This window comes from Miscanthus floridulus, chromosome 17 (genome assembly GCF_019320115.1).
Source record: "Miscanthus floridulus cultivar M001 chromosome 17, ASM1932011v1, whole genome shotgun sequence".
NCBI classification, from domain to species: Eukaryota; Viridiplantae; Streptophyta; class Magnoliopsida; order Poales; family Poaceae; genus Miscanthus; species Miscanthus floridulus.
In genome coordinates this window covers 63,600,509-63,743,471 of record NC_089596.1, presented here as the reverse complement: position 1 = coordinate 63,743,471, position 142,963 = coordinate 63,600,509, and the positions used below count along the sequence as shown (strand labels likewise).

Genomic DNA, 142,963 nt, shown 5'->3' with positions numbered 1-142,963 from the left:
GGGTCGGAATCTTGCGAACAAATTTTAACGCATAAAGTGAGAAAGCTGAGAGGCTTATCTTTCTTTGGTCGTTCGTTCGTCGTGTCTTCTGGGCCGAATGGCCGACCCAGGAGATCTGAAAGGTCCCGTCGCCGGGTCAGTCCGTGGTCCTGCATGGGGAGGCGAAAAAGTTGTCTGCCTATGTGGGTGCCTTAATCGCCGCGTCCGGAGCGGGTCAGTGGCGGGCCATACCCAGGTAGTGTTCAGTTTGACCAAAGAGGGACACCTCGTAGACCGGGGTTCGTCCCGTCACCTCTGGCGCGTCCCCTCAGATATCAATCAGCATTGATTGCGTATTAAAAAAAGGGGAAGGGAGAGGGTTTTTCGTCCGACCTTTCGCCTTTCCTTAGTTACAGCGCTTCCTCTTTAAATAGGGAGGGGGAGAGGAGTTCTCATCCCACCTCCCCTCTCTGCCTCCGAGCCGCTATCTCTCCTTCTTCTTCCTTTCCGCCAAACGCGTCCGTGCGTCGCTGGTGGTTCCTAGTGAGGAAGAGTTATGCCAGAGAGAGATAGAGAACTTACAAACTTGCTCGTGAGTCTGGTGCGTGATGTCGAGCCGGAGGTTATCCAACGTAGATGAGATGGTGCTGCGCGGCCCTTGCTGAGGAGTCGCTGCTGCTGAACGGAAAAAAGGCGTCGGTGGGCGTCGTACGTCAGTTGACTGCGCCGTCGTTCGCCGTGCTCCTCCCTTGGCGGGAGGCGTTTCCTGCCCATACGCCGTTGTCAGGGTTATGGCTAGGGATGATGGCGTAGTCCCCAGACGCCATGGTGGGGCGTTGCTGCCGGGGTTGCGGCTGACGATGATGGCGTAATCCCCGGACGCTCCGGCGGAGGCTGTCGCAGATGGTGGCGCCTTCGAGGATCCAGCGAAGATGTCGCCGATGGAGAGCGTGGTACGGCGACCGCAGTAGACGAGCCGGCCCATGTACACGCCCCGGACGTCACCGATGGAGAGCGTGGCGCGGCGACCGCAAGTAGTACTTGTGGTAGAGCTGAACCGAGACTATAATGAAATAACGTTGTGGGGAAGCCCCCGAGTAAACAGTCCTCAGAGTATATTGTTCCTTTTTTGTGATGACATCGCTTTGTAAGTGGTGAATTTGTGCAAAAAATGAACAAAATACATCCTTTGCTTATGGCAAGTCATTTTAACGCTTTCCAACTCTTCTCATGGTCTGAGTCATAGGAAGCTAGGAACATCCTGGGAACTAATTCTGACTGAACTGGTGAGCAAAGAGGTTGCAGCCGCTGGGGCGTGGGTGTCTTGCAGTCCTACCAGTTGTATTCAGAATTGGTTCCCAGGATCTCAGCCCTCGAGACTCGTTTACGAGGCGAATGGAAAACTTAGAGAATGTTTGTAAGTATAACAGAGGGATTTTTTACAAACGTAATACTTGTATTACACATGACATATGTTACGATCACACGCCAGCCCCCGAGTAAGGTCTGCCCCCTTGCGATTTGCAGGGGTCGGAAGTCACTAAGGATCGGGGTTCTGTTAAGACAAAAACTGATAAGGAAAAGTGTAAGCTTATTTTAAGGATAGAAACGACGTAGCTGCTCAATGTTCCAGGCGTTGGTGAAGACCTCGCCTTTGATGGTTTTCAACCGGTAGGCGCCTGGGCGAAGTATTTCCTGCGACGATGTAGGGCCCTTCCCAGGGCGGGGAGAGTTTGTGGCGATCCTTGTTGCTCTACACAAGACGGAGGACGAGGTCTCCGACGTTGAAGGCTCGACCCCACACCCGTCGGCTGTGGTACCGCCGTAACGCTTGTTGGTACTTAGCTGAACGGAGGAGGGCGATGTCGCGGGCCTCATCCAGTTGGTCCATGGCGTCTTGGTGAGATGCCTCGGCTCCCTGTTCGTCATATGCTCTGATTCTTGGTGCTCCATAGTCGAGGTCCGTCGGGAGAACGGCCTCGGAACCGTAGATCATGAAGAAGGGTGTGTAGCCAGTGGCCCGGCTAGGAGTCGTCCTTAGGCTCCAGAGCACAGCTGGGAGCTCAGCGAGCCAACGCGCGCCGAACTTGTTCAATCGGTTGAAAATTCTGGGTTTGAGGCCTTGAAGAAGCATTGCCGTTTGCGCTGCTCGACCTGTCCGTTCGTCCGGGGGTGCGCGACGGCTGCCCAATCGATTCGGATATGTTGTTCATCACAGAAACGAACGAATTTCCTACCGGTGAATTACAGTGCCGTTGTCTGTGATGATGGAGTTCGGTACTCCAAAGCGATGGATGATGTCGAGAAAGAACAGCACAGCTTGCTCGGATTTGATTGTGGATATTGGCCGAGCTTCAATCCATTTTGTGAACTTGTCTATGGTGACAAGCAGGTGGGTAAAGCCCCCGGGCGCCTTTTTAAGTGGCCCAACCAGGTCAAGCCCCCAGACCGTGAAGGGCCACGTGACGGGGATCATCTGGAGAGCCTGGGCCGGGAGGTGTGTTTGCCGAGCAGTAGTATTGGCACCCTTCGCAGGTGCAGTACAATTTGCTCGGCAGTCGGCTACTGCAGTGGGCCAATAGAAACCCTGTCGGAATGCCTTCCCAACCAAGGTTCTTGGTGCGGCATGGTGACCGCATGCTCCACCAGTGGATGTCGCTCAGTAGGAGTTTTCCCTGTTCGCTAGGGATACAAAGTTGCAGAATTCCGATGTGACTTCGTTTGTAGAGTTCGCCCTCTACAAGAACGAAGGATTTGGCGCGTCGCGCGAGCCGTCGGGCTTCTGTCTTGTCGGTTGGTAGTACTGTCGTGGAGGAGATAGTCGAGGTAAAGCGTTCTCCAAGTCATCGGGAAGACCGGACTCCATTGCTGGGTCTTCTTCAAGCTCCATGACCTCGGGGTCGGGAGGAGCAGTTGACGGATCGGCCTTGGGGGTCGGACTTGAAGGGCCATCGTCGGCTTGTTCCTGACCCCGCATAGCGTACCGAGGGTTTGTGTTGATCACCTGGCAAAGACGCCTGTTGGAACTGGCTCTCGGTTGGATGCTGCTTTTGCTGAGTGTGTCGGCCGCTTCGTTGAGGCGTCTAGGGATATGATTGAGTTCGAGGCCGTCGAATTTGTCCTCCAGACGTCGGACCTCTTGACAGTATGCCTCCATCTTGGCATCATGGCAGCCGGACTCTTTCATGACCTGGTTGACGACCAGCTGAGAGTCGCCCCTGACGTCGAGGCGTCGGATGCCTAGTTCGATGGCGATTCGTAGGCCGTTGATGAGCGCTTCGTATTCTGCAGTATTGTTTGATGAGGGAAAATGAAGTCGAACCATGTACCTCATGTGCACCCCGAGGGGGGATACAAAGACTAGTCCTGCTCCGGCGCCCTTCTTCATCAGCGATCCGTCAAAGTACATTATCCAGTACTCTTGGTCGACGGCTGCTGGTGGCATCTGGACCTCGGTCCACTCCGCGATGAAGTCAGCCAGTGCCTGAGATTTGATCGCCGTTCGGGAGGCATAAGAAATGCCCTGATCCATCAGCTCGAGTGCCCACTTTGCGGTTCTTCCCGTAGCGTCATGGCTACGAACGACCTCGCCGAGGGGGAACGACGTCACTACCGTTACGGGGTGTGACTCGAAGTAGTGGCGTAGCTTCCTTTTGGTGATGAGGACGGTGTAGAGGAGTTTCTGGATCTGGGAGTAGCGGGTTTTGGAGTCGGATAACACCTCGCTGATGAAATATACAGGGCGCTGCACCTTGAAGGCGTGCCCCTCTTCCTCCCGCTCTACTATTAAGGCGGAGCTAACCACTTGGGTGGTGGCCGATATATATAGTAGGAGAGATTCTCCATCGCATGGAGGAACTAGGACCGGTGGCTTAGTTAAAAATCGTTTAACCATGTCAAGTGCCTCCTGAGCCTCGGCCGTCCACTCGAAGCGGTCAGTTTTCTTCAGGAGTCGATAAAGGGGGAGTCCTCGTTCGCCGAGGCGTGAAATGAATCGGACTGAGGGCGGCAAGGCACCCGGTGATCCGCTGAACCCCCTTTATGTTTTGGATCAGGCCAATCCTCATGATTGCTGATATCTTCTCTGGGTTGGCTTCGATGCCACGCTCGGAGACGATGAAGCCGAGCAGCATACCCCTCGGGACCCCGAAAACACATTTTTCGGGATTGAGCTTGATGCCGTTCGCCTGGAGTTTCGCAAAGGTGCGTTCAAGGTCGGCGACAAGGTGGTCAGCCCGCTTGGATTTGACTACGATGTCGTCGACATAGGCCTCAACTGGTTCACCCGATGAGGTCTCCGAAGCAACTAAGCATACATCGCTGGTACGTTGCCCCAGCGTTCTTCAGACCAAACGGCATTGAAACGTAGCAAAATGATCCGAAGGGCGTGATAAAAGAGCTCGCGAGCTGGTCGGACTCTTTCATCGCGATTTGATGGTAGCCTGAGTATGCATCAAGGAAACAGAGGGTTTCGCACCCCGAGGTGGAATCGACTATTTGGTCTATTCGTGGCAAAGGAAATGGATCCTTTGGACACGCTTTGTTGAGGCCAGTATAATCAACACACATCCTCCATTTCCCGCTCTTTTTCCGGACAAGAACAGGATTTGCTAACCACTCTGGGTGGTACACTTCCTTAATGAATCCTGCGGCCAGTAGTTTGGCTATCTCCTCGCCGATGGCCCTGCGTTTCTCCTCGTCGAAGCGGCGCAGGCGTTGTTTCACCGGCTTGGAGCCCGGGAGGATTTGGAGAGTATGCTCGGCGACCTCCCTCGGGATGCCTGGCATATCCGAGGGTTTCCACGCAAAGATGTCCCTGTTGGTGCGGAGGAAGTCGACGAGCGCGCTTTCCTATGCGGAGGAGAGCGCGGTCCCGATTCGGACTTTTTTGCCCTCGGAGCTACTGGGATCCAAGAGGACGTCCCTAGAGCCCTCTGCCGATTCGAACGATCCAGACGACTTCTTTGCGTCGGGTGTCCCTTCAATGACCTCCTCCCTAAGGGTGGCGAGCTCTTCGGATGCGATGACCGCGGATGCGTGTCCGCAGCATTCGACCTCGCACTCGTAAGCGCGCTGGAAGGAGGTGCCGATGGTGATGACCCCACGGGGGCCCGGCATCTTTAGTTTCAGGTACGTGTAATTGGGTACGGCCATGAACTTCGCGTAACATGGTCACCCTAGAATGGCTGTGGAAGGTCCCCGGGAACCCTACTACATCGAAGGTGAGGGTCTCAGTCCGGTAATTGGATTGATCCCCAAAAGTGACGGGCAGGTCAATCTGCCCTAGTGGCACGGCTTGCCTTCCTGGCACGACGCCATGGAAGGGTGCTCGGACGGGGCGGAGGCGTGTTCGGTCGACGCTCCATCTCGTCGAGCGTCTTGGCATACATGATGTTGAGGCCGCTGCCCCCATCCATTAGTACCTTGGTGAGCCGCTTTGGACCGACGATCGGGTCGACGACGAGTGGATACCTTCCCGGGTGTGGGATGGCATCCGGATGGTCAGGTCCGGTCGAAGGTTATGGCGGATTCCTGACCACCGGAGATATGCTTGGCATAGCCGGTCCAGCGGTATAGACCTCTCGACGTGCGACCTTCTAGCGGCGCCTGGAGTCGTAGGCCATTGATCCTCCGAAGATCATGAGGGCACCAGGTCGGTGTTGGGAAGGTGTCGTCCTTCTCCTCCGTGTCGTTAGTGGTGGGAACTAGGCTCCTTCCCCTGCTCCTCCTGTTCAGACCCTCGGCCAAGTATTTGCGCATAAGGCCACATTCCTTGTATAGGTGCTTGGCCGGGAAGGCGTGGTTTGGGCATGGCCCCTCGAGCATTTTCTCAAAGTGGTTCAGAGTGCCCTCCGCGGGCTTCCGGCCACCTTTACGGTCGGCAGCGGCCGCGAGTGAGTTGTCGCGCCGCTGCTTCTTATTTTTCCCTTTGGCGGGACGGTTGGAGGCGCCTTCGCTGGCGTCCTCGTCCCGCCTTGTCTTTCCGTCGGAGCGATCAAAGATGGCTCCGACCGCCTCTTCTCCAGAGGCGTGACTGGTGGCGATGTCCAGGAGTTCCTTGGTAGTTCGTGGGCCCCTGCGTCCCAGCTTGTGGACCAAGGGATTCGCAGGTCGTCCCGGACAGAAAGGCTCCTATCACGTCGGCGTCGGCGACGTTTGGGAGCTCATTGCACTGTCGGGAAAAGCGCCGGATGTACCCGCGGAGGGTTTCATCGGCCTTCTGACGGCAGTTCTTGAGGTCCCATGGGTTTCTAGGGCGTTTGTACATGCCCTAGAAATTACCCATGAAGATCTCAGTCAGATCCGCCCAGCTCTAAATAGCATTGGACGGTAGGTGCTCTAGCCATGCTCGTGCCGAGTCGGCCAAGAACAGCGGGAGATTGCGAATAATGAAGTTATCATCACTCGCACCACCGGCCTGACATGCAAGCCAATAGTCTTCGAGCCAAAGCCCGAGATTTGTTTCGCCGGAATATTTAGGAATGTTCGTAGGTGGTCGATACCTTAGAGGGAACGCAGCGTTGAGGATGTGCTGGCCAAAGGCCTGAGGGCCCAGGCAGGACGAGGCTTGGGCTTCGGTCCTCGTTGCTGTCGTAACGCCCGCCACGTCGGGGATGATAGCCGCGGCGTGCTGCTTCTCCCTCGTCGCCGTGGGCACGCCTCCGGGCGTCGATGATGTTGCGTACGTCGCGGCCATGGCCGAGGCGTTGATGTACAGGGACGACGGAGGGCTGCCCGCCGGCTAGCAGTGTTTGGTGTACGGATACGTCCTTGGTGGGACGCACTGAGGGTGCGCGCTGGCTGGTGTCGGGTTCGCGTCGTCGAGATAACGAACTTTCCGCCTGCTGCGCGGCTGCACGCTCGAGCAACATGCGAATCTCCCGATAAGCGCGTCGATCCTCAGACGTCGCCGCCTCTGGGAGGCCATGCAGCAAGGCAGTTGCTGCGGCGATGTTCTGGCTAGCTCGAGCAAAGTGAGGAAAGGCCCCATCATCGGTGAGGATCCTTTTATGTACGGTGCGGGTTGTGGCGCGCGCGCGCCCCCCGTCTTTGCGGCGTTCAATCTCGCGATTGATGTCCGCGTATTCCCGTGCTGAGCCCTTGCCCGGCCTCATCGATCTCTTGCTGACGAGCCCTTAGCTGCTCCATCCTCAGGTGAGATGGGGCTGTCCCCTCCTCCCCGGATCTGCCGTCAGGATTGTTTGTAGGGGTGGCCTCTTCCCTGGAGGCGCTTTCGACGTGACCCTCGGGGGTCTGCGTCATGTAGCATTCCCGGGAAGGGTGGTGGCTCCCCCTACTGGAATCTGAGCTGGAGAGCGATACAGGCTCCTCGTTGAGGAGCTCGTAGAGGGTCTCCGTATCCCGCTCAATCGCCCCCACGAACTCGATGTCCGTGGGTGGTTGAACCACACGTAGCGCCAGAAGGCGGCCAGCGGTTGCCGCAACGTTGCGGAGACCGAACGGAAACGCTGTCGGGGTGCTCCATACAGGACCCTTCCGGACACATGGTGGTGTTGTGAGAGGTCTCCTTGGGTGACGGCACTCCCCGGGAGCTGCCCGGTGGGCCCTTAAGCCTGAGACGGCTGAAGTTGATCGAAGGGGGAGATGGGGCGGCTGAGTGAGTCAGCGCCAGCTCTCCTCCTAGTGTGATGATGAAATCTAGGTCACCGAAACGCACGTGTGCGCCCAGGGCCCAGGTGATTGCGTGGGTGGCCATCCGAGACCTGATTTGGAACGCGCAAAGCCCCTACCTGGCGCGCCAACTATCGGTGTTTCGTACAAGCACCGGCAAGTAAATTTATAGTAACGCGCGTTAGGCTCGGATGGTGCGCTAAAGGACACAGGATTTATACTGGTTCGGGCGGAACGTCCCTACGTCCAGTTTGTTGCTGCTTGTGTTATTAGCACCATAAACGATCTGTAGTAAGGGATACAAACTGCCGATAGAAGGACTGGTCCCAAGTCTCTAATCGAAGGATTGAAAGGTGGTCAAGAGCTTCGGAGCTGCTTGAATGTGTGTGAGTGCGTTCTATTGTTCGGTCCTATTTTTTCCGTCTTTGATGGAGTAAGCCCATCCCCTTTTATAGATGAAGGGGCTGGCTTTACAAGGGTGAAGGCTCCAGGATGCGTACTCTACTTAGTCTTGTGGCTCATGTCTACCTGGTCCGGTCCCCCATCCTGATGAGTGCGCAGGAAGATAAGTGCTTACGATGTTGTCGATATCTCTGTAGGATGTCAGATTAGTCACAGCATGCTGCCCCCAGGGTATGGGCTGTAGTACAGTGGTTTTGACTTAGGAGCCTCCCCCCAGCCTTGCTCCATACGCCTTTTGGTTCCCATGATTCTTGTTGGGAGAATTCGGGGTCGGGGTCCGATGTTGCGCCGTGGCCAAGGCCCTCTGACTAGGAGGACCTGAGGGGTCTGGAAGAGGGCCCCGCTCCCTCGGGTTCACAGCGCGGTGACGGAGTATCCGTCGTTCGTGGAGATAGCAAATCCGTTCCTGGAGCGTAGCGGTTGTCGTGTATCTTCGTTGGGTTCCGTGTCCCAGAGCTGAAGGTGGCGCCTACAACTCTACAGAGTGAGATGCACGCACCTGTAAAACCTTTTGGGCTCAGCGGTCGCCCGGAAGGGTCTAAAGCATCAGTCCTGTTGTTCCCTAGCAGTCCTTTTCCTGCCAGGGCGCAGGGTATGGTCGTTGGAGCCATGGTTGACCCAAACGTCTTGTCTCGTCCTGTACCCATCATTACGTGGGATAGATATCGATCAGGGCGAGGCTCGTTCTGGGCCGTCGAGTGAGGCGGAGATCAATCCCTATCTCTTGGGCGAGACTAACCCTATCCCTCTGGGATCGGGCGAGGCGGAATCCATCCCTTTGCCTTCGGGCGAGACCGAGTCCGCCCTATAGGTGTCGGGCGAGGCGGAGATTAGCCTTGAGCTTTTGGGGTGAGGCAGGGTTATCCCACTAAAGGCGTTGGGTGAGGCTGACCCTGCCCCTCCGGGGTCGGGCGAGACGGAATTCATCCCTCAGCCCTCGGGCGAGACCGAGCCTGCCCTCAAGGCGTCGGGCGAGACGGAGTTTATCCCTCGGCCCTCGGGCGAGACCGAGCCCGTCCGAAAGGTGTCGGGCGAGGCGGAACCGAACTCCTGTCACTCGTACAAGGATGACATGGAGCCCTTATGCGTCCAAAAGTTTTTCGCGTTCGGTGGTTATCGGTTCCACCTTCTGGGGTACCCTGGTATTAGGTCCCCGACATTAAGCCTTCAATCAAACGGTGACCATGGCTCCAATACCACTTGAAAGGTCCTAATATGGCTAGAGGGGGGGTGAATAGCCTATTTAAAAATCTACAAATCAACTAGAGCAATTTAATTAGTATGACAAATAGCGTAATGCAAACTTGCTCTAGCTTTATAAGGGTTGTAAGCCATCTATCCAACAATTCTAGTTGCAATGATTACTTAGGCACACAAACTTGCTATGTAATTACTCACTAAGAGCTCTCAACCTTGCTACTCTAAAGAGCTCAACTAGATGAATGTAAATAATAAGGCAAGCTCTCAATTCTAATTACACTAAAGAGCTTGTGTCAACTAGTTTGCTAGAATGTAAATAAGTGAGTAGGGTGATTATACCGACGTGTAGGGGATGAACCAATCACAAGATGAATATATAGTCAATCACTGGGAGAATGCCAAAGACAAGAGACAATCGATTTTCTCCCGAGGTTCACGTGCTTGCCAACATGCTACGTCCCCGTTGTGTCGACCAACACTTGGTGGTTCGGTGGCTACGAGGTGTTTTACAAACCTCATCCACATGATAGGACACCGCAAGAACCGACCCACAAGTGAGGTAACTCAATGACACGAGCAATTTACTAGAGTTACCTTTCGGCGCTCCGTTGGGGAAGGTACAACTCCCCTCACAATCACCGGAGACAGCCACGAACAATCACCAACTCGTGCCGATCCTCCACCGCTACACCGAGCCGTCTAGGTGGTGGCAACCACCAAGAGTAACAAGTGAAATCCGTAGCGCAACACGAATACCAAGTGCCTCTAGATGCAATCACTCAAGCAATGCACTTGAATTCTCTCCCAATCTCACAAAGATGATGAATCAATGATGGAGATGAGTGGGAGGACTTTGGCTAAGCTCACAAGGTTGCTATGTCAATGAAAATATGCAACAGAGTGAGCTTGAGCCGACCAAGGGGCTTAAATAGAAGCCCCCATGAAATAGAGCCATTGTACCCCTTCACTGGGCATACTGCGGGCTAACCGGATGCTCCGGTCAGACTGACTGGACTCTAGACCCAGCGTCCGGTCAATCGATGTAAGCCACGTGTCATCCTGCGTTCAACAGGTGTCATCTGATCTCAACAGTCATGACATGACTAGACGCGTCAGTTACAAAGTGACCGGACGCTGGATCTCAGCGTCCGGTCGTTTCCAGTAAGGTTCCAAACGTGAGATTTCATGACCGGACGCGTCCGATCATGCTCGACCGGACTCACCCAGCATCCGGTCACTCAACTTCTCTTCTGTATGCCCTACATCAGCGTACGTCAACACTGACCGGATGCACCCTGCCAGCGTCCAGTCGCTTTTAGCACCAGCGTCCGGTCGAAGACCAAAACATGCACCCTCTGCTGCCACTGACCGGACGCTCTGGTCCAACCAAGGCCAGTGTCCGGTCACTTACAGTGACCTCCAATTTTTCTATCTAGGGTGCCGGTGGCACCGTCGGACTGTCCGTACTCTACGGGCGGACACTCCACCGGTGGAGTTCCTTACTCTTGCTCCCAAACTTCACCACCCTTGATCAAATGTGCCAACCACCAAGTGTATCACCTTATGCACATGTGTTAGCATATTTTCACAAACATTTTCAAGGATGTTAGCACTCCACTAGATCCTAAATGCATATGCAATGAATTAGAGCATCTAGTGGCACTTTGATAACCGCATTTCGATACGAGTTTCACTCCTCTTAATAGTATGGCTATCTATCCTAAATATGATCACACTCACTAAGTGTCTTGATCACTAAAACAAAATGGCTCCTACATTTTATACCTTTGCCTTGAGCCTTTTGTTTTTCTCTTTCTTCTTTTCCAAGTTTAAGCATTTGACCATAACCTTGCCATCACCATTGTCATGATCTTCGCCATTGCTTCATCACTTGGAGTAGTGCTACCTATCTCATAATCATCTTGATAAACTAGGTTAGCACTTAGGGTTTCATCAATTAACCAAAACCAAACTAGAGCTTTCAACTACACACATGATAAGCTTGAAAAGGTGTTAGTCTCAAGGCATCCAACTTGTAGAGTAACCTCCCCCTAAATTTGTGCACATAGGTATGGAATACTTGTAGGAAATATGCACATTGATTTTAGAATAAAAATACCACTTGAGAGATGACATCACATGAATGTGAGAGTCATTTTCGAAGGCGATATTCAGGAGAGATTATCTACAATTTGGACTTTGGCACATATTAGATGAACAATCAAAAGACAAGCTATGTGACGTGCTCCTAAGCAATTTTAAACCATGTAGGATTGCTCCAAGCAATAAGAATAAAACTGAGCAATCCTACCATAAGATATACCTAGTGTATGCATGACAAAAAATATATATAAGCATACAAATACAAACCTAGGCATGACGAGTAACTAGATGCTTAAAGATACCAATTTATAAGAAATACCACTTGTAGGAAATGCAAATTGATACTACTTGAAGAAAATTGAATCTAGTTACCTAATATGGGGAGGGGAATTTGGGTCCATAGTATTCACTAACCCACTTGGCAATGATTTTATCCATCATGATGCACCCCATGAAATGCATCCATACTTTGCCAAGTCTCCAAATTCCCCGAAGTCTATCGGACTTCTCACTTCCCTTTTGGGATCCAAACATTCTTGGTGCTCTTCATGTTAGAAATGATTTCCTTTAGCACCCAAAAGTGTTTGACCCCATCATTGGCTTGCTTGTTCACCTTGATGGCCACCACCTTGTCATTTTTCTTCTTCTTTAACAAGTATGGTGTGGAGGCCTTCTTGTCCACCTTGTTGGTGTAGGTGTTGGAGAGCTTGCTTATTTGCTTCTTCTCTTTCTTCTTTGCTCCTCCCCCATTCTTCACCTTGCACTCATAGGACTTGTGACCTTCCTTGTGGCACACGTAGCAAACCATGGTTTGTCCTTCATCAAGCTTCTTCACACCCTTGACGGTGTTATCTTGATGAAGTTAGGCTTGCTTTGCCTTGACTTTCACTTGAGTCAAGTCTTTAGTGAGGCAAGCCACTTCTTGCTTGAGTTGCTCATTCTCCTTTGTAACCTCTTGTGTGCATGTATCCACAACAACTTTCTCAACACAAACTTAGTTACACAAAGATGAGTCTAAATATAAATCGTTACAAGAAGTAGAGGCATCCTTTTTAGACATGTTAAAGATAGAACTTTTCCTTTTAGATGCCTTGGTGGGGGCTATACTAACAGCTTCAAGATTAGCAACTTTATTAGTTAGCTCATCACAATGTTTGCACATGGTTTCCATTTTCGCAAGCAAACTTTTATAAGCATCTTGTGAGCTAGCTAACTTTTCTTTTAATTTTTCATTTTTCTTTACAAGTTGCTCATCATTGATTGTGCATGCAGTTGTTGTTGCACTAGCCTCAAATTGCTCAATTTTAGTAGATAGTTCAACATTGAGATTAGCAAAGTTCTCATATTATTCAAGCAAAGTTCTATATGCTTCTTGTGAACTATCTAGCTTTGCTTTTAATTTTTCGAGCTTCTTTTGTTGACTAGTGTAAACTTTAGCATAATTAAGATTTTATTGTACAATTTCATCATAAGAAGGCATTTCATCATCACTATCACTCTCACTAGAGGATGAGCTTTCATTACCTCGTGTCATAAGGCACACATGAGAAGAGCTTGATGATGAGTGCTTGCGCCCTCGCCTCTTCTGATGGTCTTCTTCTTCACTTGAAGAATCATCCCATTTCCTTATTGATGTGAGGGCTTGGTTCTTGCATGCCTTCTTCTTTGTCTTGGGTGTCGGCTTGTTTGGACAAACTTCTACAAAGTGCCCCAACTCATCACATCCATAGTATCCTCTCTTTCTTTGCTCATTTCTTTGATTGGTAAAAATGAGATCTTGAATTTGGATGGGCACACCCTTGACATTGAGCCTTTGGATCATCTTTTCCACCTTGTTGATTAGTTTGATTGATTCTTCATTAAGATCAGAGGTGGAGGAGGAAGATTGATCATCATCACTTGAATCTTCATCATCATCATCATCGTCCTCATCTTCTTCTTCATCTTCACTTGAGGAGCTTGAGCTTGAGCTTCTCTCAACTTGCTTGCCCTTCATCTTCTTTTTTTCGCTATATGCGAGAGCTTTGCCTTTGCATGATGAAGAGACTTCTTCTTGACCCATCTTTCATGACATTTCAAATGTCACTATCTTACCAATGACTATGGGTGAGGTCATGGTGCTTAAGTCCTCCATGTTGTGAAGGATGGTGATGATGCTTGCATATTTCTTTTGTGGTAGCATGGAGATGATCTTCCTCACGATGTCTGCATCGTCTAGCTTTGTTAATCCTATTGAATGGAGCTCATTGATAATTAGATTCAAACGAGAATACATATCACGAATAAACTCATCATCATTCATTGTAAATGAATCATAATTGTGTTTAGCTAGACAATGTTTTTGCTCACGGACATTAGATGTGCCGTCATGGAGCTCTTGAAGTTTTAACCAAATTTCATGTGCCATATTTAAAATGAACACTTGGTTAAACACATCCATACTAAATGATTCAAACAAGCAATTTTTAGCTCTAGCATTGAAATGCATTTCTTTTTCTTCACTTTTTATGGGTTTATCGGGATTCTTAATATGTTTCATCCCATCACGAGTGACTCTCCAAACGCCTAAATCAACTGCCTCAAGGTAGCAAGTTATTCTAGCTTTATAGTAGGGGAAGTTAGTGCCATCAAAGTACGGAGGCCTAGATGTATCCATTCCAACCACTCTAAATAGCGTTGGCTCAACGGTGGTTAAGCCAAAGATCCAAATTGAGCCAATCGGCTCTAATACCAATTGAAGAGGACTATGATATCTAAGAGGGGGGTGAATTAGGCAACTTAAAATTCTAAATCTAAACTATGCCCCCTTTTTCTAACCCTAGCAAAACCTATGCAATAGATAAACTATCTAAATGTGCAACTACGGTTTTACTAGTGTGTTGCTATCTCTATCGCAAAAGGAGTAATACAATCAATGTAAATGCGGAAGCTAAAGAGCAAGATAGAGATATGCAAACTCCCATCGACGACTCTAGTATTTTTATCAAGCTATCGAGAAGTGCGCAAACTTCCCCCTAGTCCTTGTTGGAGACCCTCGCAAGGAATCCCTCGCAAGAGCCAAGCTCTCGGTTGGGTAACTTCGTGGATAGCCTCGGACCTTCCCCACGCGCAAGTGGGTCTTTGACATGCCTTCTGGCAAGCCTCTCTCGAATGCTCTCCATCGTCTTCACTATCAAGCTTCCGGCCGAAACACCGCGAGCCTTGTTCCCTTCGGTACACGGTGGCGGCCACACCACAAATGTGGTTGGTGTGATCTCGCAAGACTATAAGCCCCTCCGATGTACAACAATGGTGCACGCAAGCACCGAGTAGTAAGAGGTATGTAAACCTCACTAAACACTAGGCCTAAACCTATAGCAAGCGCATAAGTTGTGGTCTAATCAACCTAAGCACTTCGCAAAGCATCTACGCTAATCACCTAATAAAACACTAAGCACTATGCAAGTGAAAATCACTAAAATGGTGTATCAACACCCTTGATATGTTTCCTCAGCTCCACCCTGCTCATTTGGTCGGTTTGGGGTTGTATTTATAAGCCCCACTGAGAAAGTAGCCATTGGGGATGAACTTCCGCTTTTCTGCTACTGACCGGACGTTGATCACGTCCTGACCGGACGCGTCCGGTCGTCCCGACCATTAGAGCCACGATCAACTGATCGGACGCTGCCAGTGTCCGGTCATATGTCACCGAACGTGTCCAGTCACAATTTCACCGCTCTGGAACCTTTCTGTACTCGATCGGACGCTGCAGTCCTATGTTCGGTCGATTTACCGCCAGCGTCCGGTCAATACTGAAAATGTTGCCGGTGAAGATGAACTGTACCATCGGTGCGTCCGGTCGATTTCAGTACTTAGTGTCCGGTCGCTGCTGCTGACGCCTGCTGTTGCTGAGCCTCTTGATCGGATCATCCGGTCAATTTCATCCAGCGTCCGGTCATCTCTGTGAGCTCGTTTCTTCGTGATCTTGCATACGGCTTGGTTCGTATCTTCGTGCTTGGACTTTGCTTGATATCTTGGGTCTTCTCTTATGCTCCTAAGGTCTTGCTTATGGTGTTGATCATCGGATCACCACGTCGTCTTCGTCCAAGTCACGTCTTGCACCCTATTGAACTACAAAACAATCACTTGCAAATTCATTAGTCCAACTTGGTTGTGTTGGTCATCAAACACCAAAATCCAAAGTAAATGGGACTAGGGTCCATTTTCCTTACACTCTCTACGGAACTCTAAAACATCAAATAATGTAAACCGACGTCTACTTTAGTGACCTTATTATTAGAGTAACTCGAAGAGATTCTATATCCTTCGAAATATGGAGAAATAGAGATTTTGTTAAAAAAAATACCCTCTAATAACTTTTAAATTGGATATATCCAAACATAGTCTTCCTCTATTATGTATTTCTAACTAACCAAAGATGGAGAGTTAGGTTAACTCTCTATGTTGCGATGTTTATTCAAATAATTCCAAATAATAATTTAGAGTAGAAATACTCTTGAAGATGCTCTTATTGAACAGCAGACCAAATGTTGCATTAGCTGGTATACCGTATTGGATCATGTTGCACAAGTCGATGTGCAGACAAAAATAAAATATTCTCATTTCCCATACCTCTACTAGGAAAGTAGGAACATGAACCTAAACTAGAATATGTTGGTGACTAAATGCAACAAAACATTAACAAGTAAACACAATTTTATCAAATATGGTTCGCCTGTGCAGAACAACCAAACTCTAGGTCATTGCATAAGTTTATCGGAAATGTTGTGGTGTGTGCGTCCGATCATCTAGACGCCGCGCTTCTCGGGCATGCGTGCTACCAACACAACAGTCCTGCTCCCCTCTACCTTCCTTCACGGCTTCTCTAAAAAAAGACAACGATATTTTCCAACTCGCACAGCCATCGCGGCGTTCCCCACCGCTCGCTCGCTGCTCGCCTTCTCTAGCGTGATTGCTGCTCGCCGCGGCCTTCTCTAGTGCGGGGCGCCTCGCCTTGGGCACGACACCCGCCCGTCGCGACCTTCTTCACCACGGGGGTGCCTCGCCATATGAGGCCACACCTGCCCGACTGCCATTGCCGCCTTCACTACAAGTGTCGCTCGCTAGGGGTGCCGCCGCTCACTGGGGGCCGCGCAGCCGCCTGCCTACTGCCATCCTCCTTCTCCACCGTGACCTAGCATCAGATCTCGTTGTGAAGTGCTCCGCCCGCCCGCTTGCTAAGTTTTGCTGAAAGCGCATGTTGTAAGAGTTGTTTCAGATGTTTCAGAGGTATGTTTGCAAGTGTTGTATATCGATGTTGCAAAAGTAAATCGGGATGCTGCACTGTTGCAATGGATATACACATATATTTCAAGTATATGTTCTAAATGTTTCATCTGTTCTAGACATGTGTTGCAAGTGTTTTATCTAAATGTTGTAAAAGTAGATCTAGATGTTTCATATACATGCATGTTGTAAGCATATGTTTTAGGTGTTTCATACGTATCTTGTAAGTATTTCATCTGGATGTTGCATATGTTTGCAATGATTTTTAAGTGTTTTTAGACGTTTTTGCAAGTGTTTCAAACGCTTGTTTCAAGTATTTCATCTGTCTTCTTTTGTATGTTGCAACTATTGTATCTGCATGTTTTAAAAGTAGATCGGGTTGCACATGGGATGCGCGTGGGAAGCGGCTGGCGGTGCAAGCGACGTTCGAGGCGGCGCGGGCCTGCTGCTTGCTCGCAAGCCCGATGCGCTATGGCGCTCGTTCGCTCGTTGTGCGGGCACCGTCTAGATGCTAGCGCCCCGGATTGGACGTCTCGACGCTAACAAGTCCGTACAGTCCGTACATTTATTCTAGCTTGATTATTCTCAAGTTTTCTTAAATTTAAATAAAAAATACTAACGTTTATGATACCAAATAAACATTATTAGACGAAGTATAAAATATACATTAATATTAAATCTATTTAAAGATATATATATGTTATACTTTTTATAGATTCAGTTAAATTTTAAAATGTTTGACTTAAGCCGTCTAAATCTAAAATCGTGCTCTTTTTAAGCGGTGGAAGTACATTCTTTTATGCGACCCTTCCTGCAGCCAAGGCCTATCATATCATTGGAAAACTGATTTAGAAAAAAGTTCCGAAGTTTCGAATTTTTTTTAGCAACTAGAAAAAAGTTTCGTTGAATGTGTGCTCGCTCGGCCCATAGAATGCTCTTGGGAGATACAAAATCCGGATAGGCCGTTTGCATGCAGCTATATTACAACCTGGGCTGGGCTAGAATTGAGACCCCGTAGGTATAGTGTTCCAATCTAAAAGTTACTCCTCGTTTTGAATTTTTCTATAGAAAAAAGTCCACGTTATCTTTCTCAACTTTTACGAAAGTCTACTTTTCCTCCTGAACTCTGAAACCGGATAAATCACTTCCTTGAACTTTTAAAACCGTTCGTTTTACCTCCCTGACAGGCTATAAGCGGTTTTCAAATACAGTTTTGTCTTATTCTTTTTTATTTATTTTGGCTGAATCTTTGAAAAATCATAGTAAATCACAGAAAAATCATATAATAGAAAATTCAATTTTGTTGGACTCCACATGAGTAGATTTACACAGTGAATATATAAAATGGTGTGCTTTAGTACAAATTTTTTGTTGTAGCTTTTGTCTATGCTTTTTATGATCCAATCAGTATGAAATTTTTACTATAGTTCAAGCATATAATAATTAGCCCACCATAAAAATGTCACCACAATTGGACCATAGAAACTGCAGCTATGAATTAATTATAGAAAAGCATAGATCGAAAGCTACAACAAAAAAATAATACTAAAGCATATCATATTATATGTTCACTATGTAGATCTACTCGTGTGGAGTCCAAAAAAAATTGGATTTTTCATTTTATGATTTTTTCTGTGATTTATTATAATTTTTCAAAGATTCAACCGAAATAAATAAAAAAGAAAATGATAAAAACCATCTTTGAAAACCGCTTATAACCAGTCAGGGAGGTAAAACGAACGGTTTTAAAAGTTCAAGGAGGTGGTTTATCCGGTTTTAGAATTCAGGGAGGAAAAGCAGACTTTCGTAAAAGTTGAGAAAGGTAATGTGAACTTTTTCCTTTTCTATATATATAATTCTTACTACGATGTGTATGTAGGTGTATAATAACAAATTGTGCGGTTCGAAAAGGTAAAATGAGGGAGTACGACTACCGTATTCCACTCGGTTATTCGAAGAAAATCCATTGAGCCAAGTGCGGCGGTGCATTCCTCTTGAAGCTTGACACAGGCGGCCGTGTCGTTGAAATTTGGCTGCTGCTGCTGAATTGTTATGAGAGAAAAATACTGTTCGTTCGCTAAAAAGTACTGCTGAAGTAGTACTGCATAACAGGGTGAGTTGCCGCCTTCTTCTCTCCGATCTCAAACCATGGCGAATTTTTTTCTTCCTCAAGCACCTCGGACGCCGTAGCGAATTTCAGCGGCCAGTCAAAATTCAACCTGTGAATTACAACGCCCAGATTTAACCGTGCAAAGAGACAAAACTAAACTACAATTTTTTTTCAAACCGAGGATTTCTCCATTTGCATTATTGAATAACGGAAATACATCAAGAGTTTAAGACGTTTGGATCCGGGTACTAAAAATTATTCCCTAGAACCAAATGTGCCAGCGAACTAAACTACAATTTAACCACGTTGGGTGGGGAAAACCAAACTATAGGGTCACTTCTAATCTCCCACCCTCGCTAGAGGCTAGGCGGGGGAGGCTGAGGGTTTCCCACAGGAGAAAGGGCGAATGCAAACGAACGTAGGAGAGGGTATCCCGTAGGGAGAGCAAGAAATAAATGTGGATTAATTACCCATTAAATTACCCAAACGGCCTTGTTTGAACATAAGTGTCCCCAGGTATTTATTGTCCATACCCGGAGCCCTGGTGAAATTACAAAAGGGTTGGCAAATGGTTGACGGCGCCAATACAACGACTGAGGGCATTGGGGTCCTCCGCACGCCTGTCCAACCACTCCTAACCCAAACGGGGGCCGCCGCCAGTTTCTTGTGCGGCTGCGCTTGCCACCTTCGGCGAACCCTTGTCACGTTCGTCAAAGGTTCTCCCATCCTTTCGCCGATCATGTGCCTTCCTCGCTATTTGTAACCTTCGGGCCAAATCCTGATGCAGGTACCTAAATGGAGGGAGTGAGAAGAAAACCCCTGCCGCGAGGGTGACGGCCCGCAGTCAAGGCATCTATGAAGGGCGGAGTGAGGCTAAGTGCCAGGTGGGGGTCCTGCCAGGGGCGCCTTCCCCCCAACACAAACCAAACCAAACGTACTAGCCTGTCAATGGCCAATTTTTGGATTGGCTTCTACTACCTCCATTCTAAATTATAAGTCATTCTAAGAATTTTGGAGAGTCAAAACATCTCAAGTTTGACCAAAGTTATAGAGAGAATTACAAATATTTATGACATTAAATAGGTATACTATAAAAATATAATTAATAAAGAGTCTAATGATATTTAGTTGGCATCATAAATGTTATTATCTTATATTATATAAATTTAGTTAAATTTGAGATGTTTTTACTCTCCAAGATTCTTGGAATAACTTATAATTTGGGATGGAGGCGGTAAGAACTAAACATCTCCCTCGTTCCCACCTGAAAACAGCTGCGGGAAGCGCAACAGGCACATTGCCAAGGATGCCAGGCGTTGGCTCTGGCAAATGGCACACGGGCAAGCACCAGCACAAAAAACAGACATTTGAACATATGGGTGCGTTCGCTGCAAATTTTTTTTTTTTGGGGCAGCTGCGGTGGCAGTTACTGTAGCTGTAAACAGCAAACATATTTTATAGCAGTTTCTATAACAGCATGCAGCAGTAGACGCAGCCCAAAAATCACAAACGACCAAGCTGGCAGTAGATGTACCAACAGAGTACCACACGGCTCAACATCGACGTCCTCAGCTCACAGAAGAAGCTTGATGTGTACATGGAATTATGGATCGTAGCGTCTGAACACAACATATTGTTCATCTTTTAATTTTAAACATTTATGTAAGATTTTAGAAAAGTTACTTGAACCAATCTACGACATATGAGCGCTTTGAGTTCCCTCTTAAAATGTCCTTCTATACTTGGCACTGGTACAAAAAAGATTTTTAGGGACGTCTTCTTTTTCTATTAGAGGCGGTTAAACTAGCACGCCGCCTCTAACGTCGTCTGGGAACACTGTAGCTCCATGACCATCACTGAAGATTTATTTTTAGGGATGGTTCCATTAAAAAATCTGCTTCTAAAAATGTATCCATTTTTAGAGGCGGTTCCATTAAGAGAACCGCCTCTGAATGAAAATGTTATTTTTAAGGATGGTTGCTAATGTCAACCGTCTCTGAAAATGAGTGATTTTAGAGGCGGTTCTCTTAGGACAACCGCAACTAAAAATCGATTTTCAGAGGCGGATGACTAAGTCAAGCGTCCTTAAAAATAGCTGCAGCATAAATAAATTCATATCTTTTTTAAATGAAGTTGGATCAAGATAAAATTTATATCAAAATTGTAGATCTCGACGAGATCTAAAACTTTATAGTTGATAAATTTTTTGTTTAAGATCATTTAGGGTTCCAAAAATATAAATTAAGTCTCAGATTTTGAATTCTAAAGTTTTGAATTTTTCAAATTACCTTGGATGGAGAAATATCCTATATGAAAGTTGTAGTGCTCGACGAGATCTAAAACTTTGTAGTTGAAAGTTTTCTCATTTAAGATTGTTTATGAGATAAAATATTGATTACAAGATTCATACATATTAGTACAAATAGACAACATCTTGAACTAGTCAAAGTGATTGTGTGGTGCGGTGGTAGAGGATGAAACGCGTGAGGAAGAGGTTGTGAGTTTGAATCCCAGTGTCTGCACTTATTTAAAACGAGTGAAAAATACATCTAAAATCTTGTGAGCTGTGGCCAGTCCTCAGCCCTTCGAGCTATATTAAAAATATTTTTTCTATTTTTATTAGACTCTAAATGATTTTTAAAAAAATCAGAAAATTATTTTTAGGGACCGTCTCTGAAAATCAATTTTTAGTTGTGGTTGTCTTAAGAGAACCGTCTTTGAAAATCGATTTTTAGTAAAACCGTCTCTGAAAATCACTTATTTTTACAATCGGTGGCATTATAGCGGTTTTTTTCAAACTGCCTCTGAAAATCGATTTTAACCGTCTCTAAAAATCTTTTATGTAGTAGTGCGGTTTCATCTTGAAAAAAATAACCAATTGCGCATACACACTTGCAATTCGTACTATTGATATGGGCATCGCAGGCACTGTGGACCTATTTGAATTGGACCCTGAGAAAGCCCCTTCTGGACGGGGTAGCAATGTCCATTTTTGATGGCCTAGGGTTGGACGGGGTTGTCTAGCCTAGGTAAGTTGGCCAGACCACCAACCAAATAGGCCCTCTTTATCGTCCCCTGTCAGATTAACACATGAATTTCCCTATTGATGATGTGATATCTCATCTCCGTAAATCAGTGCTAAGGAAATTTGGTTGTGTGTTGTTGTTCGTGCCACCCACTCTATGTTGCCTGTCTCCGCGTGACAAAATGGCTTAGTAAGGTAGGAAGAACGCTCTCTCACTTCCGATGAGTCAAACAATGTTTGGCCAAACCTATATAAAAATTTATGAATATTTATGATACCGAATAAATATTATTAGATTGATCATGGAATATGTTTTCATACTAAATCTAATTCGAGATATAAATATTGTTATTTTTTCTGAAAACTTGATCAAACTTAAAAATGTTTGATCTATCTAAAATCTAGAATTTTATATATTTTTGGATGGATGGAGTATGACGCAAGACGGTCGTCTCCTCCTGGTCCTGGCTCTCGACGTTAGTATATTTGATTAGATTGCTGGTGACACACAGCCATTAGTATACTTGATTAGATTGCTCGTTACAGGAGACGAGCAAGAGTTCACAGGAACAATGCCTGAGCTGTCTGCTGCTCATGTTCAGGGTGTCTACTCCAAGTAGGGGAGCAGCGCTGGTGCATGACAACTGCACACACACAAACAAAACAACAACACATGTTTATTCTAGTTTGAACACCCTCATTTCTTTTCGCCACTTCTGTGTTGTGAATTGGCTTCTAGTCCTCAGCTGCAAGGATGGGAAAGAAGAGAACGAAATAGGAGCCTTTGTGGGAACACCCGAAGGCACTCCACCGTGGCCGTGCATACTTGCCTTGTTTCAAACTTTCAAGTCACACCAGGAAAAGCGAAACAGGCTGTGTTACACTCCAGTTCCTTCTGTGTATGTTCATGTGCCAATTTGAGCCAACTGAATTTGGGTTTGCTGAATTTGGCCTTTGTTTGAGCAAAAAGAGAACCTGCCTTGCTGTATGTTTCACAGCCATCTGATGCAACTATGCTAGTCGCATGTTTGCCAAAGCTTTTCGACTGCGGATTCAGAAAAGGTTTGCTTAAGGTAGTCCTGTACTAGAAAACTGGGAAATACACAGGGTTCACAATCATGTTTCTGGTCACAAGTCATAGCACTGGAATAAGCTCTGCCCTTCTGAAATAGTAGTTTATGAGACTAGACTGCAAGTGGCACGCAGCAAGATTCGTGTTCAGGGGGGCGGGGGGCAACAAAGCATATCGATACCGCAGGCAATGCCTACCCGTGGGCTCAAATCATGCTCTTGAACGAAGCAAGACTGAAGTACTGAAGTGCACACAAAGCAAGACACCGGTTCATTTGACCATTCTCCACTCATCACTGTTGCTTAACTCGAAACACCAAATGGGGACATGTGTATAAACAACACCCGAAGATACGGCACCATGTGTGTTCGTTTTCTACTCTACTTGCTTGTTTGCATCTTAAGGTCCAGTTTAGTGGTCCAGAAAATTTTTCAAGATTCCCCATCACATCGGATTTTTGGACACATGCATAAAGCATTAAATATAGATAAAAAATAAAACTAATTACACAGTTTAGCCGTAATTCACGAGACGAATCTTTTAAGTCTAATTAGTCTACGATTGTACACTAATTGCCAAATAACAACGAAAAGTGCTACAATAGCATTTTGCAAAAAAATTCGCCATCTAAACACAGCCTAAGTCAAAACGACCAATATTGAAACAAACTGAACAATACATTTACTGACCATCGTTTCGCTAAAATTTGGCTAATAAGTCAGCTGATGCTTATTTGTTGTGAGAGCAAAACACTGTACCATGACTGATAAGCTGTGCTGATAAGTTCAAGCGAACAGGGATTGTTGGCAATAATATGATGTTTTTAGCATGTTGCTAAGAGTACCCAACTTTAGATCAGAAAAGGCCCCTTTCCAGATAGTAAGACTGCGACGGCATCACGCAATTTATAGTAGTAGTACTCTTTGCACATAAGCTTTACAATCACATTTCTGATCACTACTCTTTGCACTAAAAAAAGTAATTCCATTGTCTGTCTTTTCTGCATATCACATGCCTTGCTTTATTTACCTAAAACACATCAAACTGGAGCACACAAAGAAACATCAGCAAACCACTCCAGCAGTTAACATTTCTATATTTGCATACCTGATAGTTGCAAGACACAATCACAAAGAACAATGAACAGAACTGAACATTAATAAGGAAGCAAACTAGCACTGAACAATATAACTGGACCTACATAATTTTGTGCAGCACTAAATGTTCTCAAATAGTCATGCTATATATATTTACATGCGCCTGATTTTCACTCATCACTAGCTCTAACCGGACTCGATCTTCCTTGCTTGAGCAAGATCAGGCCAATACACTTAGCTGAGAGATCAAATGTTTTACCATACAAATTGCTCCAGCTAAACCACGCCCTCTGCCTCCATCAGATTTACACGCGTACTGCACTACCCAAGTGTCGATATCTCATCACCACAAATTGAGTCCCCTAACCATCCTATTTCAGTTTACACAATTGGAGCACCAGAAACTTACAGAACATGTAACCAGCAATTCTCATCCATTGCAGATGGCATTGAGGAGCACATGCCCCAGCATCAGGTCCACGAAGTACTGGTGCCCGATCTTGCCATCCCGCCACACTAGCCTCGCTGGTGCACGCCCGTAGTGCACACCGTCATTGCAACGGTTGTCGTAGTGCCATGGGAATGTCATGTCAAAATTGTCGATCACTCCACCAGTGAGCACCCCGTACTGCCTCATCTTCTCAACGAGCACACCATTGAACGCCTCCATCTTGTTTGGATTGAATGCCAGGTCCCTAGCATAGCCCCCAGTGGCAATCGTCGACCGGTAGAACACCCTAGGCACTGCATGCCCACGAGCCCGGACTTTGTCCATGACTCCGGACCAGAACTGTGCTGCAAAATCCGCACCCTGCGCGTAGGCGCGGACGCTCGTCCAGTAGCAGCCATCGTGCAGGCCAGAGTTCAGAACCACGACGTCTGGGACACGATCACCCGACATGAAGTAGGACCGGATGAGCTGCCGAAACCCTCTGTTCCGGAGGGAATGCAAGCCGAGATAGTTCATGCTCATGTTCCAGTGGCCGTTGAAGATGCTCGTGATCCTCACAGTCTCTGCCCCGCCACTGGGATTGGTGAACACTGCATCGAACCGGCGCGTCACGGCAGACGTATCCGTGATGCCGAGGACGAAGGTGAGGAGGTTCCGGATGGTGTCGACGTGGTTGGAGTCGCCCCAGAAGAAGACCCACTTGCCGTCAAGGCACCGCCACGCCACATCGGCCGCAAAGAGCTTGAAGGAGCAGTGCGCCGAGTACACCCAGCCGTTGCTCTCCAGCGCGCCGAGCGGCCCGTCGCACCACGGTGCCTCGCACGGGTGGTCCGGCTCCAGGCACCGGTACCGCCCCGCGGCGTCGACGTCCTCGCAGTTGTCGTTCTTGGCAAGCCGCGTCCACCGTCCCGACCAGACATCGCGAGAGAAGTCCGCGGCGCGGCACGTCTCCAGCGCCGGCAGGGACGCGTTCTTGTCCGGTCGGAACAGGAGGGGGATGCGGCGCAGCTCGGCGCGGTACTTGAACCTCGAGGAGGAGAACTTGAGCCCCTCGAAGCTGCGGAAGAGGAGGACGACGGTGAGGCGGAACTCCCCCACGGCGAAGCGCGGCGCGACCTGGAGGCGGAAGGAGTAGGAGCCGTCGCCGTGGTCCACGATGGGGGGCCGCGACTTCCAGGCGTCCCCGGAGAGGTCGACCTCAAAGTAGTCCCCGCCGAGGCAGCGGCGCTGCCCGGCCTCGTCCAGCGCCCAGAACGTGACCTCGTGGATCTGGCCCGCGCCGAGAGTGGTGGCCTCCCCCCTCGCCGCGGCGTCGTCGAGAACCCCGACGGAGATGTTCGCCGTGCGCGCGTCCCGGCACGGGGAGCCCCCGGGCGCGAGCCACCGCGCGAGTAGGTCGTCGGTGAAGTTGGGGCGGTCCGGCACGGAGAGCCACGAGAGCGAGTCGGTGCCGCCTCCGCCTCCGCCGCCAACGCCGACGCCGACGTAATGCAGGTACTGCTGCCGCAGGCGGGGGTGCGCGCCGGCGCCGGTAAGGGAGGCGTCGGCGGCGAGGAGGAGGATGACGGCGAGGAAGGACGCGAGCGCGAGCTTGGCTGCGGAGGGGCCGGGCTTCTTGGGGTGATGGTCGCCCCCGCCGCCGAAGCAGGAGGCCTTCTTGTTGGGGGTGGGGTTGGCCCCGAGGTGTGGCTGCTTCTTGGCGTCCCCGGCGGCGAGGGGTGGGTGGTGGGGCGCCGAGTGGGGCGGCGACATTGCCGGGCGGGGTTGCTACTTGGGGCTAGCTAGGCGCGGTGTGGCCTCGCATGCGTCCGCGTGTGCGAGGGCGCTGCTCGCGCGGGGCGGGGAGCAGGGGGGCGCTGGGTCGGATGGTGGCGAGGCGAACGCGAGCGGCCGAGGTTTTCGTTTGCCGCTTGGGGTTTTTTTGGGACTTGCTGGTCTGGACGACGCCGACGCAGGTCAGGTCAGACTGGGCGTGATGATAAAGGCACACCCGAAATGCAAGGAATGTGTTTTTTTTTTAGTCTCGAAGAAAATAGGAACGTGTTTTACAGCGTTCCGCTGGTACACACAACTGCTGTGTATCGACTGGTTCCGCGTAGCTTCAGCTGTTCAATAGTGTTCTGCGAGAAAAAATAAGCTAAAATAAACTGAAACAAGTGAAACAAGTAAGCCAAACGGGTGACGGGCTGAAGGCCAGGGAGCACGATAAACGGATTGGATTTGAACAGGTATATATAATCCCTCATTCACTAAATAAATATCATTTTCGCTTTCCGATAAACAACTTTAACTAAATATATATAAGAAAATATTAATGTAATATTTATAATACAAAATTAATATTATTAAATACATCGTTGAATTTATTTTCGTAATACATTGATATAGAGATACAAATGTTGCATGTATTTTCTACAAATTTACGACAGTTATTTAGGGTAAGGAATAAAGATAGTTATAATATTTCGTAGAATTAATTGAATTACAAATAATTTGGATAAAATATGAAAGGATGTTGATTATATATATATATATATATATATATATATATATATATATATATATATATATATATATATATATATATACACACACACACACACACACTAATTTGAGTATTGGGACATAAATAGGGATATTGAATTTTTGGATTTACAAATAGTATGTTTCATTATAGGGTACCGAAGCCCTTCTATTAGTTGGAAAAATATCTGTCGGGTTCATAAACTCGGGGTCCCTCGGGGACCGGTTTCTATGTCAAGGCTCGACCCAAGAGTCTAAAGCGACAGGCCGGAAGGGTGGTCCAGTCACCGACCGGAAGGTCTGGCCGAAGAGGAACAGCGCCCGCTCATCAGCAGCTTCGACCCACCTCTCCGACCGGAGCGTTCGCTTCGACTCCAGCCGCCTCCGGACGGCCTCTCCGATCGGAAGACTTGGCCCAAAACACTACTTTCGACTCCGACCCGGGTTCGCAGGAACCCTGCTCACCGCTCTTCTCCGACCAGCGCACTCAGAGTCGACTGGAGCCATCCGACCGGGGACGCCCGCTCAGTAGGAATCAGAAGACGTGCGGAGAAAAGCAAGGCAAGGCTCAAAAATTAAAACCACTGTACCAGGGACCATACCCTGTACGGAACAGTACTCTGCAGCCACCCTGACATAAATAGTATTATAGGCGCCGACATCTCCCTCTACAGTATTGTAGGGGCCGCTAAAACTCTCATACGGTAAGACCCCCCACGTACCTCTGGGCATCGATAGCGGTATGGGCGTCAGGATTTACCGTACCGGGTGAACATAGCGAGACTCCTCATATGCCTCTAGGCATCAAACAATATTTGCAGGTACCGACGTCCACCATCTCTGAAAAAGGCAGCACGACCTTCCGTATGCATCTCACATTCAACAGTGACATCAACAGTGTTGTAGGCACCTACTATTATCTTGTACCCACTGACGTGGGCAACAAGGCTCGATAGGTGTGGGCAACAAGGCTCGGTAGCATACGTACCCTCACTCTCTCACTTGTAAAGCCATCTCCTTTATCTATAAAAGGGGACGCGCCCCCTCCAACAGAGGAAGAGCCCTTCTTGAAGATAACAAGCACCGATCAAGTTCACTAGCTCACGACCACAGAACCACCAGGTTCGGACTCCAAGCACACGCTTGAACACTTAGCTCATAGCGTAGCTCCTATCGCTCTTGGCCCTTTCGACCGGACCTCCTGTACACCTCTTCTTTCTCCTCCTCGTTTGTAACGCCACTGCAAACTTCAAGCACCTGGGCTCATGAATAAAGTCACTAACCGACCCAAACTGGACGTAGGGCACGTTGCCTGAACCAGTATAAATCCTGTGTCATTGAGTGCTAGGCCACCTTCGATCACAACGTATGGCAAAACTACAAATATTCACTTGTTGGTCACTTTCTGTACCGACAATATCTAAACTATTTTCACCTCCTTAGTGAGACTGTAGTTATTCTCGCTAGCTCATTAGCTAGTCTAAGGTGGTAATTAAGAATAACTTAAACATGTTGTTTGTTTTTGCATTCAAACAGGCCTTTGAAAACGTCGCTCCGTTGTGATGCATTGCTGAATTGCGTTCAGATAAGAACATCTCCAACATTTTTCTAATACTTCTAACATTAAAAGCTAACATGTTTCTTTCTTAATCCAACAGACTCCAAATACCTCTTTTTTAGTGACCGCCAACATGTTTCTCATCTCCTCTTAAATAAAGGAGAGTTGTAACTCTCTAGTAGCATGAGGCTCATCCCAACCATCACTTTTTTAAAGTCATTTTTTCTACACATACGTGGGTTCACTTTAATATGAATATTGGAGAAGATATATCGGGTACAGCTATAGCAACTCTCCCAATATTTATAAAAATAATGTTAGATTAACTTAATATCTCTATTATTATTAGGGACTGTTTGCAACAAAGAAATACAAAGCAGAGCAATAGAAAAAACGCACAAATAAGATAGAGTTAATTTAATAGTGAAAACTATAAGATTTCAAAACACGGGACTCAATATTTTGAGCTGTTTGGAATATAGGGCCTGATCGGTTTGTGGCTAAAATTTGTCATGCTAAAGATTTGGCAAGCCAAAGTTAGATAAAAATTTTGTCATGAATTTGGCAAGCCAAATGTGAGAGGTTAGCAAGTTTTGCTAGCAAATCAAACAATAGCCAAAATCATGGCTCGACATATTTTGGAAGCCAACCAATCAGACCCATATAGAGAAAAAAAAATACAAAAACATGAGCAAGCATATAGAGAGAGGGAGCAAAGATTTTTTTTGAGTTACAGTGGATGTTTTATTTTCTATATGTTGTGCACTACTATTGTTTCTCAACTTTCCTTTATTGCAAACACTATAACGTGATTCCTTTCCTAAGAAATTTTATAGAAACCAATTTTATTTTTCGCAGAAAAAATCCAAATTCTTTGACCCACATAGGAGGACCTTGGTGGACATGCACGTGATCAAGTCCGGGCACCCCCCATTTCTCTCGTCCTCTTTCCCCGGCAATGATCCTGCGAAATCTTCTGCCGCCGGATACGGATTATGAGTACTGACGATGACGACGGAATGATGAGCCAGCCGGCTTCCGTTGCGGCATCTCTTCTGCTACAGTTCGACTAAATTCTGCGGCGGACGCAGAGGATCCTATGCGATTGCGATCACGTGGCGGGGTCCCAGCACGCGCCGCCTCCCTTTCAGCCTTTCGAGGCGGTGCTGGGCCCGCGCTGTCTGTCTGGCCTGCTTGCTCATGCTCTCTCCCCCGTCCAGGACCGCCGCGCCGACCGGGGAGGCGGGGACGGCCGAAGCCCGAAGCGGGCAAGCGGCCATCCATCTGTTTTGTTCGTCGAGGACTCGAGGGTAGGAGACGATGACCCACCTCCACCTGAGTGGCTGTCTCACTGTCTGGCTGACTCATCGCACAAACCCTTTTCCTTTCCTTGGGTGGTGTGCGGTGCGCCTCGCCTCCTGGCTCCTGCTGATCTGCCGGGGGCCTCACTCACGGTGCCACGGCGCATCAATGGAGATCGGTGCGCGGCAGGTGGCGCCGTGTCGTGCTGCTGCCCCAGCTGCTTGAGCTGCCACTGCGTTGTCCGTGTCGGGTGTTTTTGCTGGCCGCTGAGGGTCAGACATCGAAATTTCTCGCTGTGAAGTGGTTGTTCGTTTCTTAACGAGCTGTACCGATTGCTCTTTTTTCAGCTCCCAATGGTCGGTTCGAGCATTCATGTGGTAGGTCCGGGGTTGGTTGGCTAGGCCCGTGGCAGGTCGTACAGTGACAGATTGACCCGCAGGCAAGTGGTTCTTGCATTGCATGCAGACGGAATGGAATGGAAGGAAAGTTCGGCAGATCACGATGGCAGCACGGTTGGCAAACAAGCGGACTGTTTCGCCTCTTTCTTTTTATATACAACCGTCCGTACGCATGTAATTGCACGGGTAAACAGCTACTCCTAGCGAACACTTATTTGCAAGTGCAGCACACTTTGTGCCTCGATGCGTTAAATTCTCTATTTTTTCCGTGTTCTTCAAACGAGAAAAGGGCATCTCAGAAAAAGAAGGGCCACGCTCGTTGTCAACCGAGAGAGTGGCACCGGCTTTTGATGCCTAATTACGTGAGTGGAGGGAAAGGTGGTTTCACGAAAGAATCAATCAAAGAATGAGAAAGTGGGGTGCGCTGCGACGGACAGTTGAGAGAACCGGTACTGTTGCTCTTTAGGCATGATCCTTGGCTAAAGTTTAGCAAAGTGCCGGTCCTAGGATTTTGAGGGCCCTATGGCGAACTTGTCGCGACGGTCTCTCTCGACAAATGTTTCTTAGGTAACATTCTAAAATTCTAACACCTGACCTAAATTACAAGAAAAACATAACTATATGAGTATAAAGTACTAGACAAAAATTGAACAAAGAAAAAAAAACCTAGGGCCTAGACAATTTGGATATGAACTTATTCAGAACCAAGATTCACAAATCACAAAAAAGGGCAGAAGGCAATAACCAAGATCAGATGTTGTCGTCTTCGTCGAGCCCTGCTTCAGCTACCTGGTCGTCATCGTCGTCTGGAACGCCGTCGTCTGGCTTCTGGAAGACTGGAACTCGAGCATCGGTGTCTCGGTGATCTGCGCTGGTGATCGCGTGGTGAACTGTGATCAGCACTGCGTGTCTCGCAGTCTCCCGTCTCGCCAGAAGTCCGGAAGTCGCGACTCGCAATCGCTATGTGCACGTGTGCGGGTGTTGGCGGCTCGGCTCCTTGCCTCCCGGAAAGAAAGAGGCCGACGACTCCTTTTGCTGATGGGCCGCTGCATCTTCTCATTAATCTTAAATCCTAATGGACTATAGCTAAAGGGTATGGAGTATTATATACTTGGGCTTGGGCCCCCATCCCGCGAGGGCCCTCGACCGTCGCACCTCCTGCCCACCCCTTAGGGCCGGCACTGGTTTAGCCCACCTCTTTTTTTCATCTTTTAGGTCTCGTGATTCTAGACAGAAGGGCTAAAAGTGAGGGCTAGACTTTAGCTCAGCCTTTTTCCATTACCCCCTCCGACTAAAAAGGACTAAAAGTGATACTTTCTTATCAAAAGACACTCATTACCTCCACCTATCTTCTTTTAGTTATGTGCATAAATATTAATTAAGGATAAATAGACATGTTAGGGTACATGGCTAATCTTTAACTCCTGAATCAAACAGCCCCATGACTAAACTTTAGCCCACTCATGAATCAAACAGGGCCTTAATCTTAATGGAGCTTTTAGTTTTTGATTGCAACCTGATCGTTGTGGACCACGGTCCACAGCCTGTTTTTTACTTCATCCATACTTAAAAAAAAATGAAGTCGTTTTGGACAAGGTTTTGGTCATACATTAATAATATAAATCAAACAACCCTGCTTGGTTCGTGACCAAAATTTGTCATGTCAAAGTTGTTGAGTTTAAAAATGTAAAAACCATATGTATAGATTTGTCTTGAAAAATAATTTCACAAAAATTTACATATATCACTTTTTAATAAATATCTTTATAAAAGTAAGTAGTCAAAATTATGCTTTAAAGACCGTGCGCTGTCGAAAACGACTTTATTGTTTTTAGTAAGGAGTATGTACATTGGAGTAGTACTAGTATTAATACTGTGTTCCCTTCGCCTCCGTGGTACTAGTATGTACTAGTACTGGTACTAGCATATGATTCCTGTCATGGTTCAATGAATATATACGGTGCTGAGTGATTGATGGATCGTTACTAGATCTGCTGCGGGCAATAAAGAATGCAACCCAGTGAGATGGTTTCTTTGTCTCAACCAGTGGTGTGGAGTTTTACACACAACACAAGAACGTTCTCATACAGGTCATATGTGCTTGTCCACTTGTTTGTCTGATCTGAAATTAGAGTTCATCGTCTAAATTTTACCCCTTCTGATGAACCGTCAGTCAGTATAAATTTCTGACGAACCATCAGTCGGTATATCAAGTTGTACCCACTCCACATTGGTCGGTATATATATTTAGATTTATCAATGAAGCATCGATTCGTAAAAGTTAATAACTCAGTCGACTCATTAGTCGGTATAACCCTGTTTCCATTCAGGAGTAAGGATGATAATGGGACTGCTGGGTTCACTTCCAAAATTTACCAAACCAAAGATTTGGCAAGCCATGATTTTGGCTTGTATTTGGTTACCTACCAAAATTTGCCAACTTCTCATATTTGACTTGCCAAATCTTTGGTACCTTTTTTTTACCCAACATTTGGCTGCTAAAACTTTGACATGGCAAATTTTGGTCGCGAAGCCCGATATGTCGAGTTGAGTGCCTCACCTACAGGTGAAAAACTGTACACCCACACCTGCACTTATCAGGTGTAGCACCCACGGGTTGGACTGGATCATCATCCTAATAGAGCACCCACATGTGAAATTGCAAGCATGCACAGAGGGATGGAATTTGCACGTCCACCCGCACTCGTCAAATGTGGCATGTGCATGTTTCACATTCCTATTCGGGACCTTATAGCCGATAACTTGTGTAGCAACGTACCTTGACAAAGACAATGTCCTAGAGCTCCTATGAAACATGTTTACCAGTTTTACAGGTTTCATGAAGAACTGGAAGATTTTTTTTTTTGGTTGTGATTCCGAATCCTAGAAACGTTTGATAGGAATTTACCGCTTTACTTTTAGAAACATCTCTCGAAGAATCTCTTTCAAGCGCACCCTTAGCAAACAGGATCTATGTATGGGCATATGACCTGCCGGTAGGGATGAAAACGGATCGGATACGGACGGATATCACCGATATTATATTTGTTTTCATATTTCTGTCCGGATTTGGATTCGAATACGGATAGTGTCAACTATGTCGGATAGGATACGATTGGATATCGACATCATAAATATGCGATTTGAATATTCGGATACGGATACGGTATCGGATGTTGGATATCCGGACTCGGATACGGACAGATCTTAACCCCTCTAAACGGATTCGGTTTCGAATATGGTCTGAAAATATCCGTACCGTTTTCATGACTGCCTGATGGTTAACAAGTGGCTATTAATATCTGACAAGCTTCAACGCTGCCACTACCCCAACCCCAACGCTAACGTACTGGGGATGGACAACAACGCAATTCCGAGCCAAGCTTCACTGTACAATACAAGTTTCGTCCGGGGTCAACAATTGGCTCCAGATTGCTGTCAACAAAAAAAGAAAAAGGCTCCAGATTGTCGTCCCCAGCCAAACAAAAGATGGGCTGCCGAGCACTAAATGCCACTCTACCCCACATGGTCGATCCCAACCATACACAGGCTCTGAAACCGTGTCGAGTACGTGGCTGCTGGATCCATATACGAGGAGACAAAAGAACTGTAGTCTGTAGGTAGATCACCGACTGGCGACTGGCCGGCCGACGTCGTTTTCCCTGGGTTTTCTGGCAATTCCGCTCATTTTAGGCCCTGTTTGTTCCATAAGGCATGTTTGGTTCCGAATAAGTCACTTACTTATAAGTTAAAAAGTGAAAAAAGTGACTTATTTTGTCAAACACCATCAACTTATAAGTCACCCCTGCTTATAAGTTTTAAGTTGGTTAACCCCTGCTTAAAATTTATAAGTCACCCTTTTTCGTGTGGGGCCCACACCTTTAATAAGCTTATAAGTCATCTACAACCAAACAGACATGACTTATAAGTCATTGGTTTTAAATCACCTGACTTAATAAGTCATCTGACTTATGAAAACCAAACAAGATCTTATTTGGAACCAAACAGGGCCTTAGAACGCAGAATAAACGTCAGCTTCCTGTAAACGAGTCAGCTGGATGCAAATGCTCCGTGCCGCGTAAAGTAAACACACGTAGCGTTGTCGCACCGTTTCCTCGTATTCCCGAACGCGAAGCAGAGACGACGTGCTTCGGCAGCTCGAGCCATTTCGTAAGATCGGTGAATCGCCGATCATCTGGAGCTCAGACTTCATCAGAACAAAAGCGGTGACAGCAGAGGGAGAATTTGTCGCCCTCGCCCGCCTTGCCAACGAACAAGAACAATTGAGCGAGAGAAATGAAACAAAATGCTCTTAATCTTCAGCGGGAGAAAGCTCAATCGGCCCAGCACGTAGCCCGAGCAGACGAGCAGGCCTTACACCGGCCTAGACGGGTGAATTCTGTCTGGACGGCCTGGCCCAGAAGTTTACGGCCGACCAGACCAGTACGCTTGGCCCAGAAGTTTACGGCCGACCAGACCAGTACGCTCGGCCGGTCGGCATAATGAAGTTCTAAACCCTGCCGAAAAAAGCGGCGTTGCAAGAATCACATGCACCGATAGCTAGGCGGTGGATCTCGTTAGTTAACAAAGGTAGAGAAAGGCCACGTACTTCCCATGACAAAAGTGCACTTGCGTTCTGCTGCAAAAGTTGGCGCCGGCAAACGGACTATGGTGCTCCTAAATGATGGTTGCTTCTGCTACCAATCTCGCTCAGGGATTTTCTCTTTGTGCTACTCTTCCCTCACATCTTTCTTGTTACTCATATAGGCTCACCAGTAAAGTCTATGCGTAAAACAGGAGGGTGGGAGCCTCCTTTCTCATCAATGGTAATCGTGGCGACAATGACCTGACGGCAGCCACGGAGCCACGTTGATCCGATTGCTCACGAGTCATGACGACGTCCCCACTTTTGAAATGAAAACTCGATTTGGTCCCATGCAATGCAAGAGTTGCTGCCATTACAAGTAAAATGTTCCATAAAATTGCCGACCGTTGTCGGTGCTTACGTACTACTACGTGCAAAAAAAAAAAAAAAACTTTCGGCGAAGTGGCCACCTGCTGCGTCCGCGGCTTGTCCATAGTCCAGGCCCTCTCTGTGGCTTCACCAAGCACGGCCGTCGTGCCGTCCATCCATGGCAAAAATGTTCCGCACGTACGGAGTCCTCCAATCACGGCGCCCCGACACCTGTTGACCTCGCTCGAATCCCGAGCCCCGCCCGGGATCCACACCGCACCGGCACCGACGATGCTTTCCTTGCTACGCTATGATTCGTTGCACCCAACCAGTAGACCAGACACACTGTTTTGTACCGTGCCGTGTCCCCTGGCGCTGGCTGGACGTAGCACTAGCCTGGAACTTCGCAGCGTGACGAACGTCACCAACCAACCAACCAGCCGCCGCACAGCCTCCCATGTTGCAGGGGGCGGCGGCAGCGGCGGCGGCAGCGGCAGCATCTTCCATGCATTCCCAGATCTGGATTCGCACAGCGTCCTGTACTACTACTACATGTCCCAAGACACCATAGAATCCATGCACGCACGACCTCGACCTGGGCTGCGTGCGTGATTCCATTCCATCCACCATCATTGGCACATGGCGCGAGCGAAACCGCTAGAACGAAAGGGGATCAGCACGCAGCGCGAGGCATCAGTTACCAATCATTGCACAATTTGACATTTCCACTCTCTTTAGCACTGCACTAGTAGTAGTAGTACACCAATCGCATAATTCATTTCTTCATCTTACAAAAAAATGGGGGAAGAAAGAAAGGAAAATACAAAAAATAATTAATAAATTGACTCAGCCAAGAAGAAAACTGCGGCACCACCAACCACTAGCTTACTATACACACACAGATTATTCGTGTGGTGGTGCCTCAGCAGCCCACAGTCCTCCCCTGGGGCTCACATTATACATTTTTAACCCAGGGGAGTCGCAATGGTTTTATTATTTACCATATATAAGAATAACAGCAGTAATAATACTGAGAATTAATTAATTAATTAAACAGATTAAGCTAATCCAGCTGATTCCGGCGAGCACTTCGTTACGTTGTTGCACTGCATCTGGAGTTAGTAGTAGTGCTTTTTTTGCCCTCATTTTTCCCTTTTTTTTTTCTGGTTCATTCACGGTCGAGAAGTCGAAATCAGACGCGCTTCTTGACTGGCGGCCCGGCTGCCTGCGCCGCCCGCGCGGCGGGCGGCGGCCTTGGCGGCAGCGGCGGCGCCCCTGTTCTTGCCCTTCTTCTTGGGGTGCGCGGACCCGGGCGTGGACCGCGGGATGAACACGCCGGTGCCCTTGCTGCCGCACTGCTGCAGCTGCTGCCACGCCGCCGCCGCCCCGCCGTAGCTGGCGCCGTGGTGGTACAACGCGTAGGCCGGTGGCGCCAGCAACGACGACGCGCCCCAATCCTGCTGCTGCGACGGCACATGGGCGCCGCGCGATGATGCGAACCCCTGCATGCAGATTTTTTTTCTTTTTTTGGTTAGAGAAGAGCCAATCTAATTAGCTGGCGGTTCGTGTCGAGGCCTCGCACCGTCGCACATGATGTGATGCGATCATGGCAAAGTTTTATTTATAAAAATCTATGAAATGAAAAAACAATGGAAATCGATCGTGGCCGATAGCTGTATCAACTACTCGTAGATAGCATCAGTAGCCGGGCGGGAACATGACTGGTGACCACTTGCGTGCATGCAAAGATTTGGGCACCGGATCTTGTCACAGATCGATCGAGCTGCCCGGCCGGATCGGAGAGGATTAATTAAACAACAACACCGTTCGTTCATCATGATAGTACTGCTGCTAGCTAGCAACAGCGACGCCCGGCACGGGTCGCATGCATGATGCATGGCATGATGAGGTGTTGTGTGCAAGCAATGCTAATAAAGGTTGCCCCAAGCCTCGAAGCAACATCCATCGCCACTTGACTCGACGACGACGGATCCCATGTTGCCATGCCATGCAAATACGCTAATACGCGTGGATCAATTATCGTTGCATTGCAAGGGTATACTACTACTAATAAAAAGTTTTGGAGCCACGTCCGCAAGTGGTTGGTCTTGGCAATCATGTAGGTAGGGTAGTGATGACAACGATCGAGTGTAGTTAGTTAACTTGTTAGTCGAGTGCTTAGGAGCCACGCTAATTAATACTCCTAGTATAGTACTACAATTAATAGCCGTGTGCGTACGGGGACAGGGAGCATGCATATAATCAAGCAGGGTGCGCCGGCTGTGTTCGGCTGTTCGGCTGGTTCGGCTTATTTTTTTAGCCGGAAGCAGTGCTTTTCTCTCACAATATTTCAGCATGAACATTATTTTTCAACATGAACTGTCATCATGAACAGTAAATAATCCATACCAACCGGACACTCGCCTGTGCACGTCACGGGCCTGGGTGCTGAGGCCCGCCTGGTCGGGCTAGCTCACGCCTCGCACAAAATTAGCTGTTCCAATCCATCTACTGTACTGGTGTCATTGACTAAGTGTGATCAACTCATCGATCGGTAGGAGTATGTATTAGTAGTAGACAGCATGGTACTGCTACTGTACTCCACTGCCAGAACTATGTGCTACCCATGACTACATATAATACGGCCGACGCCGGAATTTCAGATGAACCGGAAGATTCTCTCCAGATTTAAGGCCTTGTTAGATCCTCTCCCTAAACAGGGGCGGATCCAACGATGGGGCGGGGGGCTCAAGCCCCCCTATCTATATCGGAACAGTGGAACCTTCTGTGGAGCTCCTATGAATTTTTAGACAAATTTCTATAGTGTAGGGGGACTGAGACTTAAGATCGAGCAGCAGTGTTGTTCAGCCCCCCTAAAATATTTTCTGGATCCGCCGCTGTCCCTAAAGTTTACTTCCTATCTGCCTCTTTATCATGTCAGATGTGTGACACATGCATAGAGTATTAAATATAGACTAAAAAAATAACTAATTGTACGGATTGTGATCAATTTACGAGACAAATTTTTAAGTCTAACTAGGTCATGATTTGACAATGTTGTGCTACAGTCAACATATGCTAATGATGGATTAATTAGACTTAATAAATTTGTCTCGTAGATTACCGGCAGATTATGTAATTTGTTTTTTTATTAATATCCGAACACCCTATACGACACCTTCATGTGACACCTGATATGATATCTCTATACTTTAGAGCCTGAATTTAAACACCACGTCAGTCCCTGGATTTTCTATACGATTTTTCAGCTGGGTCCTCTTCCAAATAGGTTTGCTGAGGCTGGTGGGCGGTGGCGGGCAGCAGAGTTTGGCGGCAGCATTTGTACTAGTACCTCCAAAATGGTCAATTTCCCACAAATAGGTGTTCAATACTATAATCTCTCGCTAATTCAAACGACCACTGCTTACTACCATTTACGAAAGATACAGCTGCACTTATTGGGAGTATCGGCGAGTAGCTCTAGTTCCGTACGCTGCCTGCCTTTAATGCTTATCCTCCTAAAATCCTGCGCGTATGCACATGCGCAAGTGTCCTGTAGATACTCGATACTCCAGGTACGCGTGGTGTTCGGATGCTACAGTACTAATTACTCCGAGGCCCCTACAACTAGTTGGACACTGCGCAACTAGACCAGCATGATCGAGACGCCCTCTTCTTCTACTTCTCCTTGATGGACTGAGTTGTTCTTGCTCCGCTTTGGATTGGGTGAGCGGAACGAACGGCCACGCCGTTTGGTGAGGTTGTGTGCAATTGCAGCCATGTGCTGGGGTTTGATTTCAGCTGGTTTTCAAGTTGCAACAGCCAACCACCTACCGAGATCGCAGGCAACAGAAAGCTATGGCTTCGCCTGGGCCTGACCCACCCACTCTGACGAGCACACGTGCATGCACATGCTTGATTGAAGGAGATGACGAGGAGGGGAGGGAACTGATCGAGGCTCACCGGGAGGGGCGCGGCGGCGGCGGAGGCGGGGATGAACTGCGCGGCGGCGGCCAAGTCCGCGCCGCCCTCGTCGTCGTCGGTGATGAGCAGCGATATCCGCTTGCTGAGCTCGGCGAAGAACACGTCGTCCTCCATCATCGTCTCCACCTCCATCTTGGTCTTCTTCTTCCTTCCTGACGCTAGCTGCTCAGGCCCCGAAGCTGTGCTGTGCTGCGCTGACTGCCGCGGCTGCGAGCGAGCTCGGAGAGCTGCGCGCGGCGGCAATGGAGGAGACGGGCAGAGAGGAGAGAGGGCTTTGCGTTATGTCGCGGCGGCTGGCCTCTGGCTGGCGCTGCGCTCGGACGAAGGGGCCGGCGCTTTAACAGCGAGGCCCGTGTCATCAGTTTGAGGGGGCTGGGGGTGGGGCCCGGCAGAGCAGCTGGCCCAATCCCTGCCCGGAAATGTCATGGGCCCCACGAATGTGGGGGGCGCGGCGCGGCGCGGTCCCTGCACATGTTCGCAATCCGCTCCGTTCTCGCCGCAGTCCAGTCCAGTCAGTGCGCGCCCTCATCCCCGCCACGGGACGAGGCCCCACATGTCAGATAATAGCTTTTTTGTTCCCTGTGTTCATGTGTTGTGAGAAGTGGAGTGAGAGTTGAGTTGTGCCCAGAGAGCTTCTCGCAGTTGCGGTTGCTAGTTGCTACGACTGAGCCCCTATATGCGGCCCGACATGGCTGATAGTAGGCCGGTTGCTCGGATCAGACGAGTGTGAACCGCAACCGCTCGTTGTCTGTCGTCTGATCTTTGGCCGCTGGAGGGGGCATTATGCTACGCATGAGCATCAGAGCATGACCGGAATGGGATCGCATGATGACCATTTCGATTAGTACTAGCAGCAACCTTCGCTGGGAAGCAAACCATATGCGCGCCGGCGCGTACACACTACACCGGCATGAGTGCATGGCATTAACGACTCGCCATGGATGTCCTCTCCAAGGGAGAGGGACGGGGTGGGTGGTCTGGCTGGGTCCGGCATTATCCCCTGCCGAGCTCGAGCAGATCAGGTGAAAAAAAAGCGGATGAGGCTGCTCCGGCGCGGAGTCGGCCACCGAAGCGAACCCCAGGCAGAGGCAGCCAGCCGTCGTGGAACCCGCGATCGGGGCCCGGGATCTCCGCTGCCCACATGGCCCGATGAGCGATGGGCGATGGCCGCTAGCGCCAGGGTGGCCTCACGGAGGTGTCCAGATCGGGCACCGCCTGCCGCTCGCGGTCCTTCCTCCTCCGCCTGGGAGGAATGGGACCCTTCGTTCTCTTGGTTAGCTTATAAACCGTACTTTTTTAAGTTAATAATAATATTTTTCTTTTCACAATAAATAAACTAACAGTTTCAGTGCACTTATCAGCGAGACGAACATATTCGTTGTTCTATTCCTCATCAGACATCAGCGGCATGTTCTCGTAGGCCAACCCGCGCACTGACACAATCAACTGTTGCGAAACAAAAAGGCGCCGTGTCACGTCCAGCAAGTACTGGTGGTACTGAGCGGGCTCGATCGATGCACTGGTTGGTAGCCGAGGTGGTGCTAATTATTGGTGCCTGTCCATCCTAAGGCCCCGTTTGGTTAGGCTCCGGCAGCTCCGGCTCCCACACTATTCATCTATCGATTTATAGGCGGTCGACAGAATGCTACACTGTTCACTGGAGCCGTTTTTCTCTCTTCTCCTTTTCTCTTTCACTGACACCACCGGAGCCGGAGAAACTCGTTTTTCTGGCTCCGGCTCCCGTTGGCACATATTAGCTCGTGAGCGGCCGACAGGACGCTACAGTGCAGGAGCCAGAGCCCGCGGGAGCCTAGCCAAACGGGCCCTAAATGGCTACTCCCTCGGTCCAGCTAAGAATACGAATACATGTGGCAGGGTAGCAAAAGTAGTTTACGTTTAATTAAATTTCTAGTAAATACTATTCACATTTATGGTTCTAAAATAATTTATTATAAAAATACATTTTATAGTTATTCTAATAATATTTATTTTATATCATAAGTATTAATAATTTTTTATCTATAATTAATCGAACTTAAATATAAAATTATGATACTGTGCTTTACTATACGGAGGGAGTACATGGAATGGAATCACCGCTAGGACCCGAGGCACACGACGAATCTTAGGCCAGAATCGCTGGAAATTCACCGGGCACCTGTCGTCCTCACGGGCTCCCGCCACAGTGGTTGCCATCACCGCGCTCGGATCGGTTGGCTTGGTTTGGTCGCTCCTATCCGTAACGGGATGGATTCCGATAGGCGGGTGAGTAAAAACTGGAGCGAGCCGGGGGCAGGCACAGGCAGAGGCGCCGCGCGCTCCACGTCGACCCGCTGGGGAGGTCAGCATCCGATGTGGAGCTGGGGGCGCATTCCCCGTAGCAGGCCACCACCCGCTTCACCAGCCAGCCAGGGACCACTTCGACCAGCGAGCGGGCGGTTGTGTGGCTGCGCGCGCGCTCGCTCGCTGGTTGGACAGCCAACGCGCGCCGGGGGCCGCTCGTTGTATACGGGCAGCCGCTGCGGCGGGCGGGTGCCGACGAGGTACAAGTAGCAGGAATGCAGGATGGCTGCGCGGCTAGCTACTTGACCGTGACCGGCGACGGCGACGGCGACGGGGAGCCAGCCGTCAGCACATCAGAGCGGTAACATGCGTTCCGCTCCGCGTACGGATCGCCGGTGTCGTCTACTAACAAGAAGAGCTGTCAGTGACGGGGTGACAGGTGCGTGCTGCCGAGTGACGAGCGCACGTCCGTGCTGCGCCCCATCCGCTGCTGGATGCTGCTCCAGCTATCCGGTGCGGTTCGTGGTGTTCCTCAGCGTTTCGTCGGGCGCCACATCGTCGGTCCGGTGGTCGGCAGCGCAGAATTTCATTTCAAAACGTTGCCTTGCCGAGGAATGTGCAATTTTTTGTGTGCCAACGGAGAGTTCAGAGTTTCCTGAAAATGACGTGCTTTTTTGTGCGCACTGCGGATGTCGTATTTCCCGTACCAAAGCTACGGATGCAGGATGCATGCTACACCGTCTGCAGATAATACCCTTTCTTAGGCCCTGTTTGCTTATCTAGAAAATGCTTCCCAGTTAAACTGCACAAATAAAGTAAAAACGCAATCAAAATGAACTAGTTTGATTCACTTTGTACTTTTTAGTATAAATAATAGTAGTAGGAATAAATGCGTCTGGAATAAGCTAAAAAACATGTCATTTAGTTGATGATTTCAGTTTATTTTGATCATAAACGGATTATAAACTATACCAAACAGAAGCACGAGAAGATGACTTTTCATTTTATACACTAATAGTCTGTGTCAACAATCTAAATACATTCCAAGTCGCTCTCTTAAAACCGATGTACGAGGAGATGTCTTTTCGTTTAGTACTTTCTAATAATAATACATGCCAACAGTCTAAATACTTATTCCAAGGTTGAATTATGCTTGGCCGTGTGTTACCGTGTCTTTTGAATCTGTGAAAAAAATTTAAACAAGTTCCTTTATACATGTTTCCCAAAGGGACACAAGTAGGGTTGGTACAAGCTGACCCACCATTGTAACCTTTTTTGGTTTTCGATACTTCCTCCATCCAAAAAAAATATATAATTATAAGATCATGTTAGTCAAATAAACTCAAATTTATAGTAAATAGTACTAAAATTTATGCTCTAAATAAGTTTATTATAAAAATATATTTCATAATTAATCTAAGGTACTTATTTTGTATTATAAAAGATTAGTATTTTTTGTATAGTTTTGGTCAAAGTTTAAATCATTTGATTTATAAAAAACGAGAATTGTATTTTTTTTCTTTGACGGAGAGATTACATTCAAACAATCTGCTTATCTCATAACACTGTACAAGCGGCTTATAAAGATGGACGGTGCTATTCAAATGGCACATACAGCGACGAAACTTATCAGCCGGCTTATCAGCTAGAATCTACAAGTATTTTTCTCTCACAACAAATCAGCTAGCTTTAATACCAGCCGAACAGGCCCAGTCGATACGGTAACACGTCAGCATGACGAAGCTGCCTCCCACGCACCATATCAGCTCACTATTCAAACTTCAATGTCCAGCAAATGGAAAAGCAGAGACAAACGAAGCTAGGAATAAAGATGTTGGGACGATTGAGTTATAATCATGCAATTTCGGTTTTCCACGTAGACACGGAAATATAATGAAAAAGAACATTAATTATGCCAAAACTTTGGTGGTACTGAACTAGTTATATGCTTACACCGAAACTTTGGTTTTGATTCACTGAATGATCCAAAAAAAAAAAATCAACATCCGTTGTAGTACCTCTGTCCCTAAAAGAATGCAACTATAGGGTTGCGGGCCTACTTCAAGTGCTTCATATTTGATCAAGTTTTTAGTAAATAATATTCACATTTATAACTCCAAATTAATTTATTATGAAAATACATTTCGTGATTAATCTAATGATATTTATTTTATCAACAACAACAACAACAACAACAACAACAAAGCCTTTAAGTTCCAAACAAGTTGGGATAGGCTAGAGTTGAAACCCAGTAGAAGCAATCAAAGTTCAGGCACGTGAATAGCTGTTTTCCAAGCACTCATATCTAAGGCTAAGTCTTTGGGTATATTCCTATTCTTTCAAATATTCTTTTATTGCCTCTACCCAAATCAACTTCGGTCTTCCTTCTACTTCTCTTCACGTTACCATCCTGGCTTAGGATTCCACTACGCTATCGGTGCCTCTGGAGGATCTCCGTTGGACATGTCTCAACCGGTGTTGGACAAGCTTTTCTTCAATTGGAGGTACCCCTGATCTATCACGTATATCATCGTTCTGAACTCGATCCCTTCTTGTATGACCGCAAATCCAACGCAACATACGTATTTCCGCAACACTTATCTGTTGAACATGTCGCCTTTTCATAGGCCAACATTCTGCACCATACAACATAGCAGGTCTAATCGCCGTTCTATAAAACTTGCCTTTTAACTTCTGTGGTACCCTTTTGTCACATAGGACACCAGATGCTTGGCGCTACTTCATCCACCCTGCTTTGATTCTATGGCTAACATCTTCATCAATATCCCCGTCTCTCTGTAGCATTGATCCTAAATATCAAAAGGTATCCTTCCTATGCACTACTTGACCTTCCTAAACTAATATCTTACTCCTCCCGAGTAGTAGTGCCCAAGTCACATCTCATATAGTCAGTTTTAGTATATTTATTTTATATTCAGCCTATTCGCTTGTTGATTTCAGCCAGGGCTTATCAGCCAGCTAACAGTGTTTTTCCTCTCACAACAAACCAGCACCAGCCGGGCTTATCAGCCCAGAAACCAACCAGCAAACGGGCCGATTATAAATATCTATACTTTTTTATCTATGGTCAAAGGTGATATACTAAAACATGATACTATTTCAGAATTGTATTTTTTTAAGGGACGGAGGGAGTACTTCACAAAGAGATAGGCAAAACTTTACGACAAAGTAATATGATCCAGGGTAAATATGTATGGCACATTAAATGATAACTCCAAGTGGATCTTGCATGTTCTTTATCTTCAAAAAGCTTATACCACAAGAATCTGCAGCCTGTTCGGTTGGCTATTTCGTATCGTTGCTGGTTCGTAAAGAAGTACTGCTGGCTGGTTTGTGTGAGAGAAAAATACTGTTCCAGGCTGTAAAATTTACGATCGTTTACGACAAGCCACAGCCAAACGAACAGACTGCTGGGCTATGGGAGCAGACCACCAGTTTCATTCATATTTTTTTAGTACGTATCAGGGGTGGGTGGGGCTACTTACTGCACACAAAACATCAACTACTGTAGTTGTCTAGATGGCACATAGCCTATCAACTATCAAGTTCATTACAAAAATTGTGTACAGATGCAACAGGTCAATGGAAGGATCAAACGATATCTAAGCTGGGTTCAGGAGCAGTGGAGCACTAGTGAACTTTACACACCTTTCAGCGCAGCAGATGACCTAAACACAATTTGACTTTACACACCAATGCTTTTTGTTCAAATTTACCATGAAACACAGCAGTACCACTTTAACTCCAGATTCCAGATAGATGGTCAACCACATGTCAATTGAGTTGTACCCTGGTTGATATATAAGCAGTACACAAAATGTTACAGTAATAAATGTGGAAAAACACGCTTTGTTATGCTCACAGAACTATCATGCAACTACTAGGATTTACTACCAGATACATTGGCCAGAAACATCACCGAGATACTTCCCTGAAAACGAAAGAAATTGCAACATCACAGTACAAGTAAAATGTGAAGGACAACGACGGGCATGGAACATGGAAAGGCAAGTCTATGTCAAGCAAAGCATAAAGATGACAATTGACCAGGGTAAAAAAACATGTAAAATTAGCTTTGTCAAGGCACAAAACTATGACAAGGTAGTTTTCAGATGCAGTGTTCTAATATACTCCCTCCTGTCCCAAAAAGAGTGTCGTTTTTGCTATGAATCTTGACAAATGTTTGTCCATGTTCATAGCAAAAACGATACTCTTTTGGGACGGAGGGAGTACTATAACAAGAGCGATCAAATGCCAAATGAAGGTCTTCACAGTTCATTTCCTAGACCACGTCATCACAAGTTCACAACCATCAACAGAACTATACACTTCAAGATCGATGTTGTTACAGGATTATGGGCAATTACATAACATAGTGCAGCAGCAATGATACCAGCAAACTCTCCATTATGGCTCAGCACTTCTAACTTTGATCTCCATTAGTTTTTCAACAGGCTGTCTGCATATTGGGCATTTATTTGTCTGAAATCGTAGAGTTTTTGCACATTCACTGCATAAACACTGGATAAGAAAGGAACAATCAGACAAAACCTAAGGTAACAAAAGCTAGATCTAGAAGATAAAAGGCACATACAGCAAATCATGTACTTACCAAATGTCTACAAGGCATAACAGCAGTGTCTCTTGGTTCTGTCAAGCAGATAACACATTCCTTCCCCGTGTCATCAGCATCAGCATCGGCAACATCTGATTCAGTGGAGTTGACCATACCAAAAATTTCCTGTAGCTCATACCTCACTGCCATCAATCCACAAGATTTGCTTCACAACTTTAACTTGAAGGTCGTTGTTATGCTTCTCCAAAACAGCAAGAGTAATCTGTGCGCGAGTGGAGTTTACTGACGGGCCACCTTCCTCTGGAGATGGATATGCTTCTGCATAAACAACAAGTGGGAACACTTCCCCTGACGAACTTGAAAGCTCATCCAGAGAAAAGAATCCCAAGTCAACACCAGACCCAGAGGGCTGGATAAACCTTTGGGCCAACCCTTTCTCGAAGGGTATCTTTGTTGGCGTCTGTAATTCTGGGTATATTGAAGAAAAACTACAATCCTTTCCTTCCTTGGCAAAGTAATATATAGTCACACTGCAAAAGATATGGACAAGTTCAAGTGTCAACTGATGTTAAATGGTAACTAAACACTCATAATAATAGGATAGCAATGTCTAGGATGACTAGGCAGCTACACACAGCTGCAAACCGCCAAGTTTAGGGGGGGTTGCTGCGCTAGACAGTCAAAGAAAGTCCTCGACAACCTAAAAGAAAATGACAACTAAGTCGTTTTGGATGGCAACTAGCATGACTAGGCAGGCATACTGGCAATGGAGATTGAAGTTGCTTCCTCAAAAAGAAAATGGAGACTGGTGTTGCATGCATGGCAAAATTTTCAGCTGCTGCCACATGCCCCTTCTGCCTAAAAGTTTAGGCTTTAAGCACAACTGGTTGAGCTAATTAGGACTACAAAAAGTAAACGTAAACGATTTTACGCAGTACCTGACGGCTGCAACTTCGTGCTCAGCAGCTAGAGCTAGTAAGAAGCATGGATACTCTTTAAATATAGCTATTTATAGCATCTACTATCTAGGTAAGTAGGTGGACATTGTTGAGCACTTGAGCCCTTGATCCCTTGGAATTTTCTAGTAAAATGCCATTTTTTTAAGAATTGCAAAAGGTTTCATCCATGCTGCACTAGTTTGAAAGGGAAATGATGTGTGATTTTTCTAAAGAAACATTTGTCAGTAGTCTCCTAAACAATTGCTAGGAGCTGGTAGCCAACCAGCTACATGTCCAATGGCAAATTTGATTTTTCTATCAAAATTTCAACAATCTAACTAAAAAACCTGCCTAGCAGTAACAACAGGATTTTGAGCACTGGTTGCAGTAATATTATAAACAAAAATGTGGTGGTTACTGTGTTTGAACATGAAGTCGTGTGATTTGTAGTTCAGATTGCAAAAAATTTTAAGCTAGGAATAACAAACATATGATAAACCTGACTACCTGAGGAAGAAAAGAAAAGAAAATTTAAACTATTCTTGTTCTTCCCATTATTAATCCTTAGCTGGGTTGTCACGTGCAAATGTGCATAGCATTCTGGGTAAGCCATTAAACTTCTGAGAGTTCTACTCTAGTCATACTTAACTATTCATCTGCTTCTTTATTACGGAAGTGGAAAACAATTACTGATCTACGAGCTTGAAGCATTATAGAAAACAATAAGTCAGCAATTGTAATGAACCAGCTAGAATTTGCTAAATGAAAGCATATCCCTCTTCACATAGCTCCACTGTTGGTATTCTATTTCCAAGCTGCTGGATCGCCAATCTTACTACTGGACTTTCTAAGAAGGGTAGGTGATGAGCTTTGGTCTAAAAACAATAACTGGCCAAGTTCTATTAATCATTAGCCACCTACATGAAGCAAATTATAAATCTCAAATTCCAGCAGGCAGTAGCCACATAATTTAGGTCGGCCAAATAAATCAAACACTACCGTTACCATTACATTACAGTGTTTTAAGACACAATAGCAACACCAGCATAACCCGACCTCACCTGCCGTCGGTTATCGCGTCGAAAGTGAAGGCGACGAGGCGGCGCTCGGGGTCAGCGTCGTCGGGCACGACCCTGATGGTGTCCTTGTGCAGATTGACGTAGTTCTTCACCTTCTGCGCCTGCTGGTGCTCCACGAACTCGGGCGGAGGCCCCGTCAGCGCGGGCGGCTGCGGCTGCGGCGGCGGCGCGGGCGCGGGGTGCCACGAGCCGTGGTACGCGTGCGGGGGCGGCGGGTGCGGGTGGTAGTAGTACGAGGAGGGCGGCGGCGGAGGGGGAGGACGGTGGTGCGGCGGTGGAGGTGGAGGCGGCGGGTGTTGGTGGTGGTGGTGGTGCGGCGGCGGTGGCGGGGGCGGGTAGGAGGAGTAGTGGTGCGGCGGCGGGTAGTAGTCGTCCCGGCGGCGGCGGCTGGAGGACGCGCCCATGGAGCCCTGCGCGGCGCCGAGTAGTCGCCGAGCACGCGAGGAGGGAAAGCAAGCGGGGCCCGGAGATTCGACTCACGCTTGCGCCGGGGGCGGGGGTTTACTTGGGCGCGTCGCGGGGGCAGGCAGGCAGGCGGAGGAGCGCGTCGTCGCGGGCGGTGGAGTCGTCTGACTGACGCGACGGGCGAGCTGAAGGGGAAGGCAGGACGGGCAGGGCGCGGATTGACTTTCACGGCTGCTCTGCGGTGTTTCCGGGTGCGTTTCCCACAAGGTTGCGCGTTGGCTGTTACCTGACGGTGGCCGCGACGACTGCGGAGGGGGTGAGCCAAAGCGGCTGCTCCGCTCGGCGCGCGGCCGCGGCAACGACGGCGTTGTTGCGTCGTTGATGGCGAGGACAGGAGGGTGCTTGGAAGTTGGAACCGTCGACGGGTGCGTGCTGTGGACAGTGGACACGCGGTGCCCACACGTAGGATTTTGGCGAGGTAAGTGTAACGACGGGACGGGGCTGACAATGTTGTAGTCCACGACCTGAAAATGCTGTAGCAGCAACGATGGCAGTCGTTCGTTCGACACGGTTTGCCTTAAATGTTCAGGCCCCCGAACCCCAACTAGTCATTAGCCAAGTTGGGCGATACTGGCATACGATGTTCGATCTCACGATCTGCAATAGGAATCACTTGTAGTGTTAAACGAAGACGACATGAATGTGCTTCCTCGACTGTTAAGCCGTATACCATTGTCTGTTCGTTTCTTTTATAATCTATACTTTTTAGAGTGTTTTTTTTCACAATAAATCAGTCGGAACAGTATTTCGGTTTGTTTTTTCAGCGAAGTGAACGGAGACGTTAACTAAACACCCGCATAAAAGGAAGCAATCTCCATCCGATCAAAGTTGTGCATGAAAGTGAGATTTTGGCCATTCACAGGCACAACAAAAATGAACTTCAATGTAGTTTGTTTCTTAAAAACAGGCCATGCCTGCTCTCAATATATATATATATAGAGAGAGAGAAAGGTGTCTCTTTGTCGAGACCGACTCAATCCGAGACGTACACCAGCATTCAACTACAGTCCGTCCAACAACAAATCAGAAAAACATTATTCGTTCATTAAAAAATACTGCGGAAGGAGTTCAGGCAAACAGGGCCAATGTGTTCACACCCAAACAAAAAAAAAAAGGAAGACTTATCCAGAGGTCCTTCCTTTCGGAGCATTTGAACGGTGGACAGATCCCAACAGATTAGCTATGTGATCCAGCATGGCGATTAAGATATCGAAGATTTTTTATCACTTGCAATAACTCCCGACGGTGCACAAATACACAAAAGCGAAGCACCCAACGTAAACCATGTTCCTTGCTTTGCTGGACATGTTTGTTGTTTCCTCAGTTCACTCTGTCAATAAAGTCATGTTGCTTCCATCAAGTTTGTGTGGTAAGCTTCTCATCATAGCGTGCTATAGCGCCAACTGCCAAGTGCCGGGGCCAATCGAGCTTGCAACACCACGAGCTGTAACCCCATAAAAATTTCCAATTCATGCTCTTTATAAAAGACCAAAGTGGAAACTATGTTTATCTCAAATATTGATAAACCTTGGCAGAAAAGTTAAAGTACCTAGTGGATGGTGCCATCATCACCAACGTATCCGCTTAGGTGCTTACATACTCTTAAGCACCATCAGTTTGTTCGGTTGGCTGGTTCGTATCGTTGTTGGTTCGTGAAGAAGTACTGCTGGCTGATTTATGTGAGAGAAAAATACTATTTCGGCTGGAAAATTTACGATCATTTATGACAAGCCACAGCCCAAACGAACAGGCTGCATATCTTCTCAGAACTTTGCTCAGTGCTGGACATCACATTGTACTATGATCTTCTAAGCTCAATAATTGAGCCCACCTGAAATCATTATTTTTCATATAATTCATTACTATACTAAATACATGTAGAACTTGTGGATAATTATCAAATCCAAACTTAGTCTTAAATGTCTAAGTGAATAGATTCCAGTTTTTTTAGTGCTAATGCAACTTCACATTATGAAACAAAAATATGGAAAACCATGGATTTCAAATTCTTCTATAAAGGCATTAGAATTGAAGCCACATGGTCACGTATGGATCATTCAGAATTTTGGAATCAGTTCCCATAGACAAAAAGGCTGATGAAGATGGCATAATAGCTGCAGTTCAACAACTAATTTTCACGGTAACAAGTTACATTAAGAGTGTGCCTGAGATGTACTCACAATAATCAAGACTGATGTGAACCCTATTGAAAACCCTTCATTTATTTGCCTAAGATATCGGTCAAGCAATAAAGAGGAAGTTGCAAGCAAGCTTAGCAGTAGACCTCCTGGATGTAAGAGATTATTATTTTTTGCTTAGAAAAAAAGGCACAAAGTGCAGAAGAAGGATAAATCATAAAAAAATTTGACAATGCGGTAAACTTTCTTCAAGGACACCTACCCCAGAAACGCGTTGATGTTTGTATCTTTGTAAGGTAGTCTACTGTTGCTCTTCCAGGCTTTATCCTTGGTACCCTCGCACTCATCTTATTCAGGTAATCAGATATCTCTTTGGGTAAGTTAGCCTGGAACCAAAGTTTCGCAGATAAAATATGTGCAAATAAGCATGCATCCCAATAAACTGACTCAGTTGCTGAAAATATTAAGAACTTGAGTTCTATGACACTATAGGACTGAGGTCATTATAATTTATGCCATGTGCATTGTCCTGCAGTGTTCCATATATGCCAGTTATACTTGGTTCCACAATTACACTAGTCATACAGATAACAGGCAACCATAAGTGATTAAAAAACCTTAATCACAAGTTAATATAGTTTACAGTTTTTTTATCTGAGAAAGAAAGTATCTTAAAATTAAACATGTAAGCTAAATCTTTGTGAACCGGTGGTATTCCTTGAGCATGCTGATATTGCTTATGGAGAACTAGGGAAAATATATCTGGAAGGATGTAGCCATTAAATACAATAATACATACAGAAAGTAGAACGTCAATGGAACTAAGGGAATATTCAAATCCCAAGCAACAGTGAAATAAGAATTTGCTGTCACATGCTACTGAAATGCGAGATTAGCAAAAGCATGTAGATAGATAAGATGTAAAATTTGTAAACCACTGGTGAAGTGGAAGATATTAGAAGCAAGAAGTAATTTTGCAGACATCAGAAGTTTTTAAGTATACATGGTTATTAAGATGAGAGGAAGGGCAGGTCTGGTGCAAGCGGTAGAGTCTTACCGCCTGTGATCGGAAGGTCCCGGGTTTGAGTCGTGGTCTCCTCGCATTGCACAAGCGAGGGTAAGGCTTGCCACTGACACCCTTCCCTAAACCCCGCTGCACTGGGTACGCCCTTTATGGTTATTAAGATGCAACACGAACTTACAACAACAACAAAGCATTTAAGTCCCAAACAAGTTGGGGTATGCTAGAGTTAAAACCCAACAGAAGCAATCAAGGTTCATGCACGTCAATAGCTGTTTTCCAAACACTCCTATATAAGGCTAAGTCTTTGGATATATTTCATTCTTTCAAGTCTCCTTTTATTGCCTCTACCCAAGTCAACTTCGGTCTTCCTCTGTCTCTCTTCACGTTACTATCATGGCTTAGGATTCCACTACGCACCGGTGCCTCTGGAGGTTTCCGTTGTACATGTCCAAACCATCTCAACCGGTGTTGGACAAGCTTTTCTTCAATTGGTACTACCCCTAATCTATCATGTATATCATCGTTCCTAGGCACTACTTAACCTTCCAAACTAATATCTTCCTCCTCCCGAGTAGTAGTGCCAAAGTCACATCTCATATACTCAGTTTTAGTTCTACTGAGTCTAAAACCTTTGGACTCCAAAGTCACCCGCCATAACTTCAGTTTCTGATTCACTCATGTCTGGCTTTCATCAACTAGCACTACATCGTCCGCGAAAAGCATACACCAAGGGATGTTCCCTTGTATGTTCCTTGTGACCTCATCCATCACTAAGGCAAACAGATAAGGGCTCAAAGCTGACCTTTGATGTAGTCCTATCCTAATCGGGAAGTCATCCGTGTCTCCATCACTTGTTCGAACACTAGTCACAACATTGTTGTACATGTCCTTAATGAGCCCGACGTACTTCGTTGGGACTTTATGTTTGTCCAAAGCCCACCACACGAACTTACAATATCAAAAATATTGAAGACGAGACGAGAAAAGCATATGTCGAGTAATAAACCCAGGGACTACCACCAGTTGAAGTCTTTGGATTCAAAACTTCCCTCAAGTTTTCCCAGAAGGGTGAGGCAAAAATACTGCAGATATTCCACATTACAATGTTAGGGGAAGTGAAAAGACAGAAATGAAATACACTATGGTTTACCTGGCCATGATGCTTGGAAAAGCTAGCAAGTATGAGGTTGTAAGCAAGGGCTGCATTCCGGTCGGATTGATGTTGAAGGGGATATATGGCTCAACCTCTGTAACTGGGGTGCTTTCATTCCTACAAAAGAACGGTGAAATGGCTCAAGTATTTAATTTTATCTGAAAAAAATGCAGTACAAAGAATAAGAAACAGTTTAACATTAAATTATATATAACCAGTGAAATACTAATGTGTTCTACTGTTACCTAAAGGTCATTTGCAAATTCAAAGAAAGGCGAAACAGTAAAGTGTAAAACTATTCGTACGGATAACATATATAAAAATAAATCACAAAAGAAAAAAAAAAGAATTCTATCCTGCACCAGAAGCTAATTTAAATCCGTAGTACTGAAGTTTTATCTTCCTGCATCCTTCAGTCACCAGCACAGCCCCCATGGTGAGAATCATAAAAATTCCAGCTACTCCCAAGATGCAAGGCCAACAATAGGAAAAATTCCCTGTTTCAAAGAAAATGACAGAAACTAAAACTCCCAACGTGCACATAAAGAGGGTACAGGCCAAAGCTGAAGGTATGTCAGAGTGGTTTCAGGATAATTCCCTGAAAACTTGTTCCAGAACACTTACAAAAAGAAACAAGGCAAGACAAATGAACACCAAACGAAGTCATATTAAAAAGGCATTACAGAAAGTTGACAAGCTCAACTTCAGAGAGCTAACCTGAAAACTGAGTTATCAACTTGTGTAGTGTATCTGTGTAACCAGTCAAAATTCCAACACAAATAATCAAAGATGAACCATGTCCTGCAAATAAAAATATAGAAGAAACAATGAACAATTGAACACACAAGCTTTGTAGATTGGTGGCGCAAGACGATGAGAAAAGTTAAAAAGGAGCACAGAAAAGGAGTGGACACTCTAATTATTCTTGGCGCCTGGATTATTTGGAAACATAGAAATGCTTGTGTGTTTTAAGGGGCTTCTCCTTCGGTTAACACGATTTTGTGTGAACTTGGATGAGCACGGCTTATGGTGCATGGCTGGTGCGAAGAGACTGTAGGGGCTAGGGCTTTCTATTGCAATCTAGGGCAGTTGAGCTAGGTTGAGTCGTGTGTGTTGCTATGCGCAAGAGCTTTGAGTCTGTGTAATTGCCTCACACATATTTGGTCCCCGTATGAGTGAGGAACCTGTTGAGGACCACCCTTTCTCTTTAATACAATGTGAAAGGATCAAGATGCCCAAGAGGGGGGGGGGGTGAATTGGGCTAATTCTAAATTTTCTTGCAATAATCAAATCCTACGGATAGTCCAATTAACCCCTTGTGCCTAGAAAAGTGTTTCTATCAAACTAACGCACAACGGACTTGCAACCTATGTTCCAAACTTACTCTAGCATGGCAATTCTATGAATGTAAAGACAAGTATTGAATTGCTCAAAGTAAATACTCAAAGTAAATGCTCAAAGTAAATGGAGAGAGAGGAACGCGACGATGTTTTGCTGAGGTATCGGAGAGTCGCCACTCCCCACTAGTCCTCGTTGGAGCACCCGCGCAAGGGTGTAGCTCCCCCTTGATCCGCGCAAGGATCAAGTGCTCTCTACGGGTTGATTCTTCGACACTCCGTTGCGGCGAATCACCCAAAGCCGCTCACAACTTGAGTTGGGTCACCCACAAGCTCCGCCGGGTGATCACCAAGCTCCAAATCACCACCAAGCCGTCTAGGTGATGGCGATCACCAAGAGTAAGAAGCACGAACTCTCACTTGACCACGCGAAGCCTAATGAGAAGATGGATGCACACTTGACTACTCTTGATTCACTAACGAGGCTACTCTCTTGGATTCTCAAATCTCAATCACCTCACTAGGACCTTGCTCTTCTTGGCACTCACAAACGTGTTTCTCAGCTGTTGGAATGAGCAAAAGTGACTCCACATATGAGTGGAGCTTCTATTTATAAGGCAGCCTGAAAAATGAACCGTTATGAGCTTCTGCGGGGTGATCGGACGCTCCGGTCGTATTGACCGGACGCTCCGGTCAGTTCAACTCGCGAACTAGTAAAAATGTGTTGACTGGACGCTGGCAGGGTCCGGTCACCACTGACTGGATGTGTCCGGTCGCATTAAACCCTTACTGGAACCTTACTGGACTCGACCGGACGCTGAACCCTCAGGGTCCGGTCAGTACTGACCGGACGCGTCCGGTCGCAGATTCCCTTCTCTGGAACCTTACTGGAGTCGACCGGACGCTGCCTTTCAGCGTTCGGTCACTTGACCTCTCCAGCGTCCGGTCGTACCGAACGCAGTCTGTTGATCAAATGAACTGACCGGACCCTGCGGCCAGCGTCCGGTCGCACCGGGGCCAACGTCCGATCAGCATTTGACCCTCCATTCACTTCCAACTCTCGATCATATGTGAATGAAGTTTGCTCCAAAGGATCTTAGGCATTTATAGGAGCTACCTAGAGCTAGTTTTAACAAGTGTGCACCACACCTAACTCACTAGACTCACCTAGGTCAAGCTACCCGTCCATACCCCCCTTAATAGTACGACCAAAGGAAAAACAAAGTCCTAAACTATAAGTGTCACTCCAACTCCAATCGACACTTAGAACTAGTCATCCTTAACCTTGTCATCCATCCTTTGAAAACCGAAACGATTTCTATCGTAGGGGCATGACAACCTTGATTGCCCAATTGATCTCCATTACCATGACCTAACTTAATTGCATCTGCAAAACACACGTTAGTCATAGTAATCTTGTATTGTCATTAATCACCGAAACCCAACTAGGAGCCTAGATGCTTTCAATCTCCCCCTTTTTGGTGATTGGTGACAATACCACCTCGAGTATGTAAAAGAGTGAGGTTTTTGACGGGCTTGGTTCATATAAGCTTTTGTCGATAAGAACAAAAGTGTTAGTCAAGCTTATATGACCCAAGCCAACACAATGTACTCAAAGGATATGAATTAAGCAAGAGTACACGTAATAAAGCTCATTTGCATCGGAGTATAAAAGCGGAAGCAAAGGCAAATGAGCATAACGCAAGTGATATGACATATAAATAATGTAAAGTAGAGAGCACACATGTCATATATCACAATCACGTAGATAGCACTATCACATAGATATAATAATATGCATGAAAGTAACACACGAATGCATAAAAATAATAGTGTATCACACAGATAGAACTCCAAATGTATATAATAAGCTAATACTAGATAACTAGCTCCCCCTAAACGACGCTCCCCCTGAGTCTACATACTCGAACCCTCTCCCCCTTTGGCGTCAAACACCAAAACCTAAGGGTCGGTCTGCGGGGCTGCAGCGGATGAGCCAGACGCTGAGGTACGAGGAGCAAGCTGAAACTGGACGCCATCATCATCTAACCCTGAGCTCTGAACTGACTGACCCTCTGTGGCTAGCAATGTCTCTGAAGCGGTCTAGGTCTGAGCTGGGGCAGGTGCTGCCTGTGATGCTGCTGGGATGTCTGTCGTAGGATCTGACGAGGCGACAGACGAGGGGAGCCTCTGATTAGTCACAACGACTGGGGCTGCTGTAGAAGGATCGGTAGTATGCATATGAGGCGGTGTAGGCATGCTGGTCAACTCACTGAAGGATGCTCCAAGACTCCTGGAGACTAACGTGTCAGGCACGAATAGCGAGGGTGACTGCTCCGGTGAGAAGCCCGTGTGATATGGAGTGAACTGCGGGGCTACCACTAGTGAGGACAACCACTGGGATACCTGAACTGTAGGTGAAGCAAACTGAGCTAGAGGCTGTCCCTGACTCTAAAGCCCACTGGGCTGTATAGCTGGAGTCGTCGAAGTGGTGGCAGGCTGAGCAAGCTGGGGCGAAGGCTGTGGCAGTGGGGCCCCAAGTGTTGTTACTACATGCTACATAAATCCCATAAGCTGCTGCTGCATGAGTAACTGCTGCTGATGCATCTGCTGCTGCTGCTGCTGGAGGAGCTACTGCTGCCGCTAGAACTCGTCCTGACGAGCCTGAAACTGTGCGAAGTTGGTAGCGGTCTCCTGTGCCTATCGTGTCTGATCCTGCTACATCTGCTCAAGAATAGCAATCAATGCGGGGTCTATCTACGGTGCAGGTGGAGCTGAGCTGGAACTGCCGGCCTCTGCATCGTGTCTGCGTGGAGGCATCTAAGGAATCGGCTGACAGTCATCATCCGAACTGTCATTGGACTCGGTCATCTCCTGCTGTGCCTCAAGCTACTCCTCCTCAGTAGTGGCTATGCCTTTGATGATCTCGTCCTGCTGAGCTACTAACTCTAGAACATCTGGACGACGACTGGGCCGAGCGGGTGCCTATGGTGTGCTGTGCCGGATCCTCTATGCCATGTTATATGCTGGAAACTCTGTGGTGGCACCTCTGTACTCGGCAACCATCTCTGGGGTCCGAACCTGCACAAACTGAAGCATCAGGAAAGTGATCCAATGTGCATACAGAAGCTGCCTACGACCCTTGAAGCCCTCAGTTATAGTATCCTCCATCTCTGATAGAAGGAGGTCCCAAATGTCGAACACGATCTGCTGCATCAGGGCATTAAGAAGCCAGAGCTGTAAGCGAGTCAGATCCTCTCTGTATCCCAACCTGGGAAGTAGTGTCCTCCTGATAATAGCCTCTAGTACTCGAGCTATAGGAGTCAGGTCACTGGGGTTCCTCCTCGACCCCTCACCAAAGGGCTCCTTGAAGCAATGGCGCATAAGATCAGTAGGGGGCACCAACCCTCCATGAGGATGCCTAGGAGGCTCCTGCTGTCCATAACATACCTCATGCAATTTGACAGGCTGATCCTGTAACCTCAGTATCTCCCGGGCCCTGAAACTCATCACCCTATAGTCTCTGCCGTTGAATGCAAAGTGTATGAAGTTGTGATGCGGATCAACATAGAGTGAATCATAAAACTGCCGAACCTAAGATGGTACATATACTCCTGTCCGGCCAATCAGATCTATGAGCCCCGACAAATATGACAAGTAGGGGCGGATGTGCTCTCCAGCTGCTGCCACAATAGACTCTATACTACAGACTCTCTAAGATCTGAACACTGCCCTACTATTGAGATAAGCATTATAGAAATTCTCCTGGAGCGGTGTATAGAAGCCCTCTGCTGCTCTCTCATCCCTCCTCGGAGGGAACCACACGTCAAACTCAACAAACCTCAACTGGTGAACCTGTCTGGCTATGGCGGCCCTCAAGTCAAGGTGTACCACTGGAGGCGGACCCTGTGGTCTGGGCGGTGGGCGTGAACCCCTGCGCTGTGTAGCTGGCCTCGGTGGAACTGTAGCACTGGTACGACCAGAGCGGCGTAGCTGGGGTGCTAGCTCGGTCTCCTTGGCCTACTAGCCCTCCTGAGTCTCCTGAGCTGGCTAAGGCTCTGCTGGTGGGGGCTGCTGCTGTGGCTCCTGCTAGGACTCCCCCTGATGCTAAGGCTCCTCAATAGCCAGACGACGTCCTGCCATCATGACAGTCCTAGGTGGACTACCATGAAGTCGCTCAATCTCCCTTAGTCTGCCCTGAGCATCGGGTGCCAGATGATCTGCTATGACAACTCCACTACGGGCACCTCCTCTCTCGGCACGCTCTACGGCCTCAGCGACTACTGCTGCTCTCACTGTCTCTGCGTCGGGGTACTTGCGCTTCTTTGAAGTCACCTGCTTTGTTGTCTTACCTTTTGATCCTACAGGCTGGCGAGGCGGGGGCCTCCGATCGTCATCTCCTGGACCACCACCAACAATCTTCGTGCGAGCCATCTGATCTGACAAGAGGATGAACTACCGCTGATGAAGATCAACTGTTAAACTGACACTCCCAAGGCTTGGCCTCGATCCTTACTCATGAGCTTGGCTCCAAGTTGACTACCAACTGCCACAAGAACCTCAACGGCACCGACTCACTACACGATGGAATAGATGGATATACAAATAAATACAATATATCTAATATATGCGAAAGCCCTAGAAAGCAAGCAATGTAGGTATGAAATTGAGACGATAGGCTTTCTACCTGACGAACCGGCGATCCAAGAGAAGAAGAGACGTGTCATGCGGGGGAACCTCGGAACCAACTAGGGTTAGGGTAGACGAAAGCCCTGAATGATTTGAAACCAGTGCATTGCAATTTGATCTAGGTCACAAGCAAATCAAAATTGGAACAACGGTCTGGCCTTACCAACGAGGAGGTAGGGCTAGGGCACTGGAAATTGCCTTGAGTGGCGCTCGGTGCCTAGGAGCCGACGGTGGCACATGCAGGCGACAACGGCGTGGCGAGGTGCTCGGCAGCGGGCTCGGCTGTGGTGGCGCGGTGGCTTGGGCGCGGGAGGCGCGCTGTGGCTTGGGCGCGGGAGGCGCATGGTGGCTAGGGCGCACGGTGAGGCGCAGTGGCGGGTGAGGTGCTCGGCGGTGTGGGCAAGGGAGCTACTGCGGCGAGCTTGCGGTGGCACGCGGTCGCTGGAGGCACGGAGGAGCTGTGGCGGCGCTAGCTAGGGCTCGGCAAGATACGGGGCAAAAAGGTACGGCGATGATTAAATAGGTCCCCCAACGCAACAGATAAGAAAACGGAAGAAGAGTCGTGAAGCCGCGTGAGATCCACTGACCGGACGCTCCGGTGGTAGCGACCGGACGTTACCACCCAGCGTCCGGTCGATTCCAGAGAGGTCCAATTCCTCTGGAATCGTTACCGGATGCGTCCGGTGGTCCATGACCGGACGCAGGCAGGGTCCGGTCAGTATAGCCTGTTCCTTCTTCAAATGATCAGACGCTAGATCCCTTCCTGACCGGACGCACAAACGCAGCGTCCGGTCACTCCTTCAGTAGCAGTTCACCTCCTGTGAACTGACCGGACGCTGGACAGCGGTGTCCGGTGCACCTTTTCTAGCAAATCTTCAAAGTTTCTTCGCGCTGCCTATTCCCAATCAAGTCCCAACTTTGAATAAGATCCAAATAAACACTAATTGGGACTGATGTGAGTGACCTCTCTCAAACCCTCATATTTTTCAAAATATTTTGCCTTAGGCTATAATTCTTTTTAAGAAAATAGGCAATAAGAGGGCAAATGGAACAAAACGACAAAACAACATCCATGCATATGGAATACTTTGGAAGTAAATCTAGTTGCTTGTCAAGTTTGATCCAAGGTTAAGCTTCTTCACACGCTTTCCGATGGTTATCTTAATCATGTTAGACAAGCCCTATATGCATTGCAAAAAATTAAACATGTTGTATATTACAATGAATGCAAGGGACAATACAAGCTCAATTTTTAGTGAAGTTGCTAAAGTCAAGTACATTGAGCTCATTCCGCAATCTACAAAATGTAGCCTCATCTAGCGGTTTAGTGAAGATATCCGCTAATTGATCTTCGGTTCTTACACCTTCTAGTGATATATCATTTTTAGCAACATGATCTCTTAGAAAGTGATGGCGGATATCTATGTGCTTGGTGCGAGAGTGTTGAACCGGATTATTTGCAAGTTTTACTGCACTTTCATTGTCGCACAAAAGAGGTACTTTTTCTAGAACTACACCATAGTCTAGCAAAGTTTGTTTCATGTATAAAATTTGTGCACAACAAGCACCCGCGGCAATGTATTCCGCTTCGGCGGTGGACAAAGCCACACTATTTTGTTTCTTGGAGGACCAAGACACAAGTGATCTACCAAGCAAATGGCACCCTCTGGATGTGCTTTTTCTATCAACTTTGCATCCGGCATAATCTGAATCGGAATAGCTAATTAATTCAAATATAGCTCCTTTGGGATACCAAAGGCCAATGCTTGGTGTGTGCTTAAGATACCTAAGGATTCTTTTTATGGCAATTAAATGTGTTTCCTTAGGACTAGCTTGAAATCTAGCACACATACACATACTAAACATGATGTCGGGCCTAGATGCGGTTAAATATAAGCTACCAATCATAGAGCGGTAGAGAGTTTGATCAACCGTGTTACCTCCCTCATCTAGGTCGAGATGTCCATTTGTTGGCATTGGTGTCTTGATTGGCTTACATTCATCCATCTTGAATCTCTTGAGAAGATCATTTATATATTTCTCTTGAGAGATGAAAATCCCTTCTCTCATTTGCTTGACTTGAAAACCAAGAAAGAATATAAGCTCTCGAATCATTGACATCTCGAACTCCTTCGACATCAATTCACCAAATTCTTTGCATGAGTCTTCATTTGATGATCCAAAGATGATATCATCAACATATACTTGACAAATGAAGATATGCCCATCAAGCTTCTTGATGAATAGTGTGGTGTCGACCTTCCCAATGGTGAAGCCCTTCTTAATGAGGAAGTCCCGAAGGCGCTCATACCAAGCTCTTGGGGCTTGCTTAAGCCCATATAGTGCCTTGGACAACCTATAAACATGATTAGGATATCTAGGGTCTTCAAACCCGGGAGGTTGATCAATATAGACTAGTTCATTAATAAAGCCATTTAAAAATGCACTTTTCACATCCATTTGATATAGTTTTATTTTATGATATGATGCATACACAAGTAGGATACGGATGGCTTCTAATCTTGCAACTGGTGTAAAGGTCTCTCCAAAATCCAAACCTTCAACTTGAGAGAACCCCTTTGCAACTAGTCTTGCCTTGTTCCTCACAACAACACCTTGATCATCTTGCTTGTTGCGGAACACCCACTTTGTTCCAATGACTCTTGCACCTTTTGGTCGCTCTTCAAGAGTCCAAACTTCATTGTGAGTGAAGTTGTTCAACTCTTCATGCATGGCATTGATCCAATCCGGATCTTTAAGAGCTTCTTCTACCTTGGTGGGCTCATAGCAAGAGACAAAAGAGTGATGAGCAATAAATGAAGTAAGTTTTTGAGATCGAGTCATTACTCCCTTTGATGGACTCCCTATGATGAGATCTTGTGGATGATCTTGTAGGAGAGGTGTATTTCTTCTATTGACCACTTGGGGAGGAGGTTGTGGAGCATCAACATCTTGTGCTTGTACCACCATTTGCTCAACCAAGTCAGTGGCATGATTAAATACTCTATATGCTTTGGACTTCGATGAGTAACCAATAAGAAAGCCAATATCACAACGTCTTTGGAACTTCCCTAGGTTTTGCCGCTTCTTGTAGATGTAGCATTTGCAACCAAACACTCTAAAGAAGGAGACGTCCGGCTTCTTCCCATTGAGCAACTCATAAGGTGTCTTGCCAAGAAACTTTTGAAGGAATAGGCGGTTGGATGCATAGAATGCGGTGTTGATTGCTTCCGCCCATAGAGCTTCGGGGGTATTGTACTCATCTAGCATTGTCCTTGCAAGAGTGATCAAGGTCCGGTTCTTCCTCTCAACTACATCATTTTGTTGAGGAGTATAAGTTGCGGAGACTTTATGCTTGATCCCAACTTCATCACAATAGGCTTCAATGTTTGTGTTGTCAAATTCTTTGCCATTGTCACTTCTTATCTTCTTGAGCTTCACTTCAAATTCATTTTGAGCTCTCTTGGCAAACTTCTTGAAACAAGATGCAACTTCGGATTTGTCATGAAGGAAGAATACCCATGTATACCTTGAATAATCATCCACAATCACAAGACAATAGAGATTCCTTCCCAAACTCTTGTATGTTGTTGGTCCAAATAAATCCATGTGTAGGAGTTCTAGCACTCTTGTGGTTGACATGAAAGCTTTGGTTGGATGAGTATTTGCAACTTGCTTGCCGGCTTGACATGCACTACAAAGCTTGTCCTTCTCAAACTTCACATCCTTCAATCCTCTCACCAAATTATTCTTCATAAGCTTCTTGAGTGAGCTCATCCCAACATGAGCAAGTCTTCTATGCCATAGCCACCCAAGTGTTGTTTTGGTGAATAGGCAAGTCTTCAAATTTGCATCTTCGGAGGTGAAGTCCACTAGATATAAGTTGTTGTATCTAAATCCATTGAATATCACTTGATTGTCATCTACCTTGGATACAACAACCTCCTTCTCTGTGAACAAGCATTGGAAGCCAAGATCACACAATTGCCCAACGGATAGCAAGTTAAAGCTCAATGAAGCAACATATAGCACATTGGAGATAGAATGGTCATTTGATATTGCCACTTTGCCTAATCCTTTAACCTTGCCCTTTGAGTTATCTCCAAATGTTATTTTCTCTTGTCCATCTACCTCTTTATCTAGTGAGGTGAACATACGAGGATCACCGGTCATATGTTGAGTGCAACCACTATCAATAACCCAATGACTTTCATCGGTCTTGTAGTTCACCTACACACAAGAGATTCAAGCTTTAGGAATCCAAACTTGTTGAGGGCCCTTCACCTTCTCAACAAGTGACTTAGCCACCTAAATCTTCTTAGGCCTATTCTTGTTAGGGGGACCTAAGAACATGACTTTCATCTTTTCACTAGAGTCCTTTCTAAGCATGTAGTGAGCATTGAAGGCAAAGGGTCTAGCATGCTTGGGCAAGGGTTGTGGCAGTGGAGTTTGACACTCATGAGCAAAGTGGCCTTCTTGTCCACACTCAAAATATCTCTTTGGCTTTGGCTTTGGCTTTGATTGTTGTTGTTGAACTTGAGCCTTCTTTTTCTTTATACTTGCCACATATCCAATGCCACTTCTATCCATCTTCATGACGATGTTCATGAGTAGCTCACTTTAGAGGTGCTTGCCTCTTGCAAACTTGCTCAATCCAATCTTGAGATGCTCTTTCTTCAACTTGAGCTTCTTATTTTCTTCCTTAAGAGCATCATCTTTCTTCTCTTCCTTGAGCTTCTTGTTTTCTTCTTTGAGCTTCTCATTCTCAAGAATCAACTCTTTGTCATGATCAAGAGTTTCTAGCACAATGGTGTTGTGGCTTTTCATTTCTTCAAGATCTTTCATGAGCTTCTCATTTGTGTTCTTGAGCTTGACATATTCATCATAGTCATTGCACTCAACCACTTGCTTGCCTTTGCCACTAGATCCTTGCTCAATGCTTTCATCAATCAAATCATCACATGATGTAGCTATATCAATCTTAACAACATGGTTAGTAGCATCATGTGGCTCATTTGGTAGAAATTCTTGAGCAATGACAAGAGTATCATGATTGATCTTAAGAGTTGTATACTTATCTTTTAGTTTGTTGTGACTAGTGATGAGCTCATTGTGCACCCACTCAAGTTTATCATGTTTATCTTTAAGCTCTTTCTTAGAAGATTTGAGCTCCTTGAGTTTGGATGATATAGCATCATTAGTTTCTCTAAGCTCATCATTAGCCTTTTCCAATGTATCGCACTTAGCTAAGAGTGAATCATTTTTAGCATCAAGCTTTTCATTTGTAGCTCTACTCTTTCTAATGATCTTAGTGTATTTTCTTAGTATTTTGACAAGATCATCATATGTAGATGAATCATCATCATCGCTATTGCTATCATCATCACTAGCATGCTCATCATCACTACTATCATCATTCTTAGTTACCTTGCGTTCACCCTTGGCCATAAGGCATAGGTGTGTAGACGATGATGGCGATGGTGGCGGTGAAGATGCAAGATCAATAGCAATGGCGGCCACCTTCTCATTGTCACTATCATCATCGGATGATCCACTTGATGAATCAATGTCCGTAAGCCAATCACCGACAATGTAGGCCTTTCCACTCTTCTTCTTCTTGTAGAAGTCCCTCTTTTTGCCATCTCTCTTCTTGTATGGCTTGTTCTTCTTCTTCTCATCTTCATCTTCATTACTTAAGTCATCTTTCTTGCCCTTGTTCTTATTCTTGAACTTGTCTTTCTTGGGCTTTGTGCATTGATGAGCTAGATGGCCAAGTTCGCCACAATTGTAGCAATCCATCTTGGAGATTGGCTTTCTTCTTGAGCTAGTGAAGAACTTCTTCCTCTTGCTGTCAAACTTGATGCCACTCTTGTTTAGCTTCTTTAGCATCTTGGTGGTCTTCTTCACCATGAGAGCAAGACTTTCTTCATCATCTTCTTCATCACTTGAGCTCTCATACTCAAGTCTTGCTTTGCCCTTATCTTGGCTAGCTTTGAATGCTAAGTCCTTCTCTTTCTTCTTTGTAGAGGATGAGCCATCTTGTGGCGTGATGTGCATGTACATCTCATGAGCATTGATCTTTCCCAAGATTTGTGTCGGTGTAGCGGCAGAAAGATCACCTTGATGTAGCACGGTCACAATGTGCCCATATTTGTCAATGGGGAGGACACTCAAGATCTTTCTCACAACGTCGGATGGTGACATTTGAGTAAGTCCAAGCCCATTGACTTCCTCTACAAGAACATTTAAACGAGAATACATCTCATTAGCACTTTCTTTGGGAAGCATTTCAAATGAATTTAGCTTTTTAATCACAAGATGATAGCGTTCCTCACGCTCACTCTTGGTTCCCTCATGGAGTGCACAAACGTTCGACCATAGTGCATGGGCGTCTTTGTGGTTCCTTACACGGTTGAACACATCTTTGCAAAGGCCTCTAAAGATGGTGTTGCGAGCCTTTGCATTCCATTTTTCATAATTAACCTCATCGCCTTGTAGGTTAGTAGCATCCCGAGGTTTTGGGAAGCCTTGTGAGGCGGCTCTAAGAATACCAACGTCAAGAGCTTCTAAGTACGCCTCCATGCAGATTTTCCAATATGGAAAGTCATCTCCCTCAAAGATAGGAGGAGGTCCATCCCCGTGAGACATCTTGCTCTAAGCGGTTAAGCTTAAAAACGTGAGCACGAGGCTCCGATACCAATTGAAAGGATCAAGATGCCCAAGAGGGGGGTGAATTGGGCTAATTCTAAATTTTCTTGCAATAATCAAATCCTACGGATAGCCCAATTAACCTCTTGAGCCTAGAAAAGTGTTTCTATCAAACTAACGCACAACGGACTTGCAACCTATGTTCCAAACTTATTCTAGCATGGCAATTCTATGAATGTAAAGACAAGTATTGAATTGCTCAAAGTAAATACTCAAAGTAAATGCTCAAAGTAAATGGAGAGAGAGGAACGCGGCGATGTTTTACCGAGGTATCGAAGAGTCGCCACTCCCCACTAGTCCTCGTTGGAGCACCCGCACAAGGGTGTAGCTCCCCCTTGATCTGCGCAAGGATCAAGTGCTCTCTACGGGTTGATTCTTCGATACTCCGTCATGGCGAATCACCCAAAGCCGCTCACAACTTGAGTTGGGTCACCCACAAGCTCCGTCGGGTGATCACCAAGCTCCCAATCACCACCAAGCCGTCTAGGTGAAGGCGATCACCAAGAGTAACAAGCACGAACTCTCACTTGACCACACGAAGCCTAATGAGAAGATGGATGCACACTTGACTACTCTTGATTCACTAATGATGCTACTCTCTTGGATTCTCAAATCTCAATCACCTCACTAGGACCTTGCTCTTCTTGGCACTCACAAACGTGTTTCTCAGCTGTTGGAATGAGCAAAAGTGACTCCACACACGAGTGGAGCTTCTATTTATAAGGCAGCCTGAAAAACGAACCGTTATGAGCTTCTGCGGGGTGACCGGACGCTCCGGTCATATTGACCGGACGCTCTGGTTAGTTCAACCCGCGAACCAGTAAAAATGTGTTGACCGGACGCTGGCAGGGTCCGGTCACCACTGACCGAACGTGTCCGGTCGCATTAAACCCTTACTGGACTCGATCGGACGCTGAACCCTCAGGGTCCGGTCAGTACTGACCGGACATGTCTGGTCGCAGATTCCCTTCTCTAGAACCTTACTGGAGTCGATCGGACGCTGCCTTTCAGCGTCTGGTCACTTGACCTCTCCAGCGTCCGGTCGCACCGAACGCAGTCTGTTGATCAAATGAACTGACCGGACCCTGCGGCCAGCGTTCGGTCGCACCGGGGCCTGTGTCTGGTCAGTATTTGACCCTCCATTCACTTCCAACTCTCGATCATATGTGAATGAAGTTTGCTCCAAAGGATCTTAGGCATTCATAGGAGCTACCTAGAGCTAGTTTTAACAAGTGTGCACCACACCTAACTCACTAGACTCACCTAGGTCAAGCTACCCGTCCATACCCCCCTTAATAGTACGGCCAAAGGAAAAACAAAGTCCTAAACTACTCTAAGTGTCACTCCAACTCCAATCGACACTTAGAACTAGTCATCCTTAACCTTGTCGTCCATCCTTTGAAAACCAAAACGATTTCTATCGTAGGGGCATGACAACCTTGATTGCCCAATTGATCTCCATTACCATGACCTAACTTAATTGCATCTACAAAACACATGTTAGTCATAGTAATCTTGTATTGTCATTAATCACCGAAACCCAACTAGGGGCCTAGATGCTTTCACAATGAAACGCAGCTCTCCTGTGTTTTCAAAAAAAATGCTAACCAAGACAGACACATTGATAATAACATTATCATATGTTTTCATGTTGAACTCGTCAATCAAGCCAATGACTCCTAACTCAAATACATGCCTTGTTTTTTCTTAAGAGCCCAGTACCAGCAGATGAAGTAGTTGGAACAGAAAGACCAGACACCAAAAAGAACAGGCAGTTAATTATTTATTTACTTTAGCCTTTCAGGAATGAGAAGCTCCCAATACATTAAAACATCCATGAGCTCTTCCACAATATAGATCTGCAAATAAAATTGCCCTCCCCACGCACGCACACACACACACAAAAGATATTTCTTATAATTTTAGTTTATTTGGTATCAAGACAAATATAGCATATCAAGGTTCTTCTAAACAATTAATTATGCACAGCATCAATATATGACATAACGTGTGTATTAGTCCATACAAGACACAGGACATTCAGAACATGGACAGGTTATAATAAATTACAAATACGCATGAGGTAAAGTATTACCAAATCCAGATTCTGTTATGGTGTCACAAATCCATGTCATTGACATTGCACCAAGAACAAGCAAAAGACTTGTTATAATTATATGCTTAACCCTGTAACAAAAGAATAAAAAAATAGAGCTGTAAACATACTAAATGAGTATTTATATCTCCTACTATTCAAACAAATTAGGATTAATAAAAACTTTGGTCCTCGAATTACTTATTGCCCTTACAGCTGATAATGCATCAGCATGAAAAACAAAGGAACAAAACAATGAGCTGATGGTGGTGCCTGCCAGCATGCTTGTGGGGAAGGAGTACTTTGAAGAAAATAATTTGCACCAAAAGGTAGTTTACCTGTAACTTGCAGCATATACTGAATACTGCAGGGAATAGCATGACACAGTAAAAGCAGCCACAGTTGCAAAACACAAAGAAAGCCACCATCTACACACAAAAGAAAGGATTCAAACTAGATGAAATGGTATGTAAAAGTCCAAATAATTTCCAGGGAAAAAAACGGTCTCACTGTTCAAGATAGACAACTAAACACACACATATAGCCTTTTATTTTCTCATGTCCGTCTAATCCTTCCTTGCGGAGCTTTTCAAGTGTTGGAAGAACATGACAGAGAACCTAAAACAGATACCTTTTGTTATGTTTTTTTTTCAATAAAAAGAGACCAGCCTGGTGCAAACAGTAGTCTTACTGCCTGTGACCGGAAGGTCCTGGGTTCGAGTCGTGGTCTCCTCGCATTGCACAGGCGAGGGTAAAGCTTGCCACTGACACTCTTCTCCAGACCCCGCACAGAGCGGGAGCTCTCTGCACTGGGTACGCCCTTTAAAAAGAGACCAGTTATTGTAACAACAGTATCAAAATAACAAGATGCATTTTTATGAAAAATCAAGTGCCATAAAAAGAGGCTTAAACTTGTGGCGTTCCAACTAGGTCCATGAAAGGGAATATATTGATTGGTAAACTTACATGAGTAGATCCAAACTGATCTTTATTCTGCGCAATGTAACTTGTGCTTATTAGGCAAGGCAAAAGTGTGAAACATATAGCAACATTTGGGGCCTAAAGTGTTAAGTTCTTGAAACTTGAGCTCATATACCTAAATAGATAAATGTTAAAGGATGCATGGTACAATTTTCTTAAGGATTTACGTGTGAACAATTTCCAAGCCTGAAATAGCAATTTACCAACTCTGAATGTTGTGTGGGGGAAAAAACTTCTCTACCAAAATTCTGGGCTTCTGGCCTATGCTAAGGGAAACATGCACTTTGGCAGAGTACGTGCATGTTTAAGGATTCACTCATCTGTAGAGCCAACAGTGGAAACCAAGGTCATGGAATCGGATATAGTAGTAAGAATAGGGCAAGTACATTGGTACGTTAGCAGTCTCAGAGGTCGTCTCATGCAGTGCCACATAGAACTATTTTGTGATGAGGAGAGAGGGAGGTGAGAGAAAGAGGTCTTTATTTCGTGAAGCAGCTGTCTCATGAGCAAAAATTTAGAACTATGAGACAACTCTTTCACCATTGGACGAGTTGATGTCATGCAACTCACGAACAATGTATGTGATGTCCTTCTTGGGAGTACCAAAAGAGATTCTCAAAAAGTTAGATTTTATAGATCTTTTTTTTCACAAGGGGACAACCATAAGAAAATAATAAAGAGTTATAGACTGACAAAATGGGGAGTTTTATGCCTACCAAAGGAACAAGGTGGCTTAGGAATCATAGACCTTGTGACTCAAAATGCTTGCTTGCTAAGCAAGTATTCTTTATATTAATCAATGAAGATGGGGTTTGGCAATAACTTCTTAGAAAGAAATATTTGAAAAACAAAACTATAGAGGAAACACATTGGAAACCAGGAGATTCACACTTTTGGTAAGGCCTTATGAAATTCAAAGATCGTTACCTAGACTTATATTCTTTTAAACTACATAATGGGGCCCTTGTTAGGTTCTGGGAGGACAAATTGTTTGAAAACTTGGCTCTCAATGAACAATACCCATCTATACAATATTGCTAGGAAAAAATGTATTACAGTTGCTTAGATTTTTAGTTCTAGACCACTTAATTTTACTTTCCGCAGAGCACTAGTTGGTGACAAGCTAGCCAAGTGGAATGAATTGGTCTCAAGAATAGCATTTGTGCAACTTGATTGCTAACAAGATTCAATTAAGTGGAACCTCAACAACCAGGGATATTTCTCAGTTCAATAAATGTACAAATACTTAGTGAACCAACTTGCAATGCCTCTATAAAGCAGTATGGAGGTTGAAGTTACCCGTTAAAATTAAGATCTTCATTTGGTTGTTTCTGTAATTTTAACTAAAGATAACCTTGTAAAGCGCAATTGGAGAGCTGATGAGAGTTGTTGCTTTTGCAACAAAAAAGAAACTATTCAACATCTTTTTTTTCAATGGCCACGTAGCACACATTGTTTGGTGCTTTTGGTTTACGCCCACCAAGAAACCCTATTCATTTTTTGTTCCTTGGCTTCAGCAATTAGATCACAACTTGTGCTCTCAAGTTTGTGTGGGAACAAGCACAATCATTTGGTCTATTTGGTTCTGCTGAATGACTTGGTTTTTGACAAAAAGATACTATCATCTTATTTACAGGTTGTTTTTAGGGCTACTCATCGGATACGTTTCTAGTCCATCTTTCTAGGAAAAAAATGACCGACCAGTGGCCTAGTCATATTCTGGAGACAACGGCAATGGAGATCTTCACCAAACATGGTGGCGATCTTCAAATAGGCTTACTGCTTATATTGCTGTCATTTTTTACATCATAGTTATGAGTTTTTTTAAGAGCCTGCTTTTATAAGCCAGAGCCTAAATTTGCAATAATTTTTTGTTGAGTGCAGATCAGAATAAAACTTCCTTTTTTCTAAAAAAAATGCAACTCACAAACTTTCCTTTGTTCATTGCAAAAATTAAGAATTAACTAAAAAATATGCAAGAATTTGTCACTGGCAAATATAAGCACATCACGGACCAAAGGATAAGAATTACCAAACCTGCATGACAATAGATGCTGAAATTTGATGCTGATCCCCAGCTGGAAAAACGAAAGCTTCAATTCTGAGGAGAAATCGCCTAGGTCAACTGCACAAACGAAGGTAGAACTACAGGCTATTTTCTTGAGGCTTTTACATGTATTCCATTAAAAAAGTTTGTAATTACACACAAGCCATTAAAAAAATTGACCGCACACGAGTGCCATCGTTCTGAACTTCTTTGCTCTCCAAGCCATTCTGTCGGTGTTCTGTTTGTTTTTCACCGTTTAGGAGTCCTGACAAATGGGTTCGGTCAGTCAAAATGTCCATAATACCCCCTCATCTCTACCCTCTCTCTCTCAAACTCGATCTCTCTTCTCGTGTGTGCGGCCGGGGCGGAGCTCGCCCGCGCGCGCCCGTGGCGACCAGGGCGGAGCTCTCCCGCGCCCGCGCTCGTGGTGTCCGGGGCTAGGCTAGGCGGTAGCGCAGAGCAGCGGCACCGAGGCGGTCACCTTGAGGATGGTCGTGGCTAGAGCGGCCACCATCAGCAGCACCGCCATCTCCTTCTTCTTGGCCACGGCGGCACAGCGCGGCAGGCATGCCCACGGCCATGAGCATGAGCGCTGATGGAGGGGATGGTGGCCACGAGCTCGAGTGCAAGCTCCGTCGAGCGGGGCTCTACCGGCCGCAAGCGCGAGGGGAAGCCGGGTGTCGGTGCAGAAAGTGACCAACTAGTAAATATTTGTAGTTTTGTTGTACGTTGTGATTAGAGGTGGCCTAGCACTCAATGACATAGGATCTATACTAGTTCAGGCAACGTGCCCTACGTCCAGTCGAGGTCGGTCGGCGACTTTATTCCTGAGCCCAGGTGCTCGAAGTTTGTAGTGGGGTTACAAACAAGAGGGAGAAAGATGGGGTGTACAAGAGGTCCGGTCGGCTCCGACCGGAAGGGCCAAGAGTGACAGGAACTTTGCTACCAGCTAGGTATTCGAGCGTGTGCATGAGGGATTGTGAGCTATCGATCTAGTGAGTCTGAACTTGAAGAAGTCGACCTCCCCCCGTTGGAGGGAGTGCATCCCCTTTTATAGATGAAGGGGATGGCTTTACAGGTGAGAGGGAGAGAGTACGGATGTTTCTAAGCCTTATTGCCCACGCTGATGAAGACTGGATGACGGTAGGCGCCCCTAACATTATTGATGTTGCTGTAGAATGTCGGATGTGTATGGGAGGTCATGCTATCTTCTTCAGGAAGGATGGACGTCGGTACCTACAAATACTATTTGATGCCTAGTGGCATGTGAGGAGCCGTGCTATGTTCACCCGGTACAGCAAATCCTAGTGCCCATACCGCGATCGATGTTCAGAGACACGCGGGGGGCTTACCATATGGGAGTTTTAGCGGCCCCTACAATACTATAGGGGGAGATGGTGGCTGTAGAGTATTGTTTTGCGCAGGGTATGGTCCCTGGTACAGTGGTTTTGACTTGTGAGCCTTGCCTTGCCTTTCCCCACACGTCTTCTGGTTCGTACCGAACGGGGCGCCCCCGGTTGGATAGCTCCAGTCAGCTCTGAGTGCACCGGTCAGAGAAGAGCGATGAGCAGGGTTCCCATGAGCCCCGGTTGTGGGGTCAGAGTCGCGGGGTCGGAGTAGGAAGCAACGTTTTTGGCTTGGCCTTCCGATTGGAGAGACCGCTTGGAGGCGACTGGTGCCTAAAGCGAGTGCTTCGGTCGGAGAGGTGGGCCAAAGAAGTTGACAAGCGGGCGCTTGTTCTTTTGGGTAGACCTTCCGGTCAGTGACCGGATTGCCCTTCCGGCCTGTTGTGTTTTAGACTCTTGGGCCGGCTGAAAGGTCCTTGTTTGGTTTTGGTAATTGAGTGACAACTTAGGTGGACTAATTGTGTTTATGTGAGATACACAGGTGATTAGTCCACAGGTACATATGTATGAGCAACATATGCCATGAAGGTGAAAATGGCTTGGAGATGTTGCAAAGCTCACACATGTGATGATGAAGGAGCTCATTGCACATGTGACATGACATTGAGTCATGTGATCAAGGTGGAGAAGATTAAGACAAGACTTGGCTTGATGGACCGGTTGCAAGCGTGAAGGGCAAGTCAGAGGCTTTGGAGCAATGGACCATATGGCGGTGAAGCTTGAGCAAGACTTAGCGCCGATGGACGAAGGCAATGGTGAAAAGCAAGTGAATCAAGATCAATGAACCAATATGATCACGTGATGATATGAAGTGGATCATATCGTTGTTGATCGTGTTGGTGCATGTGTTGCATCGACATTGGAGGAGATGGAATGGAATGCGCAAGACAAAGGTATAACCTAGGGCATTTCATTTCACTGGACATAGGTGTGTAGAGAAGTTGATGACCGGGTTTAGGATAGATGGCCGTACTATCAAGAGGAGCAAACTTGTTTGCATATCGGTCATCTATGTGCCACTCGAGTGATCTAACTTTGCATCGTCACTAGGATTGAGTGGTGTGATAAGTTGAGTGGCTAACATCCTTTGGGAAATGATTGTGAAAAGCTAACACACATACACATGGTGGTGTTGGCACATTTACAAAGGAGATGAAGTTGGAGTTGATGTGGATCAACTCGGTGATGAAACGGAGGCGAGAAGGGTTAGAAACTCCACCGGCGGAGTGTCCGCCCGTAGAGTGTGGACAGTCCGACGGTGCCACCGGCGCCCTATAGAAAAGACAGGGTCCCACAGTGTGGACCGGACTCTGGTCACGCAGTGACTGGACGCTGAGGCTCAGCGTCAGGTCAATGGTAGCAGTCAGCATGCAGCGTCGGTCAGTCGACCAGACGCTAGCTCTGAAAGTGACCAGACGCTGGAGACAGCATCCGGTCCTATTGTCGGATGAAGCAGTGTCGCTGGAGAGTGACCGGACGCCAGGGCTACGTCCGATCACGATTGATCGGACACATCCGGTCGGGGTCGGTACCTTACTGTAAACGATCAGACGCTGAGGGTCTAGCGTCTGGTCAGTTGAAGCTGCTGCGTCTGGTCAGAAGATGACCATTGAGATTGGAAGTATGCCATTGAATGCATGTGACACGTGGCGTGCATCGCACGACCGGACACTGTGGTCCAGCGTCCGGTCGATCCGACCGGAGCATTCGGTCGACCCGACAGTTGCCCAGTGAAGGGGTAACGGCTAGTTTAGCCCTTGGGGCTATAAATAGAAGTGGCCTTCGACCATGGCTAGAGCTGAGTACCTTGGGGGACTTTGTGTCCATGCTTGAGAGTGCTTGAGAGCCCTCCATCTCACACATACTTGATAGTGATCATCCGATTGTGTGAGAGAACGATTCTAATGCGATTGCATTGTGAGGTTGCATCGAGTGGCACTAGGTGATCAAGTTGCAAGCCAGTGGTGCTTGTTACTCTTGGAGGTTGCCACCTCCTAGATGGCTTGGTGGTGGTCTCTGTGGAAGCCCGCAAGAAGCTTGTGCGGCGCTCTGGAGAAGTGCTTTGTGAGAGGCATTGTGCTCGGCCTGTGGGAGCCACGAAGAGCAACTTTAGTAAAGCATGTCATTGAGCTACCCTCGCCTCCAAGGTAGGTTCTTGCGGTGCCCGACGTGCGGGCTTGGCGGGTGATGCCAATTAGCCACCGAACCACCAAGTGAGCGGTCGACACAATGGGGACGTAGCGTGTTGGCAAGCACGTGAACCTCGGGAGAAAAATCATCATGTTAACCTTGTTCTTCTCGTTGGTTTGCATCCCCATTACACAAGCTTGCAATTACTTTTATACATATTAAGCTTATGTAGTTGCTCTTGTAATTAGTTAGCTTGTGTAGCTTACTAGTTACCTTCTTGCTTGTGTAGCATAGAAGTAGCTCCCTTGCATGGCTAATTTGGTTTGCGTAACCTTGTTAGTCACATTGCTTAGTTTGTGTAGCTAAGTAATTGCGCTCTCTAATTTGGCATTGGTTGCCTTGTTATTGAGCGTGCTAGTGAGCTTAGTTGGCTTTCTACTTTTGCTTACTAGCATGTGTAGGAGCTCCCTTGTCACTTAAAGTACTAGTGGTATAGGTTTGTGTGACCTTGCTTCTAGAATTGGTTAGGAGAGCTCTAGCTAGTCCAGCATCTTTGTTGCTAATTAGTATCTTTGAAAGGTGCTAGTGAATATAGATAGAGGGGTGTAGTCTTGGCTAGACCGATAGTTATAATTCTGCACTTGTTTCGGTTAGTTGACGAGATTAAGTTTTAGAAAAGACTATTCACCCCCCTCTAGTCTGCCATCTCGACCCTACACCGGCCCATGAACTACATGTTGTTTTCCTGGGCCGAGCTCGGGCATGGAAGCCGGTCCCCGAGGGACCTCGGGTTTATGAACCCGACATCGGGAGTGGACGAGGACACCGCTGCTGGAGGTGATGGCAGCCACGAGCGCGAGCGCGAGGCCAGGCATGGATGACGCTACCGCTGCCAGAGGGGATAGGCGGCCGCGAGCGCGAGCGCGAGGCCAGACGTGAATGCCGCCGCCGCTAACGAAGGGGATGGTGGCCGCGAGCGTGAGCTTCGCCGAGCGGGGCTTTGCCGGCTGCAAGTGTGAGCGCGAGCTCCGCCGGGTGCGAACGCGAGCGAAGGAGGAGATACTGGACGACGAGGAGCATGTGGCGTAGGTGCATGCTGGGCTGTGTCTTCGCGCCTTACTTCACGATGGACGATTTCGCAGCCATGCACGACGTCTTCGGCGCCAGCAACGTGTCCAAGATGCTGGAGTGCATCGAGCTCCCCGAGCAGCGGTGGGTGGCCACGGCGATGCTCGTTGAGGAGGCCAAGGTGCAGCAGCGGGACCCCACCTTCAGCCACGTCTCCTACATCCGCATCCTCTAGGAGGTGAACGACAAGGCCAGGGAGTAGGTGGATGCGGCGTAGGAGGAGATCGCCAGGGAGTTCGGCGCCCTGGCCGCGGCCGAGCCTCTTCCCGTTCCCGGCACGCGAGCACGGGTGCGAGCTCCACCGATGTCGGACGCAAGCGCGAGCGGTGTGGACTAAAGAAGTAAGAGGATAGGACGAGAGAAGGGTATTTTGGACCTTTACACTGACCGGGACCACATGTAATGGTGAAAAACGAACAGAACACCGACAGAATGGCTTAGAGAGCAAAGAAGTTTAGAATTATGACACTCGTGTGCGGTCAATTTTTTTAATGGCTTATGTGTAATTACAAACTTTTTAATGGCATACATGTAAAAGCCTCTATTAGCTTCCCTAAACCAAAACCCCGTGCACAACTCGCCAGCGTGTAATCCAAGGGAGGAGTGGAATAGACCTATAGGAAGCGGGGAGAAGCTGAGGTAAGAGTCTGGGATGAGGCGGCGGTCGAACCCTAGGAGTGGGATAAAGTAGCCCACGCGGCTGAGCACGATGAGCGCGACAGTGAAGGCTAGCGGTCGGCGGATCTCGCTGTGGAAGAAGGCCTCCGCCACGCCCTCCGCCATCGCACCCAGCCACGCCAAGAACCAGTTTCGGTACACTGTGCCCTTTCACCCTGCTATCGTGCCACCACCTTCCTCTTCGTGCGCACGGGACCACATCGGACACCGAAGCCCTAGCGAAGACGGCGAGTGTCGATAGAATATCGTCGACAGTCCTCCGAGGGGTATCCTAGGAAGGTAGATTGATCAACAGAGGAGCGTGAGATCAAGAATAAGAAGGCAACAGAGACACACGAGTTAGACAGGTTCAGGCCGTCAGTATGACGTAATACCCTACTCCTGTGGTCTGTTGATTTGTATTAGCTATCGTATGATATTACGTGACTACAGATGTATGTATCTTGATATAGCCTAGCGACTAGGGGACCCCTGTCTCTCCTTATATACTCTAGACGGGTAGGGTTACAAGAAAAGTATCCTATTTGGTACTATATAATATCTTGCGGTGCACGTCGAGCAGCGTTGTGCACACCTTGATCTTATGGGCTGGGCCACCTCTGATGGTGCGGCCCATGTCTTGTCTTATGGATACTGAGGGCCATACCCCCAAGCTAGTCCTCGAGCCTAACAGTAGGTGACGTAGTCACGTGGTGCTAGGGCCAGAAAGTAGAAAACTCGCTGAGCAGGCAGCCAGTCCCCGGGCATAGCCTCGAGATGAGAAAAGCGCACATTCACCATAAGGTGAAGTGTGCCCACTTAGTCCCCGAGCCTGCTGGAAGATGAAGAATGAATCTTGTAGTAGGGTCAAAGAAAAAGAAGTCTGAAAGCTTTGCCGACGTCATCCGACATGTGTGTATCAAGACCCTAGATGTGCTGCCTAAGATCAACACCTTGATCCGAACAGTATGGAGCAGCTTGATAGCACATCGATGAGACGTAGCAAGATCCAACCACCAAGAGTGATGTCCGAGCGCCGTGGAGTCCCCAGCGTAGCTGGCGACGTCCGAGCACCGAGGAGTCCCCGGTGTAGCTGGCGATGTCGGAGCACCGAGGAGCCCCCGACGTAGGCGGCGATGTCCGAGCACCGAGGAGTCCCTGACATAGGCGGTGATGTCTGAGCACCGAGGAGTTCCCCGACGTAGGTGGCGATGTCCGAGCATTGAGGAGTCCCCGGCATAGACGGCGATGTCCGAGCACCGAGGAGTCCATTGATGTAGCTGGCGATGTCGGAGCACCGAGGAGTCCCCGGTGTAGGTGGCGATGTCCGAGCACCGAGGAGTCCCCGGCGTAGGCGGCGATGTCCGAGCACCGAGGAGTCCTCGGCGTAGCTGGCGATGTCCGCGCTCCGAGTCCCCGGCGTAGCTAGCGATGTCCGAACACCGAGGAGTTCCCACGCGTAGCAGGCGATGTCCGAGCACCGAGGAGTCTTCGGCGCCGCTGGCGACGTCTGAGCACCGAGGAGTCCTCGGCGTAGCTGGCGATGTCTACAAGGTGAAGTGGGGTGAAGTGTGCCCACTTAGTTCTCGAGCATGAAGAATCCAAGGGCCGAGGAGTAACCGATGTAGCTGGCGATGAAGCACGAGCGACGAGCAGTCTGGTCAACTGGTCGGTGGTGAAGTGAACATTGAGTAGAAGCGACTGATGAATAGTCCGATCAAGTGGTAGGTGACAAAGTCTATGGACCTAGCGGTCTGACCAGTTGATCGGTGGAGAAGCCCAAGCACCAAGTGGTCTGATGATCCTGCAATACAAATATATAGAACGGTAGTATATGATGTACAAATATATGAACTCCGGAGAAAAATCAGCAATGGCGATGAAATAGTGTAAGTAGCTCGGTGATTAGTTGGTGTGAAGATGTATTTAATATAAACCACCAAAATAGTTAGTGTGTAGCTGAGTCTCTAGCCCTAGCTAGCCTGTTAACCATAACGTGGAGTACGGAGCCCGTGCACGTGTAGGAGGAACATACATCGCTAAGGAGCCGCTGCCGACCACCCATAACACAGAGGGCAGATGCTCGTGCACGTGTAGGGAGGAGCCGAAGACAGGGCCGTCTTTGGAGGCGTCCGAGCATCAATAGGACTGTTCAGAGGTTCAGAAAATCGTTTGGAGAGCAAACATGGAGAAAACAGCTCAGAGAAACATTATGGCAATTAACGAAGATTGGAGAATATTTAGAAAAATATTAAAGCATGACTTAGCTTTAGACGAAATGTCTGGTCGGTGGCATATTGCGCTATCTGGTCGGTGAGAGGATGGACGTCTTTAACCTGGTCAGCGAATCTGCCCATCTTGGTAAGCTGCGGTGATGTTGGCGAACCCGAAGGGTAGGGCCATAGCCCCTGGAGTTTTCCGAGCAGCCTCCGATAGATCTGGATCGGAGGGTGGTCGACGCTAAACCAGAGTGTTCAGAGCCGATTCGGAATCCCCAACCCCCTATCCGGCCATCCTAAGCAGAGGCAGTCATGGTGTCAGGCAGTCTCTCGTGGCAGCAGCAACTGCAGTGGCGGCGCCTACCCCCGCGCGCCTCCATTTCTGTCTCCCGCTCCTCCCCCGCGCCCCGTGCTCCGGTGAGTTCGCTCCCCCCACGCCTTCCTCTTCGAGCCCGCTGCTCCCACCGCCTTCGCTTGGTGCGGAGAAACAGGGAGGGAGGGGATTTTAGGGTCGGTCTGGGTGTGAGCGCGATGCGTGGTTTGGGGTTTAGGGTTTGGTGGTCAGGGTGGCGTTAGATTCTGTTAGGGGTGGTGGTGGGGTTTCCCATGGATTTTTGAGAGGGGGCTCGAGGTTTGGATTTTGGGGTTTAGGGTTTATAGATTTGCTTTGTATTGGGGCTCACCCTCTCCACCCCGTTGCATCAGCGGAGATTAGTGTAGCGTCAGGGCTCACGTGCGCTTTTTCTAGATGAATAAATTGTTAGGTTCATCACCAACATTGCTTTAAAACTATTAATAACTGGTGAGTGGTGAGGGCGCTAGATTTGGACTGAATCAGCTGATTGGGATTATCTATCAGGAACATTGAACTTGTTACACTTTTGGTTCGGTTACTTATGCTCATTTCATTGCTTAATTAATTAATTTGGACTTGCTTTCTCGTACGTTATCGGTTACTTGTGCTCAATTGATTTCTTAATTTGCTTCAAATTAACCAGTGTGGGCACTAAGTTTGGATTGTTAGCGGATTAGGATTCGCTGTCAGGAGCGTTGCACTTGTTATGCTTCCTTTTTAGTTCAGACTCACTGCATTGATTAATTTGGACTTGTTTTCTTGTTCTGGTGATGTCTAGAGGCAGCGGCGATGAGCAGGGAGCCTGAAGGCGCTCGCAGTTGCAGGGAGGAGGCGGCCGGCACGAGCACCACCCTCGTGAAGTTCTTCGACCAAGACAATGGCGGCGTGGACCAAGCAGTCCTCCAATGTAAGTTTAGATCGATCTTCAGTTCTTCACTTCTTCTGGTCTTCTCCTGTACTCCTTGCTATTCTTCAGTTCTGATTTGGAACATTTCATTTCTAGATAGGGGACATAGATGAAACTGTTGCTTGTGAGATTAATCAGACTCAAGAAACTAAAACTGGATTGTCAGCGAATGGAGTGGTAGATGTAGACAAGGAGTAGCAGCAAACCAAGGATGGAGAGAAAGCGGATGAAGAATCCAAGAAAAGAAAACCCATGGCTCTAAGATCTGATGTATGGGATAGTTTCAGCAAGGTCAAACTCGATAATGGGGAAGAGAGAGCCAAGTGCAAGTGGTGTACCAACCTCTTTCATTGCAGCTCAAGAACAAATGGTACGTCATCCTTGAAAGCTCATCTGAAGATTTGCAAAAGGAATCCTAACAAACCAATAGTTGATAATCAAGGAACTTTGCAACTAACACCATGTGCTGGCACTAGTAGTATTGGTACTGTAACCACTTGGAAATTTGATCTGGATGAACTTAGAAAGAGTTTTGCTGAGATGATAATTGAAGATGAACAACCATTTATCTTATCTGAACGTTCTGGTCTTAGAAAATTTATGGCAAAAGCATGTCCACAATTTATTCTGTCATCTAGAAGAACAATCACTAGAGCTTGTGTTAAAGTATATGAAGATGAGAAAGAAAAGCTTAAGATTTTTTTTGAGGACAATTGTGAAAGAGTTTGCCTCACAACTGACACATGGACTGCTAAGAATAGCCAAAACTACATGTGTGTTACAACAGAAGAAAATTATTGGTTTTTTCTTGGTTAAGGGCCATAGAGGGGAGGACATTGGAAAATCATTAGAGAATTGCTTGGCTGAGTGGGGCATTGACAAGGTTTTTACAATAACAGTAGACAATGCTAGTGCAAGCAATAATGCAATTAAGTATATGAGGCGGGTCTTGAATGAGTCAAAAGGTTGTTTTGCTGAAGGAGAGTTCCTGCATATGTGATGTGCTGCTCATATTATCAACCTAATAGTAGGTGATGGCTTGAAGGAAATTGATAAATCAATTCAGCATGTCCGTGCTGCTGTTAAGTTTATCAAGTGTGGAACATCTAGGTTGGTAAAATTTAAGAAATGTGCTGAGTTAGCCAAGGTACAGAGCAAAACATTTCTGACCTTAGATATTTACACTAGATGGAACTCAACCTACCTTATGTTAAATGCTGCACAGAAGTACCAAAAAGCATTTGAAAGATATAGTGATGAAGACCCATACTATAGATTAGAATTAGAAGGAGAGAATGGTCCAGGGGTACCAGCAAAAGCAGATTGGGACAATGCTAGGAAGATGGCTGATTTTCTTGAACACTTTTATGACCTCACTCTCCGTGTTTTTGTACAAAGTCGTCCAACATCTCACACTTATTTTCATGAGATTGCTGATGTATTACTTCTGTTGAGAGAATGGTGCCATAGTGAAGACAATCTGAGCAAGGAAATGGGTACAAGAATGCTAGTGAAGTACTACAAGTACTGGGGAGAGAAGTATGGTGAGAGGCAGGGGGACATAGAGAAGAGTGGAGAGAAAGATAAGGGGGATCAGCTGCTCAACTTTACTGTTTTCTTCTGTGTTGCTATTGATGCTAGATACAAACTATCAAATTGCATCAAAATGGGAATTAAGGTAATGTTTGGGGATACAATAGGAGAAAAAGTGTGGAAAACAGTGAACACTTATTTTCGTGCTTTGTTTGAAGAGTACAAGGAAATGTATGCCCCAAAAGATAAGGCACCACAACCTACTGAATCTGAATCTACAACCGAAACCAGCAAAAGAGTGAGTAGTGGATGTCGGTAATTACTCAGCAGATTAACAGTGAGGGTGGAACTGTCAAATCTGAGGTAGACAAGTATCTATCAGAAGATAATGAGCCGGACACAGGATTTGACATTCTAAAGTGGTGGAAGGCCAATTCAACAAGATTCCCAATATTATCTCGTTTGGCCTGCAATCTGTTGGTAATTCCTATCACCTCAGTTGCCTCTAAATCAGCCTTCAGTGCTGGTGGCAGAGTTCTTGATGACTTTAGGACCTCACTAACCCCAAGAATGGTTGAGCGCCTCGTTTGTGCAAATGATTGGATTCATGGAGGAAATTATGTTAGTGTTGAAGAGGACACCGAACAAATGGCTTTGCTTGACGAAGGTAACATAATAAATTATTAATTGCTTCTAATGTGCTTCATGATTCATACACTGTACTAACAGAGATCATCTATTATTTTAGAACTTGGTGGCCTGTCCATTTCCAAGGAAGATACTCCAGCTACCGAGTCATGATCACTTGGTGTATGCATGCTGCTGCTACTGGGTGTTTAATATTTCTCTATTTGAATAATGAAGAACTCTTGAATCTATGTAATTGTGTACTGTTGTCTTGAGGCTTGTTGATTTGTGTACTGTGAGATGCCGACACTACTTTGTGTAATTCTGTGCTGCTGGAGTGCTGGTTGTTGCTTTGCTTGACAGCTTAAGACTTGATATATCATATGTGCTGTAATCTGCTGTTGCTTGTGTACATTTTCTGTAATTCGGCATTGCTGTCGCTGCTGGCAAAATGTCTTGGTTAATTCGGTTAAAACCAAAAACCGAATTAAAAAAATCAAAACCGAATTCTACGGTTTTTAGTTTTCTGTAGAACCGAACAGGTGATGTAGGCTGAAACCGAAGTTTTTTATAACCGAATAAACCGAACCGAATTAACGGTTAAAACCGAACGCCCAGGCTGACGCACCACGCCAACAAGCGCGCGGCCACGCAGTAGGCGGGGCACGGCAGCCACGGTCGACGATCGCCACACAGCCTACACAAGCACACAGCCACGCGAGCGGCGAAACTGCGGAAGCCTATCAGAAACTACAGCAATGCAATGATGTCCGCCGTCGCATCGTCTTTTCCCCTCGCGCGGCCACGCGGCCCCGTTCGGCGGCTCGAGGGCACTGCCACCGCCGCCGTCTACGCGGCGCAGCACGTCCCTCCGCCGTCCGCGGGTCTCGGCGCTCGGTGGGGGCCTTGAAGGAGAGGCGGGAAAGATACTGGATCCGCGCGCCACAACGTTCCAGATCCTCGGCCTCGACGCCACCACCTGCCTTCTACTCCGCCGCCCAACTCAAGGCCGCCTTTCGCTCCCGGGTAGTGTAACGCTCACTTGTTTATGGGGAGATATTTGCTGCTGCACAATTTTAGCTCTTGAGGCATCCTAGAAATTACAATAGTCGATTGCTACTTGCTAGTGTATCTAAAGAACTTGGCGTACCTCCATGGTCTCCTATAATCGTGGTTTTTGGAATGAACCCACCATTTTTGAGTGTTGGTTACTTTGTGATTAGGGAAAAAGGCACCGAGTGCCACGGTATAGAAGGAACTCACAGATTCTCCAACTTACTTGCATTATGACCTCTTGTCCTTATTATATATATTTTTGTTTAGAAGAAACATTTCCATAAGAATAAGTAACATTTTGTTGTGTTATAAACTGTGCGGTGTAAGGTGAGCGTTTGCTGAGCCAAAGCTGTCGTTCTATTTTGTGGTCTAACAATACTGCCACGACATAACATTGGGAGCTCTGTACAGGTGAAGGAATTCCATCCTGATGTTTGCAAGGACCCAGAAAACGCAGATTTAATAATGAGGCGAGTGATCGAGGCCTATCAGGTAACTCTGTGTACTATACTTGTGTTTTGTACAAGTGCTTATGGATGCTATCATAATAACCACTGATCAAACATCATCAGACAATTACAATTCACAGTGCAAGTGTGGCTTTAAATGATTCAGAATTGTGAAGGAACTTTTGAGATAAAGCCACAAACAAGATTATGCACAATCTAAAGTTCGATAGAAATATGATAAAAAAAGGTTCGATAGAAATATCTGTGGCTATGTTTAGAAATCTGACTCCATGTAGTGTAACCTAAATGGTTGGTTGATTTTTACTGGAGGGAGTGTTTCCTTTTTTTTTTCACCTTCTAGTTACATATCACTATAGTCACACTGTTTTGTTTCGCACACAGATGTTATCTGGCAACCAAGAAATGATGGTTGAAAGGTAGATAATACATCCATCAGCTTGTATTCTAGACATATCATGCGATGAACCTTTTATATACACTTGTTTTTGTAGCTAACTATAATAATAATGGGACCTCTGCTCCTTTCTTATGGCATTTTCAGTGATAGATTAGGTTGTAATTGCCAGTTATCATGGCAATATTGAATATGTTTTGATCATAGTAATTGAAGAGCTGTAATTATTCCTGGTAAATTTTAGAATAACTATACAGTACACTCAAATTCTGAAACATTTGTGGTTCAAAACATAGTTGGTCAGATAGTAGGATAATTCTGCACTAGCAATGGGGTCGCCTGAGGAGAATATATGAGAAAAAGAATAAGAACTACTTGATTCATAGGTATTGCAGATAGTATGCAGTGAAAGGTCCATGATGTAATCATGATTTGCACCATATAAGTTGCCATTGACACTTCCTTTATAAGAAGAGGATGAGGTAAAACCTAGTACACATCATGTTAAGTACATTTGTTGCTTGTGCTGAAAACATATTTTGGTTTGATCCACTCAACAAACCGGCAGTTATATTTTTAAAGGGAAAATCTGGAATTAATCAGTGGGCTTAGTTACCAACTCATCTCTCAATTCATATTCCAAAATCCAAATCTACTGAGGATTTTATGTTCTTTATCCACTTTTCAATTTCATTATGACACTGTAATTTCTGCATTTGTGAATGCTTTTTTTAAGCATCGAAAAATAAGACAATAGGGATCTTTGTTTCAGTAGCCTCAAGAAAATCCTAGTCATGTGCTTATGTTACAATATTGTGCAGGAATAATGTTGACCCATTTGATGAACCTGAGTGTGAAGCCCGTGACATATTTGTCAATGAACTTCTATGCATTGGCACTGGTACTTGTGCTTGTATTGCTTCAGTGTTAAGGATGAGGGTTTTGTGAATCGGCCTTGTTGTTGACCATAGTATTGTTATAAGAATAAGGTTTGCTGCCAACTTCGAATTAGGTGTTAGTGTCAGAATTGGCACCAGAAAACTAAAGTTTCACATAAGTTTATCACTTTTCTAATCTCCCTAACTATAAGAGATTAATCACCATGTTGTGCTAATTTAATTCCTGGCACACAATGTACCTATTTTTATTGAACAATGCTGTAGTCCTTATTTAGAAGCAGAACACATTACACATAGGATTGTGTTCCTTCCGTTGATGCAACCGAGTTTGTTCACTTTCCTAGTTTTTACAGACTTTATAGCCTATACATTGGGGACATAGGCCTTTCGTGTAGTTGTTCAATACAAATCGTGTGGACATATTTTGTCAACTTTATCTGACAAATTACAATTGTTGATGTCTACTGCAGGATGCCCATATTCTTGTGTTAAAAGGGCACCTCATGTGTTTTCATTTTCAGATGATATTGGTACAGCTCGTGCAATATCTCAAGGTAGGTCCACCACAACCACTTGGGCTTAATTGGCCCACATAGTAGTTCCATTAAGCAGTTTATAAGTATGACCACACCTTTACCTTTTCTAAGAAAAAGTTCAACCCTTTTATTTGCAGGTAATGGAGAAGATGACCTTGTTCAGCTCGCTGTTGGGCAGTGTCCAAGAAAGTGCATATACTATGTGACGCCTTGCCAACGCACTATTTTGGAGGATGTTCTTGCTAGGTACATATCCTCTGTCATGAGCTACTTTTTTGTCAGTTAGCATGATGGTAAAGAGCTGATTTATGGTAAGGAACCACCTCATTCTAGATGAGGTGGTGCATCATATTGTGAGGAATAAGGTGGTGAATGGATCAACTCATTTCATTCTGTAAACCAAACAAAAAAGTAAGGAGTGAGGAGATGATGGATACTTCATTCCTCAAACTAAACACCCTATTAATCGATCATACAATTCATGTTTCAGCTTTAAAAAAAAAGCCATGCTACACTAAATTAGAACCAGTGAAAGAGGTCACATTCAAAACTTTTTACACTTTATTTAATATCTTCCTCATGGTGGCATAAAATAATTCAAATTAGAGCTGTCCATTAGTTTAGGAACTTGTTAATTGAACAGGATGAGTAGACAGGATTTATAATCGAAACTGAGGTTGAGGGAGTTCAGGACCTATATCCTGATTGGGTACAAGCAATAAGTAAAAAAGTATAAGAGCTATACATGATACAATCATATTACTCCCTGTTCCAAATTATATTAGAAAACTGTATTAATATGTACACCTTCAAATAAATTCACTATTAAGACATTTCATGGAGAATTTAATAAAACTAATTTGATCTTGTAGATGTTGATGTATTTTTCTATAAACTTAGTCAAAATTAGAGAAGTTTGATTTAGCACAAAGCTAAAATGAACTATCATTTCAAACGGAGGCAGTAGTAGGAAGAAAATAGGGACTGTATTATCCACATATTACTGCTTCCTGGTTTAGCGTCAGATATCCTGATCTTCTCTCTCTCTCTCTCTCTCTCTCTCTCTATATATATATATATATATATATATATATATATATATATATTTATATCCCTCACCTATGTGGATATTATGCCCAGTGTGTTGATGGCGCCTTACGATCTCGCTGAAGCAGCAGTTCTGGATTCCCTCCTTTCGAAAGCAAAGTTTGAGTACAGGAAGCCCAAAAGAGGAGCAAAATCATCCTCCGATTATGTTGATTGGATGTGATCTGATCCTGAGGCACAAAGGGGATGCCAGTTTCAGCCAAGGCAGTTCAGTAGACTTTTGCTGGTTTTTCTGTTCTCCTTGGTCAGTTGCCCCCGGCCGGTGGAATGGCATGACGCATAGATGTAATTGTAGTTTACAAAATGTAATATGTTTATGCGGACAAACTGCTTTGTTTGTGGCACTGCTGGTAATTTTCTTTTCATTTTCTGACAGAGAAGCCGGATCAAGTCAACGCTATAAACCTCTAGATTCTGGATTCCCGTAATATTTCTTTCTGCCAGAATTTTACTCCGTCTTTCCTTGGCATAAGAAACTCCTATGATCGACTGGGAGCTCCAGTCAATGTATCGCTATTCCGTGTAAAAAGGAAATTAGTATGTATAGGAGTACTACTAGTTTCTTATCCCAAGTTCTTAGATCATGTTCGGATCCATATAATTAGCTATCAGATGTGTTAGCCGAAAAAACCAGCCAATAGATGTGTTACTAGCTAGAAAAAAAAAAACCCAACTAATAGCTACTCTCTCCATTCCAAATTATACGTTATTTTGGGGTTTTAGATTCATAACTTTTGCTACGCATATAGACATAGCATACATCTAGGTGCATAATAAAAGTTATGTACCAAGTCTAAAAAATCTGGATTTTTTCAAGAAACGTTTTAGGAGACAAAACAAAATTATTTTATGAAATCGTTAGACTAGTTGGATGGATTCTGATTCATAGAAAAATATTCTTTAAAAAAATTTGTATAAATAGAAATGCGTTCCAAAAAATCTATTTTTTAGACAAAGAACAACTTAAATACAACCTATTTTATTGTTACATTAGAAAAGAATTTTCATAACTAAAAAATAAAATTGATAGCACGTACGGGAGGCAAAAAAAAAAAAAAAAAAATCAGAATCGCTGCGAAGCTACCCTGCAGCCAATCGGGAGTCAAGGAGCAGAATCGCTGCGAAGCTACCCTACAGCCAATCCGGGAGCCAAGGTAAAGAACGTGAAACATTTCTCTCCCATTTGGTTTGACGTCGTTTCTCGTTATTCTCGGGACACAACCAAACAGTCCCTTAAAATAAACTGTATTAAACAGCAAAATTCTACGGTCCAGAGAATACAAAAATTATCCAGCAGATTGAGCAGGATTCTTACTTAATTCTGCTCAAAATCTAAATTTAAGCGTATCCAATATGGCCGACTGACAAATGGGTTACATTATTAAACAGAAAAAAAACAGAAATGCTATACAACACACATGTGTTTTAGCGGAAAAAAACACATGGATTTTTTTATCTCTTCTACCCTCCGTTCTGCTGACGCCGCCAAACGCACGCACGCGTCCTGTGATCTCGCCCGCGCCGTCGCTATGTCCAAGCGAAGCTACGTGTTCTCTGACGCACACACGCACACGTTCTCTGACGCCGCGCAACGTGCAGCTCGGTCTGTAGCGGATCCGGCTCCAGTAGCCTCTCCTCCTCCTCCTCCTCTGCTGTGATTTGTCATTCCATAGAAAAAAGTTTTTTTTTTGTGATACGTGGATCTGTAATATTGTAATTTGTGATTGTCTGGAGATAGAAGAAGGCTAAAGACTGAAGGTAGAAAGAGGGTGGAGGCTACTGGATCTTAATTCTATGGTGAAAAAAAAATCATGTGTTATAACGCGTCGCTGGATCTGCTACGGCTCCCCCGCAACGGCGCCCCCACCGCAGACGAACGCAAAGGCGCGGCCTCTCCAACGGTCATTTCCTCTCTATACAGCCAAACCCCAACCCCAACGGATCGGTCCAGTTCAAAACTCGAATCCTGCGCTCCTTCCCCAAACCCCACCCCACGTCCCTCATGTCTCATCCTCGCAAGCCTCCCCGATCCCCCAGCTCAACGAGATCCGGCGAGCGAATCCCCGACCACCAGGTCGCAGCGATGGAGCCGGATCCGGTCGCCGCGGCGGGGGCGTCTTCCTCGCCGCCGCCGCCCTCCGACCACCAGATCGCAGCGATGGAGTCGGATCCGGCCGCCGCGGGGGCATCCTCCTCGCCGCCGCCCTCCGACCACCGGATCGCAGCGATGGAATCGGATCCGGTCGCCGCGGGGGCGTCCTCCTCCTCCCCGCCGCCCTCACCAGCGCCGGCCACGTCCCCGCCGTCCTCACCAGCGCCGGCCGCGTCCCCGCCGCGGCAAACGCGAGGTACTGTTTCTCAGTTCTCAGGCGAGGAGTAGGGTTCCTTTATTATTGGGGTGTACCCGGTTGGCATGGCGTGCGTCTTCGCCTCACACGGCCTGGTGTTTGCTTGCCAGATGACGATGAGCGGGGAGCGGTGGAGTGCGCGGATCCCGGGGGAGACCTGAATCCCGCGCCGCCGCTGTTGCCTCAGCAGGATACAGGTTCGGTCTCTTCGTCTAGACGCAAGCAGCAGATGGCCAGTAGGGTTTGCTGCGTCCCTCTCACGGTGGGGAAATTGTTCGCAGTTGAGGACGCCACGGTGGGCAGCGATGTCGAGCAGGAGGAGGAGGCAAAGAAGGAGGCGATGGCAGGAGCAGGGGAGGCTCTCCGCAGCTTCATGGAGGTGAGAGCTCCTCTGGATGCCAATTCGTGGCCGTGGCGATTTGGAATTCTCTAGATTCCTGCTCGTGCTTATCGTAGATGTACAAATATCTGACCAACCAGAGAAATTGAATTAGAAAAATCTTAAAGGCACATGAAACCGAGCAGCAAAATGTTGATTTCTTCTTTCTCCATTCGCAATGATCTTTTTACACTTTATTTAATATCTTCCTCATGGTGGCATAAAATAATTCATATTAGAGCTGTCCATTACTTTAGGAACTTGTTAATTGAACAGGATGAGTAGACAGGATTTATAATCGAAACTGAGGTTGAGGGAGTTCAGGACCTATATCCTGATTGGGTAGAAGCAATAAGTAAAAAAATACAAGAGCTATACATGATACAATTATATTACTCCCTGTTCCAAATTATATTATTATAGTGTCGTAAGTCAAACTTCTCTAAGTTTGATCAATTTTTTAGAAAACTATATTAGTATGTACACCTTCAAATAAATGCACTATTAAGACATTTCATGGAGAATTTAATAAAACTAATTTGATCTTGTAGATGTTGATGTATTTTTCTATAAACTTAGTCAAAATTAGAGAAGTTTGATTTAGCACAAAGCTAAAATGAACTATCATTTGAAACAGAGGCAGTAGTAGCAAGAAAAATAGGGACTGTATTATCCACATATTACTGCTTCCTGGTTTAGGTCAGATATCCTGATCTTTTCTCTCTCTCTCTCTCTATATATATATATCCCTCACCCATGTGGATATTATGCCCAGTGTGTTGATGGCGCCTTACGATCTCGCTGAAGCAGCAGTTCTGGATTCCCTCCTTTCGAAAGCGAAGTTTGAGAATGACAGGTACAGGAAGCCCAAAAGAGGAGCAAAATCATCCTCCGATTATGTTGATTGGATGTAATCTGATCGTGGGGCACAAAGGGGATGCCAGTTTCAGCCAAGGCAGTTCAGTAGATTTTTGCTGGTCTTCCAGTTCTCCTTGGCCAGTTGCGCCCGGCTGGTGGAATGGCATGACGCATTGATGTATTGTAGTTTACAAAATGGAATATGTTTATGTGGACAAACTACTTTGTTTGTGGCACCGCTGGTAATTTTCATTTCATTTTCTGACAGAGAAGCCGGACCAAGTCAACACTGATTCTGGATTCCCGTAATATTTCTTTCTGCCAGAATTTTACTCCGTCTTTCCTTGGCATAAGAAACTCCTATGATCGACTGGGAGCTCCAGTCAATGTATCGCTATTCCGTGTAAAAAGGAAATTAGTATGTATAGGAGTACTACTAGTTTCTTATCCCAAGTTCTTAGATCATGTTCGGATCCATATAATTAGCTATCAGATGTGTTAGCCGAAAAAACCAGCCAATAGATGTGTTACTAGCTAGAAAAAAAAAAACCCAACTAATAGCTACTCTCTCCATTCCAAATTATACGTTATTTTGGGGTTTTAGATTCATAACTTTTGCTACGCATATAGACATAGCATACATCTAGGTGCATAATAAAAGTTATGTACCAAGTCTAAAAAATCTGGATTTTTTCAAGAAACGTTTTAGGAGACAAAACAAAATTATTTTATGAAATCGTTAGACTAGTTGGATGGATTCTGATTCATAGAAAAATATTCTTTAAAAAAATTTGTATAAATAGAAATGCGTTCCAAAAAATCTATTTTTTAGACAAAGAACAACTTAAATACAACCTATTTTATTGTTACATTAGAAAAGAATTTTCATAACTAAAAAATAAAATTGATAGCACGTACGGGAGGCAAAAAAAAAAAAAAAAAAAATCAGAATCGCTGCGAAGCTACCCTGCAGCCAATCGGGAGTCAAGGAGCAGAATCGCTGCGAAGCTACCCTACAGCCAATCCGGGAGCCAAGGTAAAGAACGTGAAACATTTCTCTCCCATTTGGTTTGACGTCGTTTCTCGTTATTCTCGGGACACAACCAAACAGTCCCTTAAAATAAACTGTATTAAACAGCAAAATTCTACGGTCCAGAGAATACAAAAATTATCCAGCAGATTGAGCAGGATTCTTACTTAATTCTGCTCAAAATCTAAATTTAAGCGTATCCAATATGGCCGACTGACAAATGGGTTACATTATTAAACAGAAAAAAAACAGAAATGCTATACAACACACATGTGTTTTAGCGGAAAAAAACACATGGATTTTTTTATCTCTTCTACCCTCCGTTCTGCTGACGCCGCCAAACGCACGCACGCGTCCTGTGATCTCGCCCGCGCCGTCGCTATGTCCAAGCGAAGCTACGTGTTCTCTGACGCACACACGCACACGTTCTCTGACGCCGCGCAACGTGCAGCTCGGTCTGTAGCGGATCCGGCTCCAGTAGCCTCTCCTCCTCCTCCTCCTCTGCTGTGATTTGTCATTCCATAGAAAAAAAGTTTTTTTTTTGTGATACGTGGATCTGTAATATTGTAATTTGTGATTGTCTGGAGATAGAAGAAGGCTAAAGACTGAAGGTAGAAAGAGGGTGGAGGCTACTGGATCTTAATTCTATGGTGAAAAAAAAATCATGTGTTATAACGCGTCGCTGGATCTGCTACGGCTCCCCCGCAACGGCGCCCCCACCGCAGACGAACGCAAAGGCGCGGCCTCTCCAACGGTCATTTCCTCTCTATACAGCCAAACCCCAACCCCAACGGATCGGTCCAGTTCAAAACTCGAATCCTGCGCTCCTTCCCCAAACCCCACCCCACGTCCCTCATGTCTCATCCTCGCAAGCCTCCCCGATCCCCCAGCTCAACGAGATCCGGCGAGCGAATCCCCGACCACCAGGTCGCAGCGATGGAGCCGGATCCGGTCGCCGCGGCGGGGGCGTCTTCCTCGCCGCCGCCGCCCTCCGACCACCAGATCGCAGCGATGGAGTCGGATCCGGCCGCCGCGGGGGCATCCTCCTCGCCGCCGCCCTCCGACCACCGGATCGCAGCGATGGAATCGGATCCGGTCGCCGCGGGGGCGTCCTCCTCCTCCCCGCCGCCCTCACCAGCGCCGGCCACGTCCCCGCCGTCCTCACCAGCGCCGGCCGCGTCCCCGCCGCGGCAAACGCGAGGTACTGTTTCTCAGTTCTCAGGCGAGGAGTAGGGTTCCTTTATTATTGGGGTGTACCCGGTTGGCATGGCGTGCGTCTTCGCCTCACACGGCCTGGTGTTTGCTTGCCAGATGACGATGAGCGGGGAGCGGTGGAGTGCGCGGATCCCGGGGGAGACCTGAATCCCGCGCCGCCGCTGTTGCCTCAGCAGGATACAGGTTCGGTCTCTTCGTCTAGACGCAAGCAGCAGATGGCCAGTAGGGTTTGCTGCGTCCCTCTCACGGTGGGGAAATTGTTCGCAGTTGAGGACGCCACGGTGGGCAGCGATGTCGAGCAGGAGGAGGAGGCAAAGAAGGAGGCGATGGCAGGAGCAGGGGAGGCTCTCCGCAGCTTCATGGAGGTGAGAGCTCCTCTGGATGCCAATTCGTGGCCGTGGCGATTTGGAATTCTCTAGATTCCTGCTCGTGCTTATCGTAGATGTACAAATATCTGACCAACCAGAGAAATTGAATTAGAAAAATCTTAAAGGCACATGAAACCGAGCAGCAAAATGTTGATTTCTTCTTTCTCCATTCGCAATGATGGTTGAACTTTGTTTCAAGAGTAAAGATGATAGGGCTGTTCGCTTCTGATTGCATTGTGTCTTTTCTTCAGGAGTTTGGGGATCATGGAGAGGACTCTATTATATTGTCACCGCAGCTGAAGGAGATCAGTACTCCTGACCGCCCAGCTGCCCTCCGCTTCCTAGGTACACACAACTATCATACACATGCTTTGCTCAAGTATTTGAAGTATTTTGATTCCTGTGGCTATAATTATTTGTGGTGTTTGGTCTTTATTTGTGTGTAGGGGAGAAGTATAACAACCTCATGGAGAGATACAAGAAGCAGGTTGTCAAGTGCTCTGAGGAGTGTGAGCCCAGATATAATGGTCTGAAGAAGAAGTACACAGACGAGTGTGCAGAGAGGCGGCGTCTGTACAATGAGCTTATTGAGCTAAGAGGTAACATTAGGGTGTTCTGCAGATGCAGACCTCTGAGCTCCGATGAGGTCACCCGTGGGTGTTCATCTGTGGTTGAGATTGACCCAGCACAGGAGACCGAGCTGCAGTTTGTCCCTAATGAAAAAGAAAGGAAGCCCTTTAAGTTCGACCATGTTTTTGGCCCAGAGGATGACCAAGGTATAATTGACTGAAACTGGACCTAGCTGACTTGTCAAGTATGCTATTAGTATACATGTTTAAGTAGTCGTATTCCAACCTTTTTGTGCAGAGGCCGTGTTTTCAGAAACAGTGCCCGTTGTTAGATCAGCGATGGATGGTTTCAACGTATGCATCTTTGCATATGGGCAAACAGGAACCGGGAAAACTTTCACAATGGAAGGGATTCCAGAAAATAGGGGTGTAAATTATAGGGCTTTGGAAGAACTGTTCAGAATGTCAGAGAAAAGAAGTGCATCTGTTACATACACATTTTCTGTAAGCATCTTGGAAGTTTACAACGAAAAGATCAGAGATCTTCTTGATGAGAGCAATGATCAATCAAAAAGGTACAATTCCTTCCGTTCTCTTTTTTGGCGAGAAAAGATCCATTGCTTAAACATGTTATCTTGTTGCAATTCAAGGTTGGATATTAAGCAAAATGCTGATGGAACACAAGAAGTTCATGGTTTAGTTGAGGCTCCAGTTTATAATATAGATGGTGTTTGGGAGAAACTGAAGTTTGGTGCTCAAAATAGATCTGTTGGCTCAACCAATGCTAATGAACTCAGCAGCCGCTCTCACAGGTGAGGGTTTTGGTGTTTCACCTTGTGTTATGTATTCATTCTAATTAATTAAGATCATAATCTATGATATACTTCCATTTTGTAAGATTGATCACTATCGTTTAGATTCAGATTTTGTCAATTATCATTACTATAGCACTGAGATAAAACATTTTGCCTCTTGCAATCTATTTGCAGTTTGGTTAGGGTCACTGTTAGGAGCGATAATTTGGTGACTTATCAGAGGAGCAGAAGCCACATGTGGCTGGTTGATCTTGCTGGAAGTGAGAGAATAGCTAAAACTGGGGTAGAAGGAGATAGGCTGAAAGAATCACAGTTCATCAACAAATCACTATCTGCCTTGGGTGATGTTATATCTGCTCTTGCCTCAAAAAATTCCCATATTCCATACAGGTTAGTCCTATTCACATACTAAGGTATCTACTTTGCTTAGCTGCTTAAATTATCTTGGTCTTACCACCTCCATTTCCTTTTTGCTGTCAACTAGGAATTCCAAGTTGACTCATTTGCTCCAAAGCTCTTTAGGTAAGCTTTCTCCTTGTACTACTCACGTGGCAATTGCACTGTTCTTTTTAGCAAACTGATGAAGTTTCATATCCTATTTGATTTCATTAGTGTACTAGAATGTACCAAAAAAATGACAAGGTGATGAACTTGCTTATTCAACATTTTTACAGGCGGAGATTGCAAGACGCTAATGTTCGTGCAGATAAGTCCAAGCTCTATGGATTCAGGAGAAACTCTCAGTTCACTCAATTTTGCGAGTAGAGTCCGGTCAGTAGAACACGGCCCTGCTCGTAAGCAAGTTGATCCAGCGGAAACTTTGAAGTTCAAGCAGATGGTAATTTGACTCTCCAATCACACTGAGTAGTTATGACACAATATAGTTTGGTTATATTAACTATATAAAATCTATTTCAGACTGAAAAACTTCGGCATGAGGAAAAGGAAAATGCACAGCTGAATCAACGCTTGCAGCTGATGCAGCTCAAGCATGCTTCTCGTGAGAATGTCTTCAGAACACTAAATGAAAAGGTGAGTCTCATTGTATTGATTTGGTTGGATCCTACTGGATACCTACTGTCATGGAATCAAATGTTAACACAAAAAATGTTTTGCAACAGGTGAAGGATGCTGAACAAGCATGCAGAAATTATCAGCAACGGGTAAGTAGTAGGAGTCAGTTATTTCTAGTTCCTAAAGACTGGTCTGGTGTCCCCTATGTGTATTCTAACCTGTGCTCATGAAATGTACTCCTGTACAGATTAGAGAGCTGGAAAATGAATTAGGTAATGAGAAGAGGGCTTCTAGGGATTCTGCTAGATCCTCGAGGCCGCCACTTGTTCCACCGAGACAGAGACAATCTCAGGGAAGGAATAACAGCTACGTACCACCTTCAGGCCCTTCTAGATGGAGGCTCAAAGCCCCCACAATTAACAACAAAGAGAACATTCCTGTCGCGATGAATAAACCAAACCCCGTGGATGATCCTAATAAGGCTCTTGGCAGAGCGAGGCGCGTTTCACTTACCCCGGTGATGCGACATGTCCCCATCCAGCCCAAGAGGCGATCTTCGATGGCAATACTACCTTCTGTGAGGGAGCATTTTTGTGTGCTAAACGAGAAGAGAGGAGGATCTCAACTGCCAAGAGGATCAGTTGCAACATTTGGTGTGAATTTGGTTCCAGCAACACTCCTAGCAGGACATGGTGGACCTGTTTATGCTACCCCAGATGGAGCAAAGTACAGGAAATTTGATTTGGGAAGCAGCAGCAAGTTCACAAGCCCTCCTCCAAATGTGGGCATGTGGAACAAGGTCACACCGCAGCAGAAGCTGGGAATGGCACCGGCTGGAGGTCCTGCAAACGCAGCGAAGCTGTGCTTCAGCATCCAGAAAAGAGTTACGCCTCCACGTGTTCGGGCAACGCCGCCTCCACGTGTTCGGGCAACTTCTGGTTTGGGCATCTTCGACCCAGCTCTGCGTGAGAATATGGCTGTGGGGATAGCCGGCAAAGCGCGGCGGGTGCTCAACGCCAAGAGAAGACAATCTGTCATCTAAGTCTGGAAGCGAAGGTACAGCAAATGTTTGGACGTTCAAACGGAGTTGCAGTGTGGTGAGAATGATGGTGCCTTAAGCGTGTTCTTAGTGAAACCGTGTTAGGACAGAAGATGTTCTTTTCAGCATCTTTAAATTTAAATGGATTCTGCTTAGTTCTTACTGGTTGATAAGAAAGCTATGTTAAAATTGTTCATGGATGTCGTTGATTGTATTTGTTCGTTACTAAGAAAGCTATGTTACCATCGCTCATGGAAGTCGTTGATTGTATTTGCTCGTTACTATGAATCGCTTGCTTTACAACTCTTGTGCAGTTTTAAATCATGTTCATGGAACGCCCATATTCTGCCGCCATCATAATGTTTCTTAGTGATCGATCACATTCCTGATGACTTCCAATTAACATAAACAGCAAGCACTGAACCGAACGTGGCCAGACCCCAGTTGTGTTTTCAAACTGCAGAACAATTGAACAGCGCTACTAAGGGCAAGTTTGGTTGCCGAAATTTTTGGCAAAATGATACTGTAACGTTTTCGTTGTTATTTGACAATTAGTGTCCAATCATAGTTTAATTAGGCTTAAAAGATTCGTCTTGTAGATTTCGTCTAAACTGTATAATTAGTTTTATTTTTTATTTATATTTAATGCTTCATGCATGCGTCCAAAGATTCGATGTGACGAGAAATCTTGAAAAATTTGGCATTTTGGGAGGGAACTAAACAGGGCCTAACCAGAACAGCCCTACTAACCAGAACAATTGAACAACTTACATGTCAAATAAAAGAATTATCAGTAGTACTTGGACCCACGCACTTTTTCAAAACTATCTGCAAATATCAGATTTACCAGCTACAACCATGGACAGCCTGACTGCTGTACCTTTCCCGCACGAGCTCGTGTTTGCAAGTCTCATCGGCACTGCTGTTACAAATCAAGTGTTTAGTCACGTTGGCTGCTTGGACCTGAATTGGTCTCTCCAAAACAAGAACCAGTGCTTCCTTCTCCAACTGCAAGCAGTAGCTTCCGAAAGTCTCTATATCCACTTTGAGCCTGAAGTCCAGACTGAACAACAAATCCAGCTCAAGCATATTCATCTCTCTTGTGGTAATTCCTCCAACTCTCCCGTAGTATGCATTGTTGAAAAACCTGCAAATAAAATGTATCAAAAAAAGTTACTGGAAAACTTTCTTCAGTTTATCTTCGTTATGGAATGAACAAAACCTTGATCAATATCAGCTTTCTTTTACTTGAAGTGTGGTTATAAGTTTATTTTCCACAGTCAGGGTGGAATTCACTTACTAATCTGGGGCATATTGGCCACCAACACCTGGCCCTCATTACTATCCTTAAATTCCAGCATAAGCTATCACCTGTTACAACTAGTGGTTTAACAAAAAAAAAGGTACTACTAATTGACTGATGCAGTCCAATTAAGTAGTGCTTTAACAAAAAAAGGTACTACGACAAACATGACCCCCCCCCCCCCCCCCCAAATAAATTTTTTTTTGACAAATAACTGAGAAAACAAGTCTAGCATTTAGAGATAAAGAGGCTTCTTAATTCTTGTATAATATAAAGAAAATTGCTTCCATACCAAAGAAGATAGCTGACCACAAACCATGTAAAGTTGTTCCGGATGGTAAAAGATCATATTTGGAAATTTCCTAGTGATGCTAGTTTATTGAGCCAGCTAAGGTTTGAGTTTGCATCTATGGTCAGTATCATTACTGAAGACCTGATATCAGTCTATGGCTAACAGTATGTAAGATCATACTTTCATACAAAGTACATATGTGAAAATGTAAATGTAAAGCTGTTATGGTGGGTCCTTACGCATCATCAATGAATTTGGCAGCAACAACAACACTTGCAATAAGTAAGCGATGGACACTAAATGACGTCATGTAAATGTTTGGTTGCCGTAGATATCTCTCCATGTAGATAAGTCCCAACACAAAGCAAGATGGGCTGCACTTTGCATACTTGAAAATGCGTTCTGCATAGAGCTTTATACTAAGTTCAGGCACCCTCTGACCATGAAAGATAGTGGTTGACTCCTTTATTTTACTGGAATCTAGTAACTCTTCATTCTGCTGAACCTTCTTGTCAAGATACGCTGAGAGAAGCAGCAGAACCTTTGGAAATTCAGCATCATCTTTCTGTGAGTGGGATACTGTCAAACCCAAGGACAAGTAGCTCTCCAGTTCATCACCAGCGGCAGTTGTAGGTGACTCCATTGTCATAGGCAAACATTAGTGCTGTAAAGACAAAGCAATTCGTATTCAACAAATGTTCTGTTGATGGAAGGGGCAATATAGGTAAAAACCTTAGATACTGATGCATACATTACAACAACTAAATTTGGAAAGAGACTTCGATATCCAAGCACACACAAAAGCTTCCCATAAGATGCAGGGTCAAATGTCAAATCCATGTGTTTTGCGACAACATGGTTACAAATATGTTGCTGTGAGCAGGAACATGGGTTGCTGCAATTTTGTTCTCTTTATGTCCAATTTACTTGTAACGCCATTGTGAAGTCTAGTTGTTCTCTATGAATGCATGTGTGCCTCATACAGACAAATAATAACTTCATGAGGTTGGTCTCAGCACTGCCAAGTAACATGTAACATGAAAGCATTGTGCGCATGGTTCTCTACCGCCCTGAGCCAAACAATGGGCTTTCATTCCCTCACATGAAACAAGAAACGTAAAGGCAAATATAGTTCCAAATATACACAAACCCAGCTCCTGTTTTGGCATCATCTACCATTCCGAAGAATATCTGGCCAACTGGCCTCCTTTATTTCAAAATCTTTAGCTATATATATATATATATATATATATATATATATATATGAAGGGCGGGCCTAGTAGAGTCTTACCGCCCGGGCCTGGGCCTGGAAGATCCAGTCACTGTCTTGTCGTATTGCACATGTGCGAGGGTAAGGCTGGGCACTGACACCCTTCCCCAGATCCCGCACAGAGCGGAAGCTCTCTGCATGCCAGAATCTTAACCCAAATCGCCACGATTGGAGCAAGTGAAAGCCCCCTCCGCCGCTAGCTATAACTAGCACCTTCTGTAGCTAGAGATCTAAACCAGAGAGAGAGAGATATTTCCTTACATAGTGAGTGCTCTAGCAGTGTAGCTGTGTCTCGGGAGAAAGCATCCGGGCTTCAGGTCCAACTCCCCGCCACCGTCGCCGCTGTCCTTTCCCCCACAAGGAGCAGGCGAGGAGCAGCCGCTTCCCGGATGCTGCTGAGGCAAAGACGCACAGCGCTACTCTAGAGAGAGAGAGGGGTATGAGAAGGGCCACTCACTCACTGTTCAGCACAGAGGGCATTATCACATGATAATGATATGGCACACAACAATTATGTGGCTGTCTGTAGCTTGTCTCTTAAGACTACTGTGGTGTTTGGATCAGGTGATTAAAATTTAGGAGGTGTGTCGGGAGAATGTTGCATGAGGTGTTCGGATACTAATAAAAAATAAATTACATAATCCGTCAGTACTCCACGAGACGAATTTTTAAGCCTAATTAATCTGTCATTAGCACATGTTTACTGTAACACCATATTGTCAAATCATAGGCTAATTAGGCTTAAAAGATTCGTCTCGTAAATTAGTCGTAAACTATACAATTAGTTTCATAATTAGTTTATATTTAATAATTCATGCATGTGTCGAAACATTCGATGGTACATCAACTAAAATTTAGGTGGGGGCAACCAAACACCACCTACCAAAGCCATCTTAATTAAAACTTACTTATTACGTGTAATAATTACATACAATAGGTAATAAGTAGTGCTTAGAGAAGCCGGGACAAGTAGTGGCAATCCATGTCACCATGTATGTGACGAAGCAGTCGACCTTCAAAGCGGTGCAGTCGCTTTCGTTTCATTTGGTTCTTCCTTATCCGTTGCAGCAAAATATTCGTGTCGGTTTCCACCTCGTCCAAGATATTCGTGTCGGTGCAAGGAATCCGGACTCTGAGAGAGAGAAAAGGGCAAAAGGTAAAGCATTTATATAGGCCATCCTCCCACAACTCGCTGCTTCCTGACGATGTTGCTGTAGTTGCAATACAGATACATAAATATTTAAGTGAAGAACATATTTAAGTTTAACTAGCAAATATGTTTGTTATAATAGGACTCAATACATATAGTAGTAGGGTTTCATATTATCGGTAGATACGAGTTGTTCTGACTCGTATGAGTGAGGGTGTGACTTAATATGTAGTGGAATCGGACTATGCACTAGTTATTGCTAGACGAGGGTTATTCTAACCCATATGAATTATGAGTCTGGATCACATAGAGGTGGACAAAAAAATGTTTGTGCAGAAATTTTGCATTTGGAATCGGCTTTTGCGCTAGGCTCAAACCTGAGGGACGGGGCCTTTTATTTTGCGCTTTGCTTGCTTTTATAAATTGACTTCCGCCTTTTAAAAAATAATATATTACTAGCAAATATCTTCCTATGTCTACCGTTCTTGCTATAACTCAGTACTTTCTCCATTCTAAATTATAAGACGTTTTGTTTTTTCTAGATATATTATTTTTAATATGTATCTAGACATAGCGTATATCTATGTGCATAGCAAAAGCTATATATTTAGAAAATGTAAAACGTCTTATAATTTAGGATGGATTGAGTATATCTTTCTCCTTTTCTCTCCCCTTGCGGTCAGAGCGATTTATCTATGGGTCATGTTCACGACTGACATCCATTCGATTTTCTCACTTTTTTCTTTTATTTTTTTTTCTCTATCGCATTTTATTTTCTCACTTCTTTTTTCTCCTTTCATTTTTCTCCCGTATTTTATCTTTTTCCTTTTTTTATTATATGTTTGAGAAATTTGATCAAAACAAATTACATAAAAAACTGTGTTAGATAAACAATATGTATATTTTTCAAAAGAAGTTCGAAAAACAATAATTTACGTGTACAAGTTATGATATTCATATAATTTATTATGTAAGTAAAGTTGTATTTATAAAAGTTATGTTGAAAAATTGTTAAGAATAAGTTTGCCTTATGAACAAAAGTTAGACTTCAAAAGTTATATAAAAATATTATCATGACAAGTTATCTATAAAGTATATTAAAACAACGTATTGACTAAGTTATGTTAATAAGTTATGTCTCGTATAATATTATACCTAAAAATTAGGTGTGCAGCTTTGTAACTTTCTAAAAATGAAGACTTACAGAAATACTTTTTTTAAGGAAAAGTTGCTGGATTAGCTAAGGTTCACTAGATTCTGTTCCTGCGATGATTAGTGACTCTGCCTCAGACTTTGACCAAACCTTATCAGCAAATATCATGCATCTAATATCTACTCTTTTCGTCCCTAAATAACTGTCGCTTTTGGTTTCCATACCCTAAGTTTGACTAGATTTGTAAAAAATACTTACAACATTTATATCTCCAAATTAATTTATTATAAAAATAGATTCAACGATCCATCTAATTGTATTAATTTTGTATCATAAATACTAAGAATTTTTTATATACATTTAGTCAAAGTTATTTCTCGAGAAGCGAAAACGATAATTATTTAGGAGGGAGGGAGTATGATGTTACATAGTTATCTCGGTATATCCAATCGGTGGTTCCACACTAGGAGATTAACGGACAGCTTTATCACTACAGGGGCTAATTTCTAACTTGCTCAAGCTTCATACTTTAAACAGATGCGGGCATACACTGAACTGTGAACTGGAAACAAACACTAAACTCAGAAACAAAGCTGAGACCGACGAATTACGGCCAGGACCATCCAACTACAGCCTATCCCAGTGTAAGCTAGTCGATGCATGACTTTGGTCATATCCTCTACTAAATTTTAGAAAAGTTTGTTACATTGCTGATGTTAATTTTCAAGGACCTGGCCACCATGTACCCACAATAGATACCATCGAACGCTCAGCTCCAGAAACTTTACTGTACAGGATCTCCAGCAACTTTGGTCAGATGAAGGCGTCGGTGTCAATGAATTGGGACTCAAATCAAGTCTGAGTTCCTGTCGCTTGAACTTGGACTTCTTGATGAACTCAGTGCCTTGGTTAGGAAATTGCGGAGCTCTGGAATGACACGCTGGATCAGCTGTGGAGAACTGCATGCCAAGATTGCGTGTTAATATTTGAGTTACTTGAAATCGTATTGGTCTCAGATCAAAGGTTATTAACATGAGAAGGTACCCAGCTCTGGTGCAGATCTTGTTAAAATGTTCCAGAATGTACAAGATGCATGTATGTCTTAGTGACACGGCATGAAAGGCATCGGACAAGTCATACATGTCAGATACGTTATCTAGATTCACATCCTACAAGGCAAATAATGGCATTCAAATTAATATCAAATTTGCGGTTTAAACAAGGAATAGAGAGTAGTTTTTCTAGTCACCTTCGCAATAGTATATTCACATAGGCGTTTGAGGCCTTCTAAGAGATACTGATCAGCAGCTCTAAGAAGATCCTGTGCAATTTCACTGGTAACCTGCATTGACCCTGTATAGATAAATCTGCAAAACCAAAGAGGGTTTCAGACTTTAATCCAGCATACAGTGGCATAAAAAAGAAAAGAGGAAAAATAGTTACAGATTCATCAACAGAAAGAGAACTGTGGCCAAACGAGAAGGGAGGTCAATGACTTACTAACCTCATCATGAGTTCAAAGACCTCCCATCTGATATTTGGAATTTCAATGTCTCTTGCATCCTTTTCCTGGTTAAGAAAATGTCCTTTGAATTAGACATGAGATTCAAGGTTTGTTCAAAACTAACATACTATATACAGCAGCAATATATCAACTACGGAAAGGGATCAACAGACTAAAACCAGCAAAAGCACATTATGTTGTGGCAAGTCAAAACTCACCCTGTACCCGCCATCAAACATTGCACGAAATGCATCTGAACAAGCAAGCAAAGCAATTCTGTGTGCATAAAAGCGCTTTCCTGTAGAAGAAGGATTAAGATTATCTGGGAGACGATAGAAAAGAATTATTTAAAGTACCTACTGATGAAATCACGGTCATGAAATAGTACCAACCTTCTACCAAGAAAGTAACGTCTGAAAGTGTTGAACTATTCACGTATTGCTCACCAAGATAAACCTGCAATGAAATATAAAGTCAGTAACAATTGCCAGTGCCTCAGCCATTACCAGAACAATTGGATGGAAAAAATCCCACAATGTCACAATGACTTTATTTAGGATAGCAAAATACAGGCAGTGTTTGGAAATCTTGTTAAAAATGCTAATGATAGCTAAATTCTGACCACAATTTTTAACACAATGCCAAGCAGTATAAAAATATCGACATGATATTCTTTTTATCGAACATGCAGGAGAGCTGCATATCTTTGTATTATAGGGAAAAGAAATGGTCCATACAAGCACCCCTCTTAATAGGACCAAGGTAAGGGGGGTTACAACAAAGAAAACTAAGCTAGCCTAGATTTCTAACCGACTTAGCCCAAGACCCTGTAGCTTGGAAGCTCCAGCAAGCGTCCAGAGATGAGCTTCTAACTTCGGGTTTCTAGGTGTAGTAGGGACACTGGAGAGTTTCCCACAAACACACACGCGTTCCTCTGCTTCCGGGGCATCCAGACCCAAGATGATGAGGGTGTTAACCCCTTTTCTTTGATCTTTGCTAACTCTTTTGCTAGCTCTCCGCCACCAAGTAGTGAAACTATGTTTAGTAATGCTAGGCACCAGCTGCTGCAAGTTAAGTGCAATGAAGAATGAACAACCTATGCCAAAACTGTCTTGCAAAGACACAGGTTGTAAGGATGTGCTGGACTGTTTCCTCCTCTTGATCACACAGTAGGCATTTATCCGGATGAGACAGACCATGTTTTGCAAGCTGATCAGCAGTCCAACATTTACCTTTCATGGCATGCCAGAGGAACATTTATTTTCCTCCAGCAGGTTGTACACACTATCATCCACAACAGGTTGGACTACAAGAGACTCAATTGGGCCCTTATATACCTTGTTCAACCAAAGCGCCATTCCACAATGATTAATCAAAATAAATTCATGTGCATCCTAGCACACTGAAGATCATGCCATTGTGATACTATTTTTAACCATACCACAGTCAGCTCATAAAGTGTTGTGGACACTTTCATTGGGAAGCAATACAGCAAGAAGACGAAGGTGTCAGCAACTGTAAGTGGCTAAAAATAGCCATAGTTATCTGTTTAGGGGACTTTGGCTAACCTATAGATCTGCATGCGTTTGGGTTTAGGATCTGCATGTGTTTGGTTATTGACTGTTAGTTGACAGCCGGCCATTAGGTGCTATAACTAAGGGCCGGCTAAGCGAAGAGGAATAAGCAAGAAGTGAGTTATTATGATCAAAGCCTCCAAGGGAGGGCGATCAGGCTCACAACCTTGCCATTGTTCTAAGTCTAGCCATTTTTAATAAACCCAATCATCTAGCCATATCATCTTGGTATTCAGAGCCTTTGATCTTGCGACCACATCTGCTTCCGTCACCATAAACCCCGTGGTACTGTACCGCCGCCGCACATTCCCACCCAGTCCCACCATCAGATCACATCTGCTCGTCCACAATTCCTAGCCATGGGCGACCTCCTCACAACCGCTGAGGGCATCTCTGCGAGGTATGATCGCATCTCTGCAGGGATGGATCGGATCTATGAGACGGTCCTCCAACTTAGCGATCGGATGAAGGCTCGGGACTCGTCACCAGCTCCAATCCAGTCGTCCCTGTCCCTGGGCACAACAGCATCACCGCCTTCTTCCCCACCAGCGACGACCCAATCTGCTATACCAGCAGCCATCACATCTTCCCCGCCGGCAGCATCGCCAATGATAGATATATTAGGCAAGTGTATATTAGGCAAGTATATAATAGGCAACCACACAATCAGTGTGATTAGCACCTGCTATGTAAAGCATGTACACGCATGTACACCCTGCCATATTGGCTATATATATATATATATATATATATATATATATATATATATATATATATATATATATATATATATATATATATATGAAGGTCACCCCCCCCCCATGGGGGTGTGTGGTGTTTCCCTATCTCTCTGTTCTATTCTACATGGTATCACAGACCGCGTGATCAATCAGATCCCGGCCTTCTGCTTCCGCTCCTCTCCACCTTTCCCCGGCGGCTGAACTCCGACGCCGCCGTCCACCCTTCTCCCGTCGGTGCGCCACACCACCTGGTCGACATGTCTGTCACCGCCGACGGCTCCGCTGCCGCGGCACCGCAGGCTGTGCTCGTCCACCCCTACACCGCCGTCAACGTGAAGACTCACATCCTGGTGACTCTGGAGATGAAGAATCCCAACTTCACCAAGTGGGCTTCCTTCTTCAAGGCTCTGTGTGGGAAATTCAGTCTCCTCCCACACATCAGCGAGTCTGCTGCTCCCCCTGCTGATGATCCATCGTGGCCAATTGCCGAGTGCACTGTCCGCGGTTGGATCCTGAACACCGTCGACGACTCGGTTCTTGATCTGGCCATCACCGACGAGAACCAGACCGCCCGCGAGCTGTGGGTGGAAATCGAAGCCCTATTCCGCTCCAACCGCGCACCCCGGGCCGTCTTCCTGCTTGAGGGTTTTCACTCCCTAAAGCAGGGCGACTCGACGATCGATGAATACTGCCAGACGCTCAAGGTCAAGGCCGCTGCTCACCGGGACATCGGCGAAACCATCGACGACAAGCAGCTCGTCCTCAGTCTCCTCCGCGGCCTCCATCCGCGCTTCAGCGCCACCGCCGACGACATCGCCAACGCCACCGTACTGCCCTCCTTCTCCAGGGCGCGCGAGATGCTCTCCCTCAAGGAACTGCGCCTCGCCAACAACGAGAAGACCACGGCGGCCTCCGCTAATGGTCGCCGCCTCCGGCTCTAGCTGCACATCTGCCGAGTGCCATTCCTCCACTTCCGGCGCTCCTTCTGGTGCCCCTTCCAAGGGTTCAGGGGGAGGCAAGAAGGGCAAGGGCGGCAAGAAGGGTTCCTGGCGCGGCCAGGGTGGCTGGCAGCAGGGCGGCGGAGGCGGCTGGCAGCAGGGCGGCGGTGGCGGTCAACAGCACGGGGGAAACCGCCCCCATGGTGCCCTAGTTCTGCTACACCCCGTGGCCCCCCCCAGGGCGGTGCTCCTCCTCCAAATGGCGACTGGCAGCAGGGCCCTCGCCCTGGCGGCGGCTGGCAGCACCCCAATGCCCAGGGCGGGCGCCACCAGGGGCTTATGGGTGCCAACCCGCAGGCCCACTTCGCTGCCCCTCCACCGCCACCGATGTGGGATCAGGCCGGCCTAATTGCCGCCTTGAACCAGATGGCGCTCCAGAACTCCGGCTGGGTCATGGACTCCGACGCCACCTCCCACATGCACAACTCGGATGGTATACTTCTATCTCGTCATCCCTCCTCCTCTCCTTTCATCACTGTTGGCAACGGGCATCAATTGCCTGTGTCCTGTTCTGGTCACTCCCATTTACCTGGCCGCACTTCCCCTTTCTCTCTTCGCAATGTTCTTGTTGTCCCCTCCCTAGTGGGCAACTTACTTTCAGTTCGCCAATTCACTCGTGACAACCATTGCACTATCGAATTTGACGCGTTTGGTTTTTCTGTTAAGGACCTGCAGACCAGACGCGTGATTCTTCGCTCCAATAGCTCCGACGACCTCTACACCGTCCCCGCCATGCCACAGGCCAACCTCGCCACCTCCACCGACCTATGGCACCATCGTCTTGGTCATCCAGGAGCTGCCACTCTAGATTTGCTTAGGCGCAATAATTCCATTTCATGTAATAAATCAGCTCATACTCTGTCACCCGTGTCAACTTGGCAAGCATGTGCGGCTGCCTTTTGGTAATTCCAGCTCACTTTCATCTCTCCCTTTTGAGCTTGTACACTGTGATGTTTGGACGTCCCCAGTCGCTAGCATTTCTGGTGTGCAGTACTATCTTGTCATCCTAGATGATTTCACCCACTTTTGTTGGACGTTCCCACTCGTCCGCAAGTCCGAGGTAGCCACTCACATCATTAACTTTTGCGCCTTCGTCCACACACAGTTCAGCCTTCCTGTCAAGGCTGTACAGGCTGATAATGGCACTGAGTTCGTCAATAATGCCCTCACCACCTTCTTTGCCTCCAGCGGCATTCATCTACGACTCTCTTGCCCTTACACCTCCTCTCAAAACGGCAAGGCTGAATGCATCCTCCGTTCTCTGAACGATATATGCCGCACCCTCCTCATCCACGCTCACATGCCACCCAAATACTGGGCCGAGGCGCTCACCACAGCCACCTATCTCCTCAATAGGCGCCCCAGCTCAGCCATTCACCATAGAGTTCCCTATGAGCAACTCTACCAGCAGCCACCAGATTACGCCATTCTTCGTGTCTTCGGTTGTCTATGCTATCCCAACCTCACCGCTACCTCCAAACACAAGTTGGCCCCCCGCTCCACCGCGTGTGTCTTCCTTGGTTATCCCTCTTCCCATAAGGGCTACCGGTGTCTCGACCTCACAACTAGACGGATCATCATCTCCCGTCACGTTGTCTTCGACGAGACCACATTTCCCTTTCGATCTGACTCCACCAGTGCGCTGCCAAGCTCTCTGGATTTTCTTGCAGGTCCAACCGCACCGGTGATACGCACTGCAGCGGTCGCTCCGTCGCCACTCGACGCTGAGCAGCCGCGTCGTCGAGCTCATCTGGAGGAGCTTGCTGAGGACCCGGCCATCCTCCAGATTGGCCCGGCCCTTGCACCAGCCTGCGCCGGTCGGTCCTCCACCCCTCCGAGTTTACACCCGGCGGCGTACGACTCCAGCTGCACCGACCCGTTCTCCACCGGCACCTGCTGTTCCCGAACAGCCGGCCCCGGCTCCGGCCGTGGCAGCTGCTCCACCACCACCGCCGCCTCCGGCTGTGGTGGCTGCTCCACCACCGCCACCGCCTCCGCCGCCCCCGAGCCGGCCTGTGACGCGCCTCCAGACAGGTTCCCTCAGGCCTGTCGATCAGTACGGGTTCCCCCCGGCTGCTCACGTCGCCACCGACTCCACTGCCTCGCCCATTCCGCGTGACTACAGGGGGGGCCTTGCCGATTCCCAGTGGCGTGCGGCCATGGCTGAGGAGTACAAGGCCCTTATCGACAACGACACCTGGCGCCTCGTTCCCCGTCTTCCCGGCGCCAACGTGGTCACCGGCAAGTGGATTTTCAGGCACAAATTCCACTCCGATAGCACCCTGGCTCGTCACAAGGCTCGCTGGGTCGTCCGCGGCTTCACCCAGCGCCACGGCGTCGACTACGACGAGACGTTCAGCCCCGTCGTCAAGTCTGCCACCATTCGGGTCGTCCTCAGCATCGCGGCCTCTCGCCAGTGGCCTATCCATCAGCTGGACGTGAAGAATGCCTTTCTTCATGGCCACCTGCATGAGACGGTCTATTGTCAGCAGCCCCCCGGCTTCGTCGACCCGGCACAACCCGACGCCGTCTGCCTCCTCCAGCGCTCCCTCTACGGCCTCAAGCAGGCCCCTCGGGCGTGGCACCAACGCTTCGCCACATTTCTCCGACAGCTCGCTTCGTCGCCTCTACCACCGACGCCTCCCTCTTCATCTACACCGAGGGCGGCTCCTCCGCCTACTTGCTGCTGTACGTCGACGACATCGTCCTCACGGCTTCCTCGGCCGCTCTGCTTCGACGCATCATCGACCGCCTTCACTCTGAGTTCGCCATGACGGACCTAGAGGAACTACATCACTTCCTGGGTATATCCGTCACTCGCTCCTCCGACGGCCTTTTCCTCAGCCAGCGGCAGTACGCCGTGGACCTTCTTCAGAAGGCGGGCATGACCGAGTGTCACTCGACGTCGACACCTGTTGACTCTCGTGCCAAGCTCTCTGCCTCGGCGGGCGCCCCTGTCGCTGATCCCGCTGCGTACCGGAGTCTCGCCGGTTCTCTCCAGTACCTGACGCTCACTCGCCCCGACCTGGCCTATGCTGTACAGCAAGTGTGCCTCTTCATGCATGACCCGCGCGAAGCTCACCTCGCGCTGATCAAGCGCATCCTTCGATATGTGAAGGGCACCCTGTCGGCTGGCCTCCACATCAGCACTGGGCCTATCGACAAGCTGATTGCATACTCCGATGCTGACTGGGCAGGGTGCCCAGACTCCCGCCGCTCTACATCAGGCTTCTGCGTCTTCCTCGGCGACAGTCTGGTGTCCTGGTCGTCCAAACGGTAGACCACGGTGTCCCGGTCCAGTGCGGAGGCTGAGTACCGGGTTGTTGCTCACGTGGTTGCAGAGTGCTGTTGGCTTCGCCAACTCCTTCAGGAACTTCATGTTCCCTTGAAGGTCGCCACAGTTGTCTACTGTGACAACGTCAGCACTGTCTACATGACAGCCAACCCGGTCCACCACCGCCGTACCAAGCACATCGAGATTGACATCCACTTCGTCCGTGAGAAGGTGGCTCTCGGCGAGGTTCGAGTTCTCCATGTGCCGTCACGGTTTCAGTTCGCTGACATCATGACAAAGGGTTTGCCGGTTCAGCTGTTTGACGATTTTCGGTCCAGTCTCTGCATCCGGAATCTTGACGCTTCGACTGCGGGAGGCTGATAGATATATTAGGCAAGTGTATATTAGGCAAGTATATAATAGGCAACCACACAATCAGTGTGATTAGCACCTGCTATGTAAAGCATGTACACGCATGTACACCCTGCCATATTGGCTATATATATATATGAAGGTCACCCCCCCCCCATGGGGGTGTGTGGTGTTTCCCTATCTCTCTGTTCTATTCTATAGCCAACACCAACAGCTTCACCTCCACCAACAATTGCGGCTACACCGACAACTTCCCCACAGCTTCCACCGATGGCTGTCGCCAGACAATGTCGCCACTGCTTCCACCATCAGCGCCATCCCCACCTGTGATTACTCCTCCGGTCACATTTGCGCCAGCCATGGTGAAGGAGAAGCACCAGGCGATTGCATGTCCAGCGTTGATGTCCACTCCACCAATGCGAGCGTCCTGCTTGGCCCTGGCCACTTCATCGGCAAGGCCTGCAACACTTGGAGCCTCCGGTCGAAAATACGATGTTGTACACTCCGGTCATGAATACGATGTCGTATAGCATCAAAAAAACAAATGCCGGTCGGGGTCAGTGTCTGCGCTTCAGGCATTGCAGCTCCCGCCTAGTCAAACGTGGGCCGCTACTGGACGACTTGTACACCCGAAAAGTTGCGGTCGTGCGCTTGACTGAATAAGCGTATCGTATTCAGTTCCGTATACAACCGCACGATTGTTCCATCTAAATCCAAAAACGAAGTGGACTGATTTTTCCAAAGAAGCTACTAACAATTTGCACGAAGAAAACGATGGGTAGTGATGCATCATCTACTTGGAGCCCTTGCAACGCCATCAGTAGTGATGCTATCAGTAGTGACTAAGCTAAGCGCATCATCTACAAGCCCACCCCACCATATATAGAATTTTCCAACCCTACTTGGAGCCCTTGCAACGCCATCAGTAGTGATGCTATCCGCACCGCCAGGACTGAAGCCGTCGGACAGGGTTGGCGGAATAGCAAACTCTCTGGCCTCGTTGTCCGCTCCACCAGAGCGTGTGTTCTCCTCAGTCTTGGGCACCACACCACCACTGTCTTCTACATCAACAGCCTTGCCAACAGCAACTCCGTCAATTGTGGTGACACCCATGGCATCAGCGCCGTTCTTGCAGCTGCCAAATGTGCCACCGTATCCGACATTGCCGCCATGTTCGTCAGCTGTGGACACGCCTGCCCCATCAGTATTGGCAGCCTTTGTCGAACACATCCTGACGGCAGTGGCATCTCCTTCCCCTGCGACCACCATGGCACCACCAATGACACCAGCACCAACACCCCCGCTGGCTGAATTGACTCCAGTGGCGCAATTTCAGACCTCATCTTCCGTCGTTGCCATGATTGTCTTATTCCAGCAGCTGACTGCTCAAGTGTGCTTCATCACCTTCAGTATTGCTCAGCCCCAGTTCCGAAAGGAAGGTAGAAGTGTTGTGGACACTTTCATTGGGAAGCAATACAGCAAGAAGAAGACGAAGGTGTCAGGAACTGTTAGTGGCTAAAAACAGCCATAGTTATCTGTTTAGGGGACTTTGGCTAAACGATAGATCTGCATGCGTTTGGGTTTAGGATCTGCATGCGTTTGGTTATTGACTCTGTTAGTTGACAGCCGGCCATTAGGTGCTATAACTAAGGGCCGGCTAAGCGAAGAGGAATAAGCAAGAAGTGAGTTATTATGATCAGAGCCTCCTAGGGAGGGCGATCAGGATCACAACCTTGCCATTGTTCTAAGTCTAGCCAGATTTAGGCAGCCCCAGATTTAATAAACCCAATCATCTAGCCATATCATAAAGTCACTGCAACTCAAACAGCATACGTAATACAAAGTAAACTTAAATTTAATAATTCTTTTGCATACCTGAGGTGTTGGGGATGGAGGGGCAGCATCCATGGGAGAAAGTGCTGCAGCTTTGTTGGCCAATTTGTATAATGCTGCTGAGCCATCTTGTTGATGTTTTGAGCTCATGGAAATCAGAAGATCAAGAAGCAAGTCAAGACCTGGATGACCCAGAATTTAAATTCATGAAGAACACCACAGTAGAATGGAAATGAAAAGGTACAATTTTTCAGTGGTTGCAAAATTGTTTACCATTACTATCAATAAAAATTGTTCTTTGATCTTCAGGGGCACAAAGGTGTGCAAGAGCCAGAGCAACACGCCTTTGCACAGATTTCTCTCCTACTCGCATCAAATAAAGCAAGTGTTTCAACACCTGTAAACCATCACATGGGAACAAGCTTCATAAATACTATAGTCAAGCACATCGCAAACAACGAAATGCAGAAACCTTGCAAGCAGAACTTACTCGTCCATTTATCTTCTCCTCTAACCTCTTCAATGTTTTTGCCACACAGTCCTTTGTTGCCTGAAATTAAGAATAGCTTAATAAAAAAACATTCACAACAAAGTGACCAATATACAATGAAGGCCAATGTACCTGGACAATAAATTCTCCATCTTGCAACTTTTGGACACCTCCTACTTTAATGAAGTCAGATACATAGTCCTATAAGAAAGAACAGTGATTTACTTCAGAAACAATGAGGATAAGAAATATAAGATAAACATTTTATAAAAAATGAGTTAATCCCATTACAAAGGAACATGGAGTGTGGAATTATTAACCAATAGTGGAAAAGGGATATTTGAGAGATATGGCAAACCTTGTGAAAAAAAATAGATCGTAAATTACCTCATTATCTGCAACTCCATAAAGGGCAAATGCAGCATTATGTTGCAGAGATCCATTTTTTGAGTCAAGAAGTTTTAACAAAGGCACCAAGCCACCATTATATGCAATACCTGCTTGGTTATGTGTGTCCTGATAAAAGACTCTTTAGATTAGATTACGAGTTGCAACTAAGCAAAAAAGAAAGAAAGAAAGAAAGAAAGAAAGAAAAAGAAACAATCCCACTAACCCATAAGTAAAAGGAAAAGATGAATGGGGATTTCCCCTTGCATTATATGATATGCAGCAACAACAACAACAACATAACCTTTCAGTCCCAAGCAAGTTGGGGTAGGCTAGATTTGAAACCCACCAAGAGCCTCAAATCACGGTTTAGGCACTTCAATAGCTGCTTGTCAAACATAGATCTCTAGGTATATCCCAAGCTTTCAAATATCTTTTTATTGCCTCCCCCCATGTCAATTTCGGTCTTCCTCTACCTCTCCTCATATTATTAGCTTGGCTTAGGACTCCACAATGCACTGGTGCCTCTGGAGGTCTCCTTTGGACATGGCCAAACCACCTCAACCAATGTTGGACAAGCTTTTCTTCAATTGGTGCTACCTCTAGGCGATCACGTATATCATTGTTCCGAACTCGGTCCATTCTTGTGTGACCGCAAATCCATCGCAACATACGCATTTCTGCAACACTCAGTTGTTGAACATGTCGAATCTTTATAGGCCAACATTCTGCTCCATACAACATAGCCGGTCTAATCGTCGTTCTATAGAACTTGCCTTTTAGCTTTTGTGATACCCTCTTGTCACAGAGAATGCCAGAAGCTTGTCGCCACTTGATCCACCCCAAAGTTCAAAAAGGCGACGCCTCATCCCCGCCTAGGCGCGCCTAATCGCTGGGCGACGGGTCTCGCCTAGCCTATGGGGGTAGGCGGACTCCAAGGCGGGCGCAGCGCCTAGACTTCGTAAGGCGGCACCTGGGCGAACGGCGCGAGCGAGGTGCGCGAAAATTTTGCCGCCGCGGAAGCGCGCGCGTGAAGCTGGCATCAGGCCCACGCGCGGGCATGGGAAAAGAAAGTGAGGAGCGCGCATAGATGGAATCGGGCGGCAGAGTATAAGAGGGAAAGACGCCGTCGCACCCGCAACTTCTCTCCGCCGGTCGCGCCCCTCACCGCCGGGCTGCTCCTCCCGCCGGTCGTGCCCTGCCGCCTCCCGCCGGTCGCGCTCATCCCCGCCGGTTTGCTGCTCGAGCTCCCGCCGGCAGCTTCCCGTCCCCACCGGTACTGCTCCAGTCGTCCGCTCCCCTCCCCGTCGGGTGGCTGGCCGCCGGCATGACTTTTAGAGTTGATGGACAAACCCCTTTAAAAGTTTATGGATTCGAAAATCAACTTTTAGAGTTGATGGACAAACCCCAACATAAGTTAATAGACCTCCGGTGCATTTAACTCAAAAACAAAAGACAGAATTCTGTGCAACCAACATATGGGCTATTGAACCAACATATGGAGAATAGTTGTGTCGGTGTTTTCGGACCACCGACGAGTAAATTTGTATTTACGTGTCTGGCTCGGATGGTGTGCTCAGAAGACACAAGGATTTATACTGGTTCGGGCGAAACGTCCCAACGTCCAGTTCGCTGTTGCTCGTGTTACCGGCACTTGGTTTGTGGTAGAGGTTACAAACAGGCGAGAGAGGGAAAGGATCCCAAGTCTCTGGTGGAAGGAGTGAACGGGTGCTAAGAGCTCGATTGCCGCTCAGCCGTGTGCTCATGTCGTGCTCTTGTGTTTTTTATTCTCTGTCCGGATCCCCTGGTATGGGCACCCTGCTTTCCCTTTTATAGACGAAGGGAAAGCGAGGGTTACAGCAGAGGAAAATGAGAAGAACGAGAGAGAGAAGAAGGCTTCCAGGGTCGCCGTGTCCTTCTTCTCCTTCATGCGGGTCCCGCCGATCCTGTAGATGTCAACAGGGACGGCTCCACGTCGCGGCCCTGTTCGTTACTGGCGCCATGCGCAGGCGTAATCTGCCGGTCATGGCGGACGTCGTGGTGAACTGACGCGCCTGTCAGCGTCCGTACGAGGGTTAGGCAGAACACCACCAGCACGCCCGACACTGTTCTTGATGCGAATCCTCAGGTATGGCCCTTCATTGCCACGGGTTACATCGAGGCGTGCCAGTCTCTTCCCTGGTGTCAGAGTTTTGACTTAGGGTCATACGCTTGGACCTGGAATGGTTGGCGGCCGTATGGGTCCCCGTCGGATGAGACGGAAACCGCGTCCTTAGGGTCGGGCGAGACGGAGCCCGCACCCAAGGGGTCGGGCGAGACGGAGCCCGCGGCCTCGGGCGAGATGGAGCCCGCACCCAAGGGGTCGGGCGAGACGGAGCCCGCGGCCTTGGGCGAGACAGAACCCGCGTCCTTGGGATCGGGCGAGACGGAGCCCGTGGCCTTGGGCGAGACGGAGCCTGCACCCAAGGGGTCGGGCGAGACGGAGCCCGCGAGCTCAAGGTCAGGCAAGACGGAGCCCGCGGCCTCGGGGTCGGGCGAGACGGAGAGCCCGCGGCCTTGGGCGAGACAGAACCCGTGTCCTAGGGATCGGGCGAGAGCCCGCGGCCTTGAGGTCGGGCGAGACGGAGCCCGCGGCCTTGGGGTCGGGCGAGGCCTTTTAATATGTCTTGATCCATCCGGGAAAGTCAACGTGGGCGCTAACTTCCTTGGTTTGGGTATTCCTAATATCGATACCCGACAAGCTGCGTAACTTCAATTACTTGGCGGAGCAATTGGAATGTGTGTGGTACCAGAGGTACCTCGAATACAGCAGCACCCTGGGTGTGTTGTTGACAATCACAGTGGTGAAGATGCAATGCAGATAAGGGCAGAGCAAGGGACTTGGCACATGCAGACACCAGTAACATGAGGCCCGCATATTTGGAAAATCTGTCCATGTCTAGGATGGGCTGGATAAGGAAGGTATGTGGTGCCAGCAAACTCACTATGGTTTTGCCCTAAACATATTTATTATGATCTTTGCATCCCCAGTCCCCACATATAGTTCCCATCAACAGAGAAGCAAGGGAACTAATTTGATAAAGTTATACATTGTGTGGATTTTGTAAAAGAGCAAGAAAAAATCTGTGGTGTTTTTATTTCACTGCCTCCACTGATTCTCTAGAGTAGAAAACAGTAAAGTACCTCATAAACATTAAAAAATACGCTATATTAAAAATAAAAATTAAACCTGGGCAAGCCTGCCAAGTGCAAAAGCAGACATCTCCCGGAGTTGGACATCAGCTGACTGTAGCATTTCAATTAGTGGACGGACTGCACCCCTTTGCACAATATGGACCTGTAAACAAACATATATATTAATCTATCAAGTTCAGAAACGAATTAACTGGAGAAAACATCTTATATCTCTTTGCTTTTGTGTCATTCCTTAGATAATGAGATTTATCATTCTAGATTTCCTTATACTGAACATTATATTCAATTGTTGAGTTCATTCTTTTTCTACCTTCTGCATCTCTCCACTCAAAGAACAGACAACAAGTGGTCCCCATGGTTGTCCTCTCTCCCATCTCCCAAGGAAACAACAACAACAACAACATAGCCTTTCAGTCCCAAGCAAGTTGGGGTAGGCTACCTCTGCAACAAATAAACTAACTTCTAAAAAAAACTTAAATCTTATCAATGATTTATTGGTAGGGGAGGGCTTAGGGTGTGGTGTAAGCCAGGAGTGGTGGAGCAATTGAAATGCGTGTGGTAGCCGAGCTAGGTTCAGCTTGAGCATAGAACCCAGGGTGTGTTGTTGCCAAGCACAGTGATGAAGACGCAATGCAGGTAAGGGCAGAGCTGGGACTTGGCACGTGCAGACACCGGAAACATGAGCTGGGACTAGATAAGGAAGATAAGTGTGCCAGCACCGGATAGGGCAGTTGCAGAGGCTGCCATATGGCACACCAATCTGGATTCGTGATTGTGTGGCACCCAGATCAGACCAAGAATAAGAGATGCAGAGACATAGTTAGAAAAGAGCAACAAGGAGAATAAGTGAGGTCATGCATGGACTGGCCAGCAGCATGTAGGCCTAGGCCTTCCCCAACTCTGCTTTTTTACTGGTAGCCCCAGAGGCCATGTAGGATCGGATAAAAAAAGTAGGTGCTCTACACTTGTCATAGTGGCTTGCAGAAGCTACATATGCTTGGGGAGAGAGAAGGTGGTCCATGCTAAAAAAGAAGAGGGAGAGGAAATAAAGGTGAGGCATGATGAAAGGAAAAAGTTTCTTTGTAAACCACAAGTAGTGATAGTTTGCATTGTGTGAATAGTAGTCTCAACATTCCCTAGTCTATGTGGAACACTTTATTTGTACTAGAACCACTAAGAGTGTTAGCCTCCATTGATGGTGCCCTGGCATCATGTCAAAAGGCGCCAGACGGTCCCAGCAACAACAATCTGTCACACCTGATGTGCTTGGCCAGAAATGGGGTTTACTACTTATTTCACTTCTATCCCAACATACAGTGCACATAAATTAAATGTTACATATGTAAATCACCAGTACTTCTGAAAAAGAGAGAATTGCACCACTAGCCCTTAAAGTTGTGTTGTTGTCTCACTCTCACCAACTTCCCTCAACTTGCAAATTACTTTGCTAGCCCCCCTAAACTTCAGGTCTGTTTGCAACATTGGCCCAAATCACCTTAACATAACAAATTGTGTTGACATGAGCATTAAACATGGGACCCGCTCTCCATGGCATGTTGACACAGGTTTTGGCCTATAACCTTAAGACATGTGCAATATACATTCCAATCACAAATAAATAACATGGGTGGTTAAATTCCATCAAATTATGGAACAATAATACAAAATAAATACTTCTTGAAAAAGAAGGGGATTGATAGTCTAATATTAGCCAAATATACATGGTATTGAAAGTCACATTCATAAATAATGCCTATCTGCAATAAGGCCTGTTCACAAGAAGACACGGCTACCAGTTGAGTACGCCATAAATAATGACATGTACGAAAACAAAATATTTTGTTCACTGGTCAAATAATTAGTCAATTTGATGGCATCATCTACATATCCATGTCAGTGATGTATTGATCAATGGAAAAGAAAAGGGAAGGAGGCGACGATAAAAGAAAATAAACAGTCCAGTATAATAGCCCATGTTTGATGCCACATCAGCACCATCAATTAAACTAGGTAGCTAACGGTAATTTGGGCCGATGCCACAATGGGTCCAATGTTAGAAGGGTTCACAATGTAAGTTACAAATTGAGGGGTGTGCGAGAGACAACCATGCAAATTCAGGGATTAGTGGTGCGATTCTCTCTTTAGTTTTGACTAACCTACCAGTGGATTTGCAAAATTTACTGAAGACTTGTAAACAATAAGTATTCCATATTTATTAAGCACCTTGCAATCCGAGTCTGCCGAAGCAAATTGCCCTAGCAACAAAGCAGCCTCTCTTTGGCTTTCTGTACAACATGAGCTGAAAAAAATAAAGAAAGCAATGTTTCATACATCAAGCAGATATTCTTGAGGTGAGATGCCGGTGTAGAGCAAATCATAGAGCACCCTTTAAAACTTAAATAACAATGACAAATAACCTTCTCATTTGAATAAGATGGTATTCTAGAATACAAGATGAGAAAGGAGCCAGTAGCTTGGTTGGTACAGTTTCCCAACAAGAAGGCCACCCACCCAAAATTCCAGTCCCTCACCAAATGTGGATACCTCACTGAACCAGTTTCAGCGAGTTTTTTGGACAACCGGGGTTCAATACTCCTCTTTAAGACAAAGCCATGGTCGAGTGTTTACAACAACAACAACAACAAAGTCTTTAAGTCCCAAATAAGTTAGGGTAGGCTAGAGTTGAAACCCAGCAGAGGCACGTGAATAGTTATTTTCCAAGCACTCCTATCTAAGGCTAAGTCTTTGGGTATATTCCATCCTTTCAAGTCTCCTTTTATTGCATCTACCTAAGTCAACTTCGGCCTTCCTCTGCCTCTCTTCACGTTACTATCCTGGCTTAGGATTCTACTACGCACCGGTGCCTCCGGAGGTCTCCGTTGGACATGTCCAAACCATCTCAACCAGTATTGGACAAGCTTTTCTTCAATTGGTGCTACCCCTAATCTATCACGTATATCATCGTTCCGAACTTGATCCCTTCTTATATGACCGCAAATCCAACGCAACATACGCATTTCCGCGACACTTATCTGTTGAACATGTCGTCTTTTCGTAGACCAACATTCTGCACCATACAACATAAAAGGTCTAATCGTCGTCCTATAAAACTTACCTTTTAGCTTCTGTGGTACCCTTTTGTCACATAGGACACCAGATGCTTGGCGCCACTTCATCCACCCTGCTTTGATTCTATGGCTAACATCTTCATCAATATCCCCGTCTCTCTGTAGCATTGATCCTAAATATCAAAAGGTATCCTTCCTAGGCACTACTTGACCTTCCAAACTAATATCTTCCTCCTCCCGAGTAGTAGTGCCGAAGTCACATCTCATATACTCAGTTTTAATTCTACTGAGTCTAAAACCTTTGGACTCCAAAGTCTCCCGCCATAACTCCAGTTTCTAATTCACTCCTGTCCGACTTTCATCAACTAGCACTACATCGTCCGCGAAAAGCATACACCAAGGGATGCCCCCTTGTATGTCCCTTGTGACCTCATCCATCACTAAGGCAAACAGATAAGGACTCAACCTGGCCCTTGATGTAGCCCTATCCTAATCGGGAAGTCATCCGTGTCTCCATCATTTGTTCGAACACTAGTCACAACATTGTTGTACATGTCCTTAATGAGCCCGACATACTTTGTTGGGACTTTATGTTTGTCCAAAGCCCACCACATAACATTCCTTGGTATTTTATCATAAGCCTTCTCCAAGTCAATAAAAACCATGCGTAGGTCCTTCTTCTTCTCCCTATACCGCTCCATAACTTATCTTATTAAGAAAATGACTTCCATGGTTGACCTTCCGGGCATGAAACCAAATTGGTTCATAGAGACCCAGGTTATTGCTCTCAAGCGATGCTCGATAAATCTCTACCATAGCTTCATAGTATGGCTCGTCAACTTAATTCCCCGATAATTAGTACAACTTTGAATATCCCCTTTATTCTTGTAGATCGGTACCAATATACTTCTTCTCCACTCGTCAGGCATCTTGTTCAATCGAAAAATATGGTTAAACAGCTTGATTAGCCATACTATAGCTATGTCCCTAAGGCATCTCCACACCTCGATTGGGATACCATGGTCGAGTGTTTCTCTAGAATAATATAAAAATGACAAGGAACTGAATAGGACTAGGAATGGCCTAGCCTACGCTCGAATATAATAATTAGCATTGTTTTGGTTGGCTTAATCATTAAAGCTTCATGCACACTGGTGTCCTCAAAATTAGAGCATCTCCAACAGATTACTTATCTCATCCCTGATACTAAAAATATGCAATTCAAGGGATTGTGGTTGCTCCAACAGATTACTCAACCTATCTCCAATACCTAAAAGTTTTAAGTAGCTACTTAAAATCCCTATCCACTCCCTCTCCCCTATCAACTTTAAAAGTACTGGTAATATGTTGGGAGAGGAGATGAGCTACACTACTAATAATACATAATAGATCACTTATATAGACTTTTAGGGGATGCAGGATAAGTAATCTGTTGGAGATGCTCTAATAGAACATTTGTAAGGCATGCTCAAGCTCAACAGAGCATGCAGTATATATTTATACCTAATACTCCATCCATCCAAAAAAGAATGTATATTCTAGATTTGAAACAAGTCAAACTTTCTTAAGTTTAACTAAATTTAAAGAAAATAGTATCAACATTTATGTTTCCATTTGAAGGGCGGGCCTGGTGCAAGCGGTAGAGTCTTACCGCCTGTGACAGGAAGGTCCCGGGTTCGAGTCGCGGTCTCCTCGTATTGCACAGGCGAGGGTAAGGCTTGATGGGATACGTCTCATGTGTGGGCTGGTCTTTGTGGGGCTGTGCTGGTCATATGGTCCTTGTGGCTGCATGGTCTGTTTTTAGAATAGCATCTTAGACTAGAGGACAGCATCTTAGAGGACAGCATCTTAGACTAGAGGACAACATCTTAGAGGACAGCATCTTAGCATCTAGGACGACATCTTAGACTAGCATCTTGGCATATGCTTGGCTGACTAGCAACCTATAAATATGTAACCCCAACCCTTCAGGTTGGCATGGCATTTGGAAATAAACTAGAAAATTGCCCCAACTCCTAGTGCCATCCTCTCTCGATGAGAGTAAGAATTCTGCTACTACTAAGAGTAAGAATTCAGCGACTAACAACTGGTATTAGAGCCATACTATCCTGTAGCCTGAGCATCTCTTGCTCATCTCCTTTCCCAGCCGCACAACAGCCCCAGCTAGGAGCAGCAGCAGCTCCGGCCGCTCCTGCTCACTCCTCTCCCTCTGCGCAGACGAGCAGCAGCTCTCTCCCCACGCAGCAGCCCCACGGTAGCGCGTCATGTCCGCAGGGCAATCTCAGCGCTCGGTCGCCTCGAGCATGCGGCGTCGGCAGGAGGCCGAACTTGCCACGGCAGAGGAACGCGAGCGAGCGGCGGCAGAGACCGCAGCGGCAGCGGCAAGGGCGTCGAGGCTGGCAGTGTGGAGCTGGCAGCAGCCAGAGCGGAGGCGGAAGCAGCGACGGCGGCGGATGCAGCGCGTGCGGCGGCAGCAGAGGTCAAGGCCCTGCGCGGCAGCATCTGCAGCTCCGTTTCTGCTGACGACAGCGCCGACGCGGACCTCGAGTTGCTGGGGAGGGAGGCAGGACGAGCGCGGGCGGCGCAGTGGGCAGCCGCGCACGCCCACGAGCGCGGCGGCAGCCCCGACAGGCGCGGACGCGCCGGTGGCGCTCCTGGAGGAGACGCGCACGGCGGCGGCACTCCTGGAGGACGCGCGCATGGCGGTGGCGCTCCTGGAGGAGGTGCGCACGGCAACGGTGGCGGACGGGTCGATGGAGAGCGCGGCCTTCACAGGCAGCGTGGCTCTCTCTCCCCAGATCGGTACCGTGGTTACCACGGGCTCCAGGCTGTCGTCAGGGACGTCGGCCCCGGCGGTGGGTGGCCTACCCTCACCAAGACCATCTACGTCGAGTGGGTTGAGGTGATGAGGGTAAAGCTCCAGGTGCAGCACATGTGGGAGGCAGTCCGGTACGGCGACGTCGACTACGACCTAGATCGACGGGCGCCGGATGCCCTCATCGCTGCAGTCCCGCCCGAGATGCAGTTCTCGCTTACAAACAAGCGGACTGCCAAGGAGGCTTGGGACGCCATCGCTGCGGCACGCATCGGCAGCGACCGCGCCCGCAAGTCCACACTGCAGGCACTTCGCAAGGAGTGGGAGAACCTGGCCTTCAAGACAGGTGAGGACGTTGACGACTTCGCTCTCCGTCTCAACACTCTGTTGCAGAAGATGGTGCAGTTCGGCGATGACACCTACGGCGAGGAGAGAGCTGTTGAAAAGCTCTTCCGATGCGTCCCCGAGAAGTACAAGCAGATGGCTCGCTCGATCGAGTCTTTGCTGGATCTCTCCACGATGTCGATCGAGGAGGCGATAGGTCGCCTCAAGGTTGTCGACAGCGATGAGCCACAGTCTCTCTCGGGGCCCATCACCACTGGCGGGAAGCTCCTTCTCACTCGGGAGCAGTGGCTTGCCAGCCAAGGTGACCGGAAGAAGGGGGAGCCTTCTTCCGCGACAGGCGGCCGCAAGCGTGGCAAGCCGCGCAGAGACGCCCAGGCCGGGGCGCGAGGACGTGCCGAGGGTGATGCCCGCGGAGGCGCCACCGGCAGGCACAAGCCGGCACGAGACGACGCCTGCCGCAACTGCGGCCAGCTTGGCCATTGGGCCAAGGACTGTCGACAGCCACGACGCGGCCAGGCCCACGTCGCACAGGCGGAGGAGCCGACTCTGTTCATGGCACATGCAAGCATCGAGCTACCTCCAGCGACACCGGCCGCAGCGGCTCTCCTCCACCTTGACGAGCCAAAAGCACACGCCCTCCTCGGCGACGGCTCCGGCAATGACAAGACTGACGGGTGGTGCCTCGACACCGGCGCCACCCATCACATGACCGGTCGACGGGAGTTCTTCATTGAGCTTGACTCTAGCGTCCGAGGCTCCGTCAAGTTTGGGGATGCCTCCGGCGTGGAGATCAAGGGCGTCGGCTCCGTCATCTTCACCGTCGTGTCTGGTGAGCACAGGCTGCTCACCGTAGTCTACTACATCCCCGCATTGAGGAACTCCATCATCAGCTTGGGATAGCTGGATGAGAACGGTTCGCGCGTAGTGGTTGAGGATGGAGTCATGAGGATTTGGGATCGTCGTCGCCGCCTTCTCGCAAGGTATCCAGAAGCGCAAATCGACTCTACGTCCTTAACGTGCAGGTGGCACAACCCCTCTGTCTCGCTGCTCGTCGGGATGACGAGGCGTGGCAGTGGCACGAGTGCTTCGGGCACCTTCACTTCGAGGCCCTGAAGCGGCTCAGTGCCACGGAGATGGTGCGAGGCCTACTGTGCCTCGACCATGTGGAGCAGCTCTGCGACGTCTGCGTGTTGACGAAGCAGAGGCGACTCCCCTTTCCTCAGCGGGCGAGCTTTCGAGCCCAGGAGAGGCTCGAGCTTGTGCACGGGGACTTGTGTGGCCCGGTGACACCGGCCACACCGGGAAGACGACGCTACTTCCTGCTGCTCGTCGACGACCTCTCCCGCTACATGTGGGTGATGGTCCTCGGCAGCAAGGGAGAGGCTGCGGACGCCATCAGGCTGCTACGGAGGCGGAGTGCGGCCACAAGCTGCGCGTGCTGCGCACCGACAACGGCGGCGAATTCACGGCTGCTGAATTCGCGTCGTACTGCGCTGATGAGGACATTCAGCGCCAGTACTCCGCGCCGTACAGCCCGCAGCAGAACGGCGTCGTTGAGCGGCGCAACCAGACGGTTGTGGGGATGGCTCGGGCCCTTCTCAAGCAGAAGGGGATGCCAGCTGTCTTCTAGGGAGAGGCGGTGGTGTCGGCCATCTACATCCTCAACCGCTCGCCTACCAAGGCGCTCGACGGCAGGACGCCGTACGAGGCTTGGCATGGGCGGAAGCCGGCGGTCTCCCACTTGCAGGTCTTCGGCTGCCTCGCGTTCGCCAAGGAGCTTGGCCACATCAGCAAGCTCGACGACAGGAGCACTCCGGGAGTGTTCATCGGCTACGCAGAGGGCTCGAAGGCCTACCGCATCCTCGACCCGAAGACACAGCGTGTGCGCACGGCACGCGACGTTGTGTTCGACGAAGGGCGAGGATGGGCGTGGGACAAGGCGGTGGACGACGGCTCGGCTCCGACCTACGACGACTTCACTGTCGAGTACGTCCACTTCGAGGGAGCTGGGGGAGTAGGCAGCTCTTCTTCGACGAGCGCGTCTACCCCAGTCCCCGAGCCTCCACCGACCCCGGCGCCTACTACTCCGACAGCACCACGCTCTCCAGCCAGGACCTCGGCTGCGATGAGTTCTTCGCCGACTCCACCACAGCCGGCACCGCCACGCACTCCAGCACCGACAGGCACCTCTCCGGGCACGTCTACTCCAACACCAGCTCGTGTCGAGCACAGCCCGGTTGAGCTCGCTACTCCGCTCTCACGACGAGGAGCGCATCGACGCGTACCACGACGGCGAGTCGTTGCGGTACCGTACGATGGAGAACCTTCTCGGCGACCAGCCGGTGCCGGGACTGGTGCCTCACTGCCTGGAGGCGCAGTTGCACCTTGCGTGTGACGACGGCGAGCCTCGGTCGTTTGCAGAGGCCGAGAGACACGCGGCATGGCGCGCCGCGATGCAATTGGAGATGGATGCGGTTGAGAAGAACCGCACCTGGGAGCTTGCTGACCTTCCTCGTGGTCACCGCGCGATCACCCTTAAGTGGGTGTACAAGCTGAAGAGGGATAGCCGGCGCCATCGTCAAGCACAAGGCTCGCTTGGTGGCACGAGGTTTCGTGCAGCAGGAGGGGGTCGACTTCGACGACGCCTTTGCTCCCGTGGCACGGATGGAGTCCGTGCGACTCCTTGCGCTAGCTGCCCAGGAGGGCTGGCGTGTTCATCACATGGACGTCAAGTCGGCGTTCCTTAACGGCGACTTGAAGGAGGAGGTCTACGTGCACCAGCCGCCGGGATTTGCGATCCCCGGCAAGGAGGGCAAGGTGCTCCGCCTGCGCAAGGCCCTCTATGGCTTGCGGCAGGCACCGAGGGCGTGGAATGCCAAGTTGGATTCCACGCTAAAGGGGATGGGCTTCGAGCAAAGCCCGCACGAGGCGGCCATCTACCGACGAGGCAGTGGAGGAAATGCTCTGCTGGTGGGTGTCTACGTCGACGACTTGGTGATCACCGGCACCAAGGATGCGGAGGTGGCGGCATTCAAGTAAGAGATGAAGACCACCATCCAGATGAGTGACCTGGGGCCTCTCTCCTACCTGGAAATCGAGGTGCACCAGGATGACTACAGGATCACGCTTCGACAGACCGCCTACGCCAAGCACGCCGTTGAGCTAGCTAGGCTCACCGACTGCAACCCAGCTCTCACTCCGATGGAGGAGAGGCTGAAGCTGAGCCGCGACAGCACGACGGAGGAGGTGGACGCTACGCAGTACCGGCGTCTTGTGGGGAGCCTTCGCTACCTCGCCCACACACAGCCGGACTTGGCATTCTCCGTCGGCTACGTTAGTCGGTTCATGCAGCGACCGACGACGGAGCACCAGCAGGCTGTGAAGAGGATCATCCGCTACGTTGCGGGAACTCTCGATCACGGCCTCTACTACCCTAGGTGCACTGGGGCGGCACACTTCGTCGGGTACAGCGACAGCGACCACGCCGGCGACATCGACACCAGCAAGAGCACGAGCGAGATCCTCTTCTTCCTCGGCAAGTGCCTCGTTAACTGGCAGTCGGTCAAGCAGCAGGTGGTGGCCCTGTCCAGCTGCGAGGCCGAGTACATAGCGGCCTCCACCGCTTCGACTCAGGCGCTCTGGCTCGCTCGACTGCTCGGTGATCTCCTCGGCAGAGACACTAGAGCGGTGGAGCTCAGGGTGGACAGCAAGTCCGCTCTGGCCCTGGCAAAGAACCCCGTGTTCCATGAACGCAGCAAGCACATCCGGGTGAGGTACCACTTCATCCGAGGCTGTTTGGAGGAAGGGAGCATCAAGGCGAGCTACATCAACACCAAGGACCAGCTTGCAGACCTGCTAACCAAGCCCCTTGGGAGGATCAAGTTCCTTGAGCTCTGCTCCAGGACCGGGATGGTTCAACTTTCCCACAGGACGACGCACAAGACTTAGGGGGAGAATGATGGGATAAGTCTCATGTGTGGGCTGGTCTTTGTGGGGCTGTGCTGGTCACATGGTCCTTGTGGCTGCATGGTCTATTTTTAGGACAGCATCTTAGACTAGAGGACAGCATCTTAGAGGACAGCATCTTAGACTAGAGGACAGCATCTTAGAGGACAGCATCTTAGCATCTAGGACAACATCTTAAACTAGCATCTTGACATATGCTTGGTTGGCTAGCAGCCTATAAATATGTACCCCCAACCCTTCAGGTTCGCATGGCATTTGAAAATAAACCAGAAAATTATCCCAACTCCTAGTGTCATCCTCTCTCGATGAGAGTAAGAATTCTGCTACTACCAAGAGCAAGAATTCAGCGACTAACAAGGCTTGCCACTAACACCCTTCCCCAGACCCTGCACAGAGCGGGAGCTCTCTGCACTGGGTGCGTCCTATTTATGTTTCCATTTGGGTTTACTATAAAAATATATTTTATAGTTAATCTAACGATACATATTTTGTATCATAAATGTTAGTATTTTTTTACTATAGATTTGGTCAAACTTTATATTGTTTGACTCCTAGGGAAGAGAGAATTACATTCTTTTTGGACAATGGGAGTATTAAAGAGCAAAAGTTTCTCTCCTTAGGATTTTGTCCATCAGCCAAGCCCATTCATACATTCATCGCCCCACCAGCGGTCCCTCCGCATGAACGTATGTTCCCTCGTCTCGTCCAATGATGCACCCTGACTTTCGTCCAACTGTTCAAGACCCCGCCCTTGGCTCACACCTCCGCCTGCCTGCTACACCTCCTTCGACACGGCCATTGGCCCCACGACGGTCATGAAGCATGACTGCCCCGTGGGAGGAGATCTGGAGAACACCTGTGAGAAGACGGCACCGGCTCCGTGGTCAAGTGTAGAGCTTCTTAGCATGCCCCTCGCCTTCCTTGTGACAGCGCAGTATTGGAAGTTCCGTCCTCCCCCTCCAACCTGGGATACCAGATCCAGGCATTCGGCGTGTCGTGGTGCAGGCCCATGGGCCATGGAGTCCATGGCTTTTAGAGGTTTGACTTCCTCCGCGATCAACGAGTGGTGGAGTCTAGTCGTGGGCAGCACGGCCGAGCTGCTAACCCACTCCCACGGAACCTGATGGCAAGGTCTGCAATTCTTCTCCTTTTCTATCTGTGTTTCTTCAGATTCACATCTTATTCAATTATTGAACATTGGCCTCAATAAATGTGTGTTTATTGGCATCAATAAATATGTGTGTTGTGTTGTGAAGTATTAGTGGATTGCCCACCTCTTCCCAATCGCTTAAGCTTTTGGGTTCACTTGGTTGGTGCATGAAACTAACATGGTATCAAAGCCAGAGGTCTCGAGTTCGAGTCCTCGTAGAGGCATCTTTTAAGTCCTCCGCTCCCTCCTTTATTTCCACGTTTGCGCCTTGTTCTGGCTGCACGTGAGTGGGAGTGCTGTGAAGTATTAGTGGATTGCCCACCTTTTCCCAATCGCTTAAGCTTTTGGGTTCACTTGGTTGGTGCGTGAAACCTAACATGTTGCTCAATCAACTAGCCACCATATCGATGCTAATTGAGTTGAATCAACCTACAAGCAACTCCCATGCCCGAGAAACAATATGGAACTCTCTTCTGGTTGTTTGGGTAGGCAACAGTTTAACGACTACCTAATGTACAAGGAAGTCAATCTAACCCACACTAACTGAACAGTTTTTAGCTTCAGAGAAAAAAAGAGTGGCCAATGGTCCATATGTCCTATATTTTAAAAAGGGCCATGTATCCTAGATGATACATATATCCTATATTTTAGAAGGGGCATGTTTCCTAGATTTTAGAAGTAGGTCCAGCGTAGGTGCATGGAAATTCTTGATGGCTCTACAACAACAACAAAGTCTTTAAGTCCCAAACAAGTTGGGATAGGTTAGAGTTGAAACCCAGCAGAAGCAATCAAGGTTCAGGCACGTGAATAGTTATTTTCCAAGCACTCCTATCTAAGGCTAAGTCTTTGGGTATATTCCATCCTTAAGTCTCCTTTTATTGCCTCTACCTAAGTCAACTTCGATCTTCCTCTGCCTCTCTTCACGTTACTATCCTGGCTTAGGATTCCACTACGCACAGGTACCTCTAGAGGTCTCTGTTGGACATGTCCAAACCATCTCAACCGGTGTTGGACAAGCTTTTCTTCAATTGGTGCTACCCCTAATCTATCACGTATATCATCGTTCCGAACTCGATCCCTTCTTATATGACCGCAAATCCAACGCAACATACACATTTCCGCGGCACTTATCTGTTGAATATGTCGTCTTTTCGTAGGCCAACATTCTACACCATACAACATAGCAGGTCTAATCGCCGTCCTATAAAACTTACCTTTTAGCTTCTGTGGTACCCTTTTGTCACATAGGACACCAGATGCTTGGCGCCACTTCATCCACCCTGCTTTGATTCTATGGCTAACATCTTCATCAATATCCCCGTCTCTCTGTAGCATTGATCCTAAATATTGAAAGATATCCTTCCTAGACACTACTTGACCTTCCAAACTAATATCTTCCTCCTCCCGAGTAGCAGTGCCGAAGTCACATCTCATATACTCAGTTTTAGTTCTATTGAGTCTAAAAACTTTGGACTCCAAAGTCTCCCGCCATAACTCCAGTTTCTGATTCACTCCTGTCCAACTTTCATCAACTAGCACTACATCGTCTGTGAAAAGCATACACCAAGGGATGTCTCCTTGTATGTCCCTTGTGACCTCATCCATCACTAAGGCAAATAGATAAGGGCTCAAAGCTGACCCTTGATGTAGTCCTATCCTAATCGGAAAGTCATCCGTGTCTCCATCACTTGTTCGAACACTAGTCACAACATTGTTGTACATGTCCTTAATGAGCCCGACGTACTTCGTTGGGACTTTATGTTTGTCCAAAGCCCACCACATAACATTCCTTGGTATTTTGTCATAAGCTTTCACCAAGTCAAAAAAAAAACCATGTGTAGGTCCTTCTTCTCCCTATACCGCTCCATAACTTGTCTTATTAAGAAAATTGCTTCCATGGTTGACCTACCGGGCATGAAACCAAATTGGTTCATAGAGACCCGCGTTATTGCTCTCAAGCGATGCTCGATAACTCTCTCCCATAGCTTCATAGTATGGCTCATCAACTTAATTCCCCGGTAATTAGTACAACTTTGAATATCCCATTTATTCTTGTAGATCGGTACCAATATACTTCTCCACTCGTCAGGCATCTTGTTCGATCGAAAAATATGGTTGAACAGCTTGGTTAGCATACTATAGCTATGTCCCCGAGGCATCTCCACACCTCGATTGAAATACCATCCCGTCCCATCGCCTTACCTCCTTTCATCCTTTTCAACGCCTCTCTGACCTCAGATTCTTGGATTCTCCCCACAAAGCGCCTATTGGTGTCATCAAAAGAGTTATCCAACTAAAAGGTTGTGTCTGTATTCTCACCATTGAACAATTTGTCAAAATACTCTTGCCATCGATGTCGGATCTCATCCTCCTTCACCAAGAGATGCTCCCTTTCATCCTTAATGCACTTAACTTGGTTGAAGTCCCTTGTCTTTCTCTCACGAACCCTAGCCATCCTATAAATGTCCTTCTCTTCTTCCTTCGTACCCAAATGTTGGTAAAGATCCTCGTACGCTCTACCCTTTGCCATACTTACAGCTCGCTTTGCATTCTTTGCCACCTTGTACTTCTCTATGTTGTCCACACTCCTGTCATGGTACAAGCGTCTATAGCATTCTTTCTTCTCCTTAATAGCCCTTTGGACTTCCTCGTTCCACCACCAAGTATCTTTAGCCTCGCCTCCACTTCCTTTGGTTACTCCACACACCTATGAGGCCACCTTCCGGATGTTGGTTGTCATCTTCTCCCACATGTTGTTTGTCCTCTTCTTCCTTCCAAGAGCCCTCTTTGATAACCCTTTCCCTGAATACCTCTGACGTCTCCCCTTTCAGTTTCCACCACTTTGTTTATCCCTACGGGCATGCACCTGAAAACGAAAGTCTACCACCAAAAGCTTATGTTGAGAAACAACACACTCCCCTGGTATCACCTTGCAACCCAAGCATGCTCGTTTGTCCTTTCTTCTTGCGAGGACAAAGTCAATCTGGCTAGAGTGTTGTCCGCTACTGAAGGTCACTAGATGAGATTCTCTCTTTCTAAAGAAAGTGTTGGCTATCATCAGGTCAAAAGCTACCGCGAAGTCCAGAACTTCCTCCCCCTCCTGATTCCTACTATCATACCCAAAACCTCCATGAACTGTCTCGAAACCTACACTTGTAGTACCTACATGCCCATTAAGATCTCCTCCTATAAAAAGCTTCTCACTACTAGGTACAGCTCTAATCAGGCCATCTAAATCTTCCCAGAATTCTCTTAGCACTCTCGTCGAGGCCTACTTGGGGGGTATACGTACTAATTACGTTCAAGACCATATCACCAATGACAAGCTTGACTAAGATAATCCTATCTCCTTGCCTTCTCACTCCCACCACACTATTCTTGAGGCTCTTATCAATGAAAACTCCTCCATTTCTATTCGCGACTGTCCCTGTGTACCAAAGCTTGAAACCTGTATTGTCCACCTCCTTCGCCTTCTGACCCTTCTATTTAGTCTCTTGAACGCATAATAGATTTACACGCCTCCTAGTCGCGGTATCAACTAATTCTCTTAACTTACCTGTAAGCGACCCTACATTCCAACTACCTAAACGGATCCTAGTTGGTTCGACTAGCTTCCTTACCCTTCGCACCCGTCGACTCAGATGTGAAGACCCTTGCTCATTTTTCACTACATCCGGGCGCCGATGTAGCGCGCCACTAAGGATGCGACGACCCAATCCTTGCTCACTTGACACCGTGCCCAGATCGTGACACGGCGCGTCACGGGGGTGACGACCCGGCCCTTGCTCATTTAACACCATACCCGGGTTCCGATATGACGCGTCGCTAAGAGGGTTACGCCCCAACGGTTTTCTTTCGGGTTTCATCTCCATTAGAATGGCTAACAGATGAAAATCGAAGGAGCTAGCTCCTTATCAATATCAGACGGTATTCTCTATATGCACATGTAGAGAAACTCGGCAGTGTTGATTGTTACCAAGCCATTCACTCAACTTGCACTAAAAACTTACCCACAGCTATGGAGCCAGAAGGAATCATCAATCATGGATGAGAATTTAACTCTGATCTCATCTGATGTCCTTGAAGCAGACCAACTTTTTGAGAAATTTATTTACCTTTTTTCCATCTTACTCCCTCCGTTTCAGAACATGTGATGTTTTAGGATTCAAAAATAATCCCAGAAAAACTTAATGTTATAGGTTGGGCCCATACCAGTTTGAGTTCTTAGAACATCATGTTGCAGCCTGCATGTCCATTCCTTTGGAATGGAAGGAGTACCTTTGCAGTAATTATTCTACATGGAGATCATCTATTTTGGTCCCCCTTTCTCACATAAAGGATTAGAATTTTCCATAGCAACGCGTGGGCATTTCTGCTAAGGACCTTACTCTTTTCTCCTCTTTTATACAAAAACTTTTTCCCGTTGCAACGCACGGGCATATTTGCTAGTGATAATAATTAAAAAAAAAACATGCACAACTATGCTAGCAGTATTGGAGAACCTAACAAATATATACAATTATAAAGTTCTTTATGCACCTAATAAAGCTGCACTTCCCTATGATGACCATACCTTAATAATCGAATCACAGGTTGCAGTGCCCCTGCATTAAGAACCTCCTTCTTGATGTTTGGTGATGAATGAACCAAATTTCCAATGACACCAACCTAACATGTCAATCGAGAAAAATGGTTCATTGCAATAAAATTAAAGAAATCATGAATACATTAGATCCAAGATTGTGCTGATATTCTATGAAAGTTTATCAGCAAACATGTTGGATTGATAAAGAAGTTAGTACAGAAAGGTAACTTTGCACCATGTAGAAGTTTATTCAACGGATAAAAGAGCATAGAACAGCAAGTCAATATAAGGAGGTAACTCAGAGCCTCAGACCAGTTTCATGCAATTTATTTGTTTTGCATAAGCTTCTACAATCAAGTTTACTTAGCAAACATGTTACAAGTAGCAGGTGCAGATTACTTTTTGAAATATTTCAGGAACCAAGTAGTAAATAGCCTCAGCCTCTAGTGTTGTCTCAGTACTTGCCGCCAGTGTTTTAAGGCGTCGCTTAAGCGCCAAGGCGCTGCACGCACGACGCCTTAGCAGACGACTCGCCTTAGATTTGTGTGGCGTCCGCCTTACAGCCGAGGCGTCCAAAAAACGTCGCTTTGGCGTCCAAATCGCGCCAAATCGCGCATGGCGGGCGCCATACGAGGAAGCCTCTGCTCTGGACAGTGGGAAAACGCAGGAGAATAGGCGCGAAAAAAAGGAAAGAGAGAGCGCGATTAGGCATCCAAGCTCGCCTTAGGGGTAAGGCGGCACCTTGTCGCCTTATGCACATGCTAATGCCCCCTCGATTCCGCCGTCTCCTCATCGATTCTGATGCGGGTCCTCTCTATTCCGCCGTCTCCTCGTCGATTCCGCTCAATTGCGCCGTCTCCTCGCCGTCGCCTGCTCGATTCCGCCTTCTCGCCATCGGCTGCTCGATCTGGAAGGGTATGGCGGCGACTGTAGATCTGGAAGGGGAGCAGCGAGGGAGGGGAGCAGAGCAGCGCATCCGGAGAGAGGGGAGGAGCCACGGACGGAAGCAGAGCCGCAGAGGGAAGTGGAGCGGCGGAGAGACGAGCAGAGGCGGACGAGTGGTGGAGAACGAGGAGCAGCGCTGGAGGGGATTCCCATTGGGATAAGCCACGCCAGGAGGGAGAGGGGCACATGGGCCGCCTGGTGGGCTGGTGGGCTGGGCCAGCCCACTTCTTACTCCTCCTCTCTTTTTCTTTTTTCCTTTTCTTTTTTCTTCATCATCTACTACTCTAAGCTGTTGTTTTATGTTTTTTTTAAATCCGTAAGGCGTCGCCTTGCCTCACGCCTCAGTCGCCTAAGCGTAAGGCGGTAGTCACTCGCCACGCCTCGCCTTACCGCCTTAAAAACATTGCTTGCCGCACATTTATGCATTCAAATAAACATTTAATTCTTCAAGCATCCATGTACATGCACCATGATACAGGCTTAACCTGCACGGCTGCACCACTGGCCCTCAAACTTATTTGGGTGTATTGCTAAGTTTTCAAATCTTCAATTTCAGCCTCAAAGATCGCCTGAACTAGCTTAATACAGCCATTAAGGTCTATAGCCAGTTGACAAGAGAGAGAGAGAGAGAGTGCGTTCAAGATATTTACCTTAGCCAATTCAATAACCTCTACGGCACGTTTGGTTGGGGGTAATTGGTACAAGGGAATGGGAGTTTGGGGGGTAAGAGTTTAGAAATCTTTTGTTTGTTTGGTGGGACGGGAAAGTGAGTTTAAAGGGCCAACTCCTACCAATCACTTCCCTTTCTCACAGAAAAAAAAAACCACACACCCTCTTTCCGTGTCTTATTTCCCTCAATGAACCAAACAAGCGATTGGACCTAAAAATCAAATTCTCATAATTCGCTACAACTCCCACCACCAATTCTCATGCCATTTCCCAATAGTTGCCAAACGCACTGCTAGTGGTTTCACTAAGGTTGGCTATATGCAATAGATCAATATCAGTGCACAACTTCAGGGTAATCATGAATCCAAATTAATATAATTTCATCAATGGGATCAGAAAATATTAATCAAACTGCATCTTACATGGCAGGAAATATTGAATAAATTATGCAAAGCCTATGATATAAATGTGTTGTAGGACAACATAATATCTGTAAGGTAACTGCTAATAGCCAAAATTAAGTTTCTATTCAACTTTGGAAATACATTCAAAATTGTCCATGTAATAGAGGATGAAACATAGTCTACCATGAAATTTCCCAACTAAATATACAGTGTTATGATCCAGCATTAAGTTTCAAGATGGAGCATTAAAATTTTATATTTCACAAGGCCTTGCAATGATAAATGCTGATTAAGGATTGTGCAAAATTGTAGAATGGCACAATTTCAAATGATATGATCATTTATTTGTAACAACATTAACCTGCTCATAATCAATCAAACGATACATCTCAACAGTGTGAGAAAGTGCTCTTAGAGAAGTGGAGTTCACATCAGAGTATTCAGTGCCTCGTAATCAAAACTGGAGAATAGCACAAGGCCTTACTGCTTCATAGTGAATTGCAGCATCTTCAGATCGCAGCATTAAGATCAAAGTTGGCAAAGCATTGCATTGAACAATCTGCATTACAGGAATTTACCATGTCGTGAATATGTGTAAAAGGCATATGCAAGTTCAGATGTCAAAATCTAACATAATTATAGCCTTCATTGATTTTGATATCTCACCTGAGTTTTATTTTCATCATTTTTAAAGGCTAAAGTCCGCAAGGCACCTGCAGCTGCCCTCTGCACCTTAAGATCCTGCGATTCTAGCAATTCAACAAGTGGTGGGACTCCACCTTCCATTCTGCAGTAAAACAAAACCCTCAGCAAGTGAAAACTTCTCAAGGAAAACGTTATCAAATGATCAAAAGGCATAAAACAAAACCTGACGCTAGTTTTGATGTTGCTATTCTCATGTGCAAGATTTGTAATTGCATCAGCTGCTCTCTTGATAACACTATTAACCACCCTCGAATTTGTAGTATTTTTCTGCCTTTTCAAGAGTTTCACTAGAGGAGGTAGTGCACCAGCATCAACTATAAGTTGTTGATGTTCAGGCTGTTACAGTGAACACAGAATAAATGATTAAATTGACCATAGCAATAGTAACTTGATGAAAAGTACATAAGAGTAAAGCATCAATTGCTCAAAACACAACTATTAAAAGGTCCCTACAGAACTAGAGCGATTAGGATATCTTAGGTTCCTAAGTTTTTCTAAAGGGTACAAGAGACTGACTAGAAAGACACCAAGTATATAGCACTTGGAAGTTCCTAGGTTTTTCTAACTATTAAAAGGCATGGGATCTTACAGTTTTTTACAAGAAATACAGATATATGAGGATGAGGTTTGGGCGTTCAGAATTACAGTATATATAAACATGGGATAGTTGAAGTTCTTAAACTTTGTAATCCTATGCCACAGGAAACTTGAAAATTCACAGCCCTATTTAGAACATAAATTTGTCGATAATACAAGTAATTGCATTGGTACCAAAAGTGCATCTACAACTCAATTAGGGAATTAATGAAGGAACCTTCACAGCTAGGAGGCCCAGAGCGAAGGCAGCGCCCTTCTCAACCTCATGCTCAAACGGACGCAGTTGTTGTTCCTCCTGCGTTAGCGCCGCCACAGCAGGCTCTTCTAGGTGGCACACCAAGGCCGCCACGGCGCCGCCCTCTACAATCACGTTGACAACCTCCTCTGCTCAATTGACAACCACCAGATCCACTCGGTAAGGATGCGGGTGCACGGATCGGTGCGGCCGGAGTGAGGTTTGGCGAAGGGAGGTTACCGTTTTTGGCGAGCTCAGCGAGGACGTGGGTGGCGCGCTTGGCGGCGGCGCGGTCCGCGTGGCGCCACGAAGAGGCGCAGCGGACGAGGACATCAACCTGCGCGCGGACCTCGCGGGCAAGCGCTGCGTGGGAGTGACGGCAGCAGATCTCGGGGGTGCCCGCCGAGCCGTCCTCCTCCTCGTTGTCATCGTCGGCGCCCGCGCTGCCGAGCGAGGCCGCGGCGGCGGCGGCGGCGGCGGCGGATGCCTCGTCCTCCAACTTCCGCTTCTGCCCCTTGCGGCGCGGGCGCGGGCGCGGGCGCTGGGGCTGCTGCTTTTGCTGCTCCGCCTCCATTCGATAGGTCGACGGCGGCGCGCAGAGCGTGACGGATTGTGGAGGAAAAGGCACAAGCAGTGCGATTCCGGCGCGGTAGGGTGCTGTTCGACAGAAATGTAGAAATGAAAAAAAGAAAATGATTTTTTTATTTCAAACAGTTTTTTTCTTGATCACGTAAAAAGTTTGCGCGTCTTTATATTAGGATTAAGATAGAGAAAATATTCATTACAACATACCTTAATGATGCTTTAAGGGGTCAATAAATTTTACATGGACGCACCCTCTAATGTACTGAGCTAAAGCCCTCTAGTGTACCGATAGCTATGCTGTTACATTGGTCACTGATCAACCTGTATTGCGGTGCTGGCTAGGAGGCCTACGACCGGGCTGCAGAGCAGCGGCGGCGTCGCTTGCGCTCACCCACGTCGTTGTCCGATGGGAACAACTCGCGTAGTGCCTGCATATTCCTGGGGTCGACGGAGACGATATCCCGCTGTTTAGTCCTATGCGTTTCAAGACAAGGTGCTTACCTCGTTTGGACGCCAGGATATGAGATATGCTCTGAGCCGCTATCTGCTTGCTCCTCTTGGAGAGCCAAGTGGGCGATGTACGCCCGCTGTCGTCGCATCAACTCTGGATAGCTCCAGGAGTGGTGGCTGTCTCACCTTAGTCATTCGCTCGGTGAAGCGCTTGAGACGTCTGTTGGCAGAGGCCATCTGAGGTGAAGGGCGGTTGACGGTGTTCGTGGTTGCCTCGACTATTGCGTCTCCTGGGGTGGCTGCCCTGACCAGTGTTGGGTCAGGGAGCGCCCCGGCATCCATGATGCCATGTTGTTCCCTCCGCGACACCATGACCTATGGTGGTCCCTACACAGGCGACAATGAAGGCGTGTCTGTCATCCACTAGGCAGTCTTCGTCGGAGAACAGGTGTCTACCAGCGATGCGTCCGCTTCCTAAGAGGCCGCCGCCGGAGCAGGCGAGCACCCACGCGTTGGTGCTCCTGCTATGGGGCTCACGACGAGCAAGGTAGTGAGCTCCAACACCGGAGAGCAGGTGTCCACCCGGGATGTGTCATCCTGAGCGGCTGCTATCGAAGTCGGCGGGAACCCAGCCGATGTTGCTCCTGCTGGGCGATTCACGACGAGTGAGGCGGCGAGCTCCTCCAGCATAGGGTCGACCCACGTGGGAGCCTTGGCGCTCACACACAGCTTCAACCCCAGCATATCAGGCTCGAGGAAGCAGGGTGCAGTGCAGCAGCAGTTGGAGCAGGGCAGTCGGCGCAGACGACAGGCGCGTCCAAATTGAAATCCCCCACCGGCTTACTCCGACACCGCCATTGTTGGCGGCGGGTTCTATCGACGCCCGCTACGGCATCCAGCACAGCCCCATCTGAGCCGCCGTGAGGCGCGTGCTAGGAGGCCAGTGGGTTGCCGCTACGAGCGGAGTGGCCACCCTTTTATCGCCAATGTTGCGGCATGCTTGGGCTGCTTGCAGTCCCTGGTGAGGTGGCCGAAGCCATGGCAGCGTAGACAACGTCAGGGCAACCGACAGTAGCTACTCGATACGAGTAGGAAAGACAGTTGAAACATCTACCATGAAGCTCAGCGGAGATCTCCCGCCACCCATCAACGTCGGGGGCGCATACACATCTGTGGCGCTCAAGGCGATGGCGGGCAGGGACGCGACCATTGACCGCCGGCGTAGGCAGGCCGGACACAAGCTGAGGACGCGGCCTGCTTCTCTTCCTCTGCCTACGGTCAGGTCTCCGACGGCCGGCTTCTCCCAGAGATAGGACCGAGCGAGTCTGGGCGCGCGCAGGTGGCGTAGTGGTCGGCATCGTCGGGCGACGAGCGACATCCAGGTAGGTTGCGGGGTGTTCATCATCGGACTCCTCGCCGTTGTCGTCCGCCCACCGGCGGCGTTTTGAGCGCCCTCCCATGGGAGAACCCAGGAAGAATGGAGGCACGTCCGATGAGAGGGGGGCGAGCTAGCGGCGCCTGGCTTGGGCTAGGGGCGCAAGACCTAGTCTTGGGCCTAGTCGATGTGTGTAGGGCGGCAGCGATGTCGAAGGCAGAGCTCTCAGCGTCGACGGGCACCCTGGACTCGTGGTTGGAGGCCATGGCGGCGCCGGCATCCGGGCCCAATAGAGCGGGCAGGGGAGCGCTAGACCTCATGGAGGGACCGTCGTCTATGCAGTCGGTGCCTGCACAAGGCCCTGTGGTGCTAACCTCGATAGCGTCGGCGGCGTGATCCATTGCTGGGGAGGAAGTCACCGGTGGTGGTGGTGGTGGGGCACCCATCGGTGATGTCCGCGTGGACGGCGCCGGTGGGGTCGCACCTACGGCGGCGCGCATCTGGGGAGGGGTTATAGGGAGGCGCTGGTTGTGGATTTAGGGAGGGGAGAGATGGGAGCCAAGGGGAAGGCGGACGTCGGTGCTGCGGTGGCGTGGCCGGAGGTGGTGGTGGCGCCGCTGTGTCCGCGCGCTCCCGGGGAGTGGGCGAAATGGAGTAGGCGGTGGTGGATCTGGGGAGGGGAGAGAGAGGAGGGGAGTGGGAGGCGGGCGCTAGCGCCGGCGCGGTGGCCGGTGCCGCCGGCGACGGCGGCTGGGAGAAGGCCAAGGGCGGGTAGGGTTAGTTCGGGTGCAAGTAATGAAAATGCAGTGGATGGTTGTTGTCCTATAAACAATTTTTATTTAATGATCGATGTTTTAACAATAGGTAATGACCTCTCCTAGTCTTTTTATGAAAAGGAACGAGTAGTGTGACTCCGGCGAAGTAGGTCGTGTTCAACAGAAAAGTAAAATGAAAAAATAAATGATTTTTTATTTTTTTATTCGATTGATATTTTGATAATAATTTCTCCTAGTTTTTTAATCTACACTGGCTACGCCAACTACAGTTGCCGCAATGAAGCTGTTTCAATTTCCTTGGTTTATATAGATAAAATGAACACGGCCAAAGGGTTACACCCAACTCCTCTCTTTCTCCTTACGTGCCCTCACTCTTTCTTCTAGATCCGCCTTGTTTAGAGAACAATTTGAAATCCTTTAAAGGAGCCCATCATTTAAGGTTAGTTTCCCTCTTGTGAAGTGTCTATATTAGTTACATCTAGGGTTAGGGTATTAAAGTCATCTTTTAATTTGAAAAACCTATGTGTATTATTATTTTTAAAACAATGTGGCTTTGTGATATTTCCCAATACAATTAACTCATATAACAATAATAACAGTTGTACGAGGGATTCGAATTAATCAACTAATTAGTAGACAAGTTCAATAGACAATCTTAGCGTGGCAAGGTGGGACCTACCATGCACCATGCTAGATCTAGCTGCCATGTCAGAGCGTCTTCAAGAGCTCTTTTAAACTCATTTTCTAAATTATTATTTGGAGAACCATTTGAATAAAAATCGTTCTCTATATCTTTTCATCCTCCATCAGATTCTCTATATCTTGTCAAAACTCTAGAGAGCCAGCATTGTTCTCCCTCTTTGGCTAGCAAAAATCTAGAATAGAGGTGACTATATTCCGAGACCTAACTAAAGAAGTTGTTGGATGTTATTTCTTTCACCAAAATCTCTATTCCCGTCAACTAAAAGGGATATAAAGAGGCTCTTGGAGTTGCTCTTAGTACGCTTATTGCACCGTATACACTAATGTGGCAGAATAGCTTTTGTCACACAAGTGTTGTTGCCTTGTTGGTGCAGCCAAAAGGGTTAATCTATACAGCTAAAAATGGCAAGTGCAATTTTCCACACGGCAGACCCATCTCCTCCCCTAACAGCCTAACCAATGCATCCGTGACACTTTGCGAGTTTGTAAACCCCAACTCGTTAGAAGCCTGTAGCAGTAGTATTGTTGCCCCATGTAGCTCATGGCGGCACATGTGGAGTTGTAGTTGGTGGGTTAGTACCACCATAGAAGTTTAGGAGGGTGAGGGTCACCTTATAATCCTTGTCATTCTAAACGTAACACCTCTGGGTTAACCTTTTTACACGAAGCGAGGACAAAAGTGTAAGAGAGGTGCTACACGTATGCAGACTCGTTCCGCGTGTGAAGCTTGGCCATATAAGCAGATTTTGGACAGACGGTGTTACATGATGCCCCTGAAAAGAATTTGTGGGTTTGGTTTAGTAATTGAGTGGCAACCTTAGGTGGACTAATGTTTTTTATGTGAGATGAACAAGTACTTAGTCCACACACACTAGGTTGAGCAAGTCATAAAAGCCATGGTGTGAGATGTATGTAGACAAGCCATTAGAATTTGACAGCTCGATCTGTTGACCGTTGGACACCCTTTCTCTAGTGCCACCGGAGGATTCCTATGACTCCCTGATGGTCTCTGGATTCTTTCTGGAAAACACTAGAGCTCCATCATTTCTCAAGTGCCTCACCAGGGCCTTAATTCTTCTCTCCCCGATGCACTCTTCGATGCTTGGCATCAATTCACCACCAAAGCTTTTCGATGGGTGCCTAAAGATTGACTGCAGGTCCTTCTGACTTGCATTCTCTGGTGCCATTGTGGGGGTAACTTATTTTTCTTCACGCTTCAACATGTCTTTGTCGGGGCTTTGATCACTTGATATCTTGGACTTCTTGCAAGTCTTGTATAATTTTCTAAGCTACTCCATGGTCTTCTTTGAGGTGTTGATCACTTGGTCTTCATGTTGTATAAGTGCAATCCATACTTGAATCCAAATAAACTAAACCTTGTATACTAGCAAACTTTATTAGTCCATTTGATCATGTTGTCAATCAACCACCAAAATCAAACATGGCCCACATTAGGTGTAATTTTCGTTACAACTTAAAATGGATGGAGCTTGAGAGATACTACTTGAAAGGTGTGGATCACTAGAAGTATACCACTTAAAGAATATATGATCTATTTGTATATTGTTGTATTCTTATTGAACAAGATTGTCTCTATGAGTTTCTTTCTTGATGACTTACTCTAGTTGATTTGCACATGCTTCGAGTCACAGTTTGAACCCTCGCCAAGCTTCACAGGAGCACAAGACCATAACCAACAAATAATCACAAAGGCAGAAGATCACAATTGTGAACAGAAAATAACTAGTGCCACCTCATCCATACGAATATATCATCACATGCCAACAAATTAAACACGAAACAACAATACCAACAAAAAAATACCATTGCCACCTTATCCATATGAATATGTCATCACAGACCATAGACTGGACAACACCAAAAATCTGTAATCATACAAGTGAATAAAAATCCAATAGATTAAAGGCAGAAGAACAATACCCACAAAAAACTAATACAACCTCATCCATATGAATATTTCATCACATGCCTACACAGGCAGGACAACAGTGCTATTTTTCATAACATTCTTTGCCCGAACTTAAATCAAAGGAGGAGAGGAGAGGAGATCTAGTGGTATTCTATAACTACATTTACACAACCATTAAAGAGAGAACCCAATCTTTAAAGAGAACCCACATAAATAAAAGGATTTGAAAACTTAGGTCCAACACAACTTAAGTCCTACCGCCACATAAAGAATGCAACAAGCTACCATGAACTAAGAGCAGTGAAGCAAACACACATGCATAAGCCTAAACCCTAACAAACTAAGAGCACTGAAGCGAACACACATACATAAGCCTAACCCTAAAACCCTAACAAACTAAGAGTAGTAAAGCGAACTTATATGATGAACCCTAAAACCCTAACCCTACCTTCTTCTTGCCTAATCGCCCAGCCATAGTGCACTGTTCATCGCCTTTCATCGTCGGTGTCGATGTATTTACCTCGCTTCACAGAGCTCAAAAGGACCCTTCTTGTTGGTGGCCGGCACCAGATCCTTCATGTTGGCGCCTTTGCTTGGCCAGGTAGTGGACATCGCCGCCGCGCCTTTGCCTCGATCGGTGGTGGTCGACGGCGTCGTGCCTTTGCTTTGTTCCACAGCGGTCGATGCCCCCTCGCCTTTGCCCTGCCTCGCGATGCTCCCGTGACTCTATAAGGCCAAGCGCACGACGAAGGGCTTCACCTATTCATCGGAGTCGAGCAAGTAAATGAGGTTGTCGTGTATCAGGATCCAACCCCCTCTGCAACCAGTGCTGCTCGATGGGGGCGAACTAGCCATGTTCGTTGCGTAGATGTGTTTTGGAGTTGAAGCTCGCCTCTCGCTCGACATTGCTGCACGCGCTGCCAGGTATGGAGGCGATAGGGTTTGGGAGAGGGGAGGCGATGGGGTTTGGGATAGTGGAGGCCATGTCGTTTGAGAGAGGAGGTGTGGGGGGTATGACCCCGGATACCCACGGCAGACCACATGGGCTGTGCCCCCAGGGGCGGCCTAGTCCACAAGACGAAGCCATGCGAAGCACGGCTCTGCTCGGCGCCTCCCGCAAGACATCTGGAGGATATCCTAAAGATACTACGAGATCTGTTAGGATATGTATGATCCCTAGATTCTTGTAATCAGTTATTACTTTCCGGTTATCTCCTAGATCAAACTGACTTGTATCCCTGCTCCCCGGACTATATAAGGCGGGCAGGGACCCCCTCCAAACTCATGCAATATCAGATGATAGACAATATAAACCAACAGACCATAGGAGTAGGGTATTACATCATACTGACGGTCTAAACCTGTGTAACTCATGTGTCTCTGTTGCCTTCTTGTTCTTGATCTCACGCTCCTCTGCCGATCAATCTACCTTCGTGGGATACTCCTCGGAGGACTGCCAACGATATTCTATCGACAATTGGCGCGCTAGGTAGGGGCTATGTGTGCTGTTTTCCTTATCAAACAAGATGGTTTTTTTTCCACAGGCTCTTCGTCCCTCCCGTAGCCCGGTGTAGGGTCGAGATGGTGGACTAGAGGGGGGGTGAATAGTTCTTTCTAAAATTAATTACGTCTAATCGAAATAAGTGCGGAATAAAGACTATCGGTCTAGCCAAGACTACACCCCTCTATCTATGTTCTCTAGCACCTTCCAAAAGGTACTAATTAAGCAACAAAGGTGTCGGGCTAGCTAGAGCTCACCTAACCAATTCTAGGAGCAAGGTCACACAAATCTATGCCACTAGTACTTTAAGCAACAAGGGAGCTCCTACACATGCTAGTAAGTAAAAGCACAAAGCCACCTAATGCTCACTAGCAATGCTCAATAACAAGGCAACCAATGCCAAATTAGAGAGCGCAAATGCTTAGCTACACAAACTAAGCAAAGTGACTAACAAGGTTACACAAACCAAATTAGCCACGCAAGGGAGCTACTTCTATGCTACACAAGCAAGAAGGTAACTAGTAAGCTATACAAGCTAACTAATTATAAGAGCAACTACACAAGCACAATGTATATAAAAGTAATTACAAGCTTGTGTAACGAGGATGCAAACCAACGGGAAGAACAAGGTTGACATGGTGATTTTTCTCCCGAGGTTCACGTGTTTGTCAACACGCTACGTCCCCATTGTGTCGACCGCTCATTTGGTGGTTCGGTGGCTAATTGGCATCACCCGCCAAGCCCGCACGTCGGGCACCGCAAGAACCTACCCCGAGAGTTAGCTCAATGACACGCTCCACTAGAGTTGCTCTTCGCGGCTCCTGTGGGACGAGCACAATGCCCCTCGCAAAGCTCTTTTCTGGAGCACAGCACAAGCTTCTTGCGGGCTTCAAAGGAGACCACCACCAAGCCGTCTA

The 142,963-nt window shown here is 47.0% G+C and overlaps 6 protein-coding genes and 4 pseudogenes across 11 annotated transcripts; 4 read left to right on the top strand and 6 right to left on the bottom strand.

Moving 5' to 3' along the window:
* Positions 1–23,844: 23,844 nt before the first annotated feature.
* On the bottom strand, positions 23,845–26,339 carry LOC136517874 (uncharacterized). The gene has a single exon (XM_066511531.1). The coding sequence runs from the start codon at positions 26,146–26,148 to the stop codon at positions 24,376–24,378; it is 1,773 nt and encodes a 590-aa protein (XP_066367628.1). The 5' UTR covers positions 26,149–26,339; the 3' UTR covers positions 23,845–24,375.
* A 9,499-nt stretch (positions 26,340–35,838) lies between these two features.
* On the bottom strand, positions 35,839–39,698 carry LOC136518047 (uncharacterized). The gene is made up of 2 exons (XM_066511701.1): positions 39,095–39,698; positions 35,839–36,633 (listed from the first exon to the last, which is right to left on the bottom strand). The coding sequence occupies exons 1-2, from the start codon at positions 39,245–39,247 to the stop codon at positions 36,304–36,306; spliced, it is 483 nt and encodes a 160-aa protein (XP_066367798.1). The 5' UTR covers positions 39,248–39,698; the 3' UTR covers positions 35,839–36,303.
* Positions 39,699–45,719: 6,021 nt separating this feature from the next.
* Positions 45,720–48,854, bottom strand: LOC136517133 (probable E3 ubiquitin-protein ligase LUL3; annotated as a pseudogene).
* Positions 48,514–76,635, bottom strand: LOC136515709 (preprotein translocase subunit SCY2, chloroplastic-like; annotated as a pseudogene).
* A 2,698-nt stretch (positions 76,636–79,333) lies between these two features.
* Positions 79,334–81,785, top strand: LOC136515708 (zinc finger BED domain-containing protein RICESLEEPER 2-like; annotated as a pseudogene).
* Positions 81,786–82,289: 504 nt separating this feature from the next.
* On the top strand, positions 82,290–89,985 carry LOC136518676 (uncharacterized; annotated as a pseudogene).
* LOC136518679 (classical arabinogalactan protein 9-like) lies at positions 87,897–88,917 on the top strand. Of its 3 annotated transcripts, XM_066512356.1 has the most exons (3): positions 87,897–88,421; positions 88,532–88,618; positions 88,703–88,917. In XM_066512356.1, the coding sequence occupies exons 1-3, from the start codon at positions 88,076–88,078 to the stop codon at positions 88,852–88,854; spliced, it is 585 nt and encodes a 194-aa protein (XP_066368453.1). In that variant the 5' UTR covers positions 87,897–88,075; the 3' UTR covers positions 88,855–88,917. The 3 variants fall into 3 exon arrangements, with proteins under 3 accessions (XP_066368453.1, XP_066368454.1, XP_066368452.1); XM_066512357.1 differs by lacking the exon at positions 88,532–88,618; XM_066512355.1 differs by having other exon boundaries at positions 88,532–88,914.
* A 1,639-nt stretch (positions 89,986–91,624) lies between the features above and the next one.
* LOC136518675 (kinesin-like protein KIN-14J) lies at positions 91,625–95,960 on the top strand. 2 transcript variants are annotated; one of them, XM_066512351.1, is made up of 13 exons: positions 91,625–91,889; positions 92,000–92,086; positions 92,171–92,268; positions 92,523–92,616; positions 92,718–93,047; positions 93,139–93,415; positions 93,491–93,652; positions 93,830–94,045; positions 94,140–94,177; positions 94,330–94,493; positions 94,574–94,687; positions 94,777–94,818; positions 94,917–95,960. In XM_066512351.1, exons 1-13 carry the CDS (start codon positions 91,625–91,627, stop codon positions 95,709–95,711), a joined length of 2,682 nt encoding a protein of 893 aa, XP_066368448.1. In that variant the 3' UTR covers positions 95,712–95,960. The 2 variants fall into 2 exon arrangements, with proteins under 2 accessions (XP_066368448.1, XP_066368449.1); XM_066512352.1 differs by lacking the exon at positions 92,000–92,086 and having other exon boundaries at positions 91,762–91,889.
* Positions 95,961–96,436: 476 nt separating this feature from the next.
* On the bottom strand, positions 96,437–99,033 carry LOC136518677 (cyclin-P3-1-like). 2 transcript variants are annotated; one of them, XM_066512354.1, is made up of 3 exons: positions 98,595–99,033; positions 97,543–97,967; positions 96,437–96,855 (listed from the first exon to the last, which is right to left on the bottom strand). In XM_066512354.1, the coding sequence occupies exons 2-3, from the start codon at positions 97,950–97,952 to the stop codon at positions 96,552–96,554; spliced, it is 714 nt and encodes a 237-aa protein (XP_066368451.1). In that variant the 5' UTR covers positions 97,953–97,967; positions 98,595–99,033; the 3' UTR covers positions 96,437–96,551. The 2 variants fall into 2 exon arrangements, with proteins under 2 accessions (XP_066368451.1, XP_066368450.1); XM_066512353.1 differs by having other exon boundaries at positions 98,835–99,033.
* A 2,213-nt stretch (positions 99,034–101,246) lies between these two features.
* LOC136516389 (ARM REPEAT PROTEIN INTERACTING WITH ABF2-like) lies at positions 101,247–135,376 on the bottom strand. Of its 2 annotated transcripts, none has more exons than XM_066509775.1 (19): positions 134,968–135,376; positions 134,710–134,876; positions 134,059–134,231; positions 133,857–133,977; positions 133,675–133,749; positions 131,161–131,255; positions 117,467–117,542; positions 115,278–115,385; positions 112,049–112,177; positions 111,794–111,862; positions 111,662–111,721; positions 111,445–111,568; positions 111,214–111,353; positions 102,773–102,836; positions 102,599–102,678; positions 102,381–102,445; positions 102,126–102,243; positions 101,921–102,045; positions 101,247–101,835 (listed from the first exon to the last, which is right to left on the bottom strand). In XM_066509775.1, exons 1-19 carry the CDS (start codon positions 135,299–135,301, stop codon positions 101,724–101,726), a joined length of 2,235 nt encoding a protein of 744 aa, XP_066365872.1. In that variant the 5' UTR covers positions 135,302–135,376; the 3' UTR covers positions 101,247–101,723. The 2 variants fall into 2 exon arrangements, with proteins under 2 accessions (XP_066365872.1, XP_066365873.1); XM_066509776.1 differs by having other exon boundaries at positions 134,755–134,876.
* Between the last annotated feature and the right edge of the window lie 7,587 nt (positions 135,377–142,963).

Excerpts from the sequence above, each read along its gene's own strand:
- LOC136518047 (XM_066511701.1), bottom strand. The coding sequence starts at position 39,247 with ATGGAGGTGGAGACGATGATGGAGGACGACGTGTTCTTCGCCGAGCTC. Across the intron at positions 36,634-39,094 it reads CCGCCGCCGCGCCCCTCCCG|GGGTTCGCATCATCGCGCGG; the intron begins GTGAGCCTCGAT and ends ATCTGCATGCAG.
- LOC136518677 (XM_066512354.1), bottom strand. The coding sequence starts at position 97,952 with ATGACAATGGAGTCACCTACAACTGCCGCTGGTGATGAACTGGAGAGC. Across the intron at positions 96,856-97,542 it reads GCCAAATTCATTGATGATGC|GTTTTTCAACAATGCATACT; the intron begins GTAAGGACCCAC and ends TTTTATTTGCAG.
- LOC136518679 (XM_066512355.1), top strand. The coding sequence starts at position 88,076 with ATGTCTCATCCTCGCAAGCCTCCCCGATCCCCCAGCTCAACGAGATCC. Across the intron at positions 88,422-88,531 it reads CCCGCCGCGGCAAACGCGAG|ATGACGATGAGCGGGGAGCG; the intron begins GTACTGTTTCTC and ends TTTGCTTGCCAG.
- LOC136518675 (XM_066512351.1), top strand. The coding sequence starts at position 91,625 with ATGGAGCCGGATCCGGTCGCCGCGGCGGGGGCGTCTTCCTCGCCGCCG. Across the intron at positions 92,087-92,170 it reads GTTGCCTCAGCAGGATACAG|TTGAGGACGCCACGGTGGGC; the intron begins GTTCGGTCTCTT and ends AATTGTTCGCAG. Across the intron at positions 94,178-94,329 it reads TTTGCTCCAAAGCTCTTTAG|GCGGAGATTGCAAGACGCTA; the intron begins GTAAGCTTTCTC and ends ACATTTTTACAG.
- LOC136516389 (XM_066509775.1), bottom strand. The coding sequence starts at position 135,301 with ATGGAGGCGGAGCAGCAAAAGCAGCAGCCCCAGCGCCCGCGCCCGCGC. Across the intron at positions 131,256-133,674 it reads CTGCAATTCACTATGAAGCA|GTTGGTGTCATTGGAAATTT; the intron begins GTAAGGCCTTGT and ends TTGACATGTTAG. Across the intron at positions 102,679-102,772 it reads CGTTACTTTCTTGGTAGAAG|GAAAGCGCTTTTATGCACAC; the intron begins GTTGGTACTATT and ends CTTCTTCTACAG.
- LOC136517874 (XM_066511531.1), bottom strand. The coding sequence starts at position 26,148 with ATGTCGCCGCCCCACTCGGCGCCCCACCACCCACCCCTCGCCGCCGGG.